General features: G+C 32.0%; 9 protein-coding genes and 3 long non-coding RNA genes across 28 annotated transcripts in view; 4 read left to right on the top strand and 8 right to left on the bottom strand.

Moving 5' to 3' along the window:
* LOC118645842 overlaps positions 1-14,186 on the bottom strand; it is an 18,467-nt gene extending 4,281 nt beyond the window's left edge. The window contains exon 1 of the mRNA XM_036287602.1: positions 13,883-14,186. Within this exon, the coding sequence (XP_036143495.1) occupies positions 13,883-14,000 (118 nt within the window). The 5' untranslated portion in view covers positions 14,001-14,186. The remainder of the gene's footprint in view (positions 1-13,882) is intronic.
* Positions 14,187-17,267: 3,081 nt separating this feature from the next.
* LOC118645751 lies at positions 17,268-19,188 on the top strand. Its single transcript, XM_036287457.1, has 2 exons — positions 17,268-17,751; positions 17,797-19,188. Exons 1-2 carry the CDS (start codon positions 17,554-17,556, stop codon positions 18,106-18,108), a joined length of 510 nt encoding a protein of 169 aa, XP_036143350.1. The 5' UTR covers positions 17,268-17,553; the 3' UTR covers positions 18,109-19,188.
* Positions 19,189-35,728: 16,540 nt separating this feature from the next.
* Positions 35,729-39,156, top strand: LOC105840165. Of its 5 annotated transcripts, XR_004963461.1 has the most exons (5): positions 35,729-35,746; positions 36,386-36,467; positions 37,304-37,438; positions 37,521-37,795; positions 37,871-39,156. XR_004963461.1 is itself a non-coding variant. In XM_012687024.3 (4 exons), the coding sequence occupies exons 1-3, from the start codon at positions 36,340-36,342 to the stop codon at positions 37,750-37,752; spliced, it is 411 nt and encodes a 136-aa protein (XP_012542478.1). In that variant the 5' UTR covers positions 35,953-36,339; the 3' UTR covers positions 37,753-37,795; positions 37,871-39,156. The 5 variants fall into 5 exon arrangements, 2 of the variants coding, with proteins under 2 accessions (XP_012542478.1, XP_036143489.1); XM_012687024.3 differs by lacking the exon at positions 35,729-35,746 and having other exon boundaries at positions 35,953-36,467; positions 37,388-37,438; XM_036287596.1 differs by lacking the exons at positions 35,729-35,746; positions 36,386-36,467 and adding an exon at positions 35,954-36,337 and having other exon boundaries at positions 37,388-37,438.
* Positions 38,557-44,280, bottom strand: LOC105840174. Its single transcript, XR_004963467.1, has 2 exons — positions 44,239-44,280; positions 38,557-40,054 (listed from the first exon to the last, which is right to left on the bottom strand). It is a non-coding gene; the product is annotated as an uncharacterized LOC105840174 (long non-coding RNA).
* Positions 44,281-44,415: 135 nt separating this feature from the next.
* On the bottom strand, positions 44,416-46,896 carry LOC118645843. Of its 3 annotated transcripts, XR_004963464.1 has the most exons (5): positions 46,758-46,841; positions 45,254-46,448; positions 45,027-45,135; positions 44,635-44,920; positions 44,416-44,524 (listed from the first exon to the last, which is right to left on the bottom strand). It is a non-coding gene; the product is annotated as an uncharacterized LOC118645843 (long non-coding RNA). The 3 variants fall into 3 exon arrangements; XR_004963465.1 differs by having other exon boundaries at positions 45,027-45,452; positions 46,758-46,896; XR_004963463.1 differs by having other exon boundaries at positions 45,027-46,448.
* LOC118644032 lies at positions 46,843-48,647 on the top strand. Of its 2 annotated transcripts, none has more exons than XM_036287591.1 (4): positions 46,843-47,247; positions 47,502-47,791; positions 47,897-48,074; positions 48,159-48,647. In XM_036287591.1, the coding sequence occupies exons 2-4, from the start codon at positions 47,545-47,547 to the stop codon at positions 48,535-48,537; spliced, it is 804 nt and encodes a 267-aa protein (XP_036143484.1). In that variant the 5' UTR covers positions 46,843-47,247; positions 47,502-47,544; the 3' UTR covers positions 48,538-48,647. The 2 variants fall into 2 exon arrangements, 1 of the variants encoding a protein (XP_036143484.1); XR_004963458.1 differs by having other exon boundaries at positions 46,861-47,247; positions 47,897-48,079; positions 48,159-48,497.
* Positions 48,648-49,231: 584 nt separating this feature from the next.
* LOC105834579 (protein ANTAGONIST OF LIKE HETEROCHROMATIN PROTEIN 1) lies at positions 49,232-50,987 on the bottom strand. Its single transcript, XM_028194405.2, has 4 exons — positions 50,586-50,987; positions 50,098-50,450; positions 49,594-50,024; positions 49,232-49,535 (listed from the first exon to the last, which is right to left on the bottom strand). Exons 1-4 carry the CDS (start codon positions 50,954-50,956, stop codon positions 49,371-49,373), a joined length of 1,320 nt encoding a protein of 439 aa, XP_028050206.1. The 5' UTR covers positions 50,957-50,987; the 3' UTR covers positions 49,232-49,370.
* Positions 50,988-51,003: 16 nt separating this feature from the next.
* Positions 51,004-77,897, top strand: LOC105828966. Of its 5 annotated transcripts, none has more exons than XM_036287598.1 (5): positions 51,004-51,690; positions 69,870-70,312; positions 71,575-71,732; positions 71,833-71,953; positions 72,805-74,974. In XM_036287598.1, exons 3-5 carry the CDS (start codon positions 71,622-71,624, stop codon positions 72,966-72,968), a joined length of 396 nt encoding a protein of 131 aa, XP_036143491.1. In that variant the 5' UTR covers positions 51,004-51,690; positions 69,870-70,312; positions 71,575-71,621; the 3' UTR covers positions 72,969-74,974. The 5 variants fall into 5 exon arrangements, with proteins under 5 accessions (XP_036143491.1, XP_036143492.1, XP_036143490.1 ...); XM_036287599.1 differs by having other exon boundaries at positions 51,005-51,690; positions 69,935-70,303; XM_036287597.1 differs by having other exon boundaries at positions 51,005-51,690; positions 69,870-70,303.
* On the bottom strand, positions 54,435-97,514 carry LOC105834580 (protein hunchback). 6 transcript variants are annotated; one of them, XM_036287585.1, is made up of 11 exons: positions 97,101-97,502; positions 96,811-97,005; positions 96,597-96,724; positions 95,924-96,378; positions 95,584-95,825; positions 95,125-95,462; positions 94,711-94,853; positions 94,501-94,634; positions 79,726-79,863; positions 57,877-58,268; positions 54,435-57,422 (listed from the first exon to the last, which is right to left on the bottom strand). In XM_036287585.1, the coding sequence occupies exons 10-11, from the start codon at positions 58,002-58,004 to the stop codon at positions 55,763-55,765; spliced, it is 1,788 nt and encodes a 595-aa protein (XP_036143478.1). In that variant the 5' UTR covers positions 58,005-58,268; positions 79,726-79,863; positions 94,501-94,634; positions 94,711-94,853; positions 95,125-95,462; positions 95,584-95,825; positions 95,924-96,378; positions 96,597-96,724; positions 96,811-97,005; positions 97,101-97,502; the 3' UTR covers positions 54,435-55,762. The 6 variants fall into 6 exon arrangements, with proteins under 6 accessions (XP_036143478.1, XP_036143477.1, XP_036143480.1 ...); XM_036287584.1 differs by having other exon boundaries at positions 94,501-94,853; positions 97,101-97,503; XM_036287587.1 differs by lacking the exon at positions 94,501-94,634 and having other exon boundaries at positions 97,101-97,501.
* A 9,487-nt stretch (positions 97,515-107,001) lies between these two features.
* Positions 107,002-111,818, bottom strand: LOC118645825. The gene is made up of 3 exons (XR_004963439.1): positions 111,730-111,818; positions 109,318-110,740; positions 107,002-109,234 (listed from the first exon to the last, which is right to left on the bottom strand). It is a non-coding gene; the product is annotated as an uncharacterized LOC118645825 (long non-coding RNA).
* An 8,130-nt stretch (positions 111,819-119,948) lies between these two features.
* LOC118645750 lies at positions 119,949-121,154 on the bottom strand. The gene has a single exon (XM_036287456.1). The coding sequence runs from the start codon at positions 121,152-121,154 to the stop codon at positions 119,949-119,951; it is 1,206 nt and encodes a 401-aa protein (XP_036143349.1).
* A 5,554-nt stretch (positions 121,155-126,708) lies between these two features.
* On the bottom strand, positions 126,709-130,661 carry LOC118645668. Its single transcript, XM_036287265.1, has 2 exons — positions 129,507-130,661; positions 126,709-129,427 (listed from the first exon to the last, which is right to left on the bottom strand). Exons 1-2 carry the CDS (start codon positions 130,625-130,627, stop codon positions 126,853-126,855), a joined length of 3,696 nt encoding a protein of 1,231 aa, XP_036143158.1. The 5' UTR covers positions 130,628-130,661; the 3' UTR covers positions 126,709-126,852.
* Between the last annotated feature and the right edge of the window lie 7,156 nt (positions 130,662-137,817).

Below are 137,817 nucleotides of genomic sequence, written 5' to 3'. Positions count from 1 at the left end.
TAAATTCTCTCATCGTTTTTTACTGGAATATTAAATTAACGAAGATATTATTCACGATGATGATTCTTCTATTAATTCATCCTTTCGTACCATCTTTTAGAAAATTACGCAATGCATACGAATACTATCTATATCACTAAGCTAAATACGAAATTACTAATATTGCACTCTTGTAAACTAACATGCGATAGATCAAAATATTCACGTTTGATCTAACGACTTCAGGATACATTTTCGAATGCCACTTTTAGGTAATTATAGCTAATTAGAGATTCATGTTATGTCCAGTATCGTTATTATGGTTAATCTAGAAATGATTTTCTCTTTATATGATAGAAGACCTTTCGAATTATTTCTGTCAAGTACTGATTGTTATACGATTATAAAGTCACTGAAAATCTGTCGTGAATTACTAATGCAATAAAAGAGTAGAAAGGAAAATGTAAGTTTTCTATGGTTATAAAAGAAAATCCCGCGTTTGTTGTTTAACAATACATGCTATTTGAACATTAATTTTTGCGCATAATTATCGTAGCATCGCGCCTAAGCTATCGTGAAATAGTTACATCAAAGCGGGAATATTTTTCTGTGTTATTACAAAGAGTGTAACATACTATGTTTAAAGTATTTTGCGCATTTTAGTATGACACCTCTCTTCTCCTCTCTATTATCGTCTTTCTATCTATTCTATATCTCTCATTCCTCTCCTCTCACTCTCCCTCTCCTATTCTATTCTCTCTTTCTCTCTCTCTCTCTTCTCTCTCTCTCTCTCCTCTCTCTCTCTCCTCTCTCTTCTCTCTCTCTCTCTCTCTCTCTCTTCTCTCTTCTCGTCTCTCTCTCTCTCTCCTCTCTCTTTCTCTCCTCTCTTCTGCCTCTCTCTCTCTCTCTCTCTCTCTCTCATCTCTCTCTCTCTCCTCTCTCCTCTCTCTCTCTCTCTCTCTCTCTCTCAGGCGTCTCTACCGTGATGGACGTGTCAAAGATCGCTCCGCAAATGCAGTTAATTTAAAGTGATTAAGAAGTGAACAGAAATTATAAAAAGGTGTCGTGGCTGTAAGAATAAGCGTAAGGACCAAACAGGACCAAAGTTTTCTAGCGAGAGTGCGTGGATCTATGCGGAAAATCAGTATATTTTCCATGCGGGTCATACATGTCGCGACAGGTAGACATTTATAGTGACGTGTATATTAATTAAAGTTACGTACGTGAGTGGGCGCCCGTATCGATAGGATCGGCATCAGCCGATACCTACTAATATGGTCGATGAATATGCGGAATATAGATGTGCCGCATGTAAGAAGGAAATAAAAAGTCAGGTCGTGACATATAAGTCATGTGTCAAACTTTTCTTCCATCCTGGATGTGCAAGTAAACATAAGGTGTATGACAGAAATCGAGAATATGTGTCTTGTCCTGGCCCATATGAGAAGTTCACAGTAGACAGTGAAAAAGATATAGATGTGAAAAAACACCAATACAGACGGGAAGCGGAAGAGAAAGACTAAGTTCTACGGGATCGACGGGAAGTGGCGGAAGCAGAGCGATAGGAGTCAACATGGGCATGGATACGAAAATTGATTGGCTAGTAAGAACTATGAGAGAGATGAAAGATGAAATGGCATGCAAACGAGAAATAAAAATGCTGATTAAAGAAACAGTGCAAGAGGAAATAAAAGCTATTAAACAAGAAATGGAAGACCTACGAAAAATAATACGAGGAGGAATGCAGGCGTCAGCGGAAACGTGCGCGGCAGTTACAGTGAGGCAATAAAGAAAAAGAAGGAAAACATCATAATCATCAAACCGAAGACTCAGCAAGAAAGTGAGACCACTAAAAAAATAATAAAAGAAAAGTTGATATTAAGAATATGCCAATGGGGATAACAAAGGTACGAAAAGGAAGAGAAGGAACAGTAATTCTAGGATGTGAGACCGTAGAAGAAATAGATAAATTAAAAGATGTAGTACAGTCTAAACTAGGTGACAATTATAATGTTACAGAATCAGTACAAAAGAAGCCGAAAATAAAAATTGTTAATATTAGCGAGGAAGAAATAGAGTTGGATGACGATGAGCTAATAGATACAATAAAGAAACAGAATAGTATTGGTGAATCTCGTATAAGCATAGTTAAGAAAATCCCGAAAAGAAAAAATATGGATGATAGTCAATCTAGAAGGAAAGGAAAAGAAGGTAGATCTTTAATAATTGAAGTAGATGAAGTAACACATGAATTGATGTTAAAAAAAGAAAAGTTGAATATAGGCTGGAGAAATGTCCTGTGTTCAATCACTTCAGCATAAAGAGATGTTTCAAGTGCTGGGGATTCTACCACATTGCAAAAAACTGTACGAGAGATGAAACGTGTCATAAATGTACAGGAAAGCATAAAGCAAGTGAATGTAGAGAGAAGCAGAACAAATGTGTAAATTGTATGTTTAAAATAAAAACATATAATTTAAAAATAAAAGACGATCATGATGCTCTGGATCCGGAATACCCGACATACAAGAGGGCTATCGAAGAGGAGAAGAGGAGAAGTGGATGGGAAGCCAAAAAATAGCAATTACAGAAAGAAGAGATCAGATAATATATACAAACGCGCAAAGTTTAATGGCACATAAGGACGAGATACAGCATCAGATTATGAAGAAATTAAATCCGGCAGTTATTGCATTGTCGGAGTCGAGACTGATTGCGGAAATTGAAGACAGTGAAATAAGTGTACCGGGATATAGTGTGGTTAGATGCGACGCGGAAAATAGAAATACAGGGGGAGTTGCTCTGTATGTAAGAGACGATATCAAGTATGAAATAGTAGTATTGAAAAAATTAGAAAGGATTGTGTGGTGCGTTGCAATAGAAGTAAAAGAGAAATTGTTTAAAGGAGTGTTAATGGTAATATATCATTCACCGAGTGCGTCACATGGAGAGTTTATAGGATTCTTAGAGGAGATAGTAGAAGAATTAACAATAAAAGAAGAGTGTATAATATTAGGAGACTTTAATATAGATTGTATGACAGACTCTTATTATACAAATAAACTACTAACGACTATGCAAAGTCTAGGTATGAAGCAGTATGTGGATAAACCAACGAGAGTTACCGAAAATAGTAGAACAATTATAGATCTAGTTTTTGCGAATAAAGATATAAATGTAGAAGTCAAGTACGAACCTAAGATAACGGATCATGCGTGGATAAGTTGTGATAAATACGAACAAGATTGTAAATAAATATAAAGAATTCAGTGGCAGGGATTATAGTAGATATAATGCGGATGAGTTTATTAAGCTAGTGGAGAGTAATTTAGAAAAAGGATATGATTTAGATATTAATGAGTTAGATATTAATGTAAAGGCAAAGAATTTAATTAATAGTATTGTAGATGCGCTAGACATCTCAGCACCTAAGAAAATTTTTAGAATACCAAAAATATGGGAAGGGAAAAAATGGTATTCAAAGGAAATAGAAGAGCTAGCGACTAGAAGAGATGAGGCTTATAGAAAAGCACTGTACGATAGCACGGAACAAAACTGGCAACAATTTTAAAATAGAAAGAAATGCAGTAGTTAGTTTAATTAGAACAAAGAAAAAAGAATATTATGAAAACATGATTGATCATAATAGTAACAATCCCACAACTATGTGGAAATCATTAAAAGAAATTATTAGAGGAGGACCAATAGGCGCGAAATTTGTAGGAAACATAGATTTTGAAATATTAGACAATAATATAGAGTGTGATATAGCTGATAAATTTAACTTATATTATATACAAAGTATTAAAGACATAATAAAATCTATAGATAAAATTATACAACGAGCACAAATAAGAGAACTATTTATTGTATTGAAAAGATGGGAGAGCTAGAAAAATTTGAATCAATTACGACAGAACAAGTAAGAAAAATCATTAGGGAATTACCAAAAAAGAAAGGTACAGAAGAAGGAATAACTAGCGATATATTAAAAACGGTATTTTGTGTCATAGAAGAGAAATATTGTGATATAATAAATAAGTCATTGAGTGAGGGTTGTTTCTTGAAAGAGTGGAAAACATCCACGATAATTCCAATACCAAAAGTAGAGAAACCTAAGAGGGCAAGTGATTATAGGCCTATTAATATATTACCAATATATGAAAAAAGTATTAGAGATAATAGTTAAAAAGCAAATTGAGGTCTACCTAGAAAGTAATAATATTATAACGGAACATCAGTCGGGCTTTAGGAAAAATTACTCGTGTGAAACAGCAATTCAAACAGTTATAGATGAATGGAAATTGATTATTAGTGAGAGACAAATAGTAGGAGTTATTTTTGTAGATCTTAAACGGGCTTTCGAGACAATTGATAGAGGAAGATTATTAGAGAAATTATACCAGTATGGTATTACAGGAACAGTTCTAGAATGGTTTAGGTCGTACTTAAAAGATAGAATGCAACAAGTTCAATTTAATGATAGATGGTCTAAGATACTGACTACGGAATACGGAGTGCCACAGGGTTCGGTATTGGGTCCATTGTTGTTTATAATATATATGAATGATATTGTTAACGTTTGCTCGGATGTGTGTAATATAAAAATGTTTGCGGACGATACGTTAATATATGTAACAGGTGAGAGTAGTGCGGAGATAGAGAGGAAATTGAATATTGCATTTAACGTAGTGGAGGAATGGATGAATATTAATAAACTGAAGATGAATGCGGGGAAAACAAAATATATGTTAGTTAGAGGTATAAGGAAAGAATTGAGAGGCAATACTATTGTGAGATGTTTGGATGGAAATGAGATTGAGCGCGTAGAAATAATAAAGTACTTGGGCATAATTATTGATGATAGACTTAGATTCAGCGGTCACTGTGATTACATGCTAAAGAAAATAGGGAAGAAAATAAGTTTTTTAAATAGAATAGGGAACTTTATCTCGGCTTACACTAGATGTACGATATACAAGACAATTATAGCACCTCACTTTGAGTATTGTGCAACGCTACTAATAGATATGGGGGATACACAGTTAAGTAGGCTCCAAATAGCGCAAAATAGAGCTATGAGAGTCATATTGCAATGTGACAAACGTACCAAAGTTAAATGTATGCACCAAGCGTTGCAATTTATGACCATAAGACAAAGGCTGTATTACAATATGTGCATATTTATTTTTAAGATCTTAAATAATATGATGCCGGAGCAATTTAGTAATAGACTTAGAATAGTAGAGGGAGAACGCGAAACTAGGCAGACAGGGGATATTGTTATAGAATTCCGAAAAACAAGAAGCGCGCAAAAAAGTTTATTTTATGAGGGTGTGTTAATGTACAACGCATTACCACACGAAGTTAAACATTGTAATCGTTTAGAAATGTTTAAACGAATGCTAAAAGAATTTGTTTTTAATGATGTAGCATAAAATTGTATATATATGTATTGAAAATAGCTGAGAAAGCTAATAAAAGATCAATCAATCAATCAATCAATCTCTCTCTCTCTCTCTTTCTCTATCTCTCTCTCTCTCTCTCTCCCCCCCCCCTCCCTCTTTCTCTCTCAAGCACTACGTAGTACACAAATACAGTAAATATTACCACGTTTAACAACATCTTTAGTTTGTACTATTCTACTTTCATTATGTGTAATTTGAATAAAATTTTAACAATTATCATTTCTTTATATTTTTAGTGTACACACGATCGAAAAAAAAATTATCAAAAATTATCACTAAAACTGCGATAAATAATCAGCACGATACTTTCTTTCTGAGTGTCGTATCGTGTTTAATGTTAAAAATGTTAAAAAATAGTAATCTTGTTAAAAAAATTTTATGACATTTAATGAAACTCTAATAATATTGATTGGAACTGTTGTTGAAAATGACGTTTATCGTGTAAATACTTTAGAGGGAAAGATATTCCTGCTAAATTACAAAGTATAAAAGTACAAAGTTCAATTTTACATACAAATCAAGAGTAAATAAAAAATTCAATAATGAATAAAAGAATTCAGAGTTTCTTTTACCTTTAATTGCATTATTAATTACGACAGATTTTCAGTGACTTATAATGTATTAACAATAGAAGAAATTCGAAGTTCTCTATCATATACAAGAGAAAATCATTTCTAGTTAACCATACTAACGATACTTGACATAACATTGATCTCTAATTACTTATAATTACCATAGAAGTTGCATCGAATAATTTATCCTGAAGTCGTTAGATCAAACGTGAATATTTTTCTATCGTGTTATTTTACAAAGAGTGCATATTAGTATATTTCGTATATTAGATTAGTATATTAGATAGTATTTCGTGCATTTCGTAATTTTCTAATAAGATGGTTACGAAAGGAGAATGTATAAAGAATCAATCGTGATAAATCTTCGTTAATTTAATATTCCATAAAAAACGATGAGAGAATTTGATGCGGCAAATATTATATTATTTGCAGATTCCATACGTTTCCATCGCTTTCTCTCTTTCGACTTTCTTATTTACAAAAGTTTATTACGATTTAAATTTGTCCTATTTTTATTAATAATTTATAATCTCGTCATGTAATCGCGAGTATGCGTAGCAGCCATCGACGCGAGCTTAGGCGCAGTGCGGCGAGACGTGGAAACGGCGACGACGCTACGCTTCTTCTTCTTTCCCCCGCCGCCGCCGGCAGCCAATGCTTGAAACAGTAGGCCGTGCTATGGCTCGAGCGGCTCGAGCCCTTCCTTCGGCGCGCAAGGCGCGATCTCATTCGCACAATTTAAAAAATTTATATCTCGATTATTAGCAGACCAAACCCACAACAATATTGAACTTTTATGTTCATCTCGATCCCATCTACCTTTTTATGAACAGTGACCAGTATGCTCTGTCACTGTATATACATATGTATATACAGTGTATATACATATATATACAGATATATACAGACTCCCTGTATATACATATATATACAGATTTATTTATTTATTATACATATATTTATATATGTACATAAATCATCCACATATATGTGTATTAGGTATGTACGTATAAATACCTATATAAAAATGGGTACAAATATATATGTGTGTACATGTACACACACACACACACACACACACACACACACACACACACACACACACACACACACACACACACACACATTCAGAAACGTTTATCAAGCCATTGAAATTAGTTGTAGACAATCGTTCGGTAATCATAGTCTCATTTCATGTGAAAGTTCTTGTGTTTATATGTTTTAATAATTATTAACAATTTTTTTTTCTAAATCGGCTTCGAGGGATCTCTTGCAAATTTTAAGACAATTATTTAAAAAAAAAGCATCAAGATTGCTTTAAAATTACGGGCTCTAGACTTTTTTGAAACAAAACGTGTCATATGGCCCCACTGTGCGTCGGTAGGGGTGCATGGAAAGTCGCAAACGCACGTGGTAATTGTCATGTGTGGAATGTGTATGCGCGTAATTATATCACGTGTGCAATGTGCACGTGTGCAATTTGTATGAACGTAATAATATAACATGTGCAATATGCACATGTGCAATAGCGTCACGTGTGCAATGTGTATGAGCGTAATAATATAACGTATGCAATGTGCACGTGTGCAATAGCGTCACGTGTGCAATGTGTATGAACGTAATAATATAACGTGTGCAATGTCCACGTGTGCATAGCGTCACGTGTGCAATGTGTATAAACGTAATAATATCACGTGTGCAATGTGCACGTGTGCAATAGCGTCACGTGTGCAATGTGTATTTTGTGCCTTGATTATTTTTGTGTGTGCAAACGAAGCAGTAGGCAATCGGGAACGTAGGCAAAGAGGACCACCCCGATATAAACTCTGAGGATTAAACAAAGATATTATGGATAAATGCCTATGTCAGTCTGCAGAATATCTGCGGCGGGTCTTAATGCCTAATAATAATTATTGTGTAAATTTATTTACGAAGTCTAGCTCTAAGGTTTAGTATACTTATATAGAACATCTGTTTTGGAACGTATGCATGTGTCCATTTTAAGTTTAATCAATTTTACCATTTTATTTTCCAAATTTGTAACGACCTGTAAATCTTAAGTGTCAATGAATTTTTCATAATAATTTATTTCTTCTTCCACAGACAGTTTATATATATATATATATATATTTATAGATGTATTAATGATCTATTTTATGAATTCGGGCGCTGATTTTTTTTGTATATCACGATCACATGTGATATTAAAGAAATAGCATTCTTTTGGCATGATTATCCATTAATTAATTAAATAAGAATACAAATTAAACATATACAAAGAAAATAACTTAAAAATATAATTTTTTGTACTAAAGAGTTAAGTTGCATTTGAAATTAATGTTATTATTTCTCATTACAGATGCCGTTGCATTAAATCCACATTTTAGACCGCCGATGAGGGATGAATTTTATCGCGTCGTTGCAGAAGCCGTCCGAGGTAGAAAACAAAGAAATTGGAACAACATTATTAGAAACTCTAACGCAGGTGAACAAACAGCGTAATCGCAGAAGACACGAAGCGGGCCAATTCCTGGGTTTAAATCCCGTACAGCAAACCGAACAGGACGAGTTTCATGAAAATGACAGACATTCTGGATCTGAACTTAGTACCCTCAGTTGAGACTTAGGCTGGTATTCATAGTCGAATCTTATTTCAAGATCGTCTCAAGCAATATCTTAAGATGCTAATACAACTCTGTGATTGGCTGATGGCATCTTAAGACAGTACTTAAGATGATCTTAAATATAAGATCCGACTATGAATACTGGCCTTAGACTTAAATGAATAAGACGTAAAAATTTATGTACACTTTTTGTACCTTTTTATATTTATGTTAATTTTAAATTTATAGCATATTGATTATACGTACATTGATTAATATAATAGTAAACAAAAATCCAATTTTTTGTATGTGTGTCTCTTTTTATGGTAAACATGGCCGATTTTTAACTTTGATTTTCTTTCTTTGTCTTTCCTCATGATATTCAAAGAGTTGCCACTTGGACAAATTTATGCAGGTCTAAAAAATCATATTTTTAATTTTTTGAATAACGTATACGTTATTCAATGAATTAAAAATACGATTTTTGGATCTGTATAAATCTGTCTAGATAATTAGATAATGAATAGAAATTACACATTTCTATTCGGTTTACAAGGTATTAATGTAGTCATATGCACGTCATTAATATTTATAAAGCATATGTTGCCATCATGTTGCTGTAAAATGTCTCCGACAAACAGTAATTTTATATGTATACAGTAATGTTGCAGACGACTACTGATGACAACAAAATGCCTTTATATTGCCGTCATATTGCTGTCACAATGCTGTCAAATCGCAGATGTGGCAAAGTGACGACAACTTGTTGCCGTCATATTGCTGTCACAAATTAATTCATTGGGGGAGCAAACCAACATCAACAAGTTGCCGTCAACATGCTATTCTAGTGTCGAATTCACGTGAGTACAACTTAAGACGCACAATGCTGAAGCACCTTGTCTCGAGTTTCTAGAAATTGATCGCTGCAACGGTTGACAACAACATGACGGCAACTTCATAGGCGTTTGGTTATCTGGGATAAGTAGGGATTACGTACGTAAAAATGACATTTCGAAAAAAAATTGTTTTTGTTAATTAAGTATTTTCGGACACGTACATGCATTTTAGAACATAATTATGTATATATTTTAAATTGAACATCTATATTAAATAATAATTTGTTATTATTTAATACATAGTAAAAATACAAAATTTTGTTATAAAAACAGAAAAAGAACAGTTTAAAAACAGTCGCGACAGCAATTTAAACGATGATCATCGCAAACGGGTTTGTGGCATTAAGCACAACATTGATTGGTCTTTTTATCATTTTTATATAAATGATAAAAACACCTTTTTCTTTTTTTAAATTTATTAATTAAATCTTCCCAATATTTTGATTGAGCTTAGTTAGAACTCGATCGGTTTAATCGTTTCTGAGATCCCATAATCTCGGGTGCTCGCAAGTCGTGTACTCGCGTAAAGAGCACGATCAGGCTCGCGTTGCGCTTTCACTTGGCGCGAGCCACTACCGTGTATCTTGATATTATAGTTTCGTTATCGCTTGCATTACATTTTATATGTTATCAGTGATGATGTGGGGAGTCACTTCGGCGATCATTTGGAGTTTATGTTTCCCTTGGTAGAGTGAATAGAGTCACAGCGACGCAGACTCCGTAGTGATTTATGTACCAAATGATAAGTACGTTTAAAAATTTGGTCGGTGTGAAAGGGAGCGTCCCAGATGCGCACAGTAACAAATGGACACCACCAATCAGATTGCTGGGTTGGTTAGGGTTAGGATGAATTTATAAAATTTGATTGGTGGTGTTTGTTTGTTATTGTGCGCATCTGGGACTCACTCGTGTGAAATATGTCTATAAACACTCGCGCCCAAAAAAGACTTCTATTAACCATGCACTAGGACAGGGCTCGACTACGCCAGATTACACAATAGATAGAACTGTTCTTGATTGTTCTTTTTCATGATACCTGTTTTCTCTTCAGGCACAAAGTACTCGGTCGATACAAACAAATTCTACTTATCTTTATAAGCATATGCACAATGGAATATTCTTGTAATTTTTTGAACGATTTTGTTGTCATATATAAATTTAAATAATAATAATATAAAATAATAACTATTTTAGATTGGTCAAAAATATATTTTTATCATTTTTTTTTAATTTGCTGAATACGTAACAAAAAATAAATAACAAAAAGATATGCGTTTTATATCGTTTTTTTCGACCTGCCGAAAAAATGTCTTACTGACGTTTTTTGGCTTTAACGAAAAGATAACTTAAAAATGTCAACTTTCGTCACCTTTTAGTATTAGGTGCTGTCTGAGAATATAAGCAATATAAATTATTATAAATTGGATAATTTAATTACAGAAAACTAAAGAAGTTATAAATTAAACTAGAAAAATATGTTACGTCCAGCCTTATTAAATTTAACTTTGTTTAAGTAATGAAGATAATTCGAAAAACGAATGCAGGTAAGACATGGAAAAACGTAACGGATTTAAAATGTTCCGTAGGCACACAATAGACCGAGGGTAGATGCCTGGGTCGAACGCACTTTTATGACTTGAAAATGTGGGTCAACGTGCCGATATGCACGTTAAAATCCGTTTTCAGGTCGTGCGCCCATTGGTCCAAATTTCGAGTCAGCGAATTTAATCACTTTAACTCGGGACTGGACCAGATGCTTACTTTGGTCGGGAATAGAATACAAGTCGTTATGAATTTAAAATAATGAAAAGCTTATTTAAAACTTAACAAACATTTATTATTAATAATATTAGTCATAGAAATACAATAAACTTTCAGCAAAAATATTTGTTTTTTTACAATTAAGCGCTGAAGTCTGTTTTTGACATTGAGATTACGCGGTCTAAATGTTTATATATATGTTATTAATTTAGGGTAGATTTAACGATAATAATTTGGTGGAAAGCAACATAATTCAGGCGACGTGATCAAAAGATTTGATTGTTATATTATTCTAATTTTTCTAGCGTGGCGGTGGAAGGGGAAAAGAAATTATAGAAAAAATCCACCAGAACGGTAAAAGGACTATGGTAGTATGATGTAAAAATGGGAATAAAATCTGTGGGAGCGAGAGAGGATATTATGAAAAATAAGGAGTCGAGGTCGATTGCTTCCGGGACGAGGGCAAACTCACGGTGGAGCAAGAGTAGAGGGTCGGTTTTCATTGGGAACTGCTTTAATAATTCGATTAACGACTACTAGATTATAATGATTTTATAATGATAATATCGTGGGCGAGGAGGAGGGGGGGGGAGAAAATTCAACCAAGATTTCAATATCCGAGTCTGCAGGTGAGGGTAGGGGTGGTATCTCTTCTGGGGGACTGATAGGTGAATACGTGGGGGGAGGGACTCGAGGTGAGGGTTACACGACATTTTCCCGAAAACTAGATAAGAAAATGTTGGTACCAACAAAATTCTCTAGGCAATACCGTTTCAATTTCTGCAGATTAGTAACACTGTTAATGTAGTAAATCCCATGATGTAATAAGAAAGGTGTACCATTGCGCATTAGCGATGGCGGCACGATGAGCGGAGCCAAAATGAAATTTGGGTCTAAATGCACCGCGCCATTCGAACACGACACAATCATATATATTTAGAATATTAATCGCGTGTACTTAAAATGCAGATATTTGGAAGAATTATGTAGAAATATTTAGAATAGTACAAGCGCAGTACAAAAATGCCTTTGTAATAAGAGAAATAACCTATACTGAATTAGTAAATAATATAATTGTACTGTAAGCATGATTTTATCTTTATTATTTTTTATTTTTTTCATAATTCTATCTCTATTTTTTCCATCTTTCTATCTACATTATTGAATAAAACATTATAATACCAATGTTAAGATAAAAGTACAATGTTGGGACATTTATATCTGAACATTCAGATATAAATGCATGTCTTAGCATTTGTACATTTACCTTGTGTTTTCGATCACGCGTTCGAATTTGCACGCGTTTCGTTTGAACGCCGGAACACGGGCCGATTGGCTCGCCAGCACCGCATGGTGTAATTCTTCCTTTTGGAATCGGCGGAACGAGACTCGCGAACCGAATCCAGAAAATTGCGGAAACTCGGAGCACGAATATTCAGTAGCGAGATTGACCGAATTCGAGAATCCGCGAGACACGGAGAGATTACTGCTCCGGTTTCCGTTTGACAACGATCTGCTGTGTAAGACGGGTGCGCGGCGGAGCTCGCGAGTGGGAAGGATCGTAAATCCCTCCTATTCAATCAGGGCTGCGTACGTTAGAATAAGTTTCGCCAAGTGACCAAGGGGAAGGACCCTTGGTTTGCTTTCCTGATTTTGACAAGTGAACGGTGGCACGCACACTATTCGTGTGTCGAGTCCCGCGAATCGCGCTCGGATGGTGTGATCGGTGCGTGCCGCAGCCCCGCATGGTCGTGGTCGCAAGGCTCCCTCGCGCATCCCGCAACACCTTGATATTTGATAGGATGTAATAGGATGTACAAACAGTTGTTATTGCTGATTTTTTATCATATTTTATTAGATGTTCTTTTATTACAAAGTCTATAAATTTTTTTAGATTTTTTTTTAAGTAATTATTTTCAACTATTTCTTTATTAAGTTTTCTCAATCTTATGTACGTACGAGTTCGTACAAGACATGCAATTACTTTTCTAGGAAAATTGTTTATTTTTGCGCATACAATATTTGTTAAATTATCAAAAATTTTATTTTCTCGACTGAAAAAGTTGCCATGGAATTTTTCAAATTCCCTATTCATAATATCTGCTGCTCTTATAAAGTCGGTATTGGGATACATGCAATTTCCTCTGGAAATAAATGAAAGCCAATCAGTTGGTATATGAGGAAGTGTTCTGGTTGGGACGCCCAAATGAGAATAAGTGGATCGGAATCGGTGTGCAACATATCCAGCAATGTATATTAAAGTATTTTTTTCTATTAAATCTGTTGCTGTTTTTCGTTCCAAAGCTTCAAGTAATGCTACTTCTTGCAAATTGGGAGTATAATTACTTAAGTTTACAACTAGAAATACACATTAAATCATGTAAAACACAACAAATACATACAAAATATATATTATTACCCAATCTAGAAAAGTTTGAATAATATATATAATAAGTGGATCCTTGTATATATAATAAGTAGGATCCTTATGCGCGACAAATTCATAAAGAGTTATTTCAACGCTTTAAGGCTGGATCTACAATAGGTGTAGTAAGCCTAAGGGCATAAGGCTTACTACACTTATTGTAGATCCGGGCTAATACCTTCACTAGTTTCTTCTTCAGTATCCATTATTTGTAGTTCTTCTTCAATGTCCATTGTTTCTGTCTCTCTTTCCTTAACGTTCATTAATCTCTTTTCCTCTTCTCCTACATCCATCATGCATGTTTCCTGTTGTACACACTGTGCACTTGTCAGTTCGCAAGATGTGTCATTAAGATCTGTGAGGATTGTGGAACTATCTCCTGCAGTATTTGTGCCTGATGCAATGGTGTATCCAAAATGTTTGCCCAATATATACCATTTAAGTCTATTTCTTAATTCAACTGGGCTTGGAGGAGGATATGATCATCATATCCTCCTCCCATCATTCTTAAATAAGAAAACATTTTCAAGAAGATCTTGATTTAATCTGTTAGTTAACAGATATTGTATTGGACGCGTTTCTGATGAATATTGCTCTTGTATATATACAAACATATCACGTAGAGACTTGTTGCATAATATAATGCCTTTTTGAAATTGTAATAGTGTTAATCGTTTTCCAATTCGCATTGCTTGAATGAAATCATTCATTTCATCAAGAATGGTATTTTGTTCCTTTAAATTTATACCATATGCATGCGAGGTGCTATGTCCATATTTAAATTTGCTGTTAAATAGGTCAAACTAATTATTAAATATTTGTAATACATCGGCGGTTTGTTTCCATTGTTGAGATTTGAGTAAACCTTGTTCACCACACCAACGTATAGCTTTTGCATTAGTATTCGAAAATACTTGTGCAGCCAGTTTTACGTTTTGTCTCTGTGAGCCTTTGACGTCCAGATGTGCTTGGTTTAATTTATGCGCTATTTTTAATTCTCCTACATTAAGCGTTAATAATTCTTCTAAACATGATTTGTCGATATTACTTCCGTCAATTGTAAAGCCAGAGTCAAACAAATTATTTCGCGCCAATTTCACTATGTGCGGAACGTCTGCAAAAAAATATATTTTTAGTGTATTATCAGCAGGATGTGTAATATAATGTTGTTTTTGAATAGTTTCTTGTATATGTCTTTGAGTATTTGTGGTAACATTTATTCCTATGTTTAATTCGTACCATAGCTTTATGTTTGTGAGCCCCATGTCACTTGTCACAGCTACAACAATATATTGCATTTCATAAAGTCTATTAATTATTGTTAATAGAGTATCCGCACACATAGGCTTATCAAATTCATAATATATTGGCTGCTTCCATTTTTGAAATAATCCTCGAGCCATTACAAATTGACAGGTTTTGTAGGGTCCATATATTTTTTGTTCTTTGGGATGTAAATCTATTTTGTTTGAAATATATAATTCGTCGAAAGTTAAAACTGTTAATTTATCTACTGTACACAGATTCAGCCCTTTCTTTTCCATAATTTGGAGCACATCTGTTAAAATTCCAGGTGGAATATTAAATGTTGCACTCCAATTATTTAAGGTGTTTATACATGGCAGTGGCATTTTCTTTACGTTTCGTAGATATCGATAGGCCTTTGGACTTATGGCACGTAAAGCAATAGCAGATGTGATATCTTCAGCAGACCATTTCATGCGAGTTTTAGTATTTGAAGACAATAATAGTTTTATTTGTCCAGGAGTGAACACTTTCTGCAACACTTTAACATGTTTTTCGTTATCAACTGTCATTTGTGTAATGGTCTCAGATTTCTGGTGTACAGTCTTTGCTAATAATTCCATCTGTTGTTTTAACTCTTTATTATCTCCGAGAAGTGTCTACTTTTCTTGCAACAATTCATTTTTTTCTTTTAGTAATATTTCCTTTTCTTTTTTTTCTTTTATTAACAGCTGCATTAATTCTTCTACGGATGTATTTTGTTCATTAGCATTTTCTTCATTTCTGTAAAATACAAATGTGTGCTTTAATAGCAATATATTAATTAACCACTATTGAATATGTAAACATTATACCATACATTGTGTTTGTCTCTTCCGTTATATCTAATCCAAGAGTATTTGTTTCTTGTATGGTTTTTTCTTTTTGTTCATTAGCATTTTCTTCATTTCTGTAAAATACAAATGTGTGCTTTAATAGCAATATATTAATTAACCACTATTGAATATGTAAACATTATGCCATACATTGTGTTTGTCTCTTCCATTTTTATATTTAATCCAAGAGTATTTGCTTCTTGTACGGTTCCTTCTTTAAGAATTTCACAAAGATTATGCCCATTGTGTTTCTGCATCTGCTGTTTTTGCTGTGCATATTTTACTAATTCAGCATAAGTTAATATAACTTCTTTTACTCTGAAATATGTATTTATTTATATTATTTATTACTATTATTTATTTATTTATATTATTTTTCAGTATTTATTTTTTATTAATATAACACGTTAGTGACATATTAATAACATTTTACAAATAGAATATATACTTACTTTGCTTTTAATTTGGTTTTTTTTCTCTAAATGTAATAATACATTAGGCACGGAATTCTTTTTTAATCTGCATAATTCTTTTGGCACATTTGTTCCACGTAGTGTTGTCCATTTCATTTCGAAGCAATCGTCTTGGAAATGTAGAGAGCATATTCTTGCTACAAATATATATATATATATATATATATATATATATATATATATAAATTATTACATAGATTCTACCCAGTGAACACAGTAATATAGCAGCAGTGTAACAGCAATGTAACCGAATATAACAGGTTACGTTACTCTGAAATTACACGTAACTTACATGTAAGTTACAATTTCCGACTCAGCAATATAACATGTACATGTACCTATATGTAAACTGACGCGACTATATTATTTTTTATAAAAGCAATTAAATTTTGCAAAACATATTAAAAATAAATAGCATTAATTTATTTACTTATTAATTTCATTGTTAAATTCATATTTTTCCATAACCTTAATAATTTGATGGAAATTGCGATCTATTTAGCACTAATCTTTGAAGCGTTCAAATGATTAATTAGATGGTTAACTATATAGATCATAATTGTAAGAAAAATTGAATAGTATACATTTATTATTCTGTTTTTGTTCAGCACATGATGAATTTAGATTTTGTGCATTTTTTGTGCGCAGTAATTGTAGACAAACCGTTATTTTTGAAAACATTATCTTTATAATAATTTTTTTTATTATCAAATAAATCTGTCATTCAGGATGTTATAATGTTGTCTGATTTCTGAGTCAACTACGACGCATCGTTCCGTAATAACATTGATACGAACGTGTTATGTTACGATTATACAATTTTTGTTGAATAACTGTAACGCCAAAACGATGTATAACAGCTATATCACTTGCGTTTAACAAATATTACGTAACAGGTTATTTCCATGTCATATAGCACCTACATATCACAAGAATAACAATGTTAAATTACATGTAACTTCCATGTTATTCCATGTTATATTGCCGCTATAAAATGTGTTCACTGAGTAGTTTCTAGTCAAAAGTATTATAAAAGGAATATAAGAATGTAAGTACATACAAAAGGATGTACGTATGGATAATGTAATCAATTCAGAATATTTTTATTTTCATATGCTTGGTTTATGTATTTATCTAATGTATATAACATAACATAACCTATACTATACATAACTAACCTAACCTATACATTATATCCTCTGTATTAATATATCTCATAATCTCACGATTAAAAATTTTATTTTAGAACTAACAAGATGCCGAAGAGAAAATGTAACTTTAGTGAAGAATTAAAAAAGAAATACCCATTTATGAAACGTGGACGTTTTGATTGGAAAGTAGTTTGTACCTTATGCTCATCAACCATTTCAGTCGCACATAAAGGTTCACATGATATTGCCGAACATTTAGGTACACAAAAACATAAAAAGTGGGAGCTAAGTCAAGCTAGTACTTAAAAAATTGATAATATTTTTTCAAAATAATCCAAAAACGATAAAATTCACGCAGTTGAAGGAACTCTTGTATATCACACAATATATCATCATATTTCTTTTCTTTCTCTCGATTGTACTATGAGTTTAAATAAATTACTTTTTCAAGATTCTGATGTTGCTAAAACCGCTACTTCTAATAGAACTAAAGCCATTGCTATAGTTAAAAATATATTATCTCCACTATTAATATCTAAAACAATGAAAGAAATTGAAGACATATATTTTATAAGTGTTTCATGTGATACTAGTAATCACGGAGCTATAAAATTATTGCCTATTCTTATTCAATACTATGAAGTTAATCATAGTGATTAAAACAAAAATTCTAGAAATTTTGACTATTAAAGAAGAAACTTCTGACACAATATCTGATATGATTTTAACCAAATTAATAAAAAAACATTTTTTGTTGGCAAAATGTGTTGCTTTCAGTGGCGATAACTGCAATAATTTTGGTGGTAAAGATAGAAAAGAGCAAAACAATGTTTATGCCAAGTTAAAGAGCAGGCTGCAGAAACAAATAATTGGTATTGGCTGTCCAGCTCATATTATCATAATACGGTTCATAAAGGTTGTGATAATTTTTCTATTGACATAGAATCAATTATTATGAAAATTTTTAATCATTTCTCAGTGTTTACTGTAAGAACAGAAGCTTTGAAAGATTTTTGCGAACAATCTGAAATCGAATATTCCAAACTTTTATATCACTCGAAGACAAAATGGTTAAGTTTATATCCTGCTATTGAAGGTTTATTAAAATTATATGAACCGTTAAAAAATTATTTTTTAAGTTTAGAAAATCCACCAAAGATTTTAAAAAGTTTTTTCGAAAACGATTTTAGTGAAACATATCTGTTCACTATCCATTCAACCATGAACCTAATGCATATAAATATTGAAATAATTGAAAGAGCCGATAATTCCATTATTGAAGTAAAAAAAGTTTTAAAAGAAATTCTTCACAATTTAGATGAAAGAATCACTCAAAAATTCATACCATTAAAAGTAAAAGAAATTTTAAGTAAAATTAAAAATACAGAAAAAGAATTCTTCCTTGAAGAAATAAACAGTTTTTATGTAATAATGAAAAATTACTTAGACTCTTGGATTATTTTTCTTGAAGAACTAGATGTTTTTGAATGGATGGATGTTAATAAAATTAAATTAGCTCAATGGTCAAATGTTGAAAGGACACTTGAATATTTGCGCTTTTACGACATAGTGATCGACGAAGAAAAATTATTTAATGAATTTCTTTGCTTTCAAAAATTTGTAAAACAACTGTCTGATAAAATTACTGTTAATTGCAATAAATTTTGGTGCAATTTTTAAAAAAAATATGAAATTGGCAAAAACTGTCACGAACTAAAAAAAAAGCACAATTCTTTTTCTGCTTACCAGCTCATAATGCAAATGTTGAAAGAGTATTTTCTTTAATAAAAAGTCAGTGGAGTTCAGAAAGAAATAAGTTACAGCCACAAACTGTATCTGATATTATAAAAACAAAATATAATTCTCAAATGACATGCGAAGAATTCTATTTGTATTTTCTTCTAGTGTGATAAAAAATTGTTGGATGATATTGGAAAATCTGAAAAATATTTAAATAAAAACGAGTGAAAAAATGTAATTTTATTAACAAATATTTAGTATTAATTGTTGTTAAATATTACTAAATACTGTTAATATTTATAAAATGTTTATTTTAAAATAATCCTAATAACAGAGAATTATTATTAATTGCATAATTCTTTTATTTAAATGTGAAAAAATGTTTAATTTTTATAAATGTGTTATTTTATTATTATGTAAATTACATATAATAAATATTATAAAATTATATATATTGTAATTAACTTATTCTCATATATGTCCGGGGTTTTAGGCCTGTAAGTCCTAGTTTCAAAAATTTTAATATGGCAACCCTATGTGTGGGTCATTCTGGTTAAACAGCGACGAAACACAATGCACTTATCCTACTTTTCGGAATCCTGCAAAAATATGTAAGGTTGTTGAGTCTCAATTGACTCCTGAAGATAATCCAAACTGGAAAATATACAATGTTTTAAGGGTTTTCTATAAAACAAGTTAGATTTATTCTTCTAATTTTAATTTTATGTTTATTATTTATAAATACATATCTTATAGTTATACATGGTTATACTATAAGTTATACATGGGACTTTATTTAAATTAATTTTTTTTTTTTTAATAATTTAAAAATAATGAATTTATGGCATATGGTGCTTATTAATTATTATAAATTTTTTTATGAATAGAATAATTTATTTAATAAATTGTTTTATTAATTATTTAAAAATTTTATTTCGGTAAACTTTAATTTTTATTTATCAATTAAAAAATTTAGGTTATCTATAATATATCTCTATTTTTAGATTCATATGAAAGAGCAAAAGAAAAATTACTTCTAGCTGAAAATACATTAGATATAACGGCTGGCGAAGGCACAGAAGATGAGATCAAACGATACGAGAAAGAAAAGAAATCGAGACATATGCGAGAAAAAACAATTCTTCGTCGGAGTATGAATTTGATTCTGATGAAAGGAGCAAACAAAATTAGCACCCTTTCCTAAAGTTCCAGACAAATTATGTACTACAAACATCCAAAAAAGTTGTGCAAATCAGAAAAATATTCCGTCGTCATCACTATCTAATGTAGACCAATCAACATCTAAGAGTCTAATGAGTTCTACTATACATACTAAGAATACTAAAAGTTCATATAAAGAAACAATAAGTAGCTGCACAAAGCGGAATTATCGTGACCAATCGTCAGATGAAAATGTTAACTTGCAAGACTCAAATATTAAAAAGCGTACAAAGTATACCGAAAACACTTTAATAACTACAGAAAATGGTTTGTGTTAAAAAAATATTTATATACAGTGTGTAAATTATTAGTTTATTATAACAGTATTTATTGTGATCAAAGATAAAAGCGTACCATCCCTTCTAACCAAAGTAAAATTGTAACAATCCTGTGATTAGAAAAAGCATTTTGCAATATATGACGTGTTTTGTACAGCAATATGTAAATATAAGTGTGCGCGCGCGCGCGCGCGTGTGTGTGTGTGTGTGTGTGTGTAAAACGTGTTGTACATTGCACGGTGTTTTTTTATGACAGGCCTGTATATTATACATTGTGTGTTGTATTTTTTAAATACTTTAACATATTTGATGTTTTTTTATTTTTGCAGAGTTTCAAAAAGAAGTTATAAGAAAATTACAGTTGTTACTTAATAAAATGAATACGCTAGAAAATAGAATGGTCTTATTGGAATTATCATTATATGTTACACGAAATAATAATCAAAAAATAGCCGATGTTATACAATATGAAGAATATGATCTGTCATTAAAAAATATGGAGGCGTTAAAACGATTTGAAGCATTATTACAAGATAGATCATTCACAGATAAAATGGTAAAAATATAAAGGTATATATAGTATAGTATTATATACTAGTGTATATAATGCTCTACTATACATTACAATTTAAACTATCCGGATTCCCTGTAAATAAATGCCCTGTACTCGGGTCTTTTAAGCATTATTCAGATACCTGTTTTTCGAATTTTATTCGAAACTCGGGTGAGTACTCGTATCTTTCAAGTATTCCAATCCGTTAACGTGAGGGCTTTACGCCTACGGACTGATAGAACATAGCTTATTTTATATCTGTACTTCTGCACATGAATGACTTGCGATTAAAGGTAATTTAATAAATGAATAAAATTTGAGATTTCCAGGTTATTCATTGTTTATAATAACAAATAACAAGTGATTGCATACTTGTAACTATAATTTATTTTGATTATTCAGATCATGTAGTAAGAAAAAAGATGAAAAATTGCACGTTAAATGGTGGAAATAAAAAAAACAATAAAGCAATTAATCACACATTTTGTTCAAAATGCATTCAAAAATTAAATACAAAAACAATCTTATATATGTTAATATGTATATGTAATTTTGTTTTCTAATATTTTGACCCAAATGTGATTACTTGCTACTGCATCTTCAAAAATAATTCACCTTTCTTTTTACATCATGGGCCAAATAATACCCACGAATGTGGATATCCAGATTAGATAATATTTAGATGTAGAAATATGTGTTAAAGAAAATATACTATTATATATATGTAAAATATCTAAAATTCTACTTGTGTATATACAGAATTGATTAATATACATATAATTTTAAGTAATAATATTTTGTAATTTTTGTAGGTGAATACATTGAAACAAGTGGGTGGGATAAATTTGTCCAGCAAAAAAATAAATATCTCAAAATTGTTACTGACCGATCATCTTGCGGAAAGTTTTAGTTATTTAGGACATCGAAATAAGAGAAATTTTATGCTCAAACTATGCTCAATTCTTAAGAGTAAGTATTACGTAAAAAATAGTTCTATCGTGCTTTTATCAAAATGATAAAAGTACTATAGATAAAGTTGTTCTCTCTAAATCTCTTACAATACTTAGGCTTACAATTTTTCTATGAAACTTTCCATAAATATTTTTGAAAATATATCAATAAATTTATATAGGAAATATATTACGTATATTACCATAGTTTTGAATTCAACGCAATTAATATATAGGATTGAATAATAATAATAATTATTTAAAAACTTAAAAGTTAATAACTTTTAATTTGGTTAATTTTTTATAATTTTCAACTTTAACTAATTAAATTGAATGTTTAATAAATATTTTAATTTATTTTAAACTTTTGCTAATTATTTTTAAAACAAACTTTTTATTATTTATTAACTTTTTTTAAATAAAAAATTTATCTGTGCAAAAAATTGTAAAAGAAAAAAATACATTCCTAAATAACATTACAATATCGATTCTTATTTTTATTTTTATTGTCTAACAGGAGTAATACGAATTCTTAGACCAGAAATGAATAATGCACAGATTGCGGAAATCACATCGACTTGGCTAGTACATGCGAAGTGGCGACAGCAGAGAGCAGAGTATGTATATTTATTAATAATAAAAATTACATATTACATAAATAAAATTATAATTAATAAAGGAAATAACACGAAAAGAATTAATTATCGAAGATACTTGATTGACATGTCTGCTATCTGAAATAATTAACTTAAAAGTTTTTTATCAATGACAATATGTAAATTATTTTACATAAGTAACATTTTTATTAATTCCACACACATACACACACTCATGCATACACGTAATTATATAAAATATAATAATTTTCTAAAATTTGCGTAGAGAAATATATATTATTATAAAATTTATATTTGTTTTTAATATTTTTAGGATAAGAATAAGAAAACAACAACAACGTGAAATCGATGATGAAGTTGCTATTAACCAAAAAGATGTATTAGCTATAACTAATATTTAACATAAATAAGCTAAAGCAGAAGATATTGGAAACAACGTGGAATCGATGAAGTTGCTCGTAGGAAAAAATTATGCAAAAATTACTGCACAAAAAATTGCATATTTTTGTGCATGAATTTTTGCAGTTTTTACAGATTTTTGTACAAAGTTTTCGCTTTCAGAATTCTTCTGCAGAATATTTTGCAGAATTTTATGTAATGTTTTCTGAAGTTTTTTGTCTTCAGACAAAAGAGTATACAAAACGGCTGTCTTGTTATAACGAGGAAGAAGAGAGTACGCACGAGCACACTAAAAACCACACATACACACACTTCCGGACGCTTAGGGAAGCAGAGAATAACAAGTAGGGACGCCGCAAGATGGCGCACAGGTCAATCTGTGACTCCCAACAGTATCAATCTGTTGCTGCACTGTTGATGATAAATTTAGAATGCGTTCCGAAATCTACTGACAGTACTGACAGTACTGCTACTGAAGTTACTGGGTTTGAGCTGTTCCGAAACGCCAGTGAATACTGGCAACACTGAAAAACGGAATGCGTTTATAGTCAAACCAGCAACTGTTGATACCATCATGAAAACCTAACCTTATACAATCTAATTATAGCAAATGTCAACGCAATCATAATTGCAGTGCAAGGTATTGTGAATGTTATTAATAGTGACAGTGACAGTTCATCAGACGATGAAGAAGAAGTTCTAAATGTCTTATACATTATTGCTAAGCATGGACCATTGGAATTAACCCTTTAACGCTTAAATGCACAAAACTTTTTCGTAAATTTTGACGGCGTAGACTTTGTATAAAACAGACAAACTTTTTATCAAATAGTACTTTTTTAGGATGTTTCGAGTATGCCCTTTCGACGCCGCCGCGAAAAATTGAAAAAAATGTCAACAATATCGAGTTTCTAAGCTTTTTTTTTAAAAGCACAATTTTTTTCGAATAAAATTTTTTTTTAAGTAGATTTTCTTTATCGTAACGGGTTTGGATCAGTGATGGGAACTCGCAAGATATTCCGCGCAGCAGGCGCGTTCATGCGCATGCGTGAAATGACGTATCAGTACTTTTCCAGTGACGGTTATAGGTGCTATATCGGGTGCTTACAAGGCTCTAAACATGCGCACAAGACTCCGCAGTTCTTTCCCGCGTTCGTGTCCCCGCGTTCGTTTTACCGCGAGGTAAGTTTAGATTAAGTTATTAGTTTTATATTAAGTGCAAGTGATAACGTAAGTGGTCATTAGTATTGTGATATAAATGTAAGAAGATGGATCTCCAACAACCATCAACAAGTAGTTTGGAGCAAAAGAAAAACAGGCCGAAAACATTTCAACGAGCCTGGTTAGGTTTGGATATTTTTAAAGATTGGCTGACCTCACATGAAGATGATAGAAAAGCTGTCTGTACGGCTTGTAATAAAGTTTTATCATGCGGCAAATTAGATTTAATTAGACATTTAAAAATACAAAGCCACGTAAAAAATATATCCAAGATACGTAATGTCTGCTGCATTAACTGTACATAATAATACATTTGTGGACCATATTAACCTTTAGAGGACGGGACTGGTCCCAAAAGGGACCACCCTGAGAAACAAAATTTTTATGTTTTTTAAGGGTAATTCGATGTGCTGAATACGGGAAAAATAGTGAAAAAAAGAGATCCGGCCCGCGTAGTAAGAGAGGGGGAAATTGCGAAGCGTGGATATGTCTCAGGCCAAAATAGGGAAACAAATATTTGACTTTAAAATGACCTTTTTCGAGGTAAAGGACGCATCTAGGATTTTTTAAACTATTTTTTTCGTATTCAGCGCAAAACATTACGTTGAAAAACACCCAAAAATCATTGCATCAATTTTTTTGCATTGACCTTTCCCTTGCGGACGGGACTGGTCCCTTTAGGGACCACTTACTTGATCGGAGATTTGTCCTAAGTTATACATTCGATTTAAATATAAATTACACGTTTTAAAAGAGGTTGATTTGCACTGAAAATTTCCCGTCCTCTAAAGGTTAATAAAGTAAAAATAGCCGAAATAAAATTAGCTGCTTTTTACGCGACACATAATATAGCTTTTGAAATAATTGATGACATGGTCCCATTATTAAAAGATACATTAACAGATTCACAAATAGCAAAAGATTTGAAATTGTCACGAAAAAAATGTAGGCAAATAATAGTCGATGTTTTAGGAAAACGCGAAAGCGAAAGAACAGTTAATAATTTATTAAATACAAAATTTTTTATTTTAGTGGACAAAAGCACAACTATCGCAAATGATAAGATGCTTTGTGTCTTAGTTAAATATATTTCAATTGAAAATAAAAAAATTCTAATAAAATTATTAGAATTAATTTCTTTAGATGCTATATATTGTTCCGCAGAAAAAATGTATTCTGTGTTTAAACATTGTTTGAAAAGTAAACAAATTCCAATTTCAAATATTGTAGAAATAGCTTGCGATAATGCCTCCGTTATGGTAGGAAGTCACGATTCTTTTATGACTAGATTAAAAAAAGAGGTACCGGCCCTCATTGTATTAAGATGTATATGCCATTCTTCAGCTTTTATCGCAAGTAAAGCGTGTTCAAAATTGCCGGATTCTTGTGAATATGTTCTACATGCAGTTGCTACATATTTTTCTTGTAGTGCTAAAAGATCAGCTATTCTATCTGATTTTCAATCATTTTTTGGAGTAGAATCACGTAAAATTTTAAAATCATTAGGAACAAGATGGCTTGTTTTACAAAAGTGTGTTGATAGATTTCTCGATAATTGGGAAGTTTTAAAATATTATTTTAACTTTGAAACTTTAGAAAATAAAAATAAGACGGCAATTTCCATATTTAATATTTTAAATGATAAAGTCATCAAAGCATATAAGCTTTTTTAAAAATATATTTTGATTTTTTTTAACGTGTTTAATACATTATTTCAATCTAGAAAAATTTTAATTCATAAAATTGCTAAAAATAGTGAGCAGCTAATAAAGCAGTTGGATCAAAATTTTTTGTTATCTAATGCTTTAGAAAATATATCAAAAAACATATTAAATCCAATAAATTTTATGTCGCTAAACTCCATTTATGTTGGTCCAGAATGTGAAGAATATCTCACAACTGAATGTCCCGATTTTATTATAGAAGTAAAATCAAAATGTTTAGAATTTTACGCAACTGCATTAGACGAAATGTTACAATGGTTACCATATGACAATAACATCTTCCGCGAACTTAAATTTTTAGATTCTGAAGTGGCTTTGTACGATAAAAGTAGATTGATCTTTCCAGATTTAATAAATATAGCAAGACATTTTGATATATCTGACATTACGACTTTAGCTTACGAATGGAGAATTTTGCCAACAGTTTTTAATGACGCGGGTAAAATATCATTATCTAGTTTAGAAATTAATAAAATGTAGAGCACTATTTTTGAGAAAAAGAATTTTAATGATGAACCGTTGTTTCCAAATTTAGAGCAATTAGTATATGCTGTTTTGTCACTTCCACATTCCAATGCCGAAGCAGAGAGAATATTTTCTATCGTCACTGATGTGAAGAATAAAAAGAGAAACCGCATTAATTTTGAATGTTTAGATTCAATTTGTAAATTACGTTCACATTTTCAAGCTCATGATTTAGATTGCCGCAGTTTCCAAGTTGATTCTAGACACTTGGAACTGTACAATAAAGATATGTATTTATAAAAAGTAAGTCAAATATTACAATCAAATATAATTAAACACATTTTTGTTTATTTTTATTATAATTTTTAAATTTGCAGTAAATTATATTAATATTTTTTTAATTTTATTACAATTTAGCGTAGCTAAAAATATTTTACTTTTGTATATTTTTCATTGTATTGCCATTACTTTTTCCACATTTTAGAACATTGGTACTCTTTTTATTCCTTACGTTATCACTTTTATAATAATTTTAAGAATTGCTGTCACATTAATACATTACTTTTTATTAATATTTTTTTATAATCATAACGTTAGCTTTTTTTATTTTTTGTCTAATTAGATTTAACAATAATTTTCTTGCTTTGTGTGACAGTAAGTGCAAAATACATACAATATTTTTTTTGTTCGCGTTTAAATATTTTATTTATTAATTTTTATACGTATTTTCTAGTACATGACTGTGATTTGGAAAATAGATGCGTAAGTCCCGAGTAGAAAATGTAATAGGGCACCGATAAGGCCCTGATAAAGCTTCCTTAAAATTAATCAGGCCCTAGTAAGGATATATAAGTAGGGCCTGAAAAGGAAGTGAAACAAATGGTTTAAGAGCACCTTAAAGAAAAAATTATCAGGGCCCTATAAACAAATATTAACAGGTCCTTATAAGGCAACCCCTAATTGGCTCTGATAAGGGATGTAATAAAAATTTAGGGGTTATATTATGTATACCATATCCAAATCAGGACCAAACGTCAAATCTGGCATGCCTGATTTGGTCATTATTACAGCATTTTCTGCAATCGAAAAAACGGTCACCCATCCATCTGTGAACCACCTTGAACGCTGCTTGACTTTCAAGATCGTACAGGAACCGACACCTCGAGTTGATCCATGAACCATTGATGTTTGTGGATATTTATATGTTATACATACGTGTTGTAGATCAATTCAATAGATGTTAAAAAGATGAAACATGTTTAGTTAAATTATGTTTTTATAAATAAATATTAATTAACAAATTTTTTTATTAATTTTTACATACAAGAAATAGCATGTGGAATAACTTAAAAAATGACCGTTTTGATTAAAAAAAACGAATTTTTGCAACAAAAATCAGTTGCAACAAATTTTTTTAATCATTTGTTATAAACAAGGAACATATACATATTATAAAACATATTATAAACACATTATATTATTTGTTATAAACATGGACATATTATACATGTTTCCGTCGTGGTTTATTTCAGGCTAGGATAATTATTTGTTAATTTGTTTATAACAAATTGTAAAAAAAATTTTTTTTGCAACTAATTGTTACAAAAATTATTGCCAAGAACTGCATTAACATTTTTTCGATATCGCAACTTGTCCTTATTAGCTTTTCGTAACCAAATCTTATTTAGTAAATCTAAGGCATCCTTAATAGTACCTTGTAAGGCCCTTATTAGCTTTTTGTAACAAAGTCTTACTTAGTAAATCTAAGGCATCCTTAATAATACCTTGCAAGGCCCTTGTTAGTTTTTCATAACAAAATCTTACTTAGTAAATCTAAGGCATCCTTAATAACATCTTGTAAGGCCCTTGTTAGTTTTCCATAACAAAATCTTACTCAGTAAGTTTAAGGCATCCTTAATAATACCTTATAAGGCCCTGATGTGGTAATATTAAGGTAGCCCTTTTTATGGCATCCTTATTAAATCCTTATCGGGGCCTTATGTTACATAAGGATTTCCCTAACAATTTTCTACTCGGGGTGCTAAACATTATTTTTTTTATTTTTTTTATTATAATCATAATTAAAAAAATTTTTTTTTAATTTTAAATATTGCACGTTTTCTAAGTTATTATTATAATAATATTTATTGTGCATAGGATTATCTTCAACGTATGCTTTTTTAAAATTAAAATTAATTATTAAAGAGGGTTTTTTAGTGGGTAGATAATAGGTGATAGTATCTTTTGCGATGTATCCCTATTGAATCCCACACACCCTGAGGTACGGACTTCTTGTCCTTCTTGAAATGAGAATTGGAAGGTTATATTGCCTTCTGGCGAGGACTGAAAAATTATTATTTCTAAAAAGATCTTGTAAAGATTTTTCCCTCTTCTGTAAAAAAAAAACTATTACATATATGTATATATATCATGTATTTATATATATTGTATTTAGATGGTTATATTTTATTTTTATTACATGTTGTTTTAATGTGCCATATTTATTATGTTTAATTTTAGTGCAAAAATGCTAATAAGATTTTTACAGGTTTTTTGTAATAAAATTTATGTAATAAATCGGCTGTAATTGTTACAAAAAAACATTAATAAATAAAATTTATTATTGTTTATAAGTGGGATTTTGTTTTAATATAAAATATTGTTACGTCCAGCCTTATAGGATTTAACTCTTTATTCGGTAGGAAGGATATTTCAGGGAGAACAGATAAGGCAGGGAAGAACGTAACAAAACGTACAGAATTCTCGTAGGCACACAATTTAAGAGAGGGTATGTGCCTCGGGTCGAACGCACTTTTTATGACTCAAAAATATAGGTCAACGTGCCGATAGGCCCGCTATAACCCGTTTCGAGTCGTACGTCCGTCGGTCCAAGTTTCGAGTCAACGAATTGAATCGCTTTAACTCGGGATCGGACCAGATGCAGTCTTTGTTCGGGATAGGCGAGGTCGTTATTAATTAAAATAAATGATAAAGTTTCACATAAAATTAACAAAAGTATTTATTCTAATAACAAATAAAAATGAAAATAAAAAGAAATACAAATAAGCGCTGAAGTCGTGGTTTGACAATTTGTAATAACGGTATAATCGAAATTAAAATGCATAGTGAGTATGTATATAGTTGTACAAATATTAAATAAGTATGTGGTGGGCGGAGAAAGGGAAACAAGAGATTTTTTTTTTTTTAATTTCTATAGTATTAACGGTAAACGCGGAGCAAAGAAATAGACGAAGGGTTTATTAAATGGTTACATGGAGAAAACGGAGATGCTTGAAATTTTAAGAGGATAAAGAATAACGTAGGAGAGAGTGGGGATGGAACATCTTCGGGTTTTAAAGAACTGATCTAGGAATAAGTAAGAGAAACAGGAGGAGCGGGGACGTTTCGAGGATCACACGGGGGTTCCTCAAGGTTGTGAAGTGGTGTCGGGAACTTGAGATTCGCACACGGGAGCTTCAGGTTGGTGTGTGTGTAAACTTGAGATTTGCACACGGAAGCCTCAGGTTCGTGTAAGTGTGTGTAAACTTGAGATTCGCACACGGGAGCTTCAGGTTCGTGTAAGTGTGAGGGAATTATTTATAAATAATAGGAGGGTGTCTTAAAAAATTAAAACGGAAGGGAGCAGATAAGTAACGTAAAAACAAAAGAAATTATGATTGTGGGACTTACTCATTGTTTTCGAGCAAATCTGTCGGAATCAAAGGGATTTCTTGACCGGATGGAACAGCACTAAAGTTTACTTGCGCACTGATTCTACATGATTACTAACTTAACTAACTAACTCTAAAAACGTAACTCTAAAACTTTAAACGTAACTGAACTCACAACTAACTACTCTCAACTGACTGACTGACTATTATTACTGACTGATTTTCTTCAAGATTTGGTATTATATATACAGAGTCTTACAAAAGGAGGATCCAGATGTAGGTGGTTCAAATATTCTAATTGGTAAGATTCTTTTTCAGGATTGTGTGGTAGGTGAATTCTACGTTCTTTTATTGGAAAAATAATTTTCTTTTTTGACCAATCATACGTTGAGTACTCTGTCGAAAGTTTCTCTGTTTCCTCCCACATTCCTTTAATTTTATCGAAGGGATCCGACCTATCGCGTAGGTTATCTTCCCTTTGGGTTTAAGAGATAAATAATTTTTTCTATCGTGCTAGACGTGCTACGGTATGGGTTGCAGATGGAGGAAATGGTTATTTATTTTTTGCTTAAGTTTGGATACTTTATTGCTCATTTTTTGTGACGAAACGTGAAACTTTGCTTAAATCCCATGTTTGTTTTTGAATTTCTATCTTCAGAATTTATTATTTGTTGACTCAATATTCAAGAGGAGTCGGATTTATCAACTTGGTCGTTTCGTCCATTTATGTTTGTTATTACGTTTCTAACAGACTAATCCTAGACGCATAAAAAATTATCGGAGACCGTTGAAACGGAATTTCATTTGTAAATTATTTGTTTTTCTGACGAAAGGAAATCGTGGAGTCTGCCGGACGTAACAATATTAATAAAAACTTTTCTCTTTATAATTTTCTTCATATTTTTTTATCGATGAATATTGGGACCTTTACAGTATCACTAAATACATATATACGTTGCTGCGCTGCGTCGCTGTTGCTCAGATGCGCGTGCGCGAGAAATATCTCGCGAGTTCCCATCACTGATTTGGATTAGGATCGGAACTGCATAAAGCGTGCACTTTTTAATTGTACTTGAAGACTATGCAGCGCAAAATTTTTTTTTAATATAGTGTATCAAATGTGGCCGCCTAAATGTCCGAAATGTTGTAAATCTTAAATTTTTACGATTTTTTTTATTCAAACAACCGTAATTCGATTTACTAATGTTCATTAATCACTTATTGTTAGAAACGTTTGACCATATTAGTTTGTGCCCTAAAAAGTAAAATCTAATATGGCGCTTCCAATATGGTGGCTAGGATTAGCAAAAACACCGAAAAAAGTAGTATAATTCGTAGTTTTTTGTATATTTTCATGTACTAATGTTACTGGGGAGTAAAAAGCAACTGTGTGTGTGTACATACATCTAATTCGGGAAATAATTATAAATGAAAACTGATGATATTACTGACTTTTAGATCTTTGCCAATGATTTCCATGTCAGCGTTACCAATTCTCGGCGTGAAGGTGGACGATTATTGAGAATCTTTTTTTGTTTTTTTTTGTATTTTTTTATATTTTATCTATTTTTTAATAATTTTTCATATTTTTATTTGTCAGTTAAAAAATTTTTTTCTTTGTAATTAAATCTAACTACTCTCGAAACATGTCTTATAAAAATATAAATTACTTTGTGGACATGGAAAATGACAGTAGATCTCCTACTGTTTGCGCAGCCTGCTGGCGTGAGTATCTGAACTGGCATCGCTGGCTTGTCGTAGCTAAACATTGCGTGTGCTTACTAAATATCGGTTGTAAAATATGGACAGCTAACGTTTTAGTGTGGTACTTTATTTATTATATACCACGTGATTATAGTCATAAAAAAAACACGAAACCAAATTAGTTAGCTCTCAAAAATACTGTTCAAAAAAATATAAAATAAGAACAAATAAATTTTGTAAACATTGCCATTTATATTTTTGTAAGACATGTTTCGAGAATCATTAGATTCAATTACAAAGAAAAAAAAATTTTTGTACCTAAAAAATAAAAATATGAAAAATTATAAACAAATTAATAAAATATAAAAAAATAAAAAAAAGATTCTCAATAATTGTCCACATCCTCACGATAAAAATCAATAACTTTGATATGGAAGTTATTGGCAAAGGACGATTTAGAAGTTAGTAATGTCATTAATTTTCATTTATAATTATTTGTTGAATTGAATGTATGTACACACACACTCGCATACAGTGTACATAGTTGCTATTGTACTCTCCAGTCACATTAGTACATAGAAATATATAAAAAACTACGAATTATACTACTTTTTTCGGTGTTTCCGCCAATCTTAGCCGCCATTTTGAAACCGCTATATTGGATTTTACTTTTTATTGTACAAACTAATATAATCAAACGTTTTTATGTAATTAATGAGCATTAGTAAATCGAATTACGATTGTTTGAATAGAAAAAATGGTAAAAAATGGAAATTTCCCAAATTTCTGACATTTAAGCGGCCATATTCGATTCGCCATGTTAAAAAAAATTTTTGCGCTGCATAGTCTTCAAGTACAACTAAAAAGTACACGCTTTATGCGATTCCAATCTTAATCCAAATCCGTTACGATAAAGAAAATCCACTTTTAAATAAAATTTTATTCGAAAAAAATCGTGCCTTTTTTTAAAAAAAAGCTCAGAAACTCGATGTTGTTGACATTTTTTTCAATTTTTCGCAGCGGCATTCAAAAGAGCACAGTCGAAACCTCCTAGAAAAGTACTATTTGATAAAAAGTTTGTCCGTTTTATACAAAGTCTACGCCGTTAAAGTTTGCGAAAAAATCTTGTGCATTTGAGTTAAAGGGTTAAGGCCACGCATAAAAAATTACATTGAAAATGTTGTTGCTTTATTTTCGGATGAAGGATTCAAAGCACATTTTCAGTAGGAATTATAACAAAAAGATAGAATTTCTCTATTATTTCATTATTGAAGAAAATACTGTGTGATATAATAATCGCGTAATTTTTCTACAAGTAAAATAAATATAATAGTTTAAAATGTTTAAATAGTACTCTAAAATATACAAGTTGTTTTACATAACATTCTTTTCCACAGAATTTCACGCAATACGTTCAATTATTTGTTAGAAATTCTAACAAGGAGACCTTACGGGTCATGGGTCATCGATTTTTTTCATATTTATAGGATTTGAAGATCAGTACCCGGACTTCAATTTCCTAAAGCAGTACGGTGCGCTTCTCAAAAATACTCGAGAAAATCGATTTTGAAGATTTCCGATATCTTTAAGTACAGAAAATTTTGACCTATCGTCAGAGCCGCTTGTAGCCGAGCGCACAGAGCTCTAGTTTCGTAAGCGCGGAGTCGCTGGTTCGATTCTCGCTCTGGCCTTAATTTTTTTTAAATAAGTCAATGGAGTTTTTTATTAATCCTATATCTTAACATTTATCAAATTGAAATGCTAATTAATTATTAAATATTTATTCGTTATTTTTTAAATGAAAATTAACATCTCTTTATTTTTATTTAACGGTAAAATACGAATAGCACAGCATCTGCTTTCTCGGAACCCTTACTTCTCCCACTTTTTGCAAGGCTGTTCTTTGTTCACGACTAGATGCGAGAGAATGGGGATCGATCAGGATCGACTTACAATAAACTCGACTTGTAAACTCCGACTAACGTGTTAAAGATACAGCGTAAAATGTAAGCGATAAAATAACTGAATATTATTTATTCATATTATTTTTGCATTTAACAATAAGACCTTTTCCATTTTTGTACCAAATTTTAATTTATTATAAATATTCGCATTTTCAAGCAAGTGGTAATTAAAAATAAAAAGATGTTAATTTTTATTTAAAAAATAACGAATAAATATTTAATAATTAATTAGCATTTCAATTTGATAAATGTTAAGATATAGGATTTAAAAAAAACTCCATTGACTTATTAAAAAAAAATTGGGGACAGAGCGAGAATCGAACCAGCGATTCCGCGCTTACGAAATTAGAGCTCTGTGCGCTCGGCTACGAGCGGCTCTGACGATAGGTCAAAATTTTCTGTACTTAAAGATATCTGAAATCTTCAAAATCGATTTTCTCGAGTATTTTTGAGAAGCACATCGTACTGCTTTAGGAAATTGAAGTCCGGGTACTGATCTTCAAATCCTATAAGTATGAAAAGAATCGATGACCCATGACCCGTAAGCCCTAGTCTACAATGAAGGATTTAAGCTTTAAGCCGTAAGAAACTGGCCAATCACAGTAGATTTTTATAAGAATACTCGATTGTGATTGGTTAATTTCTTGCGGCTTAAAGCTTAAATCTTTATTGTAGACGAGGGCTAAGGTCTCCTTGTAAGACCAAACTTACAAGGGAGCGGACAGAACTGTCCCTCACCGATTTTAATGAGCTTTGGATATGTTGTTGTAAAACATAAAAAAATATTAAACTTATATTTTTTTTAGCTGCGTATCTCGACGTTTAGGGGTTAAAACCATCCCTCGAAAATAACGCATTTTTTCATTTTTTGCGAATATCTTTGAAAATATAAGGTTTATGAAAAAATGTTCTATACAAAAGTTTTATGGCATTTTATACTCTTTACAATAGTATATTTATATTTTTTAAAAATTTCAAACTTTAATTTACCTTATCCCCAACCCTTTTTTCAACATTTTGAAAATTTTGTAAGGAGAAAAATTAAAGAGCATTAAAAGCCGAATCCACGCATACATAATAACATATGGGTTCCATTATTCTCAATTATTGGCAAAACGAGATAGTAATCTCGCGCTATAGGCGCCGCGCTAGAAGTAATATTGCGTTATTTCTTTAGTCGCGTCACACTCAATAACTGCCTCTTCTGTGTATATTTTTATATTAGAACATAAAAATGGATTAATCTTAATTATATAATATGCAACGTATTACACGATATAAAGCATAAATGCATATATATAACAAAAGTAGCATATATATACGTATATGTTTACGTACATTTTCATTGTTACAAATGCGAATATAAATTAATATAAAGCAAAATATTTTTTAACATTTAAAACTGCAAATACAATATAACAAAATATATAATATAAACACAAAAATATAAAATATAAACTACAATAACTATTTGCATAATTATATTATTTACACTATATGCACGTAGCACGCTTTGATAATAAAAATAATATAAGTATATAATTTAATTTAATTTGAAGTTTGAAAATACATTTATACGGATGTATATATACATTTTGCACACGACACGGCAAATAACTTTAATATCAGTGTTGATAGAGGGACCAGTTGTTCTCGCGCAAGCGCATTACGTGAGGCTTCAGTAAAATATCCATTAGTAATAAGAAGGAGCTCTTTGGTCATACATTTTGCACACGACACCAGTATAAATTTAGCAACAGTGATAGACGGATCGGTTATTCTCGCGCAGGCGTGAGGCTTCAATAAAGTATCTATTAGTAATAGGAAGGAGATCTTTGGTCTCCATACAATTTTTTTGCAAATTTATAAAAACGTTAACACATTTTATATATTTAACACGCACGCATATATTTGTATATCGTTTGCATTTATATTTGTGTATATATATTCAACATAAATTAAGGAATTAAAAATAATTTGTATTTAATAATAAAAATCCTGTTAAAAATGAAAAAGAAGGTAAATTTATAGAATAAAACATATATTTAAATTGAAATAAAATATTTCATTTGTCGGCACTCATACAGAATACGCACATTTGTCACAAGACTAAGGAAAAATCGCCAAAAAATCTTATAAGTATTCATCAAATAGAATACGATATTTATAAATTATTTTATTTAATACGGGAAAATATACATGCGTGTTTAATATGTGAAATGTGTTAATGTTTGTATAAATTTACAAAAAAAAATTGTATGGAGTCCAAAGATCTTCTTTCTATTACCAATAAATACTTCATTAAAGCCTCATGTTTGCGCGAGAACAACCGATCCGTCTATCACTGTTACTAAATTTATACGCTGGTGTCGTGTGCAAAATGTATGACCAAAGATCTCCTTTCTATTACTAATGGATATTTTACTGAAGACTCACGTCCGCTTGCGCGAGAACAACCGGTCCCTCTATCAACACTGATATTAAAGTTATTTGCCCGTGTCGTGTGCAAAATGTATATATACATTCGTATAAATGTATTTTCAAATTTTAAATTAAATTAAATTATATGTTTATATTATCTTTATTATCAGAGCGTGCTACGTGCATGTAGTGTAAATAATATAATTATGCAAATAGTTATTGCAGTTTATATTTTATATTTTTCTGTTTATATTATATATTTTGTTATATTGTATTTGCAGTTTTAAATGTTAAAAAATATTTTGCTTTATATTAATTTATATTCGCATTTGTAACAATGAAAATGTACGTAAACATATACGTATATATATGCTACTTTTGTTATATATATGCATTTATGCTTTATATCGTGTAATACGTTGCGTATTATATAATTAAGATTAATCCATTTACATGTTCTAATATAAAAATATACGCAGGAGAGGCAGTTATTGAGTGTGACGCGACTAAAGAAATAACGCAATATTACTTCTAGCGCGGCGCCTATAGCGCAAGATTACTCTCTTTTGCCAATAATTGAGAATGATGAAACCCATGTGTTATTATATATGGGTGGATTCGGCTTTTAATGCTCTTTAATTTTTGTCGTTATAAAATTTTCAAAAATGTTGAAAAAAGGGGTGGGGGTAGGGTAAATTAAAGTTTGAAATTTTTAAAAAATATAAATATACTATTGTAAAGAGTATAAAATGCCATAAAACTTTTGTATAGAACATTTTTTCATAAACTTTATATTTTCAAAGATATTCGCAAAAAATGAAAAAATGCGTTATTTTTGAGGGGTGGTTTCAACCTCTAAACGTCGAGATACGCAGCTAAAAAAAATATGGGTCTAATATTTTTTTATGTTCTACAACATATCCAAAGCTCATTAAAATCAGTGAGGGACAATTCTGTCCATTCCCTTGTTATAAAAAAATGAAGGACTCAACCGATTTCCTATTTCTCCAGAAAAGCAATTGTTGATGACAATTTGGACCTTTGCAACCCGGATTCATACAGGTGAGATACGATTTAAGATAAAATAATAGTTTAATAAAAAAATGCAAGTTTGATATTACGAATAATTAATTTTACTTTTTAGATCAATATGTGATCGCTTTAACATTGGTAAAGCTACTGCTGTGCGATCAGTACGGCGAGTTATGAATGCTCTTACTAGTATTCGAGAGTTTGACATTAAATGGCCCACAGAAGAAGAAGCAATGGTATCCTCGAGGATCTTTCAAGAAATGAAAGGATTTCCCGGTGTATATACTGGGAGCAATTGTTGGGACACATGTAAAAATAGATGCTCCAAAAAAAAAAAATCATGAAGGATATATCAATCGGAAAGGATATCATTCAATTCAATTACAAGTATGGTGGTATATTTATTAAATTATACAATAATAATAATATGTTGAACTAATAATCAAATAATTTAAATTATAGGTAGTATGTGACCACGCCATGAAATTTATACATTGCTACATGGGATATCCAGGCTCAGTATACGATTAGAGAGTCTTTGGTGTTTCGGGATTGCAAGATTTCTGTAATGATTCAGCTAAATTTCTAAATAATACTCATTTAATTGGTGACGCTGCTTATAAAATTCAAAAGAGTTTGCTCGTTTTTTACAAGGATAATGGTCGATTGACTGAGAGACAAACAAACTATAATTATTGTTTATCATCGACAAGAATGATAGTTGAGCGTTCAATTGGTCTCTTAAAATCACGGTTTCGAATTCTGTTAGGTTACCTGTAAGAAGAACCGATCGCATTCCGAATTATATTATGGCATGCTGTGTTTTGCATAATATATGCTTAATTAGAAATGATATGGTTGAAATTCCATTAATAGTGGAAGATCGCTTTGAAAACCGTGTGAAAAATTTGAATGCAATACTGCATGCACAAGGCATGGAAAAACGTGATAGGATTAGGGATCATCTCAATATTAGATTACAATAACACTATAATTTGGAAATGTTCATCATGGCAGTGGTCTCTGTTTGCTATGAATTTCCAGAGCTAATAATATTGTATTGAATTATTTATTAAATTTATAAAATCTTTTTTTTATCCATTTTATATTATACAATACTTGTAAAGCTATTGAAAATAAAAACGCTATTAAAAGTAAAAAGAATTTATTTGTATTGTAAAAATAATTTATCCTAAAATGTCAACATTGTTTGTCAGCCTATTAATTGCCAATACACAATAGTAACTTTATTATATCTCCTTATAATTACACAACCTTCACTTTGCAAACAAAATATATATTTGAAATAAAATATTAATACCTTTGAGATTGTTGAACATTTCAGTTTTACGAATGCTTACAAATGCTATAATATTACACAACCTTCACTTCGCAAACAAATATATATTTGAAATAAAACAGTGTATTATCTCTTTGAAGTTATCAAACATTTCGATCTCACGAATGCTTACAATTCTACATTTGATTTTTCTCTTCTTACTAATAACTTTGTAAATATGTTGTATTATTAGCCTTGTTCGTTTTGTCTGTTCTGGGTTTGCTGCGAGTAGACCCAGAACAGACAAAACGAACAATACTATTGTATAATATAATATGTATAATGCCTTTTAACCCATTGGCTGTGTAAGAGAATTTTACTATTTGGGCCAAAAGTCTGTTGAAAAGAAAGTTCATCGGATTATTATGAAACTTGGTACCCTTGTGTTTTTTGGGTCTCTGAATCCGAATAGGATATCAGATTTACAAAATTAAAAATGGGTCCAATATGGCGGATCAAAATTACAAAAAAATAGACGGAATTACTATTTTAAAGCCATATTGCATCCGCCATTTTTAAATTTTGATTTTATATTCGGATTCAAAGACCCAAAAAACAAGGGTACCAAATTTAATAAAAATTAAACCATTTTTTGTAATTTTGATCCGCCATATTGGATCCTCCATTTTGAATTTTGTATATCTGACTTTGGATTCGTAATCAGCGACTTCAGAAACCCCCGAGTAACAAGTTTCAAGCAAATTCAGAAAGTTTTACTTAATTTTTTCTATGTTGCGATTATAGCCGTCATACACAGTCAACCGGTTAATAGCTATTTTTTAATAAATGAGTAATATTTTATATTTAGTTATCACACTCTGACAAGTTCCTAAGACGAAGTTATAAAATATAGTATAATGTTTTTTAAAATATAATTTTTAGAAAATAGAAACAAACGCTTCAATATTTTTTTTACTTTTTAAAAAAAGTACTCTTATTCATCCTTTCTATCAATTAATTTTTGCAACAGACTATTAAGTATATCAAGTCTTTGCATAGTTGCCGCATGCCTTTTGCTCTTTTCCTCTCGAGATCGTTCCTTACTTTCAATCATTTCATTTAAATACTTATCGACGATGGTAGTCATCTTAATTTTTGTTGGAGATGGTTCAAAACTTGTCGCCGCTATGTCCTGTGCATCAGAAATATTCGTGGCCGAAGTAAAGGTTGACAAAGGTTTTATCCACGATTTTTTACCGAAAATTTGTTCCATTAGCTCAAAGTATTGCCATGTTTGTCGATCATTTTCTGATTTCCCATTGTGGTCTTTAATTTTCTTATACATCATCTTCATCGACGTTATGACTCTATAAATACCAGACATTTTAGATAGCACAGAATGTTCTAAGAATATGATATCCTGAAAGTCCTCAGGACATCCTAAGACAGTCCTCAGGACATTCTAAAACAGTCCTCAGGACATCCTAAGACAGTCCTTAGGACGTCCTAAGAGAGTCTTCAGGACATCCTACGAAAGTTCTCAGGACCTCCTAAAACAGTATTCAGGGACATCCTGGACGTATATTAATTTTTGAAAAAGACGGGTAAATTAATATAGCAAGTGAGAAATCTTTGAATATTGTACGTATTTCTAGAATGTATTGCAAAATCAAATGTGTAAAAATGTTGACTTCAAAGTCAGACTGAATGTCTACACTTATTGAAACAATGTGGCATATTAACAACACTAAAAAATTATTAACAACACTAAAAGATGACATTAAATAATTTTTTTATTTTATACGAACGGAGCAAAAACAGTTTTTTTAATAAGTTATTCTACATGCTATTTCGCGCGCATATGGAAAAATGATTTTAAAAAACTGTAAAACTTATTTATTTATAAAAATATAAGTTAACTATATACGTTTCATCCTTCTGACAACATCTATTGTAATGATCTATAACAAATGCATAAACAAAAAGTACTCTTGGATCATCATGAAGGGTTCCCAGGCAGCAAGGTGACGTTAATACGACGTCAATAATTCGTCATTTAAGGTCGCAGACGTCATGTTACCAAATTAAGACGTAATAGTAACGTCATTTTTTGACCTATTAATTACGTCAGTCATTTATCCATCCTACAACGTATTTTCGACGTCATATTCTTGACTAATTAATAACGTCAGTTAATTGATCATTTTACGACGTATTAATAAGGTTTTATTAGTGATTAATTACTGACGTTAACTATAATTCTTTGTAATAATTGACGATTTGACCTCAAATGACGAATTATTGAGGTCTAGTGGACGACACCTTGCTACCTATAACTATTAATCATTATTTAAAGATTGGTTAACAAACAACATTATTAAAATTAATACAATATTTTATATAATTAATACTATCAATATTTTAGAATCATCCCAGACAGCACATAATATTTATGATAAATATTTATTAATATTTATTTTTTCAAAATATTATATAAATATTTTACACATATTTTATATACACGAAGAAAAAAATTTGTATTCAACATATTATTAAAATATAGACTAAATATTTTATATAATATTTATGGTAAATAAAAGATAAAGATTTGTATAAGTAATATTTTGTAAATATTTATAAATATTTCATAAATATTTTTATAATATTTATGATAAATCTTTGTGATTTGTCAAATCTAAGACCACAAAAATATTTATAAAATATTTGGATAAATATTTATAAAATATTTAAATAAATATTATAAATATTTTATAAATATTTTATAAATATTGCATTCTAAGGTGTAATTTAGCTTTATCGAAAGAACAGAGCAAAAACATATTTTTATAAGTTATTCTACATGTTATTTCGCATATGTAAAAATCAGGAAAAAACCTGTAAATTTATATTTATTTATAAAAATATTAGTTAACTACAAGTTTCATGTTTCTCGCATCTATTGAACTGATCTATAACAAATATGTATTCGTGCGCATCAAGTGTTCATGGATCATCACAAAGTGCTAGGTAGCGTATGATCTTCGAAGTCAAGCAACGTCGACGGCGGTTCAGAATTGGATGGGTGACCGCGGAAGTTAGGCAATCCCAAATGTGATTATGGTGTGGTGGGTCACGATGTTTGTTGAGAAACAACGTAAATTTTTTTTTTACATTATAATTATGTTATTTCGATATTTTTATAATACAAGTACTGCATATATAGGACATGTACCCAAAATATTTTTTTAAACGTCAAAATAACGGCTTTTACTATCTGAGATAGTCATAAAAATGACGATAAAATGTCGTCTTGATTAGATTTAATCTAAAAACCTATGTTTTGTCATAAAAATAACAATAAAATACCGTCAAATGTACGATACTAGCTTCTTGAAAATGACGTTAACAAATGAAAATGGCAATAATATGAATATAATGACGTATTTTTGACATCAATATATGACGTCGTTAAGATGAGACAAATGTACGTCAGTTTTACGACATTTAGACGTCATTTTATCTCGACATTATGACGTCTGGTTCGTCATAAAATGACCAAAAAATGCCGTCAATTAGACGACATCTTGCTACCTGGGTTATGATGCGTATGGTCTTCGAAGTCAAGCAACGTCGGCAAAGGTTGACACTTGGATGGGTGACCGTTTTCTCTGGTACAGAGATTAAACATGCTTTAACAGGTACGACTGTCGCTTGGCTGAAACATGTATAGTCTTAATTCTTCCTTTTACAAAATTATCGTAGAAATAATTTGAACTTTTAATTTTTTGTTAAAGTTTTTTTCTATTCTCAAAACTCTTAAAAATACTTAGAAATATTAAAAAATTTTCTAAATTAATCGGAATTTTTTATTTTTTAAATTTTTCTAAAAAACGTTTTAATTCTTATAAAAAATCAATACATTTATCAAAAATCTTAAAAAAAAAATCTAAAAAATCTAATAAAAAGTCATTGTTTGCTATTCCTGAGGATGTCCTGAGGAAATCCTATGGTATTCTCAGGTCGTCCGGTGGACTGTCCTGACGATGTCCTGAGGACTAAAAAGTGGCGCTTGTTTGCTATTCCTCAGGATATCCACGAAGTCCGTCCTGGACGTCCTGAGGATGCCCTAAGGACATCCGTGTGCTATCTGGGCAATTGTGACTCATATTCTTGGTATAAACTCAGATAGCACACGGACGTCCTTAGGACGTCCTCAGGACGTCCAGGACGGACTTCGTGGATATCCTGAGGACATCCTGATTTTATCCCGGGACGTCCTCAGGACATCCTGAGGAATAGCAAACGAGCGCCACTTTTTAGTCTTCAGGACATCCTGAGGACAGTCCATCGGATGTTCTGAGGATACCATAGGATTTCCTCAGGACATCCTCAGGAATAGCAAACAATGACCACTTTTTGTCAGATTTTTTAGATTTTTTCTTTTTAGGATTTTTGATAAATGTATCAATTTTTTATAAGAATTGAAACGTTTCTCAGAAAAATTTAAAAAATAAAAAATTCCGATTAATTTAGAAAATTTTTTAAATATTTCTAAGTATTTTTAACAGTTTTTGAGAATTGAAAAAAAACTTTAACAAAAAATTAAAAGTTTAAATTATCTCTACGATAATTTTGTAAGAGGAAGAAGAGACTATACATGTTTCAGCGACAGTTGTACCTGTTAAAGCATGTTTAATCTCTGTACCCGAGAAAACGGTCACCCATCCAAGTATCAACCATCGCCGACGATGCTTGACTTCGAAGACCATACGCTTCCTAACGCTTCGTGATGATCCATGAGTATTTCTTGTTTATGCATACATATTTGTTATAGATCATTACAGTAGATGTTGTCAGAAGGATGAAACATATATAGTTCACTTATATTTTTATAAATAAATATAAAGTTTTACAGTTTTTTAAAATCATTTTTACATATGCGCGCGAAATAGCATGTGGAATAACTTATTAAAAAAACTGTTTTTGCGCCGTTTGTATAAAATAAAATAAAAAAATTATTTAATGTCATCTTTTATAATTTTTTAGTATTGCTAATATGCCATATTGTTTCAATAAATGTAGACATTCAATCTTACTTTGAAGTAAGATTCAACATTTTTACACATTTGATTTTGCAATACATTCTAGAAATACGTACGATATTCAAAGATTTCTCACTTGCTATATTAATTTACCCGTCTTTTTCAAAAATTACTATACGTCCAGGATGTCCCTGAATACTATTTTAGGATGTTCTGAGGACTTTCGTAGGATGTCCTGAGGACTCTCTTAGGACGTCTTGAGGACTTTCAAAATATCATATTCTTAGAACATTCTGGGCTATCTAAAATGTCTGGTATTTATACAGTCATTATATTTAGTTTATTTTCAGACATTTTGTAGCTAATGAAACTCTTTATACAATATTTTAAGAATAACGTTTTCAGCTAAAATACATATATCCTCAGGACATCCCAAGGATGTCCTCAAGACATGAGTAAAATTTCAATTTATATTAATACTATTACAGAATTTAACATTCTAAACTTACTTTAAAAGTCAAATTTATACATAAAATATTTACAATAATACAACTATTATATCCTGACAAGATCCCAGGACATCCCGGGACATATTCAGGATGATCCTGAGGACGTCCTATGTTATCTGGGAAGACACAAATTGTAATGTTGCATTCCGTGACTATGCAGCTGTATCAGAATTTTTGTTTTCGTCTAATTCCCTTTCCTTTTCCTGACTTCTATCATTTTCTTTGTCTACTGAACTTATGCCTGCCTTTTTTATATTCCCTAAAATGTTTGCTGCATAATTCCCATCTGTTTAAATATAAATTATATACATTATTAAAATGAAAGTTAAAAATAATTTATTATTGTTAAAAAATAATGCTTTATAGGTTAAAGGTAGGAACGTATATCTTTCTTACCAGACGCTGCTTTGGCATACTCTTCAGGTGTAAAAAACACTTCATAAATGTTATTATCGCCATCAATAAGTTTGTATCGAACAGTTTCCATTGTTACAATTAATTTTTAAACAATCTCATCAATTTTAATTATACACATTAGTGTACGGCGGACGGCGGCCATATGCTTTACTGGATTTGCACTACCTCCGGCCTCCGGACAATGTGTAAAATTAGCCGGAAGTCAGTAATTCCCTAGGGTCTATTTTTGTAGAACAGATAGTAATTTTCAGTTGCTGACAGCACACTGAAAACAATTTCGGAACGAAAAAACAGTACTGTCAGTACTGGCAGTAGATTTTGGAATGTACCCTTACTTAATGCTACAATGTGATTTCAACTTTTTTGCTTACAATTTTGGTACACTCAAGAACGTAGTAGGCTCAGAATTTGGTAGTTTCACTCGACAGGGGAATGTTTTCCGGTTGTCAACATTCTACAAGCAAATGATTGACAGGAAAGCTGAAAGAAAAAATTAATTCAAAAAAGGAATCAGCTAGTTCCTCTACGATTACAAAAAGCACATAGGATACACAATTTTTTATTCTATAAAAATATTAGCTACTTATCTGATATTTACTTATATTTATCTATTCTTCATTTATTTCTTTCCATCTTCCTTCTTTATGCTTCTATTAATTTTATTTCATTGAAATCTGAATGATTCCAAGACGAAGATTCGAGAACTCAATCATGGTGTTTATAAACTCATATAGCACAGATTGTTTCAGAAAGCTTTCAGAAAGGTTTCAACCTTTCACAGTCCATGTGCAACAATTCTGAAAGAATTCTGTAATATGTCATTTGAAATGTTTCAACAAAAATATTTCTGAAACCTTCCGTATGAAATATTTTTACAGACCTTTCCGTTTAATTATTTCTGAAACCTTTCACATGAAACAATTTAACAAACTTTCAAAAGAGTTTTTTTCTGAAATCTTTCACATGCAATAAATTTGAAACTTTTAGTTGAGTTATCCCTAAAACATTTCATTTGACATATTTTTACAGACTTTTCAATTGAATTATTTCCAAAACCTTTCACATAAAATAATTTAATAAATTTTTCAGTTGAGTTATTTTTTACATCTTTCACACACGCTATCTTGAAAACTTTCAATTGAGTTATCTTTAAAAACTTTCTTATGAAATAATCCAGCACATATATTGTTCGCGGATCGTCACTAGGTGATGCACGCGACACCTTTCTCGTAATGCAATTTACACTTCACAAGCTACATAAAGCAGATCACGGTGCCAGAAAACGGATCAACCTATGCTATCGTAGTGAGTTCTCGGGGCCTACGTGATATTTATTATTGTGTCTTAAAGACACATCTTTCATGGCTAAAAATTTTAGCTTTGGTAACGAATCCTTTTTCTGCGTGTAGTGCACCTATTACATAGCACAGAAATCTTTCAGAGATATTTCAGAAATGTTTCAAGTGAAAAGTAAATCATTTCAGAAACGTTTCAAAATATTTCTGAGACAGTTCTGAGACAGCTCTGAGATAGCAAAATGTCCGCGATGCTTGCACTTGAAACATTTCTGACTGTTTTCAGAAAGGTTGCAAATATGTATCAGCAACCTTTCAGTACACTTTCAGAAATGTTTCAAGTGCAAGCATCGCGGACATTTTGCTATCTCAGAGCTGTCTGAGAGCTGTCTCAAAAACATTTCGAAACGTTTCTGAAATGTTTCACTTTTCACTTGAAACTTTTCTGAAATATCTCTGAAAGGTTTCTGTGCTATATGGGAAGACACATTAAAGAAACTGAAAATTAATAAAATATAATATGATATAATATAATATAATATAATAATACAATGTAATATAATATAATATAATATATTAATATATTATAAATATAATAATTTGTTCTTTCACATATAAATATATAGAACATTTGTTCACCTTGCTCATCTCTATGCACTATATTTTTAGTTATTTGTGTAATTTTATTTATTTATTAAATCAAATGTCATAAATCACTTATACAATATTTATTGTTTGACACATACGCGCGCATACGTCAAAACCGACTCTGCAAACCTTGGATTTACTAGTTTAAGTGTTACTAACCTGCAGAAATTGAAACGATATTGCCTAGAGAATTTTGCTGGTACCAATATTTTCTCATCTAGTTTTCGGGAAAATGTCGTGTAACCGAGGTAAGTCCTCGCGGATCGGAAAGGAAGGAGGGACTCGAGGTGAGTCCTCGGGTAACGTGTCGCCTCCAAAAACTCCCTGTATGTTTGATTGAGAATAGCCCGTGCCGCTCTGACTTGCTTCCGACGTTCCCGCCTTATCGATTGTCGAGATCGGTTAAGTCAAAGATAGTTGTTCACTGAAGTGACAACAGTATATTAAATGAAGGAAGCGAACAAAATAAAACGATTTTGAGTGAATGACTTACTACTGGCTGTGCGTGATCTGAACTCTTAGGCCGAAGGCAGAGAGCGAGACGTAGGTGTCGCAGTCGTAGTCGTAGGGTAAGGCAGAGAAAAACGTAGAGTCGTACATGTTGAGTGACGTAGAGTATACTAGTGGTGAAGAAAGTGCAACGGCAGAGGTAAGCAGTAATATATATTTTAATAATTTATTAATAAATATGCTAAAATAAAATATAAATAATTTTATTTATAAATTAAGGCAATGATTCATTTGTATTCGTCTCTTTATTAAATTAATCACAATAATCAGCAATTGTTTACAAGTTTTTTAAGTTAGATTAATTAATATTTTTTGTTTTAAAATATATTGTATTAAAAATATTTTTAATGTGTCTTTTAAATTATTTTAACTTTAATTTTGTTTTTTAAACAGAAAATTTCTTGGAATATCTTTGAGTGCTACAAAAAATAAAAAGATGTCAGATCATTTTGATTATTGTAAAACTATTGCGGATGTATCTGACGAAAGCAGTATAATTGACTGTGATAATGATTGTGATCCTACATGTATTACTATTAAAGAAAAGACTGGTGATGAGCTTCTCATTGAATTATATAGAGAACGCCCATTTTTATATGATAAAAGTAACATTAATTTTAAGGATTGTATAATGAAACAAAATGCTTGGATTGAAATATCTAAAATAATGATCCAAACTTGTGGTAAACAATAAAAATTTTATTCATCCAATAAATCATGTAATAATTAAAATAATATTAATAATTAAAATAATGTAATTCTATTAATTAAAAAAATTTTTTTGTTAGGTGACATGTATACTCCTTCGTATTGTCAAAAAAGATGTATTTTAATGAGAGATCAATATAATAGAGACAAAAGGAAGACTGAAACTGAATCTAAAAGTGGAAGTGCTGCTACTAAATCTACTCAATTTCCTTTCTTTTCTCAGTTAGCATTTTTAGACAATGTAATCAAAAGACGAAAGTAAAGTAATATATTAAATTAATTTTTTTAATATATTAAAACTGTAACACACATTTATTTATTTATTTGTTTATTTATTTTCAGAAGCTACACTAATTGCACAAAATCTCAACCGAGTGTAATTGATGAAGATAATAGTACCGAGTCAGAAAATGTTGCAAGTGGATCAAATAAGGAAAATGAAAGTGTTAACGAGCAGCACATTTATAATATTAAATATGACAAAAACAATTATGCACCAAAGATGAAAAAACGAAAGATTGACGAAACAAAAGAATTAGAACAAACATTAATGCAAATGAGTCATAGAATATCAAATTATATGGAAAATCAAGTTTCAACAGCAGGTAATGCTTTCATAGAATTTATAAAAGTGCTATTTAACAATATTCCAGAAAAAGAGAAAAATATCAAAAAAAAAAAGATTATGGATATCCTGACTGCGCCATTACCAGAAAAGTGATATTTTATTTAAAAAATGGAAAATTTTGCGTTTTTTGTAGTACAATATAAATATAAGTACATTGCATTTTTCTATAATAAGTTTTTTCAAGATTTTATTAATTACTTTGTTTTAAATATAAAAAGATTTTATCTTTTTGTAATAAGTTTGATTTTTTAAATTTTATTTTTGTTTTAAATGTGAAAAAGCTTTTATTTATCAAAGTAATTTAAAAAATCTAGTTTGTAAAAAATGGTAGATATACCAAAGAAATACTTTTATTTTTGTATTAACTTTATTTTTATACTAATGTATAATTTAGTTTTTAAGACAAAGTTTGTGATATGCATACTTCCTCATGTTTCAAGTTATAATATAATACACTTGTTATTTATGTACAGTTTGTAATAAATTTGTAAACTTTATAATTGTATTTTTTAGAACCCATCAAAAAGGTTGCAAATGCAATATTCTTTGTCAGAAATAATTAAAAAGTGTATTTTTGCATTAAGTAATTTTTATTTTACGCAAATAATTATATAATATTATAGAAATGTATAAAAAAATACAAATTGCATATTGATTATAATATAAATTTAATACATATTTAAATATTCTTATAATATAAATTGTTATAAAAATATAAAGTCCTTTATAATAACTAAAAACTTAAAAAAAATATCAATATATGCATTCAGATTTAAACTAACTATTAATAAATACAATCTATTTTAACATTTTTACACATAAATTTTTATTTTCTATAGATAATTTGTTAAACAAAACTTAGTATCAAAACGTGTTATATGTCTAAACTTAGTAATCTATGTATACATACAAACACACACTTATGTTTATTCGTCTGCGTATACGCCTCTTTGAACATAATTATGTTGCCATTCCACTTCACCAGCTTTAGAGACGAAATAATCACTTAAAGTATTTCTTTGAGTGTTGACATATCTTACGTTATTGTCTTCTTCAAGACAATTTGGTACATTTATCCATGGTGAAAAATCCTTAAAGATTAAACATTATTATTTTGAAAAATTATATTATTTTTATTTTTATTTTTACCTGATTAGTATTATTATTAGAAATTGGTTCTTGGCTATACATCTTATATCCACTACGTTGCTCCTCTTTTAGTACATAATTGTGTAGACATACGGAAGCTGTTACAATTAAATCGGCAGTTTCTGGTAGCATACTGATAGCAGTTTGAAATATTCTCCATTTACTCGAAAAAATTCCAAATGCGCTTTCCACTGTTCTCCGTGCTCTTGAAAGTCGATAATTAAAAATTTTTTGTTTATATGTTAAGTTTCTACTGGAATAAGGTTTCATTATTCTTTTTGATAATTTAAAAGCATCATCAGCCACAAAGTAAGTATATGTTTTTAAATTGCTATCAGGAAGGTTTATCTGTTCTTTTGGAAAATTTAATCGATTATTATTTAAATTTATTCCTATGTCACAGTCATGAAAAATGCCTCCGTCACTGTTACCTGTAAATAAATAAGTCATTATATGTAAAATATATAAAACATATGTAAAATTAAACTTTTTATTCGTTCTTACTTCCATACGCTCCAATATCAACCAATGTAAATCTGTATAAATGATCAGCCACTGCCATTAATACTATACTATAATATTTTTTATAGTTATAATATAAGGTTCCAGAGTGTGGAGGACATCGTAATCTGACGTGTTTGCCATCAACAGCACCCACACAATTTGGAATGTTCCATCTTTTCCAATATCCATTTGCGTATTGTCTCCAATCTTCTTCTGTAGGTGAAGAAAGATGCAATGGTTCTAAAACCTTAATTAAAACGAAACAAACTTCCTTGACAACTTCTCTTACTGTAGATTCACCAATTCTAAATGCCATAGCTATGGTAAATGGTAAGTCACCTGTCGCAAGGTATCTGTAAAATTGTAGATATAATATATTGTACATACACACACATAATAATAATAATATAATTATTATTATTATAATTACACACACATACACACACATGTAATCTAATCATGAAATATGTAATTTTATGTATATATACCTTAAAGTTATTAAAAGTCGCAGTTCTGGAACTAAAGCACGAGGATGTCTTTTTGTTAAATATGGTTTTACCATTTGTACTAATTGTTCAAAATGTACCAATGTCATTCTGGTATAACGATAAAACAATTTAGAATCATTTTTTATTTCTTGAAATAAATTGTTATAATCTCCACATTGAATCCTCTTTTTATTAATAGGACTTACAAGCCATCGCCTATTTAACCATCTTTTTTGTTTTCTTTTACGTATTAATAAAAGACATAAATTAATCCAATGCATTACCAAAATTAAAAATTTATTATCATTTCCCATTTTTATAAACAGTACATAAAGATATGCTAAAAAATAATGTACATAAAATGTAATCATTTATATTTATTAATATATAAATTGTATTCGGTTCATAATATTCGTTATATTTTTTGTACTATATTTTTAAAGATATTATTTAGCATATATTTTTTAGTATAATATATTATACTATACTTTAAAACAGCAAAGAATATTAATTAATCTAACCTAAAACACTTGTGAACAATTGCTGATTATTGTGATTAATTTAATAAAGAGATGAATACAAATGAATCATTGCCTTAATTTATAAATAAAATTATTTATATTTTATTTTAGCATATTTATTAATAAATTATTAAAATATATATTACTGCTTACCTCTGCCGCTGCACTTTCTTCATCACTAGTATACTCTACGTCACTCTACGACATGTACGACTCTACGTTTTTCTCTGCCTTACCCTACGACTACGACTGCGACACCTACGTCTCGCTCTCTGCCTTCGGCCTTAGTCTCAGGATTCTTGGCGCTCGGTTCTCGGTTTATCGAATCGAATTAGTCCGTCAGGCTCGGGGGCTGGTGGAAACAGAGAGTGGTGAGGCTCAGAAGTACTTCAGGTGCACTCACTTCACTTAATGTTCGGCACATTACTGATTGGAACGAGTTCGTGACTGAGACGCGACACGAGCCGAAGATTCGGATAAGAAGTGGTGTCCGCGATCCTTTGGATCATGGTTGTTATAGAGCGTTTTCCGGGACGATAGGATTGGGATGTAGGCGGTCAAACGAATTTCTTGGTTTTGGATTGGTAAGCCCTTCCAACGCTACCAAATTCTGAACTCGTCTATTGAAACCTAGCGAAGTTATTACTTTATTTGGATGACCAACTATTGGTTCATTCTTTCTTGTCTCCGCCCAAATTACTTTAGGTTTGAATATAGGAGGGGGGAGTTCAAATCTTAAAATTTCTTATCTAAAGATAAAGAAAAAAAAATTTTATGTTTCCTATGCGTTTATTTGTAGAGAATTGCGCCTCAGTTATTATTTGGGCACGAGGCAATATTTTTAATATTTCCGGATGTCCTTTGTTCGATCGAGTTTAATCTTCGGTATTTTCCCTTTTTCTTCTTCTTTGGTTTTGAATCCGAATTATTTGTAAACATCTTAGATATGTGAAGGGGTCTTGGGCATTCCTCAAGCACGGAGAAATCATGGTTTATATTGCAGTTAATAAAAAGGTGTTTGTTTTTCATTCGTACTCAACATTATCCCAGACCTTAAGAGAAATCCTATCTGACGATTTTCCTTTGATAATACTTTAAGAAGGAAAATTTGGAGCCCTAGTTTGCTAGTTGCATTTTTCAATCTATGAGTTTTCCTTTTAAGATAGGGTCCCAATCCGTCTCACGAACATGACAATAGAGCGTGACAATAGAGCGATTTCCAAATAATTTTATAGTTATTGATGACCGTCAAAATAAGATTTCTCTTACTTAGTTATTTTTTCTAAGGGTCGGCGGATAAACAGTAATCATGAAGTCTGCCGGACATAACAATATAATGAAAAAGTTTTAAATATTGTTCTAAATCTTTTTTAAATAAAATTATTATTAATATAAATGTTGAAACAAATTTACGAAAACTATTGCGTATATAAATTTTAAAATACTTTACAGAAAATGTAAAAATATATAGATGTTTTGGAAATTTTAACAAACAGTCACATAAAATTGACATGCGCTGATATAAGATTGCTCCCGCAAAAGATATAAAAGATAAATAAAACAATCAAAATAAATGATCGTGCGAACTCAAATCTTTGATGTATCGAAGATTTGATATGTCTCTTATAAAAATTAATTATTAGACTCGTAAAAAAACTATTCCAAATTACTATTGGAAATTACTATTGGAAATGATTAGTCTGATACTGCATATTATTTATAGTTTTAATAATTTATTTTTTGCGTGTATAATTTTTGTATCCAATAATATTACAATGCATACAATTATTTTATTTTACAATATGTTTAAAAAAATAGAATCCGGTATAATGCTTTTCAAATAAATTCCCAGACGGCACACAAAATATCTTTGATAAATATTTATATACATTTATAAATATTTATATTTTAAAAATACTATATAAATGTTTTATACATATTTTATATACGTGAAGGAAACATCTTTATTTAACATATTATTAAAATATAGACTAAATATTTCATACAATATTTATGGTAAATAGAAAATAAAGATTTGTAGTAATATTTGGTAAATATTTATAAATATAATAAGATAAACAGGTCGATATGTCGAGCTAATACCAATTTTCACAATATAATATAATTTATTAAATCAAAAATATATTATTATAAACGCTATTAAAAACAACTGTGTTAAAATTGTTAAACAAATTTCGAAACGTTTCGACTATACATAATTCTCTTTAGTTGTGCCAAATTACCAATATTTATGAAATTAAACATGAGTAAAATAACGTAAATGAAAATATAATTAACCATTTAGAAAATGATGCCGATTGAATATCCACAAAAACAATGCATATCGTCTATAAAAATGTGTCATAATAATTAAAGCGTGAACGAATAAATAATATAATCAAAAACAGTCCAAAAATATAGTCAAAAATCTTGTCGAGAAATGTAAAAGATCAAAACCGATGGAAAACGTGTAATTTATGAACAATATAAATCGACGGACAATAAGTTCGCTCATTCTGTCTCTGACTACCGAGCGTTACAGTCGTTTTGTAATGCTTTGTAGAAACTGTTGGCTTTTTTGCTTATGTTAATATTATCTGAAATCAACATATGTTTATAGTTTTTTTACAATATGCATATCGATTTATATTGTTCATAAATTACACGTTTTCCATCGATTTTGATCTTTTACATTTTTCGACAAGATTTTTGACCATAATTTTAGACTGTTTTTGATTGTATTATTTATTCGTTCACGCTTTAATTATTATGACACATTTTTATAGGCAATATGCATTGTTTTTATGGATATCCAATCGGCATCATTTTCTAAATAGTTAATTATATTTTCATTTGCGTTATTTTACTCATGTTTAATTTCATAAATATTGGTAATTTGACACGACTGAAGAGAATTATGTATGTTTTGAAACGTTTCGAAATTTGTGTGTGTGTGTGTGTGTGTGTGTGTGTGTGTGTGTGTTTAACAATTTTAATACAGTTGTTTTTAATAGCTTTTATAATGATATATTTTTGATTTAATAAATTATATTACATTGTAAAAATTGATATTAGCTCGACATATTGATCTGTTTATATTATTATTTTTGCCTAGCGTTAACGAGCTCTTTATATTTCGTTTATTTATAAATATTTCATAAATATTTTTGTATAATATTTATGATAATTCTTTAATCTGTCAAATTTAAGGTCACAACAGTATTTATAAAATATTTAAAATAAATATTACAAATATTTTGTAAATATTTTATAAATATGGTGTGCTGTCTGGGTTATATGTATTTGATAATACAATTTAATGGTGATATTTTGGTCAACTTGATTGATAAGACTTTTTATTTTTATAATATAAAAAACTGTTCCGTATTAGAAATGAAAAATAAATTTTTCAATACATAATATGAAAAAATATTTATAGTTAGAAACTCAGTTATGTACTCGCGTATATACTTGTGTGTATGTCTGCGTGTGTGTGTGTGTAACTGTGTGTAACTGTTTATATATTTTATTGCGCTTATTGGGCACAATTATTACAATTTTATCATGCAATTTATTCTTGTTTATTGGCTTAATTGTTGTTTCTACGAAATATGTACATTCAAAAGTATAATACTTACGAAAGAGATACACACATAATAAGGAAAGAACATGACAGCAATTTATCAAGATGTGATAATTATAATAATACAACATATTAGGATCAAAAATGTGAAAAAGTACAAAAATAACAAGAATGCTAGTCTAAAACAAATGATAAAGAATGCACATCTGCACACTATGTCAAAATCATATATTGAGTCTCTATATAAGATTTACATGTGCATAAAAAATTTGCATAATATCCATAGATCTGACTCATAAATAAAAAAAAAACGTATGTTACTAATTGCACAAATAAAGAAGAGTTCGGACATAAAAAAATATAGTCTTAAATAAAAAATTCTCGCAAAAGTCTAGGGATCTTCAAAAAAAGAATTTATATATAAATATAAATATAAGTGTGTGCGTGCGTGCGCGTGTGTGTGTGGCTGCATGATATAAATTAATAGGCCTGTTCTTTTTCGCTGAACTGCTGTGCATTGATGCAAGACAAATGTATATGTATCCAACTCTAACTTATTACACCTACAGTGCAACAATGTCGCGAAAAAGAACAAGCCTCATATATGTAACTTTCTGCTTTTATATTTTTCAACTTTGACAAACGCAAATCTATTAAAATCATTTTTATATTCAATTCAATGACTACAATTATGTTGAAAATTTTCTTCGTCATGCTTGATTTATTTTTTTGAAATTCTGCGTGTGTATAGTACATATATACCCGCGACGTATAATAATAGGTGTATTCAGCAGATCATTGAGCGTTCAGTGATTCTTTATAGCGTTTTCAACCGGCCTGGGTTAATCGCTCCAAGAGCGATTTATGCCGTCATAAGGCCAATTATAGCCATTCTTCTGAAGAAGGGAATATCTGTGATTGACCAGTTTTAGAGAAAAAGAACCTGAAACGGGTTAACCCAGCACCGATCGAAAACACCATTAGTATTAATCTAACAAAGAATTAAAGGTAAGAACCAATCATATTAGAGAATTATTGAGTGTTCACTGATCTCCTTTATTTGCTGAAACCACCTAATTTTTTTCCTGATGAAGCATAATTTTACTAAGCATTTTTACATTAACTTCATGTTCTGATCGAGTAATATGTAGAAAGAAGGACAGTTTATCAATGCAATGACGACCACATATATTACATGTGTAAGGATCATTAAAACTATGACAACCCATATGCGCGGTAAACATGATCACATTGCCAAATATGATCTCGCAATAGTGACAAATAAGTACGTCGTCGCATAAATCGGCAACAGCTTCATCATTTTGTTGTGCTTGATGGACATCAAGCCTATTGTCCGACGGATACTCATTTTTTATTTGCTCTGTTTTTTTGTCCTTCTTTATTATCATGCAACGTTCCAGTTTTTTCGCCCTAGCCTTATGTTTGTCGATTTCGGTAATTTTTAGTGCATTCGTATTTGTTAATGTCTGAAACTGAAGTTGACTTTTTCTAATTACTTCAGCCATGCTGAGATTCAACGGCATGTCTGTAGATTCGGTCTTCTTATATTCTAACTGAGATTTTATCGCCACGAATGTTGAGGATTTCGTCGTGGCTTCCATGCTATCAGAAGTATAAAGTTCGCTGATGTTGTTAGTTGTATCGAAATGAGTTACTGGCAAATTTTGCATAAATATCTCCGGCATTTTGTTTCTAGCATTTAAGATCTTTGTGTACTCCGTTAATGTATCGGATTGTGCGCAATCCATTTTCTGTATATTTTCGTAGAATGTCGCGTCTTCGCGATATGAAACGTGATTCGACAGATTGAACGCAGCGACTAAATCGTTATAGGAGAACGTTGCAACAGGTTGATTTAGATTCTTATTTATGTCATTATAATTTACCCAATGTCCATCCTTTACTCCATTTATTGTGGTCACAGTTAAGTAATGAGGAATCGGCGAATGAAGTGACAAGGGTGAAGAAATTGATGAATCGAACTGATCGCCATTTATATAAATCGGTGTAATAGTATTCTTTACTTCTTCCTGCTTTCTAGCAGATGATTTCTGCTTGGGCCCGCGTTTCGTACCATATACGTCAATGATGGAGAATGGATTCGGTGAGCCATCAGCATTCAGTACCATCGCTGGCTGATGCTCCTTCTTTTGCAAGTGTTTCTTTAGTGCGTTGCAGAATTTGGTCTTGAACGTACAGTCCGCGCATCTATACGGATAAATGTTCGAGTGCTTTTTCAGATGGCTACTTAGCATCGATTTGCTTACACATGTGTACAAACACTTTTTACATTTAAAGGGCTTGGAGCCGTCGTGAACGCTAAGCCAGTGATGATTCATGTGATGCTTGTACTTGGTAACAAAAGAGCATTCGGAACATGTAAAACCTTTAATGTGGCAACGCATGTGCTCCCAATACTCCATCTTTGTGCTAGCTATAAAATTGCAATGTTTGCAATTTTTAGCATCTCGAAAGTTTTTATCTCGCTTGCTTACGTTGCTTTGCTGATTCATTCGGGAAACACGAAGAGAAGATTCGTTGATTTTCCCTGTCTTGTATCTAACGTATTCTGCCGTTAGTGCAAGAGGAGAATAATTGTCATTATCTTGATTCAAGAAGGATTTAAGGATCGGTAAATGTGTAAGAACAGCTTTAAGATTGGAATTGTGCTTCGGTATGCAAAGATTAATTAAGTGTTTGGTGAATTCCGACCTAAAATTAATAAATATTTACTTTTGAGTTTTATTTATTTAAATATCACGGCTGGATATGCTACTGAAGACTACCTTGGTGAAAATATTTTTATAATAATTTACGTATTATGTAACGCGAGTATTAAGTTAACTTTATACTTTTAACGTATTAAGTTAACTTTGTAATTTTTCATAGATTTACGTAGAAAATTGTGATTTTTTACAACGTAATTTATAAAAAACTATAAACATGGCTTAATTGTATTGTTTAACATAAAAATAACGTAGATATAATTTACAAAGTTGTAATTATATCATAAAAATTGTTGTTTTTGTATTTTTTGTGTAAAAAAATTGTAAAAATATTTTTATCAGGGTATATTCAACATTATCGATATATCAATTTGAGAAAATGTATAAACTTGATATAAAACGTTTTTGTAATCTGTTATAATTCAAAGATCATTGGGTACCTGTTTGACGTAGCGAATACACATAACGGACACTGTAGAATATCTTGCATGTTATTAATACTTTCGCTTGAGAATAGATTAATATTTGACGTAATGCTTAAGGATCGATCAGCTTGATATTCGTTCATGATATTTGAATATCATATGAATTTCTCATAAATAAGTTTTCTCTTTGTAGATAGATTGTAATTGATAGGCAAGTAACAAATAACAAGCTACAACTTGTCGAGAAAAATAATCTTTCACTTTTCGGCGAATTGGAATTGTTGATGCGATGATTGGAATAATACCAAAATTAAAGAAACTGCTCTTGTTTCCCAAGTTCTCTTATTCCTGATTTTTTTGTAAAAATATGAGATTGTTTAAATATCTCTTTTAGAAAAAGACTAATGCTGTAAGAGAGAAGTGTCAATGTAAAAAATTTGATTATGTGTGTGTAACGATTACTTTGACTAATTAAATAATAAATTTTAATGGTATTTGAATGGTAAAATATTAAAGAAATTGTATAATAATTAATATTGATAATCTTACATATAAAATAGAGTCTTGAAAACATCTGTGAACGACGAATGTTTTAAAATACATTTTAGATGAGAATGCAATTTATTTCTGAGAATACATTTCGTCTCTAATCAATTAAAAGAAAAATCTCAATACACACACGCACGCACGCACGCACGCACGCACGCACGCACGCACGCACGCACGCACGCACGCACGCACGCACGCACGCACACACACACTTGTACAAGTGTGCGAAGCTTTTGAGCGATACACTATTGCTCAAAAGCTTTAGTACTCTTTACATTTTTACTAATAATTTTATTTTTTATATATGAAATGCAGAAACATAATATATTCTTTTACAGTCAATTTCCGCGCAATTCACAGAGGTATTCTTCAATAAAGTCACAAAGTAATATTATAAACGGAAATTATAAATAAATTTTTTGTTAAATATTTAAGAGTGTGTTACATCTCAAGGTAATATTAATAATATAAATATTATATATTTATAAATTTATTTATTTATTATTACGTTTAAATATTTCTGTAAAATTTGAACAATTGTCATATTGGTTTAATTACTTGATTTTCTGTTTATTTTTTATTCTTATATAAAATTTTGTTTTGTAGTACTTAATTGTTTGTAGTATTTACTTAATTTGATAAAAAAATAGCATTACGAATTAAATCATAATTTTATGTATGTAGATTAATAAAACTGAAACAAACATTTGTACAAAAGTTTATTTATTAAATTCACTCACTTGTTTAATAATTATCAAAAGTATAGCAAAATATCTTGCATATAGTGGCTGTGTTCCAAAATTCACTGCCAATACTGAAAATTTATAGTATGTGTAACGTAGACTATAGATTTTCAGTACTGGCAGTGAATTTTGGAACACAGCCAGTATAAGTTGTTATAAGTCAACTCTATTGTTTTGTCATTTGTAACTATAGAACTTAACTAATGGAAGGGGAAAAGAACCCGTACAAGTGTGTCCAAGAAGTGAGACAAAAAACTAGTTCTGTCTCATACCTACAAATACGGCCACTCATGCGCATTATGAGGAAAAGTTATGAAATGAGACAGAAAACTAGTTCTGTCTCATTTCATGTCAAGTCATGTTCTACCTATCCTTGTCGCACAGATGTTGGACACAGTTTCGGCATACGGACGATATACGCTATTCCGTTTCCATTAGTATAAGTTCTATTTGTAACTGATTTCAAAACCAAAATTCGAATATTCATAATTAAAATTTTTTTGTCATTAATTAGGAAAAAGAGGTATAAATCTAAGAAAAAATAAGTTTCCCCAATAAAACAGTACGTGATATCTACGTTAATGCTACGTGGATCGACATCCTGAAATTCACGTGAATATTCGAGTAAACATCCGTTTAAAAACGGTATTAGAATTTATGTGGATGCGGTCATAAATTCGTAAACCACGTAAAAATTTTACGAATTTTAGAAATACCTTCGTATACATTCTCTCAATTTTTTGGAGTGAAACGTCACTCCAAAAGAATGGAATTTCACTCTAATAGTGAAAATACGGCCACTTGAAATGGAGTGATAGCTCACTTCTTATAAAAATTAATTCTTCGCTCGTTAAGTGATCTCTTTATTTGAGTGGAGTAAAGGTTCACTTTTCTTGTAGCCCAATTGTTTACCCAATTAAAATGAGTAAATCTTAAAAGTATTATGTGGCGGTCCTCTTCCACATCGGACAGAAGCTAATTATTGCTTATCTTAATCGTGTTGCGGGTGATCTTTATGTAGCGCGTCAGGTGTACTTTACTCCCAAAAGATTTACGTCGCCTGTCAATAGCGCCTAATGCACTAATTGGCGGACAAGCGCGTTTTCGAAATATCCATGTAAATTTCTTATAAATATTTCTTAATAGATATATCTATAAAAAATCTAATAGATGTTTCGAAGATAAAAGAATTTGATGCAGTGATGAAAAAAGAACATTGCATCCACGTGAATAACTTGTGGAAAAACCTACATCCACGTAATCCATGTAAATCGTTGGATTCCACGTGGATGTAACTGTTTTATTGGAGTTTTCAAATTTTGATAACTTTTAGTGACATCGTAGCGTCAAAGTAAGCAATTAACAACAAGAGGATGATGTATGAACAATTTTTTTACTGAAATTAATTGTATTAAACAGAGAAGTCTATTTATGATTATGAAAACAGAGTGCACAATTGTAAGTGTATAATTTTTTTCTTCAATCGATATACATGATAATTGTATATTTAGGAAATGTATTTATACTTTTTAATTACTTATTTTTGAAAATTAGCAAAATATTTTAAATTATCATGACATGTATAATATTATGGATGCATTCGGGGAGACGCTATTAGTGTGAGTGGCACCCGTTTGCCCACGTCAATATTGGCCACGGTCCCGATTGGCCACGTTAATATTGGCCACGTCAATATTGGTCACGATCCCGATTGACCACGGGGTGGATTGGCCACGTTAATATTGGTCACGTCAATATTGCCCACGTCAATAATGGCCACGCGTCAATATTGGCCACGTCAATATTGGCCACGCGTCAATATTGGCCACGCGTCAATATTGTCCACGCGTCATTATTTCATACGCGCCAATATTGCCCACGTGTCATTATTTCCCACGCGTCAATATTAATCAATTTTTTTTTGGTTTAACGTGGAAAGTTGCAAACCCATGTAGTGCAGAGAAATGCTTCGCACATACACACACACACACACACACACACACGCGCGCGCGCGCGCGCGCGGGAAGATGCAAGGGGACCTCCCCTCCCACACCCACCCCGTCCAAGTCGCAAACCAATGTATGTACAGTAGTGACGTGGCCAATAGCGACGTGTGAGCAATAATGACGCGTAGGTAATAATGACGCGTGACCAATATTGACGTGGCTAATATTGACACGTGGCCAATAATGACGCGTGGCCAATATTGAAGTGGCCATTATTGACGTGGCCAATATTGACGCGTGGCCATTATTGACGTAGACAATATTGACATGTCCAATATTGATGCGTGGCCAATATTGATGTAGCCAATCCACCCCGTGGTCAATCGGGATCGTGGCCAATATTGACGTGGTCAATATTTACGTGGCCAAAATATTGACGTGGCCAATCGGGACTGTGGCTAATATTGACGTGGGCAAACAGGACGCTCCCATCAATGCTATCAACATCAGTTTATCTTTTACTTTTAATGAGCAATGCCGGGTCTACAATAGGTGTAGTAAGCTCTTAACCTCCTGTTCTAAACTCTAAAATGTGACGTAATTCCGGTCAGAAGATGTTCCGCGCTGCTTGAAGCTCTAATCTCTAAGCTTTAGGCCGGATCTACAATAGGTGTAATAAGCCTTATGCCATAAGAAACTGACCAATTATAATTTAATGAGAGAAGTATCGAATATAATTGATTAATTCCTTATGGCTTAAGGCCAGATTTCAGCTCCTAAAGCTTAGGACTTAAAGCTTTTTATTAATATAAACTTTCAGCCAATAAAGTAGAGCCGCGATGGATATCAATTTTTAAACAATATATAAACTAATAAATGTACAATCTATAAATTGTTGTTGCTTTCTTTGTGATTTTTATTAGTCTTATGTTTTACGATTCAGCCACATTGTATACGGTCATGTTACAAGAACATATATTAAAGGTTATGGCTCAAAGCAAACTTAAAACTCAGAGTAAAAAGCTAAAAGCTTACGACACTTATCCCAGGTAGCAAGGTGACACCCACTGGACGTCAATAATTCGTCATTTAAGGTCGTGAACGTCATGTTACCAAATTGAGAGTAATAGTAACGTCATTATTGCCTATGAATTACGTCAGTCATTTACCCTACTGAAAAAAATCACGTCACGAAATCACATAACGAAATTATGTAACAAATCACAAAGCGCAATAGTAAGAAATTTAATTTACTTACTACTTTTTTATGGACAAAATCATAATTCCCACAACATTATGCAACTTTTCGAAGTGACAATTTTTCAAATAACGTAATTCTTCAAAATTACATAATTTTCTTTAAAATTATGTAATTTTTCAAATCACATGATTTTTAAAAATCAGGTAACAATTTGAAACATTTTGTTACGTGTTTGATCGTCATTAATTACGTGATTTGTTACGTAATTTCGTTATGTGATTTCGTGACGTGATTTTTTTTCAGTAAGGTATCCATCTACAACGTATTTCCGACGTCATATTCCCGTTCGTGACTAATTAATAGCGTTGTACGACATTAAAAATTATACCTGATACAAAATTTTTCATGCAAAAGTATACAAAAATCTATAGAATTATGTATCAAAAATGTAATGCAAAATTTTATATTGTATATTTTTATGTAATTTCAAATAATTTTATATAATTTTATATAATTCTATAGATTTATCCGTGGTTTGATATGAAAAATTTTTTATCGGAAAAAAATTACACATATACATAATCATATGTAATTAAATATAATTATGTATAATTATATATGTACAATTGTAAATAAGTAATTTTATCCTGATAAAAAATTTTTTATATGATAGCATGTATAAATCTATAGAATTATATCTAAATTATATAAAATTATATAAAATTATGTAAAATTATATAAAAATATACAATATAAAATTTTGCATGGACATTTTTGATACATAATTCTATAGATTTTTATATACTTTTACATGAATAATTTTTTATCTTTAATACTATCAATATTTTAGAATTATCCCAGACAGCACACAATATTAATGATAAATATTTATTAATATTTATTTTTTTAAAATATATAAATATTTTATATACATGAAGAAAAAAATCTTTATTTAACATATTATTAAAATATACACTAAATATTTTATACAATATTTATGGTAAATAAGAAATAAAGATGTGTAAGTAATATTTCGTAAATATTTATAAATATTTCATAAACATTTTTATAATATTTATGATAAATCCTTATGATCTGTTAAATCTAAGACCACAGAAATATTTATAAAATATTTGGATAAATATTTATAAAATATTCAAATAAACATTATAAATATTTTGTAAATATTTTATAAATGTTTGTTTGGGATATAAATAATTTAGCTTTATCAAAAGAACAGAGTAAAAACATATTTTTATGTTATTCCACATGTTATTTTGCATAGGTAAAAATCAGTAAAAAAACTGTAGATTTATATTTATTTATAAAAATATTATTTAACTACATGTTTCATGTTTCTGACATCTATTGAACTGATCTATAACAAATATATATTCATGAGCATCAAATGATGGATCATCACGAAGTGCTGGGTTGCGCACGATCTTCAAAGTTAAGCAACGTCAACGGCGGTTCAGAGTTGGATGGGTGATCGCAGAAGTTAGGCAATGCCAGATGTGACTATGGTCCCAAGGAGGTAGCAAGGTGTCGTATAATTGACAGCATTTTTTGGTCATTTTTATGACGAAGCAGACGTCATAAGATGACGTCTAAATGTCGTAAAACGTATTTGTCTTATCTTAACAACGTTGTATATTGACGTCAAAAATACGTCATTATTTTCATATTATTGGCTGTGTTCCAAAATTGCTGTCGGCGCTGGCAGCATTGCTAGTTGGCGTTCCAAAATTCATCATAGCACGCTGTGGCAGTGCTGTTGGAGAGTAGTGACGTCATCGATTTTGTCGTCATTTCCTGTTGTGACTGCGGTTACAGACTTAAGGCAGCTACAGCATTTTAACCCATTACTTCCTAAGCGGACATTTTATAGTCGATTGGTTTTCGGCTTAGAAAAGTGATGAGATCACATGAAAACTTAAAACAAAATATGCTCTTCTACGTAAAAAGAGTTGCTCTTTCAGATTCCGGGGTCAAAATTTCAAAATTTTTTATTGAAAATTAAATATGGCGGCTCAAATTTGATATAAATTTTTTCATCGACTATTGACTTTTTATAGTAGAAAACTTCGAAAAATTTTGTCCATGACTGTTGTAAACGATTGAAATGACGGAGTTTGCCTCTTTAAAATATAAACTATGATTATTAATTGATTTTTTTAAGTAGTTCAAGTAGTTCAAGGTGGTGGATGCAGTATGGCGTCCAAATACATGGAAATCATATTTTATTGCGATATATGTGTGTGAATAGTCATTTCTCACATTTTCGAGGTCGCTGAGTACGAATCTTTGGTCAATTAGTCATTTTTCAAAATGGCGGATACAATATGGCGTCAGAATACACGAAAATTAGATTTTGTTGCGAACTCAGCGATCTCACAAATACATAAAATAAGTACTCGGAGGCATAGTTTTTAATAAAGTATGATTTTTATGGCATATTGTATCCGCCATTTTGAAAAATGAGTAATTGACTAAAGATTCGTACTCAGCGACCTCGAAAATGTGAGAAATGACTATTCACACACATATATCGTAATAAAATATGATTTCCATGTATTTGGACGCCATACTGCATTCACCATCTTGAACTACTTGAACTACTTAAAAAAATCAATTAATAATCATAGTTTATACTTTAAAGAGGCAAACTCCGTCACTTCAATCGTTTACAACAGTCATGGACAAAATTTTTCGAAGTTTTCTACTATAAAAAGTCAATAGTCGATGAAAAAATTTATATCAACTTTAAGCCGCCATATTTAATTTCCAATAAAAAATTTTGAAATTTTGACCCCGGAATCTGAAAGAGCAACTCTTTTTACGTAGAAGAGTATATTTTGTTTTAAGTTTTCATGTGATCTCATCACTTTTCTGAGCCGAAAACCAATCGACTATAAAATGTCCGCTTGGGAAGTAATGGGTTAATGGCGACCACCATGGCGACTACCTTGGTGAACGAAGAGCTAACATTAATTGACGCTGAAAACAATAAAGAACTAAAACTAACAGTTTGGAGTTAATAGTTCCAACAAAAATTTAAATGTTGGTCGACTGAGGCTCTCCCCCAGATAGCACAAAATGTTATCATAAATATTTATAAATATTTTACAAATTTATTTTCAAAAAATATTTTTTAAAGATTATATAATTATTTTCATAAACCATTTAGAAATGATACAAAAATTATTATCAACAATATATAGAATATATTTTTAAAATGTACTGAAAAATATTTATGATATATAAACTTGAAATATTTTTTATATTTGATAATAATGGTATAAATATTTATTTTAAATATTTTCATAAATGTTTATCATAATTCTTTTTATACCTGACAAACTCGGACATAAAAATGTGTACAAAATATTTATCAAATATTTTTCCTTCTTATAAACATTTTATAAATATTTTATAAATATTTGTGCTATCTGGGATGCAATTAAGATATGTTAACATTAGAATGAGCAAAAAGTATTAGTATTTTTATTATAAAATATCTCTAAAACAAGATTTTAGAATTTAAATTAAAGTTTTTTACATTTTATGATTTTACAAAAAAAAATAATTTTGTATACAAAAATATGAAAGTATACTATAACTATAGTTATCACACAATTAATAGTTTATATATCAATAGCTTAATTATTTTATACTTTATGTCAAAATATACAAAAATAAAAATATACAAGAAAAAAAAAAGTAAAGTATAATTACTTTCATAACTGTACCTTAGAATTTTTTACAAAATAATTAGAGAAATTATATAAAACATGTTATGTAGCGTAATTCAATTTAAAAAAATAATACATTTTTATACGACTTTGGAAAATGTATTTCTTCTAAAAATTACGTAATACAGATTTTATAATTAATTAAAATTCTTATTTGTAATTTTATTTAATAATTTTTATAACTTATCGAAAATGACTTTTAAAATCAGCATCAATATACTGCCAAACAACATCTTCTACATAATTTTTGTACTGAATTTTTAGTATTCTTGGAGTTTGGTTATAGTTAGTTAGTTCTTTATTTTGTTTTCCCTCAGGGGACTTACAATCTTCTTACATCATCCAAACAAATGCAAACAAAACAAACCTTATGCCTATCTTACTTATATCATCTAACTTATAACTATCTTACGACTAACTTATCCTACATAAGCTGCCGCATGACAGTCTCCTGTCCATGCCACAACCCTTTTCTACACACACACACACGCACGCACGCACGCACGCACGCACGCACGCACGCACGCACGCACGCACGCACGCACGCACGCACGCACGCACGCACGCACGCACGCACGCACGCACGCACGCACGCACGCACGCACGCACGCACGCACGCACGCACGCACGCACGCACGCACGCACGCACGCACGCACGCACGCACGCACGCACGCACGCACGCACGCACGCACGCACGCACGCACGCACGCACGCACGCACGCACGCACGCACGCACGCACGCACGCACGCACGCACGCACGCACGCACGCACGCACGCACGCACGCACGCACGCACGCACGCACGCACGCACGCACGCACGCACGCACGCACGCACGCACGCACGCACGCACGCACGCACGCACGCACGCACGCACGCACGCACGCACGCACGCACGCACGCACGCACGCACGCACGCACGCACGCACGCACGCACGCACGCACGCACGCACGCACGCACGCACGCACGCACACACACACACACACACGCTTTCCCTATCTCGGACTTCTGTTTCCTCTTGCTTTTTATACATTCTCCAACTTTCACCTTTATTTTCTTATCTCCAATTTCTCTTTTTCAGGTGCCTCTTTACATTTTCTTTACCATTCATTCTCTTTCATTCTCTTTCACACTCTTTCCCCCCTCCATTCCTCTTCTTCCCCCTCCCTTTCTCGACCATCCTCATCCACCATTACCCCTCTCTCTCCTCTCCTAACACTCTACCTACCTCCTCCTGCCAACTCCCTCCTCCTTCCTCTCCCCAATCCCTACATCTTTCCCATACGTGCTCCCAACTCTCTATCTCTCCTCCACATAATCTACACATTTTATCCTCTTCTACCTCCCAATACTTACTCTCTCTTATCTCATTCTCTAATCTGAATCTTGCTACCCTTTGCCATCTACTTTCCCCCCAACCTTTCTTCAAATATCTTGAAATTCCTTCACCCTTTATCACACTGTACCATCTATCCCAGTGAACACATTTTATAGCGGCAATATAACATGGAAGTTACATGTAATTTAACATTGTTATTCTTGTGATATGTAAGTGCTATATGACATGGAAATAACCTGTTATGTAATATTTGTTATACGCAAGTGATCTAGCTGTTACACATCGTTTTGGCGTTATAGTTATTCAACAAAAAGTGTATAATCGTAACATAACACGTTCGTATCAATGTTATTACGGAACGATGCGTCGTAGTTGACTCAGAAATCAGACATTATAACATCCTGAATGACAGATCTATTTAATAATAAAAAAAATTATTATAAAGATAATGTTTTCAAAAATAACGGTTTGTCTACAATTACTGCAAACAAAAAATGCACAAAATCTAAATTCATCATGTGCTGAATAAAAACAGAATAATAAATGTATACTATTCAATTTTTCTTAGAATTATGATCTATATAGTTAACCATCTAATTAATCATTTGAACGCTTCAAAGATTAGTGCTAAATAGATCGCAATTTCCATCAATTTATTAAGGTTATGGAAAAAGATAAATTTAACAATGAAATTAATAAGTAAATAAATTAATGCTATTTATTTTTAATATGTTTGCAAAATTTAATTGCTTTTATAAAAAATAATATAGTCGCGTCAGTTTACATATAGGTACATGTAGACAATAACAAGTACCCATACCGATGAGTCAAATTGGCGTAGCAGGTAGAGTACAAGGTTCGTAGTCCTAAGATCCCAGGTTCAAACCTAGCAGCGGCAAGTAAGAATAAAATAAAAAATAACATAATTTAAATTTAATTAATTAATAAAGATTTATCCTAAATGTAGTATGTGCTGTTGATAAAAATAATTTCAAAAAAAAAAATGAAATTTTTATTTTATTTTATTTTTCTTTGTAACTGTTGTGTAACGGTTAGATAACATGTAATTATAACATGTTATATTGCTGAGTCGGAAATTGTAACTTACATGTAAGTTACGTGTAATTTCAAAGTAACGTAACCTGTTATACTTGGTTACATTGCTGTTACACTGCTGCTATATTACTGTGTTCACTGGGATTATACTTTGACACTCCTATTTTTTTTCCTCTGTCCCTCTTCTGTCTTTCCTTTTCTTCCTTTTCCCACCAGCTTTCCCCCTCCCCTCCCCTCTCTCCCTCCTCAATCCCTATCCCTTAACCATTAATGAACTCCTTTCTTTCCTTCTTCCATTCCTTCCTAACCTTTCCTCTACTCCATCTTTCCCTTATCTCCATTAAACATTCCCTCGCCAACCTACTTCCCTTTCCTTCCATCAATCTCTTGGAGTTTGATTATAATTTTGTATTATTATTTCCATCAAATCGGAATCTGAGTCTGAATCACTAGATTCACTAAACTCAAGTACTAACTTTATATTTTGATGTATAAATCTTTTTTGCACATGTTTCTCCATTTTGCGGTTAAATCAATTATGGCGTTATGTTGTTTATTTCTAGTCTGCTGTCAGCGCTGAAGATATCGTTTCAAAATGAAATTCAGATTTGTACTCATAGCATGCTTGTTGAAATTGGAATGCTACTGGTAGCGTGATTTTGTGATGACATGCTTGCAGCGTTGGTAGTCAATTTTGGAACATAGGCATTGACGTCAATAATATGAAAATAATGACGTATTTTTGTCGTCAATATATGACGTTGTTAAGATGAGACAAATGTACATCAGTTTTACATTATCTTATAACGTCTGCTTCGTCATAAAATGACCAAAAAATGACGTTAATTATACGCATAGAACTTGTATTAATGGAGGGGCCTTGGTGCATCGCGACGCGCGCGGGGAGAATCGACAGAGAAGTGGATATATTTTGTCTTTTTTCCTGTGGAAACAGGTTCGTAACTATACAATTTGAGGCCCGATTCTCGAACTCGTACAAAAAAAATTTCTTACAAAGATAACACTGTGCATTCATTAAGTGGTACATAATTTAGAATCTAAAAGATGCATGCCAATCAATGAATGCACAGTATTACTTTCATATGTAAAAATTTTTTGTACTAATTGTAACAGCCCAAGGTTCAAGTAGTAGGCTCGAACCTGTCGTACTGCTCGTATGTGTGGCGCTTCTTTCCTTCTAGAAAACGGAGTGGTGGGGATGTCCAACACGAAAAGAGACAAAATATATGAGAATATATTCATGTCTCTGTTCTCCCCGCGCGGAATCCGGTATATAGCAATGGCCCCTCCATTAATACAAGCTCTATGATTATACGACACCTTGCTACCTGGGATCGTAGATTCGGCCTAATAAAGATAAACTAATGCTGTTAGCGCCATAAACATAATATATCTAGATAAGCATTGTGGGAGTAAGGATAAGATTCAGAGGAAAAAGACTAGCATGCTTTGTGTTACAAAGGGTCCAGGGACAGTGTGGCCGATAAGCTTGCTCTTTTCTGATTGGTGCACAAGTCGGGTCGCCATTTTCTGGTCAGACGTCACTTCCTGTTTATGAATAGCTATATATGTCACATATATTGCCGAAACATCAGTCATGTGTGAAAGTTATTGCGCGGTAAAAAATGTAAAAACGTGCGATTTCGTGAGTGCAGTTAAGTTTAAAGTGTTTGGTAGTAAAAACTGTGTCGTGCTATTTTTTGTCTTTCTGGGTCTTTTCTTTTACATGAGAAAAGTAAAGGCCGAGAAAGACTTCTGTTTCAGATCTAATGAAAGCAAACAGAGATTAAGTATGAACCAGAATTGTTCATAATTACAATATAAGATCAATGTAAATATTGTATGTATATACATATATACATATATACAGTGGAACCCCGCGTTAGCGTACTCCGCGTTAACAGAAACTATCCCCTCCACTCGGCCCACATGAGTAGCGTGTGTGGGGATAGCAATGCAGTCACGTAGTATGTAAGCAGTTACGACGTATTCTTAAAGATTTGTGCAAGATTTTAATGTGTAATTAATTCATTTAAGACTAAGAAATGGCTAATATTTTTTTAAATTTAAGAATTTATTATTTTGTCTACATGGTCATTAAAAATTGTCTCAAAAAATTGTTTCAAAATATTATTCGTGTAATATAAATAAAAATATATTTTTATATAAATTTTTATTTGAAAAATTCACGCACATGTAAATAAAATAGCCAACACTAATTAAATAAAATAAATTGTTTAAATGCAATCACATAAAAAAAGGAACACCGATTGCAATCAAAGCTGGATTTCTAATTTGATAATATTTTATTTATAAATTATATGTTAGAAAATAATAATAAATTAGAAGTGTAGGGAATATAAAATATTCGGGAATATAATTTAGAGGTACGAGATGTGAGTTTTTCGGACGGCTATAGATACGATTGACTTAATCTGAGACGCTCTGTTTGCAATTTTATGATCGAATACATTTAGTCTTAAGCGTAAACATTAACTGGTTAGATGGCAATACCGTTACGTCCCTGAATTTCACGGAGTGGGAGTGAAACCAAGCAATAGAAGATAACCCCGCGTTAGCGGACCAGAGCCCCGAACAGTCCGCTAACGCGGGGTTCCACTGTATATATATATGATTCTATTTTTTTAAAGTTATATATTTGCTATAATTAATAATTAATGAAAATTATGTTAAATATTTTAATTATTTGTTATATTATTGTTTATGTCTTGTTAAAATATTGCATAAATTATGCACAAATAATTTTTACAACTTGTAAACTCAACGTTTATATTATTAGAATGCAACAACAATAAAATTTTTTTATGTAGAAAATAAAAATTAGCCAAAGAATCACTTTTTTATTTTGATTTAATTAAAATAAAGCTTTTAGACAAACAATTATAAATTTTGTGTTTTTAAAATTTCATAAAAATGTTTGTTGCACTTCAATAATGAAAACTTATTTAAACTCATTAAAATTTATTATATTTTGTAGACTATTTATTATATTTTATTAGTTTATAATTTACTAATTTGTTTTTTCTTTCCATTGATCGCATGTTTATATGTAATGATTAATGTTTTGATCTACTATCATAGATGCCAAACTGTGTAGCCAAAGGGTGTAATATTATCATAACTTGTATATGAGCAGTTTCCTAAAAGATTCTATACGGAGGGAGAAATGGCGTATGAATTGTATAAATCTGAGAGAAATGAAAGGTTTCACTCCTGGAAACTCAGCAGTGTTATGCAAAGTAAGATGTAAATTTGTTAATAATAAACGTAAATATTTTTATTTAATTTTATATGTAAATAGTAATGCTTTTTTATTTACATGTTTTTTTTATGTTATAGTATCACTTTGCGGCAGACATGTGGGAGAAGCTTAGCGCAGATGGAAAAAAGAAATTAAAAAATAACGCTGTACCAACTATCTTTGGCGATTTAGTCCAGCAAATCTCAACAACTTGTAGTGGTATATATAACATAAAGAAATTGTTTAAAACGATCAAATAGTGTATGCGAAAGCTACTTTTTTCTACTTGAGTTATTGGTTTATCGCATACGCTTATTTACTGTTCGTATAATGAGCCTAAAATGTGCAACGTTGCAATGCAACAAAATTTCTTTAAAATATTAAATATCTTATGATTTATGAAATAAGTAAATAACATTTATTTTAAATATGTATAAACTATTTTTAATATTATTTTGTTTAATATAAAGTTTAATTATTATTTAAAAGTTTCGTGATTTGAAAATTATAAACATGTTAAAAAAATTTTCGTTGCTCTGTCACCATGCAAACTTCAAGTTTGTGTTCGCATACGCTGTTTAGTTCCTTTAAAGACACATATTTAGGTGGCAGTCCACTTGACGCTACAAATGCTTCGAAGCGTTTGATTGACCAATCGAAACAAAGAATTTTACGAATTGATCAATCAAAGAATGCTTCGAAACGTTTATAGCGTCAAGTGGACCGTAGCTTTAGACACATAATAGACATATAGTCAAGATGACACATCAACTTAAGGTCAAATCAAACAATTTCATGTCAGTTTGATGTTATCTTGACTAATATGTGTTGCTTGGGAATATTGTAAAATTGGACATTCTGACTATAACCTGAGTAAAATCGTCAAAGTTATCCAAGGAGACTTATAAAGAATTTTTATTTCTATTTTGTTTTTGTTAATAATATATATTTATTATCTATTCGCTCACTTATATTTCAACTAAAAATATCTATAATATTATAATATACAATAATTATATCATGATTATAAAACAGATAAGTGTGTGTTGTAAAAGTATTATTTTTTTTAGAACCTACAGAAAATATTGATGTAGAAACAATACTGGTTTATACGGATCAAACTACAAAAGATGTACAGATTGTAACTCCCCCAGATAAGGAAATTGCAGCCGTCTCCGTTAATATACTGAAGAGAGTTACGATGTTTACAAATGGATTACAGCAAGATAAATAAAGATGCAGTAATTAAATTAAAGAAACTGGAGAAACTTTATTAAAAAAGTAAAAGTTTGAGGAGCTTGATGAAACGTAGATACAAACAAAAACATAACTAGATGAGAAATAAAATTAAAAAATTACAAACAACGCATAAAGAGAAAAAAAGTATACAGAAAATTTTTAACGAAAATCAGCTACAAATTGTTTATCAGTGATATAAGAAAATTCCTATAGTATGGAAGTGGTGTGACAATACTCTAGTAAAAGCGTACCAGTTGAAATTTTCTTGTGGCATCATAGGATATAAAGAACTATTTAAAAAAAACCTACCCCCCGTTACCATCTTTGCGTACATTGCGAAAAAAATTAAAAAATTGGAAATTTGTTAGCGGTCACTCTGACGAGATTTTTAATTTTTTAAGTATAAAGGCATCACAATTTAAAATTTCAGATAAAGATTGCGTTTTAGTTTTGGACGAAATTAGTATTACGTCCAAATTATGTTACGACAATTCGACGGGGGTTTTAATACGTAATGTAACATTACCTGATCATAACAAAAATGAAGTAGCTACACATGTGCTTGTATTATGTTAGCAGGAATAAGTCACCGTTGAAAACAAATAATCGATTTTTATTATACCGGTAAAAATACAGATGGCACGAAATATAAGCCACTAATATTAAATTTTATTAGAAAAACGTATGATATTGGATTAGATGTACACGCTGTTATTTCTGATATGGGCTCTGCGAACCAAGCAATGTGGCGGTATTATTGGTGGAAAATTTAACAAAACTATTAATAAGTACCAACATCCAGTAAACAGTTTTTTTAATTTGTTTTTTTTCACGATGCTTCACACGCTCTCAAAAACCTAAAAGAAGAACTTTTAAATAATGTTATAGTTAAAATACCTGAAAAATTCGTTAAATTATATTCTTTACCGAGTAATGTAATTCGAAACACATTGAATATTTATTTGATAATTAAAAAGATTATGATTTTCAATTAACGCCAAAATTGCGAAACGAATATTTCGAACGGAAAAATCATTTTCAAAAAATGAGGGTAAAAAATGTTACTCATGTTTTGAGCCACGAAGTTAGTACGGCTTAAAAATTTTTAGGAAAAGCAAAAGATAGGCCTGAATTACAAACGACTTCATAATTGATCAATTTTCTAAGTGGTTCAAGATTATAGCAGCACGAAATCTGACTTTTGCTTTAAGTAAAAAAAACACTGTTAAATTTAATGAAACTTTAGATTACTTGCGTGAATTTATAGATCTTGTAAGTTTATTAGAATTTGGTAACAAAAGAGAATGGAAGCCTTTTCAAAAAGGAATAATAATTTCAACTTTGTCGTACATCGAGCTGTCATTATTTTTTGTTAAATGAAAGAAACTATGGTTTCGTTTTAGGTGGAAGATTCACACAGAATTGTTTGGAAAATTTATTCTCGGTTCTTAGAATGAAAAATAGTATTTTAAATGCTGTACAACTGAAAAATAATTTAAAATTAATTACTATTTCACACTACATGAGATCAATATCTACTGGCAGCTACGATGAAGATGATAGAGAGTTCCTACCAGACTTTCTCGCAACTATCCAGAATATTAAAAAACAAGTTCATCAAACTAATACATCTTTAAATACAGAAGTCGATTACAATATTGATATCGTAAATGAAACCGTCACTCTTAACAACACAGAAGTAAATTATTTACATTATATTGCCGGATATTTGATTAGAAGTATAAGTAAAAATAAAAAATGTTGTAAGCAATGCATTTTATCCACCGATTCCTTGAAGCAAAGTTTAACGAATTTCAATAGGCTAACATCTCTCCGTTAGCAAGCAAATACGTTATTTTTTGTAAATAATAAAACATTGAATTTTTTTATTCAGATGAAAAAAATTTTTAGATATACCATCAAAAATTTCAAGTCGTTTAATGACATAAATAAATTTCAAGATTTGCCCTATACCTTACCTAGTTGTCACAATTAAAAAAATAAAATTATTTACCGTTTTGTTACGTTCATATATATATATATATATATATATATATATATATATATATATATATATATATTGTATATATATAGATTAAAGATTTTCTCTAAAAACAATAAAAGTAATACAAAAATCGGTAATTATTTACCTATACGGAGCCACCTCCGATTTCAATATCCTCCACATATGTTATCAGGGATATGACCCTGAGTAACTTTTCCTTATAACTTAATCGTCGATCATTCGTTAAAAAGTTATTAACAAAAGAAGTTTGAAAAATATCTATGTAGAATAAAACAATACGCACACACACGGGTGAGTGCGGAAGGGGAAGGCCGCAAGTCCTGTTATCAAGGTCATCATTCTGAGTAATGTTGTAAAGATTTTAGGCCGCGTTCGGCATTTATTAAAAAGTTATTAACACGGAAAGTTTTCACAATTATATATAATTTTTGACGTTGAAATTTTGATTATAATATTTAGACAAAAATAGATATAAGAACAATACTGAAATTATTAATTTATATTTATTGATTTATATTTTCATTTTTCCTAACTCTAACCTACCAATTTTATGTCGCTATTTGGTTAATGTGAAAACATTGAAAACGAACAGCATGGAAAGTCGCAACCCATGTGGTACAGTATAAGCGTGGACATAGTTTAATTAAATACAATTGAATATTCGAGCTCAGCATTTTCTTGGTTTTTGCCCTTTTATTGACTTTCTACACGAAGCAAACCCATTCGGCACTTTTACTGCAATATTAATAAACTTGAACGTAAACGACGTCCACGCTTGTACTGTATCACATGGGTTTGCAACTTTCCACGCTGTTCGTTTCCAATGTTTTCACATTAACCAAATAGCGACATAAAAGTAGTGGGTTAGAGTTAGGAAAAATTACGGGGAGAGGGTGCAGGGGGAAGGGCGGAACCCTTCACCCGCGCGTTTTCTGAGAATACATTCTCTTTCCACACCAAATTTTGTGTGGAAAGTTTGTGTGATAGTTATTTCTCAACAAAGTATCATACTTTTGCGTATTTCTGTATAAGGCACCCTTACCAACGGAGTGGGTGCAGGAGAAGGAGGTCGAAGGCTCCCTCACTTGCACTCCCCCTGTGTGTGTGTGTGTGTGTGTGTCGTTGTTCTATTTTACATGAACATTTTTCAAACTTCTTTTGTTAATAACTCTTTAACGAACAATGACCGACGATTAACTTATAAGGAAAAGTTACTCAGGGTCACGTCCCTGATAACATATGTGAAGAACATTGAAATCGGAGGTGGCTCCGTATAGGTAAATAATTACCCAAAAATCAATGTTGCAAGTTATCCTAGCAAAACAATGGCTATGCAACACTCGTATAAAATAAATTGTTTTATCGTAGTTCAATGAGATCACAGAGACTGAAAAAATCTGTTCTATTCAAAAATCAAAATATTTCTGTTTTATTTTAAAGAAATTTATTAATCAAAATGTTATTTAATTAAAAAAAAAACTTCATTAATATTTTTAACTGTAAATAGTTTATTTGATTAGTTTAGTGTAACAATTTTAAACTGTAAGATAATAACAATTTTAAACTGTAAGATAATAACAATTTTAATCATAAATTAATAGTACATCAGAAAGACTGAGAAAAAGCTACATTAATCAAAAAGCTAAAATATTTTTGTTTTATTTTAAGTAAATTTATTAATAATGTTATCTAAAAAAAGCTTTATTTTTTTGTTAACTGTAAATATGTTATTTTATTACTTTATAATAGTTTTAACTTTAGAATAATAAATTCTTTATGGTTTATTAGTTTATAACAGTTTATAACTTTAGGATTGTAACAATTTTAATTATAGATTGATAGTAGATCACAAAGCTAAGAAAAAACTGCATTAATAAAAAAATAGAAATATTTGTTTTATTTTGAAAAAATTTATTAATTATAATGTTATTTAATTAAACAAAAAAGCTGTATTTGTTTTTGTTAACTGTAAATATGTTATTTTATTACTTTACAATAGTTTTAACTTTAGAATAATAAATTCTTTATATTTATTTATTAACCTGTAGTTTTATTATTTTTATTCGTAATTCTATGTACACACTTATACATGCATTTATATTATAATTATATATTTACATTTAAATATTTATATTTTTTGATTACAGGTTTCAAAGTCATCAATTATCAAATTGCTGTAAAATATTTTTGAATATAAACACGCATCTGATATTTGTATTTGAAGATATAATAATAAATCTGTTTGTGCGTTCTCTGAAAGTCCATCATTTAGTTTGATATTTAGCTGAACTTGTAGATTTCATGCAGAAAAACCTTTATACATTTTTTTATAGATTATTATATTTCAGGAGGCGGTCTCGCGTTGTACGTTCACTTAATGTTACCATGTTTTTTTATTTGGGCACTTTTAAAATCTGTGCTGCATAAAACCAGAAAATGACGTTTCCAGTTGTTTTATTACACTGTCTCTGGACCCTCTGTACTTTGGGTCATACCTTTCTCTCTCATTTGCGCATCCATACAAGTGCAAAAGATGGTCTCGCGCATGCACACAAGTGCAAAAGGTGGACTTTGCACTTGTACACATGCGCGAACGAGAGAGAAAGGTATGACCCAAAGTATGCTAGCTTTTTCCCTCTGAACCTTATCCCTATTCTCGCAATGCTCATTCTAGATATACTGTGTCTATGGATAGCGCTAATAACACAGTATAACCGGTAGTAGCACCTTTGATCCCCGCGCGGAGGTCCACGTGACCATTCGCCATTAAAATTCAGGACCGAATAGAGAACGTAGTGATAGTGCGCCATTTTTTTAAATAGTTCTTATAAGTTGTCTGGGCACGTGTGTGCATGTACGAGGGTAGTCCCAGAAGTACCTGACCTGACGTATAGATGGCGGTTGTTTAAAAAAAATTACTATGGTAGAAAGTATCAACCTTATAAAGCTTAAGTGTAAAATTTGAAGACGTTATGTTATTTAGTATTTGTTTAGCAGCTATCAATAGTCAACTCTCTCAGTGAATTTAGAAACATGAAAAAAATTTGTCATCGTTATGTGATACAATATTTTCATTTGAAAGGTCTCAGTCCAACCAATATCAAAGCTGAGCTAGATTCTGCTCTGGGAGAGTCTGCTCCTTCGTTTACAACAGTAAAATATTGGGTGGCAGAGTTTAAACGAGGCCGTACAAACGGCTGCCAAGAACATCACAGTGGTCGACCAAATGAGGTGATCATGTCAGAGATGGTGAAAGAAATCCATAAAATGGTTTTGGATAACCGTCGACTGAAAGTGCGTGAGCTAGCAGACACCGTAGGCATTTTAAAAATGCTATACATCGCATATTGACTGAAAATTTGGAGATGAGAAAGCTGTGCGCAAGATGGATGCCGCGTTTGCTTACAGTGGAACAAAAACAGCGTCATGAGAATGTTTCAATCGAGTGTTTGGCGATGTTTCACATTAATAAAGCCGAGTTTTTGCGTTGATTCATAACCATGGATGAAACATGGGTCCATCTTCACACCTGAGACGAAAGAACAGTCAAAACAAATGGACTGCAAGGGGAGAATCGGCTTCAAAGAAGGCAAAGATGGTTCTTACTATAAACAGGGTATCGAAGCTATTAAATATCGCTGGGAAAAGTGTATCGAGCTAAAAGGAGAATATGTTGAGAAATAAAGATATTTTTTCCCAAATTTTTTGTGTTTTCTTTGTTAAGTCGGGTACTTCTGGAACGAGTGAGTCCCAGATGCGGCACAGTAATAAACGGACACAGCAGGCTAAGTGAAACGGACACAGATCAAATGCGCACAGACCAAATGCACACAGACCAAATGCGCACAGACCAAATGCGCACGGACCAAATGCGCACGGACCAAATGCGCACAGTCGCAAACCTATGTGGTGCAGAGAATGCTTTGCACGCACACACACACGCACACACACACACACACACACACACACACACACACACACACACACGGGGGGGTGGCAAAGGGGGGCTCCTCCTCCCTCCCGCACCCACCCCGTCGGTAGAGGTGCCCGAAAAGTCGCAACCCATGTAGTAAGTTTGTTGGTTACTGTGTCCGTTTGGTCCGTGCGCATTTGGTCTGTGCGCATTTGGTCTGTGTCCGTTTCACTCAGTCTGCTGTGTCCGTTTATTACTGTGCGCATCTGGGACGCTCCCTCTGAAACTACCCTCGTAGGTATGTACATACATTCTTGACATGTTGAATCTGGAGGCTGCCCAAAACAAAAGCATTTTTTCGCTGTGCTACTACTGGTTATACTATGCTAATAACGTTTCCCCGAATCCATCATATATATATAACAATATTATGTTCTCACCTACAGTTATATGGGAAAGTTTTCATGGAAAATGTGTAAGATGTACAATATATAGAGTCATACAGTAATGAATTAAAGATTAAAAGAAGATTTAATTATAAATTTCAGTTTTCTTACGGTTACAGAATTTATGACAATTGTTTTATATTATGCATTTATCTTTTAGAAATAAAGTTTAGAATGTGTAAAATTTAAAATGTCTACTATACAATTTTATTCTTTAATCTTTTTATTTTTTAAACTTGTACTTTTATGTTCCACTCTTAATTATAGTCATGTAATAAAAAATGTGGCTATAAACATATTTTTATAAATTAAAGTACATATAATAAATCGAGATTAAATTGAAAAAGAAGTTTATGTGATTACTCACCATGATTCCATCATCATAGGAAAAAATGTTTCTCGGCTACCTTTTTGCAGATTGTTCCTTGACAACAATGAATCATTGTTATTGTTGAGTCTATGCGTATTAAAGAATCTAAATTTTCTTTTTCTATCTCGTTAGAATCTGTAAAATGTAAAATCGGAGAAATTAAGAACTTGAGATGACAATATACCATATACTCTCTAAATCTGAATCTGTAAAATTATTTTTGATATTTTACTGATTTTTAGCATTACATATTTCTAACCAAGGTAACAAGGTACCAAGGTACCAAGGTATATTAACATAAATGTCATTATAGCTTGAATATTCAAAAGCTTGTAATTTTATTAATTTTTAATATTTTATTATTATTTTATTAATATTTTTGACATTTATATATGTATCATGTATTTATATTTATTTATGTTATATATTTATTTTATTTTTATTAACTTATACTTTTCTCGCGTACTAATATTCATCATTTACATTACAAAATAATTTTTTATATATTTTAGTTTAATAAAATTGCATGTAGGCACATTGTGAGGCCCCTCGAACGACAAACTGGTTTTGCGTGTGTATGTGCATGTGAATCTGTGAAAAATAACTTAAGTAAGCTTTTTCGTGCAAGAAATTTCGAGATCTCAGAATTATCAAGTTTATTATATTTTTTTCGCGTACCAATATTCATCACCTACATTACAAAATAATTTTATTTTAGTTTTATAAAAGTGTATGTAGGTACATTGTGAAGCCCCTTGAACAATAAACTAGCTTTATGTGTGTGTGTACACGTGAATCTGTGAAAAATAACTCAAGTGAGCTTTTTTGCGCAAGAGATCTCGAGAGTTGAGTGTACCAATTTTAATCGGACTAGTCGTCGATTTGGTCGCAATTGAAAGCTCACATCAATATTATATAATAAAATTGCTATTAGATTTTTTATTATGATTTTGATTTCTGAGATATTTTAACTGAAAGTGAATTTGACAGCTAAATTCCAGATAAAGCTTAGTAGCGCCGCGACATTTCCACAGTGAAGTTTGCATCATGCGGCACGATTCTTTATGTAGTACTTGGCGTGGCGCCGCTGCCGCGTCGCTTGATTTCAAAAATATTCTTAAGACATTATAAAAGTAATATTATACTTATATTGCACAAATAACGTTTCCATAAAATATGAAACGCAATATTGTATTTAAAATATTTCCGAAACGTTTCTGAAAGATTGCATAGGTATTGAAAAATTAGATTACAATAAAATAGCTGCCATACGAAAATTTTATTGTATTTGATATTTTTGTTACTAAATAATATACTTTTATAAAATGTTCTATACTTTTGTCAAAACATTACATATGTATTTTCGGCTGAAATTAGTGATCTGATTTGAAAATAATTGTAACGCATTTTACGACTTAAAACATAATTTTTTCTGTGTTTAAATCATGTAACATAATTTTAATTAACTTTGTCACCAAATAAATCCCGAAAACATATATTTCTACAAATTATTCCACATATTATTTCGCATATGTGAAAGTCAGTAAAAAAACTGTAAATTTATACTTATTTATAAATATATTATTTAATTATACATGTTTCATCTTTCTGACATCTATTAAATTCTGATCTATAACAAATATGTATTCGTAAACATCAAGTATACATAGAGCATCACGAAATATTAGTCCGAATACAATCCTCGAGGTCAAGCAACGTCGACGGCGGCTAACAGTTGAATAGGTGACCGTTTTTCCGTTTGTAAAAATTAAGCTACAATAAATAGATGTAACTATGGGTAGTCGCGAGATTTGTGCAAAGTGGGCTTAAGCTGCACGACACATGTACCTAAAATATTTCCTAAGATGTTTCTGTAATATTTTACATGAATATATGTTTTAGAAATAGTACTAAAATACTGCAGAAAACGGTCAACAAAATTGTAATGATCGCGGACATTGAAACGTTGCAGAAATAGTCACGTAATATTTCTGTGATATTGCTGTAGAAATGTAACATTTCAAATAAAATGTTTTGAAAATATTAAATGCGAAGTGAGTCGTTACTAATTTTAAAAAGTAACTCGTTACCGTTAGCGTTACTTATTATTAAGAAAGTAGTAATTCATTACTTTTTCGTTACTTTATTTTCTTTATTAAAATTAATATTTATTGGAAATCTATACGTTTTATAGATCGAGTCTAACTAATTCTAAAATGCAATCACAAAGGAATAATAGAAGGATTTTTATTATTACATATATATATATATATATATATATATGTATGTATATATTTATTTATTATATTATATGGATATTAATATATTAATATTAATATAGATATACATTTTTCTAATTGCACGTATAATCATTAATATCACATTAATCTAATAACAAAAGTCTTTTAATATTCATATGCAATCTAACATGTAAAAAAATAAAAAGCATCACAAACATTAGACTTTAAGACACATTCAGATCTTGACAAAAATGAATAAAAAACAGAAAGACAGAAACCAATCAGAATTCGTGCTAATAATAAGTAATAGAAACTTTTTGTTGTACAGCTTATTACTAGCTCCAATTGGTTTCTGCCTTTCTGCTTTTTATTTTTCTATCAATGTCCGAATGTGCCTTTCTTATTTTATCTGAAGCGCGCGATTTACTGAATAAAGATATAACTTACAAGGTAACGATAAAAGTAACGATTAAATTTGTTACCGTTAGTGTAAAAATGTAACGATTTTATCGTTACCATTACAAATAAAAAAAAGTAACGATTGTTACCAAAAATAAGTAACAATTACAAGTAGCGCGTTACTTTCCAACTCTGTTTATAATTGTAATCATCAGTAACTATTCATTTATTGTTATAATTTCAATAAAGGGAAAGGTTTTCCCTTTCTTTCTTTTTTTAAACATTGGACATTCTTCTGATTTGAAATTGTATATTTTGGCTAAACAGCATTATCTTCTAGAGCAAGTTAAATCAAGGTAGTACTTTGAAATTCTAAGTAAGATATAGGTTACGATCACAACAATAATAGAAAAACGTATAGCATGTTAAGAGGCGATCTTCTAGTAACTTTAATAGGTAGACATTACGAAATGGAATTGAAAATATCCAATAAAAGACGATAACAAATTGTCAGGACATTATAGATACATAAATTTAGCGTGACATTTCTTGCTAACAAAGAATTCATAAATTAATTATATAAAAGTATACTTTAGTTTTATTAGATTATTCTAATTATTAGAGTACAAGAATACAAAAACATTGAAGTTTTATAAATGCTACTATAAATAATGTAACAAGATAAAAATAGAAAAATCACAAGAGTTGTTTTAATAGAAAATAAAGCATAAGATACAAAAAGATGAATTGAAAATTAATTGAAAAAGATGAATTGATATCAGAAATATTAAAAGATGCGCAATACAGATTTTGTTAATGAAATTTTTTAATACCATTATATTATTTCAATTGTCACTTACATAAAAATTGTCGGCAACAAAATTTGTTAGAAACAATAAGACAAAAATTATTATTTGTCAAAACTTGTTTTTAAAATTTCTTAATAATTATATAATTTGTCATTAATTATGATAAATAGCGGTCAAAAATAAAATTTTAAAATAGATTAGAAATGTTATATACGCATGTGATTATATATGGAATTCATAATATGTTTAAATATCATTATTACAATTAAAATTTAGTTAAAGTAGATTTCCTTTTTTTATGTATATTAAAAAATTATATAAATGTATATATATATATATATATATAACATCTTTAATTTGTACTTAATGTATGAAAAATCTTTAACATAAAAATATATACGAACATTTAAGTACACAAACACGAGCACACCAATCATTAAAATGTGTATTTATGCATGTGTTATACATAAGTTTTTAATTTATCTATTTAGAACTTTATTTTAAAACAAATTATAATATAATATAATATATATTTATGTATTTAAATAAGTATATCTTAGCATATAATAATAGGAAACATTATTTACATAAAGATAAATTAAAAAAATAAAAGTTTGTGAGTACATCTATATGCAAAATATGATTTATATTAAATAAAAAATATATAATAAAGTAATGTAAAGATTGATTTACAAACAAGATAAATACGTTAATGGTTTCCATGTTACTTCTTTTGCGTGATATAGAAAAAAAAATAACACAAAAGAAGTGAAAGAAAAGAGTAAATATGAGAGATGACATATTCGTAACTTTTTGTTCTCTTGTTTCTACATACTTAAGAAAATTTTTGAACAATTTGCAAAAATCTTTGCAATTTGTTCTCGTATTTATGCGATTGTATCTATTAATCAATAGATACAATTGCATAAATACGAAAACAAATTGCATTTGTTATACTCGACCAAGTGATTATTCTTTAATTTTTGGTTTTGTTTCATTTTTATTTGTGAAAATTGAGAAAGTTTGTATTTGCGATTTTATATTAATAAGTACCAACGTTTTATTCATAACGAAATAATAAATTTATATATTTAAAAAATGTTGATAAACAATATATTTTGAAAAATTGTAATTGACACTGAAATAATTATAAATTTTTTTGTAAATTTGTACTTTTTAAAGTTTATTACATTATTTTTTATATTACATTATTTTTTTGGAACTTTGACAGAATAATTGATTGTTATTTAATTGATAAAATATTTAATTCTTTTCTTTAAAATCCTTTCTTATTTATAAGTTGAATCGATAATAATCAATACTTTTATGGTATGTAAACTAAATAAATAGTTTCAATGTTCAAGGATCAAAACAGTGTATCTCGAAGAAAGTATAAATCAAAATTCAAAATCGCAGTTAAGTTACAGACACAGCCTTGAAAACAAAATTCCTTATTCTTGTTTTTATGGATAGTTATTTCAAATTTACAAATATTATTTTCTCATCACTCAAATTATTTAAAATTTTTCGCAAAGATAATTTCAGAACATTTTATAAAATTGATAATTAATATTGTAAATCAATGGAACATCGCGCATGCTAATGGAACAAATATTAATCAATTTACTCAAATAAGATTTGAGAGATAATTAAATATTGTTTATATAAGTAAAGAATTTTACTTTGTGGATTATTAATAAAAAATAAATATCTGATCAAACCTGATGTATTATTCTTCGGTTCTGATTTAGTGATTTCTTTTTGATAAGAGGCATTTAAAAGTGCAGAATTTAACACTTAGAAATATATCAAAGAATCACTAAGCACTTAATGAAAGTCACCATATGTTAACACGCATTGCTCTTATACATACATTATTAATATAAATTTGAGCGTTTTAATAATACTTGAAAAGAACAACACGCGAGCTGCGTACAAACTAAGAAAGACATACTGCTAAGTCTTAAAATGAAATAGCCGCTTATTCATTGGTTTCATTGATGGGGAAGTGTCATTTTCCCTCTCTCGTCCGTCTGTCCAATCACGACCGTTGTTTGGATTAATAGAAGATTGGCGCATGTGTACACTACGCACACACAAAAACGTTGTTTCCTTTTCTCTTATCACTTCTTCATTCTCTTTCTTCTTTTTTTCCTTAGAATTCAAAGATAGAGGCAATCTAACATATCTTTTAATAAAAAATTGCTTTATCTACTGCTTAAATAATACTTGGTAATAATTTTTTTAATCATATTAATAGAACATAAGTAAAAGACTAATGGCTTAGATTTGTTACCGCTTAAGTTATATCTTAAATTCTTGACTGTTATTCTTAGCTGATTTGCTTACTGCTTAAATTTTTTGTGTGCCATGGCCCTTATAAAGCTGTTAACTGATTAAACCGCTCGAAGATTGGTAGATAAATAAAAAAATACGCTTTCTATATAATTATTAATTATCCTTTTATTCTGCAATAAGTTTTAAAATGCAATATAAAATAAACCATTTTATGGCACAATAAAAAACTATGTAAATATTAATGGTTAATGATGTATATTAGCATTACGAAGAAACTGAGTATATACTTGATTATATATTTATCCTTTTTTATAGAGTTGTGTTATTTTAAAAATAAAGTATACAAATAAACACTCAAAAAATGCAATTTTTATAAAAATTATATGTGTGTAAAATCTAGCTGAGATGGATAAATAATCAGCAAATATGATATATATATGTATTGCACCTAATCAATCTAGCTGATAGAAAAGCAATAAAATTCCAAAATTCTATACGTGATAGTCAAAATTCTAGCAGATACAAAAATTAGCAATACATTTTGGTTGTGATATCAAGAAATCTGTCTATATCAACAAAAATTTTTTTTTAATAAATAAATATTAATATTTATCTTATGTTTTAATATATCTTTCTTCGACAAACAATTAATAATAAAAACTTGAAAATAAAGGGTTTACTAATTCTACAGATTGTAAATTTTATTAAACATTTTCTCTAAAATATGTAAAACGTATGTTTAAAAAATAACATTTTAATATTTATAGTTTTTATCTACGTTCACTGAAAAAATATTTTACTGCTTTTTAGAAAAAAATTTTAATAATTTTTTGGTATAGTGAATACCGGCAAGGAGACAATTATGCATTTTATTATAATAGTTATTAAATAGTTTATTAAATAGTTATTAAATGATTTATTAAATACTTATTTAATAACCCGGGATTTATTTAATAACCCGGGAAAAAAGTTCGTATCTAATTATGCATAATTATATCATATTATGTATAATTACATATAATAAAATCAATTTATACATTAATTTATATATAATTATATCAAAATATTTATAACTTTATATCAAATTATGCAACATTATATTTTTGAGTGGATAATTATATATAATTGTATCAAAATATTTATAATCCCATATTGAATTATACAACATTTTATTAAAATTACTTTTCGAGTAAATAAATATACAGGGAGTCCCAGAGCATACTGGTCACTGTTCATAAAAAGGTAGATGGGATCGAGATGAACATAAAAGTTCAATATTGTTGTGGGTTTGGTCTGCTAATAATCGAGATATAAATTTTTTAAATTATGCGAATGAGAGCGCGCCTTGCGCGCCGAAGGAAGGGCTCGAGCCGCTCGAGCCATAGCACGGCCTACTGTTTCAAACATTGGCTGCCGGCGGCGGCGGGGGAAAGAAGGAGAAGCGTGGCGTCGTCGCCGTTCCCACGTCTCGCCGCACCGCGCCTAAGCTTGCGTCGATGGCTGCTACGCACACTCGCGATTACATGACGAGATTATAAATTATTAATAAAAATAGGACAAATTTAAATCGTAATAAACTTTTGTAAATAAGAAAGTCGAAAGAGAGAAAGCGATGGAAACGTATGGAACCTGCAAATAATATAATATTTGCCGCATCAAATTCTCTCATCGTTTTTTATGGAATATTAAATTAACGAAGATTTATCACGATTGATTTTTTATACATTCTCCTTTCGTAACCATCTTATTAGAAAATTACGAAATGCACGAAATACTATCCCTAATATGCACTCTTTGTAAAATAACACGATAGAAAAATATTCACGTTTGATCTAACGACTTCAGGATAAATTATTCGATACAATTTCTACGGTAATTATAGGTAATTAGAGATTAATGTTATGTGAAGTATCGTTAGTATGGTTAACTAGAAATGATTTTCTCTTGTATATGATAGAGAACTTCGAATTTCTTCTATCGTTAATACATTATAAGTCACTGAAAATCTGTCGTAATTAATAATGCAATTAAAGGTAGAAGAAACTGTAAGTTTTCTATGGTTATAAAAGAAAATCCTTCGTTGTGTTAACAATACATGATATTGAACATTAATTTTTGAGCATAATTATCGTAGCATTGCGCCTAAGCTATCGTGAAATCGTTACATCAAGAGGAAATATTTTTCTGTGTTATTACAAAGAGTGTAACATACTATGGATAAGCATTTTGCGCATTTTAGTATGACACCTCTCTCTCCCTCTCTCTCTTACTCTCTCTCTCTCTCTCTCTCTCTCTCTCTCTCTCTCTCTCTCTCTCTCTCTCTCTTTCTCTCTCTCTCTCTCTCTCTCCCCCCTCCCTCTTTCTCTCTCAAGCACTACGTAGCACACAAATACAGTAAATATTATCACGTTTAACAACATCTTTAGTTTGTACTATTCTACTTTCATTATGTGTAATTTGAATAAAATTTTAACAATTATCATTTCTTTATATTTTTAGTGTACACACGATCGAAAAAAAAAAATATCAAAAATTATCACTAAAACTGCGATGAATAATCAGCACGATACTTTCTTTCTGAGTGTCGTATCGTGTTTAATGTTAAAAATGTTAAAAAATAGTAATCTTGTTAAAAAAATTTTATGACATTTAATGAAACTCTAATAATATTGATTGGAACTGTTGTTGAAAATGACGTTTATCGTGTTTCTGTAAATACTTTAGAGGAAAAGATATTCCTGCTAAATTACAAAGTATAAAAGTACAAAGTTCAATTTTACATACAAATCAAGAGTAAATAAAAAATTCAATAATGAATAAAAGAATTCAGAGTTTCTTTTACCTTTAATTGCATTATTAATTACGACAGATTTTCAGTGACTTATAATGTATTAACGATAGAAGAAATTCGAAGTTCTCTATCATATACAAGCGAAAATCATTTCTAGTTAACCATACTAACGATACTTGACATAACATTGATCTCTAATTACTTATAATTACCATAGAAGTTGCATCGAATAATTTATCCTGAAGTCGTTAGATCAAACGTGAATATTTTTCTATCGTGTTATTTTACAAAGAGTGCATATTAGGGATAGTATTTCGTGCATTTCGTAATTTTCTAATAAGATGGTTACGAAAGGAGAATGTATAAAGAATCAATCGTGATAAATCTTCGTTAATTTAATATTCTATAAAAAACGAGAGAATTTGATGCGGCAAATATTATATTATTTGCAGGTTCCATACGTTTCCATCGCTTTCTCTCTTTCGACTTTCTTATTTACAAAAGTTTATTACGATTTAAATTTGTCCTATTTTTATTAATAATTTATAATCTCGTCATGTAATCGCGAGTGTGCGTAGCAGCCATCGACGCGAGCTTGGGCGCGGTGCGGCGAGACGTGGGAACGGCGACGACGCCACGCTTCTCCTTCTTTCCCCCGCCGCCGCCAGCAGCCAATGCTTGAAACAGTAGGCCGTGCTATGGCTCGAGCGGCTCGAGCCCTTCCTTCGGCGCGCAAGGCGCGCTCTCATTCGCATAATTTAAAAAATTTATATCTTGATTATTAGCAGACCAAACCCACAACAATATTGAACTTTTATGTTCATCTCGATCCCATCTACCTTTTTATGAACAGTGACCAGTATGCTCTGGGACTCCCTGTATATCATTATATCAAGATATTTATAAACCCATATTGAATTATACAGCATTATATTAGAATTCTTTTTTGATTAAATAATTGTATATAATTATATCAAAATATAACTCCATATCATATTATTCAAAGTTATATCAGAATTTTTTCAATTTAAATTATATACAAATTTATATATAATTGTATCAAATTAGATATCATTATATATATGTATGTATACCTTTATGTTTGATTAAAATATATATAATAATGTGTTTGCATTAAATTTGCATAAAAATACTATTTTTATATTATAGAATAAGTAATTTTATTTTCATATATGTATGCGCGCGTTTACAGAGTTTATCGTTCACATAATTAAAGCACAGAGATAGCACAAAGATAGCACAAAGATTCAAAAAGAACTCAATAATATGTCATCAATTATGAATTCTTTTTAAGATGCAAAAAGAATTATTTTTATAAAAAAGATCTAAAAAAGAATTCATAATTGGTGACATAATTGGTGACATACAATTGAATTCTTTTTGAACTCTGTGTGCTATCTGGGAAAATTATAATAATTTCTATTGCATATTATAAATTTTATAATTTATAATATTTTATAATTTCAGACAAATTTTAATAAAAAATTTTTTTTTTATTAATAATGTTGATTTTTTTATTGCAAAATTTGAGCAATATTTTTTTACATATGTATAAAATATTTTATATAAGAATGTTGTGTAAATGAATACAAGTATAAATAAATAATCTTCTATTCATAAAAATATATTTTAATTTACCATATCTACCACAAAAATGTGATTCATTAAATGGGACCTATTAAAAATTTAATCTAATTATATTTAAAAACATATAATTATATCTAATTATGTGTGCATATGCACTGAGAGAAAATTGTCTAGTATTTGCAATTATAATTGCATAATAAAATAATTATAGTTGCAAATATCATTTTTATAGTTATTATTGCTATAATGTTAGTGTAAATAACCATATATGTACACTGAAAAAAAAGATTAGTAACACGAAGTAGAATCGAGTTAACTGAACCTAAATTTCGGGGTTGTATATGGCCAACTAAGTTACTCCGTTAGTTGAACTAAATTTTTTTATTCCTTCAACTTGTTTTTTGTATGAAAGCAACTGAAAGTAAAGTTTAATCAGCTAGTTATGAAGGTGACTCACTACATTGTTGAGGTGTTAAAGAAACGTACTTATTTAGTCAAACATAGTAGCATTTATTGGCAGAATGAAGTAACATATACAGTACAAGGAAGTAGTAATACGAAATTGTTTCAACTATTCCGCAAAGTAACTACAACCCTGTAAAGTTATAGAATGTATCAAGGATAGAGCACATTTTACTTTTTTCTTGAGTTGAATTGGTAAATTATAGTGTTGCGTAGAATAATATTATATGTTCTTTAGCCTTTTTTATAGGTTGCGCGAATTCATCTTAACTATTGATTGAAAAAATGGAAACGTTAATCTACCTCATTCTCCAAACAAAAATAGCTCCATTTATTTTGCAATTAAATCAATTTTTATTTTCAACTATTCCGTTAAGTAATACTAATACTACCAAAGTTTTTATTTAAAATAATTGTACAGCTAAATCTATTTGCTTTTAAATGGAATTAACAAAGAGAGTGATGGAATAATCCAGTATTACAAGTATTGTAATCGAGTGTGTGGTTAATATTACAATATATATCTTTGCTTCTCTTAATAAAGAGAGTTTAATACAATTTACACGCTTTTAAAAGCTTTAATATTTTGCAAAACATGTTAACTGTATTAAGAGAACTTTATATATATTAACCCATACACAAGTATATTACGATATTAATCTTACTCTTGATTGAAATACTTGTAATATTCTACTCCATCACTCACTCTCTTCGTTAATTTTAAAAAGCTAATACATTTAACTGTACATTTATTCGAATTAATAACTTTGGAATTTATTATTGCGTAATGAAATAGTTTACATAAAACATTAAAATTGGTTCAGTCGCTAAGCAATTGGAGTCTTTTTTCTGCAGAATGAGGCAAAAGCTTTTACGAAGCATGTTTTAAGAGATTGTTTTAAGGTCAATAATATGATAAATATGAAACTGTGATGGATAAGAAATAACATGCACATGTGTATAAAAATATAAAGATATATTCTCCAAAGATTATTGCAATACAAAGTTAAACCTATTATTTAAAAATATCCGTACGTTTTTCATGTTATACATATTCGTACAATACGCATAAGCGTTTATAAATGTAAGATGTAACACAGCCTCTATGTTACAGACATCAGTATAAATAAAATTGTGCGCGCGTATTGGCATTAAAATACTTAATATAAAAATACTTGACTTCTTGAATTAATATTGTTATGATAGCAATGACATATTACTAATAGCTATATAAGAATACGAATCAAAAAGTATTACACGTTAACAAGGAACGCAAGTTTCCCCATCAGGCAAAATATGTATATGCAAAGGTTTATTATAATTTAAACTCTTAAAAGTACGAAGACACCATTCTGATGTATCTTCTATTGAAAATCCATGCACATGTCTAATGAAACTTTTAGTTTTCATATTCAAAAGAAGAAACGCAATATCACGCTTATTATTGCATAATATATACTTAATTTTTCCGAACTGAACTAAGTTATCTATTGTATCAGTAATTAAAAGCATGTCTATTTTATAACTAGTTCCATTAATTATTACAAATGAAAGAATGTGTTCATATTCATATAATTCGCCTTCGGTTACAAAAGATTTAAATAAGTCATAGTCCGAAAATTGCTGAATATGCTTTATTAATGTATGCGAACCAAATTTTATTCGATCCTCAAATCCTTTTTTTGCTTGTAATCTTTGAGCGAACCTAATTTGATTTCTAATAGTTAAAGTGTAACAAATATTTTTACGTGACCGAACAACGCGAGCATAATCTTTTAATTCTTTATGTTTAGCTTCGAAGCGTAAACAAGATATAGCATAAATAGGTCCACATTTTTCAATTACTGTAGGATAGTGTATGAGAAAATGAAACTTTGGTTTCAAAGGTTCGTTAAAAATTTTCATATATAAACTATGATGTTTCGAAATTAGTGATCTTAGTAATTGTATTGTATCTTTTGTAATGCAAGTCTTCAAAAGTATGCAATGAATTTCTCGCAAAGTTAAATACAAATCCCATGTTTTATTATTTTGAGGTATCAAATCACCTATCATAAACCCGAGATTTTCAAGTAACATTTTCATTTCCGAAGCTGAACAAATGAAAACATCCTTTTTTAATGCTTCTTGAGTAAAAGGAAGCACACAATTGGATGATTCAATGCTTTTATAATCAAAAAATCGAATTCTGCAGTTTAGGATTTCCAAAGAGAACAATTTGTCAATATCTATGAGATTATGTAAGACTTTAATAATGACATAGCGACAAATTCCCTCTAAGACATCATGCATAACGTCACAATACACGTTCTCAGTAATGTGAAAATTTGGGAGGTCATGAATAACTGTTTCACTTTTCAGTCCGTGGCTATTGTTTTGCACATCTTGAAAATTCGATTTTATTCTAGAGTATTGTATGTCCTCAACTGTTGTTATTTCTAAAACTTGTTTGTTAAGACGACATAAATGACAGTAATAATTAGATCGAAAACTTTCATGAAAACCGAAAAGCGTATGAATTCCGAGATTATCACCCGCAAATAATGATAATGTAAAATGTACTTGTCGAGCACATTGATTATTTTGAATGGAAATACCTATATCCTCTAAAAACTTTAATTCCTCAATTAATGGCGTTACAATATTTCTTATCCCAAAAACATTGCGGTGAGATGATTTATGCAGCTGAACAAGAAAAATGTTTTCTATCATTGAAGAATATTGTGGTGGTATAGCAAGTATCTTACAATAAATTGCACCAATTTTATTAATACCTTTATGAAGACCGAGAGGATTGTTTAACTCCAAATCATCGTAAAAAAGCATAATTGGTATCACTAACTTTCCTGGAAATTTAGCTTTTGTTTTCTACCAGAGTTCAGCGTTTAAGAATGAAGTAATATTTTCTTCTGTCGAACAATTATTCATATATTTTTCTATTATACTAAAAACATTCGGTAGTTTTAAAAATTTCTTAAAGATGCTTCTAAGTGGAATAAGGTTTTCTGTTACATTTTTTATTTTTACTGTCATGGTATTGTGAATTTTCTTAGGACATTCTTCTGCGCCTATTACGAATTTAGTAGGTCGAATAAGGAAACCTGTCTTTTCTAAGTTTTTTTCTCTTTGATATTCCGTTTCCAAATTTTTAAAAGGATTTGAAAGAGCTTCAATCATGCTATTAAAATCATTATCATTGTTACTACTGCTAACATGTACTTGTTTTAAAATATCTAGAAAATCCGAATTAAATAATTCTTTTGTGTTTTGTATTATATCTTGTATCGCTGCCTTTGAAATATTAGGATTACAATACAACTTAGCCACAAATTCTGATGCAGATTTAGTTAAGGCAATTTTAAATTCATCTATTCCAAGTGTACATAGACCTACCGCTGCTGGTGAAAAATTGTTATGTAATTTTTCGACAGTACTATCATTTACATCTACTTCAAACGTGTCATGAACATTTACTTTTTTAGGCGACAATTTTACAGCAGTTGAGTGTTTAGCATTTAAATGTTTTTTAAATGTATATATATCGCTAAAAATTCTGATACATCCATCTTGCTTACAAAACACGGGATCACAAAAAGTACCAAAATGCTTTAATTTCATGTGCATTGATAAACCTTTGATAGATTTATCAGTGTAATGGCATCTTGGACAACAATACGACATGGTTTCCAAAATTCAAGAAGTCAAGTTATTTACTTTACATAAATCAATTTTGCTTGTTCTGTGTTTAAATAATCATAAGTAAAAAATAAGTATAGAACGCACTTATTTTTACGAAACATGAATAATATTAAAAATTAAAACTAATAATGTTAAACTTACTACATATAACAGTAATAATACGTAAATTTTATAAGAAAAAATTGGAATATTAATAAACCATGACAATGAAACATTGGATACTAATTTACGAAAAGTAATTTTAATTGTTTTGTATGTTATTGCTTGCAGCAGATTTTTTTAATAAAGTTATAATTCGTAGAACATCACTGCTACAATTATCATATACAGTATCAATTTTGAATAAAACTTTTTGTAATACATACATAATGTGTCTGGATTCTATTGGATACTCAGCATGACAAACATGAAAAATTTGAAATAGAACTTGCAGCGCTTTTAAAGGTGAATTGAATTCATAACGGACCTTATCGACAATAACACAATAATTGACGATTTCCTTCAATGTTGGACCAATAGCTATTATATATGGTTGGACTGTCATCGATCTCGATATTGCATCTTCAACTTTTTTTTTATGAAGACGTTGTATATCGCAAACTTAAAAATAATATCCGTAAATAAATATTCTAAAATTTAATATTAAAGTAAAAAAGAAAGACAAGTTCAAACTTACTTTGGCATGAACAATTAAACTTTTCTGACATTCTGAAATTGTTGGTTTATAAAAATATTTTTTATTCCCTTTTTTATAAGCACAACTGCCATGAGGTGGAAATATGTAGGGTAATAATAAAATTTGCGTTAAATTTTTTGAATCTGAAGGAAAAATAATGTTCTATATTTATCTTTAGTATACGATGATTTTTAAAATGAGTTACATATGTTTATGACGCAAAAGCAGTATTATTAAATGTGGAAGCAGAAACAAAAATAATATTGAGACAAAGATGCATAGAAAAGTTTTTTTGGCTATAAAATCATTATTCGCATAAAAGCGGCAAATTTAAGCAATATAGTAGATATTTTAAATATAGAACAAATATTAAAGGAGCATCCTACTAACATAATAATGCAGAAAAGTACTCACGATCTGATAAATCCTCCGTTAAAAAAGTAGTCAAATCGCTTGCTTTATTTATATTTCTTTGGGAAGCAGTAGCAAAAAATCGTTCAAAGAACAAAGGCCATTTTAAATAAATGTCGGTTTCCTTTTTATTATATAGTTGGTTAAAATCAATACTTATTAATACATGTCCCAAGGAACATGTCAGCAGTGAAAATTGTGTCATATATGCGTCAACAGTCCCTTTGCCTTTTGCAACTAATCTTTCATAACGCACCTTAGAAGTTTTTTCCAATGAAATTTAACTTCATCCCAGGGTTCCTTATTATTATTTAGCCATTGCAAACTTTCTTCTAACCCATCTAAAAATTTCATAATTTAATAATAATAGAAATGTTTGGGAAAATATAATAATAATGGAATACAAAACGGTACTTAAAACTGTCACTGAAAATATAATTACGATATTTAAATAACGCTTACTTTCAGTAGGTTCAATGTCTACTTCATTTTTGTTTTCCTTACATAATTTTTCGAGTTTCCGATGTTTTTTAAGTACGTTTTTGTAACGCTCATAAAGTCTACCACCAGCAGGTACATATATTCTCTTAGAATTATTCTAATTTTTAAGAATTGATGGTCTGTAATATACGTCAGGATCTTCCGAAGGAAAAATATCTTTTATTTGTTTTTTATATTCCAAGAAATCGTGTGGCCTAATGACACTGTGACATAGATAAAAATTATATGTATATCTTTTGAATATGTAATTTGTGTAATATAATTACATTTAATTTTATTTTAAAATACAAACTTTACTTACGTTGTACTGTCACATAAAATATTATCAATAATTAAATTTGACAAATATTTTGAAGATTTATCTGATAAATGACCGTGTGTTGCATATTCTTTTAAAATAAAACGACCTGTCGATGTTTTTTTTAACACATCAGATAAAATTGAAACATTTTGTAATTCCTTAGAATGTTCATCACATTCTTCCCGAGATGAAGAAGCATCGCAATGTTTTTTCGAAAAATCGTTAAAATCTTCTACATCCTTTATATCTATAAATATTATATCGTTTGTAGTACTACTAGAGTTATTGTTTTGCACAGCTTGTAGCCTATTTGAAGTACCAGCAACTTTTTCAATATCAGATGAATGTACTGTTTCTTCATAAGTGTTTAATTGATTTAGCGATTCATCATTTATGAGTTGTATCGGTAACTGTTTTAATGTACTTATTGTATTTGTGTGTTCAACATCTTTTTCCTGTTGGATAAAAAATTCAAATTGTAGTCACGAAATATTTCGAAAGCATATCACAAAAAAACATTATAAAATAAATTAGATTATATACAAAAAAGATAAAAATAAAAAATATCGCAACACAAGACTAGTGATCGAAATTAATCCTTATGAAATCTTCTTTCATGGACAATTAAACATGAAAAAATATAGTAAGAAAAAGTTTCAATAAAAATACTTACTTGTGACGTATTTAATTTCTCTCTTTCGATTATAAATCTTGTATAGGGACCAACTAACTTTATTAATTTATTTGCTATTACTTCGTTAGGAACGTTAAAAAAACTAACAGGTTCGTTTATATGCTCACCTGTAATAAGACGAGATAACACAATTAGTTTTAATAACATAACTGTATGCATAATATTTAGCTATGCAAAAAAAAACAATATTTACGATCAAATGCATCTATGTATTCTTCAAGCTGCCATTCTATTAATTTTTTATGTACGAAATTTTCTTCGCAGGGCTCTTTCTCGCTTCTTTTAGAATTCATATTTTTACTATTTTTAGAACTCATTTTCTCATAATAACATAAAGATGTATGTCGTCGATATGAAAGGAATATCAATAAATGTAGTATCAATCCCCCTACACGACATGTTTTAGAGGTTAAACTTTTTGCATTCTATTTGAAACTTTCAAAGAGTGACTAATAAACATAAAATATAAATCTCAATACTTACTGTAGTGATAATAATTTTCTCCGCCGTTTCAAGATATACATTTACGTAAAGCAGCACTGCAGGAAAGTGATTAAACCTTGAAAAAAAGGGAAGCGAGCACTGATCCAATGCGTGATAATTAGCGCAGCATTAAGCAGATTCCACTATAAGAAACTGTTAATTTTAAGACAGTTCCTTTTGAATGAGAATCCTCTTGAGAAACGAATCCACTCTTCTTGAGAATGGCAAAAAAAATCCGCCCGTGAAAAAGGTTATAACCACACGGGACGTCTCTCAAGCTGGCGAGGATACAATGGTGCGTGAACGATTGCGTCCAACATCGCGCGTCGCGCGCGTCTTTTATTTCGCTCGCCAAATGAGCGAGAATGGTAGATGCTTTTTTTATAGATATATACAGGGTAATGAAAATGCAAATTAAAAAATAATGTATTACTTATTAATTTTTTAATAAATAATTATTTCTTTACTCATTAAATTATTAAAAAAGTAATGCGTAATGAAAAAAATCGCATTACTTATTAAGAAAGTAATGCATAATTAAGGATCTTTGCATTAGTTATCGAAAAAATATTTTTTAATAAAACCGTAACACATTACAAAAAGTAATGCATTATTTAGAACCCTGGATATATATAAGCATAGAGTAGAAAATTGCGTCGAAACAGAAAATATTTCCAAACAATAGATTACGCGTTCTATATGTATATTGGAGGCAGGACATATCTTGCCGTGCATGCGAACAAGAGTAAGGACCGTCACACACGAAATGACATAATTAAACTGCATATGCATAGTATAAGAACGCTGAGCCAATGAGCATCTTATATAAATCAATATGGCAATTTTATGCTAGGAGCTGATTAATCCAACGGTCTTATGCTGTGCATATGCAGCTTATGTCATTTCGTGTGTGATGGCCCTAAGTTTTACTTGGCGATCGCGTCGATGCGAGCGTTTTTCTTCTTTCTGTCTAATGACGACTATATACTGAAAAATAACAGAAGGGAGATATACCTCACGTCGCCGTGATCGTCAAATGAAACTTACTCCAAAAAGAAGTTTTGTTCTGCAATTGTCAAGCGATGATGTTATATAAAACGTTAACTCTAGCATGAGTGTTCTTGATTATTCCTTACAATGATTGCAGAATAAAATGTGCAGAATAAATTGAATTCTGCATATTATCACATCAACAAAATTAAAGAAGTTGCTATAACTTTCTTTCTTTCTTTCTTCCTTAAGATTTCTTTTAGTTAAATCTATTACGCAGATGTTTAATTATCCAAATAATGAATTCAATGTACTTATTGTCAGTTTGATTTGACCCTCCAAGCAGAGGTAAAGTTATTATAATTCTGATAGTTCAAATAACATTATAAATTGTACATATAACTACGTTTGAGTTCAGTTAACCTTTTACTGTTGACTAAATTTTAGAGTACAAATAACTACGTCACATTGTAGAATTAATTTGAATTTTAGTCAATTTGACTCGATATCAGTTTGTGCAACTAAATTTGCGTAACTCCGACGCTTGGTTGTCTTCACTCGATTATTTTTTTCAGTGTATAGTTGTGCCAAACAGGATAAAAATTTTACTATAAATTATAATAATTTAAAATAATATATAGTAGAATATCAAATAGAAATAGTCAATCGAATTAACCATTTTTATATAATAAATGCAATCACAATTATGGTAAATGTAATTAAATTCCTAACATTATTCTATATTATATAAATTTAAAAAGTATCTAGTTCGCGGATTGCCGCTAGGTGACGCACGCGGTACCTTTCTCCTAATGCAATTTACACTCCAAAGGCTACATAAGCAGACCACCCACGGTGACAGAAAACGAATCAACCTATGCTATCGTAGTGAGCTTTTGGGACATATGTATTTTTCATTACATCTTAAAGACACATCTTAGCTGTCATGGCTAAATTTTAGCTTTGGTAACGAATCCTTTTTAAGAAAATTTATTAAATTCGAAAAAACTTTTCTCTCTGCCCGGGAAAAAATGAGTATATGTCTAATTATATACATATATAATTTAGTATAACTTTGTAGATCTAATTAGATCTAATTAGATCAGGTCAAAATCCATACGTAATTAAATCTACAAAGTTATACAAAATTATATATAATTAGATATATACATTTTTTCCCGGGAATTTATTAAATAGTTATTAAAAATCACCATTTTCTCTTTCAAATTAAAAGTCAATTGTTATTTAAAATGCAATGTACTAAATTTTGGTATGGGATATATAAAAATGTGGTCATTCGCCTTCCATCATGCAATTAATTTTTACTCACTCTTTTTCTCTCTCGCATAAATAATATTGCTTAAAAATATAAAATAATAAATAAAATAAAGAAACAATTATAATTTAAAGAAGACAAATTACATTTGAAAACATTTATAGACATAACTACATTTCTCATATCTATATTTTTGGAATAAAATAATCGTTTGTGATGACAAAAAAATTGCACATTTATTAATAAGTTATTCGCTAATAAATTATAGTAGCCATTGATATAATAACTATGAAATTTTAGACTTTACGATATTATTTTTTATATTTTAACTGTCAATTAAAATTTTTAGTATAAAATTAATTTAAAATAAAATAGAATTTTACCATTTAATATTTTTGCTAAATTTGCTTTTCAAATACAATGAAAAATGGAATAAAATTGGTATATGGTTTTAATCTAAAAAGTAATATATTCACAGCCAGTTTTTATTATAAAAGCTAATTACAATTTACAATAATAAACGTACACAATAATGCCAGTTCATTACTTCGTTAGTATGCAACTATACCAATTTTCGATAGAATATTTTCTCCGTGTCCATATACATATATAGGTACATAAAATTAGTAATATTATTTAACTTTTTTAAATTTGATCTTTAGAAAATAAGTATACATCTCTGGATAGAAGCATGAATACGGTTTTCATTTTCTTCATAAGACGTAATTAATATGTATCGTTTTGTTTCTTCTATTTTTGTTTCTTCTTGGTGTGGACAGAAAAGTATTTTTCTACAAATCTACCTTGAAATCTTTATGTGAGAATGTGGAAAGGATTGGACACGGCTGTTTAAATGACGTTACTCTATTCAGATTCAAGTTTGAATGTGTGTGCATAATATAATAGTTTTTAAGAAGCAACACTTACTTAAATCAATCTTTGTATTTATCTTATCGCAAACAAATAAAAATATAAAAGTAATAATAACAATTGTCCAAATTTTTATTCTTTATATACTTACTTTCTTCCTCTCTTTTTCTTCATTGTTATCATGAAATCAGAAAAACTGAACATTCTTAAACGAATTCTTCCATCACCTGCGGTAGCGTCGAGCTAATTTCCATACATTAGTTTTATTTTCGCTTTATTAGCGCCTTTATGTCATTTTATCTTATTTTCATTTTTTTAAATATTGTTTTTGGCTTTGTATAACGGATGTAAGTTTTAATTTTTGTAATTTATTTTGCGTTTTTATGTGCCATGTTTTATTCTGTTCTCTTTACTACATACAGTAATTTTTTATTATCGTCATTATTTACTTTTGATCTTTATATTTTTGTGTTTTGTAAGTTCTCTTAAAAGATTTAGTCTAGGGTACTCAATGAACACCTCTCTCTCTCTCTCTCTCTCTCTCTCTCTCTCTCTCTCTCTCTCTCTCTCTCTCTCTCTCACACAATACCAAAAGTAGAGAAACCTAAGAGGGCAAGTGATTATAGGCCTATTAATATATTACCAATATATGAAAAAGTATTAGAGATAATAGTTAAAAAGCAAATTGAGAATACCTAGAAATTAATAATATTATAACGGAACATCAGTCGGGCTTTAGGAAAAATTATTCGTGTGAAACAGCAATTCAAACAGTTATAGATGAATGGAAATTGATTATTAGTGAGAGACAAATAGTAGGAGTTATTTTTGTAGATCTTAAACGGGCTTTCGAGACAATTGATAGAGGAAGATTATTAGAGAAATTATGGTATTACAGGTACAGTTCTAGAATGGTTTAGGTCGTACTTAAAAGATAGAATGCAACAAGTTCAATTTAATGATAAATGGTCTAAGATACTGACTACGGAATACGGAGTGCCACAGAGTTCGGTATTGGGCCCATTGTTGTTTATAATATATATGAATGATATTGTTAACGTTTGCTCGGATGTGTGTAATATAAAAATGTTTGCGGACGATACGTTAATATATGTAACAGGTGAGAGTAGTGCGGAGATAGAAAGGAAATTGAATATTGCATTTAACGTAGTGGAGGAATGAATGAATATTAATCAACTGAAGATGAATGCGGGGAAAACAAAATATATGTTAGTTAGAGGGATAAGAAAAGAATTGAGAGGCAATACTACTGTGAGATGTTTGGATGGAAATGAGATTGAGCGTGTAGAAATAATAAAGTACTTGGGTATAATTATTGATGATAGACTTAGATTTAGCGGTCACTGTGATTACATGCTAAAGAAAATAGGGAAGAAAATAAGTTTTTTAAATAGAATAGGAAACTTTATCTCGGCTTACACTAGATGTACGATATACAAAATAAATGTAGCACCTCACTTTGAGTATTGTGCGACGCTACTATTAGATATGGGAGATACACAGTTAAGTAGGCTCCAAAAAGCGCAAAATAAAGCTATGAGAGTCATATTGCAATGTGACAGACGTACCAAAGTTAAATGTATGCACCAAGCGTTGCAATTTATGACCATAAGACAAAGGCTGTATTACAGCACGTGCATATTTATTTTTAAAATTTTAAATAATATGATGCCGGAGCAATTTAGTAATAGACTTAGAATAGTAGAAGGAGAACGCGAAACTAGGCAGACAGGGGATATTGTTATTGAATTTCGAAAAACAAGAAGCGCGCAAAAAAGTTTATTTTATGAGGGTGTGTTAATGTATAACGCATTACCACCCGAAGTTAAACATTGTAATCGTTTAGAAATGTTTAAACGAATGCTAAAAGAGTTTGTTTTTAATGATGTAGTATAAAATTGTATATATATGTATTGAAAATAGCTGGGTAAGCTAATAAAAGATCAATCAATCAATCTCTCTCTCTCTCTCCCTCTCTCTCTCTCTCTCTCTCTCTCTCTCTCTCTCTCTCTCTCTCTCTCTCTCTCTCTCTCTCTCTCTCTCTCACCCTCTCTCTCTCTCTCTCTCTCTCTCTCTCTCTCACCCTCTCTAATTATTTCTCTAATAATATAAATATACAATCTTGAGAAAAGAAATATAATATATTTCTTGAATTCGTAACAAGAATTCAAATTCTAATTTATTATGCATTTATGAGTTTAAGGTAAAAAATTTGATCGAATGTATCGAATTTAAAACAATTGCTTTAGCTAGACCACTGTTATTATGAAGATTATCGTCGGCTGAGCCTTCGTCACGCAGTGGAGCGCAGGCTGCAACGCGCAAATGGCATCCTTTTCTAAGGACAAACAACACAACTGACCTAAGTTGATGGTTTTGATCTAATCTTATAGTTCATCTGTTGATATTGTGAAACGTTTCAGGTTTTTATGTGAATTTTAAATATGTAAATAAATATCAGCGAATAGTTTTTTAACAATATAAATCAATCTCTTTTATAATGATAAAAAATCATACAATATTTTTCCATTTAATATAAGGCCTTATTTATTGTATTTATTATTAATAAAAGTGATTTCGACTAAATTTTAACTTAATGGACAAATAATTTAACAGGTAATAGCTGTAACATATCAATAAAATTATTAATCTCTGTTCCTTTATACATGGAAAGAAAAGTTAGATTTTTATTGATTAATAATTACTTACATCAATTAGGATTTTGACGGTTAAAAGTTATTCCTAAAAGAACGTTATACGATACGTGACTTTTGTCTGGTGTTTAATTTTAACATAGATTGTTTTTTTCTATTCGCTTTTGATCGTTGTTTACAAAAATTTTTTTTTTCTTAATTACTATATACTTTTTGTATCTGTACACGCACAGGATGCAATAAATTTTATGCACGCTACATAAGATGTACAATAATTAAATAAAATTAACATTAACATTTAAGGTAGTCTTAATTTATTCATTTGTTATAAAAAATGTAAAATAAAATAATTTTTATGTAATACATAAAAAATTTTTTTTCAGGGACGAGCTGTTGAGATGATTATGTAGGACGGTGAGTGGAGAGAGAGATGGAAGCAGAAGTCTATCGAAGAGCCAAAGGAGAACGGAGGAAGAAGATGGACGAGGAGGGAAGGAAGGACGAGGGGGGAAGGGTGGAAAAAGGTGCGGACATGGACGAAAGAAATAAAGGAAAGGAAAAAATAAAGGGGGTGCAAGAGATTGGGAGGTAGAGGATGGAAAGGATAAAGAGGAAAGGGCTGGGGGAGGAGGGGGTATGGTAAGAGAAATTGTAGGTGGATATAGAAGGGAGGGAGGGAAAGTGTATATAAGGCTGCACAATGGCCAGGGCGCGACAAGGAAGATGAGATGTAAAATTTTGTACTATTTATTTTGGATGTAATAGAAACAACTGCGATGATGGAAAGCAGGAGGATGTAAGGGGTTTGGTGGTCCCTGGAAAATACCCCGGCACTCTTCAGAGAGTCCGAAATAAATCATTTCATAAAAATTTTTTTTCTATTTTATTTAATATATTGAATATTTATATAAAGTTGAATTTTTAACAATTCAGTTAAATATTATCTAATTTAAAAATTAAACATTAACGCTAATAACATACATATAAAGAGATAAGCAGTTTAAATAAATTCATTATTTGTGCGCCTACTTGAGAGGTAATTAATGAATTCTACATTTTGTCATATTAGGTCGTGAGATCGATTATAAAGAGTCCAGTCGTATGTACAACTTGATAAATAAGCAACATAGGGTCACAAAGTTATAAAAACGATTAGTTGATCGAACAATAGCAGTGCATGGCCTTTTTATCCGAGATTAATATGTGGGCGCCTAAACACTGACAGCTGGACAATAAAAGATTTATAGAAAGTCTCATATGCTATTACTGTCCTTCTCAATTTCAATAGATCAAAAGAAAAGATTTTCAAACCACGTCCAACTGGTTGAAATTGTTTAGAAATCGTATCATCGATCGTAAGCAAAATGGTGAAAAAATTATTTTGTCATGTGACAGAGCGATCATAAATACTTGGTTTGAGCAACTATTCATTCATTATACATCGAAATTAAAAAATATATCTCAAAAATGTCTTGAGTAAAAAGTGAAACATTTTTCGTAGAATCGACCATTGACATATATAATCATACAGACTCGAGCTGTTTTCTAACAAGGTACACAGATCAAGGGTTACAATGTGCGCTCCGAAATGCAAAATGCGAAACACTAAAGTGAAAACTGACAAAGTTACGGCTATTCAAAGTTTCTAAAATTTAATTGTTAAACTGGAGCTGCAACTTTGTAAATTTTGACTTTAGGGCTTGGAGCACTAAAGATCCGTACAATAGGACTGGCAGTAGGCAGTAAAGTAGTAGGACGTATGCAGTAGCGTAATTTTTACAACCTTGTCTATCCACAATAATAGTAGTAGTAACAAGATAATTTGCGCACTTTAGGTATGCGCAAAAACGTGTTGAATGAGCCTAATTTTATCAGTTATCATAGTGAGGAGTTTAAATAATATGGATATAAGAAAAATTGGACTGTGTCTTTTACTTTGACTGTACTTTTGGCCTTTTCTGCAAGATGCATGCCGTAGGCCGTAGACAGTAGCGAAATGGAATTAATTCATTTCGCTTACGGCTACTGCTACGACTTTCTAAACTGGAAATAAGTTTTTTACAGTCTACTATTACGTTCTAAAACTGGTCATTGTATACGGACCTTAAAAGACATAGAAAAAACTCGTGCAGGAGCAAAACACATATTCAAGTATATAGTTTCGATACAAGGTTTACGAATGTTATGAACAGTTTGCAACGTACAAGGTATGTAAATATGAAACCGAAATTTTTTTGTATAGAAGATACACGTTTATTGTATGAAAATGATAAAAAATATTTTATTTGAAGTATTGCTCATTGCTAGCTATACATGTTTCCCATCTCTCTAATAATTTGTGGATGCCACGCCAAAAAAACTGTTCCTCTTTTGAGGCAAACCAGTCATTGAGCCATTTTCGTACATTTTCGTAAGACGTGAAGCGCTGCTCAGCAAGTGCGTGTCCCATCGATTTAAATAAGTAATAATTGGATGGAGCCAAGTCTGGTGAGTAAGCCGCATGTGAAAGTATTTCCCAACCAAACGCCTCAATCGTTTCCTTGACCGGTTTTGGCTGTGTGTGATGGTATTATCACGAAGCAAAATCACTTTGTGTCTTTTTTTATATTCTGGTCGTTTTTCACGCAAAGCTTGATTCAAATCGATCATTTGTTGCCGGTAGCGTTCAATATTAACGGTTTCGCCAGGTTTCAGCAGCTCATAATAGATCACACCCTTCTGATCCCATCAAACACAGAGCATTGTCTTCCGTCCATAGCGATTTGGCCTTGCAATCGATGTCGGTGGTTTGCCTGGAGTTACCCATAATCTTTTACGCTTAGAATTCTCAAAATATATCCATTTTTCATCGCCAGTCACAATTCAATAGAGAAATGACTTTTTTTTTGTACTTGGCGAGCAGCATTTCGCAAGTGGTTTTTCGGTTTTCCTGCTATCTTTCAGTCAGATGTGGAACCCATTTTTCCATCTTCTAAATCTTTCCCATGGCTTTCAAACGTATGGAGACGGCTTCTCGTGTCACATTTAATTGATCCGCGAATTATTGTTGCGTTTGAGCGTCATCCTCATCCAACAATGCTTGCAATTCGCTGTCTTCAAATTTTTTCGGTGGTCTTTCACGTTTTTCGTTTCTCACGTCAAAATCGCCACTTTTGAATTTTTTAAACCATTCAAAGCACTGTGAATTTACCAAGAGCATGCACACCGTAAGCTTTGACAAGCATTCGATGCGATTTTGTAGCAGTTTTCTTTAAATGGTAACAGAAAATCAATGCTATCCGCAAATCGTAGTTTCCAGGCACAAAATTCGACATGTTCAACGCTATTAAAAACTATGCTATTGTATGAAACTTGTATTGTTATGAGTTGAAAATTTTTATCAGATGTCAAAACAAGAAAATGGCGCCAATGACGCGGTTTGACGGTAACTACATTGACAGCTAGCGCTATCTATGGGTATATCTAATTATCTCTTGATAATTAGTGTTAGTCTCTGTTTCTGTATCAAGCTACTAACAGTTAGTCTGTAAAACATTGGAATAAATACGTTGGAACATAAGTACGATCACTTCTCTCACATTGCGTGCATCTCACGCGTAATGACCATGTTTACACCGATTATTTGATACGCGTATCAAGCACTATATTCGTACTAAATTAATTTAATACGATGGTGTAAACGCTAACGTACTAAGTTGGTACGATACGTATGAAGAAAGCGTATCGTATCAAATAGTACGTGTATTAAATAAACATCTAGCGCTGTAAACGATGGTGTATTAAGGCCGCGTATTAAAAATTTTACGTATCCCAAAGTTTGTGAAAATGCCAAAAAAAAAGGTCAAAATTGGGGAGAACAAGAAACTCGTGCTTTTTTGGAATTATGCATAGAAAAACAAATTTTAGCAATTATGGGCAAGAAACATAAACATGCTAAGATATTTAAGATACTGGAACCAGAAATGGGAAAACAAGGTTATACAAAAACAACAGACCAAATGAAATTAAAATTAAAAAATTTAAAGTCAGCTTATTTCAAATGTCGAAGAGACAGTGTTAGTCGAACTGCTACATCATATTGTGCGTTTTATAATGAATTAGAATTATTGTACGGTTGTAGACCAGCAGCACAAGCTAGTTCAAGCGGATCAGAAATTGATACAACTTCAATCAATGGCAAGTTTCAAATTATTTTATTCTGATATTCTGATATTTAATAATGTGTTTTTATGACAATATTTTTGTTAAATTAAAAAATTTATATTTAATAAAATCAGAGAAAGAAATTCAAACTTGAATGCTATAAAAGATACAAATTTTGTAGAAGAGAGTGAGTGTGCATTTACAGAGAAATCATTTGATAATGAGGCATTAACCCATACAGCACGGGGAGCTCCCGAGGAGCTTACAAAATTTTCATAAGCTTCATTTAAGCTTCCAAAAAATTCGCACGGAGCTCTCTGGCAGCTGCTATGTCCGCTTTTGAGAGCTCTTTGAGAGTTTTATTTAAGCTCGCTGGGAGTTCAGAAATCATGTTTTAAGAGCTCTCTGTAAGTTTCAAAATAGTTCCCGGGAAACTTCCATATGAACTCCCTGTGTCCTGGAAACATACAGGAAGCGAGACCGAGCTCGCGATCGTCCTATGTTTGACTGAGATCGGCTCGGTGGAGCGCGGAGAAGAGGGGGCAGTCGCTCGCAAGCCCCGATAGCGAACGGACGGGCTTGTCGATCTGCAAAGAGTTTAGCAATAAAGATATTTATCTCAATATTCAGTGTAGACCGTATTAGTTCACCGCGATATCCTCATCTTTCCTTGCGAGGCGAATAAATAACACCCTGGGAGCTTTATTTTAGTTTGCAAAGAATTCAAAAATCATATTTTAAGAGCTTCCTGCGGGCGTCAAAGTAGTTCCCGAGGAACTTTCATATAAGCTCCCAGAGAACTATGTTTTAGCTCAAAGGAAGTTCAGAAATCATGTTTTAAGAGCTCCTGCAAGCTTCAAAGTAGTTCCCAGAAAGCTTCCATATAAGCTCACCGAGAGCTCATACGTCCACTAATTGCGAACTCCCTGAAAGCAGCAATTACGAGTTACAACAGACTCTGTATTTATAGTCGTTCCTAATTTTTCAAGATTAGTCTTTCTTTGTTTCGAGTTTTACCATACGTGAGATAAAAACAGACCGATCTTGAGAATTGAGGATCGACTATATGAATACGGAAATTATATTCATCAGTATGTTTTTCAAGCAATTTTAAATTAAAAGTGCTAAAATATTTATTAAAACATTAAAAATGTAATAACACCGCATAATAAATCGTCTTATGTCCTGATTTTAAACATTGTGTGTTATCTGGTTTTCGAAAATGCCCAGAGTAAAAATTCCTTGTAAGAAATCGATTATTGTGTCTTAGCATATTAACATATTACTCGTACTAAACAAATAATTCTATAATCACTAAAATTTATTACGTAATAACAGACATTACAAATAATACTTCTAAAGATTATACCATTTCTTCTTTAAAAAAAAATTTTATATTAATTTTACGGTTTCGATGTTATACCGAACTTGAAATAATATTTGTTGTGCACTACATGTTGTACACCCAGTTGTAAAGAACTATTTACGAGATCCAAAAGTTTTGATAAAATCTATGGCAGACTGCAACAAACTCACGATATTGGCTGTATAAGCCGCATAGAGATTCAACGAGGTCAACAATAACATAAAAGTAACGATTCGAGACGAAATTCTGTAGGATTCGTACGAATGTCCTGTGATAGAAGTTTTATAAATCTTATGTTAAACAAAATAAAAATAATTTAATTTACACATTCACAAATATGCATTTGGTTTACGCTGTTCAAAAATTGTTTAATTAACAATTAAATAAACAATTTAATAATTTTTGATGCAAACAAGCGTCTATGATTCCTCCCACCGCAAAACCCTAAAAAAACTAAAGTATTATGAAAAATAATACCTCAGCCAGGATTCGAACCTGGATCTCCCATATTCCGTAAAGGTGTCCTAACCAATTCGACTACCGAGGCATGTGATATTCCTCGCAATAACTAGTAATATGAACACGTCTCTTTTTATAAATTTTAGTTTTATTTCGGTTAAAGAAAATAACATGGTAAAGATAAACAGCATTATGTGGTAGTATTATGTAGTACTTTTTTCTTGAGATGCAGCTGTAGATCCCACATAGATAGAATTTCTTCTTTTCCATCTATCACCGGCATGGTGAAACCATACCATAATTTTTTTTTCTATTTCACTCCGGGTTGTGTTAGGGTGGTCTTTTAAAACCGTCTCTGTACAATTATAATATATCATACATTAATTTAATATTCACACAATAATAAGAATATGTGCACATATAAGTTATAATATATACCAATGAGAGTTTGAGCCATTTTTGTTCCTTGGAAGGCAAATGTATTTTTCCGTCCTGTCCATGAATAGTCACGCGCCAACGCATCCGAAAATAAGACGCAAATTGTCAGAGGACTCTGAAAGGACAAATAGTAAACCTTAAAAGTACTATACACATCGAAATGTTAATAACAGTTTATCTGGGGCTGAATTAAAGGGCCTGAGTCATCAGAGAGGAAAAAAACGTCAATTATATGCTAATAATAGAAAAAAGAAAACTATAGATTATATTAGTAATTATAGTCAGATAGCAAAACGTAAGTGTGTAAAATCATACAAACCTATTTCTGAAAACAATTTATGTATTATCGCTACAAATATTACGTAAGATAAATCGTAACTTCGTCTAAGATTCATATTTCTGGTGTTTTTACAGTAAAGACGTGTAAATCATTGCTGCAAAATGTTTGCAGCAACCATATGTAATATATTTCCATCGATAATAAGTAAACTGTTCACAACTTAACTTTTAAGTGTAAACTGTTGCTGCAAAAATATAATAAATATCGAATAAACCGTTGCTTGAAACAAATACGATACTGTTGCTGAGTATTTACGGACGCAGCTTTACATATATGTTATTTGCACAAACACTTGTCACGAGTTTACGCACATATTTTGTAAATATAACAGGCGTTTTACTATTTGGGTTTGGTTAGACCTGTGTATACACCAACTGTTTAAACAGCTAAAATTGTATCACATTTTATACCTACACATCACAACGTTTACACAAGAAAAGTACATTCTTAAGAATACTTTTGAAGTAGCATTAATAATAAAAAATGCCAAATTTCAGAGAAAAATAAAATTAATATATGATAGTGACCCAGGCCTATTAAGTTGCAAAGTATCAAAACTGTACATTTCTCAACTGACCGCAGTTTCAACAATTTGCCAAAAAAGAACATAAATAGCTACATACATTATCGTAATATTATATAGTAACACACCTTTGTCTTTGCTCAGGCTTGTTTGTACTTGAACTGATCGGCGATCCTTAAATGATGTATTTCTATCTAAAATGAGAATAAGAATTTACTGGTTGCAAATAACATTTTGAAATTATTGTCAATAATATTATTTGCAACACGTTAACTAAATATAGAAAGTATCGCATGTTTTATCGAAGAGTTTATTTTTTCTCGATTTTCATCTGTATCGGTTGCACGTGTATCTTCAGTTGTCACTATTAAAACAATATTTTTATTTGTAATTTACAGTAAATTTGCACATATAACATGTCTTACATTAATAATTGTATCGCTCGTGATGGCCATAAAAAATTTATAAAAATAAAAAATTAACATTTCCGTTAAAATAAAAAGTAAAATTACCAGATTCACTGACGGAGTTGTCCTCGTCGCTGGACTCATTATTTAAATCTGTAAAAAATATTTTCCACTATGCTACACTTATAATTAAAAAAAAACACATTGACACGCGTACGCACGCATGCACGTGTAACGTGTTAATATTCAAAAGATGTGCATGTTACAAACGTCGGAACATAAATCGATTTGTTTCTGCAATTTTAATTAGTTAAGTGTTTTTTTCCATGTTTACGTTGAGAAAAATTTATATTTTATTTTTATTTTCAAACTTCAGCGTAACTCTTAAAATTATTTTCATTAGAATATTAAAATTGTAGAATTGTAAACTGTATAAAAATAATAACAGTACAGATAAGTATTACAAAATAACAACAAAATAATACAAGGAGAGTGAAACGGTAATGTGGATTTCAATTTGAATAAACAAGATTCAGAAAGCACATCAATTGAGATAACAAACGTAATATAATAAAATAATAATGTATATAATAAAAGGATTAATATAAGAGTATTATTTAAAAATTAATAAGAACAAATACAGGAATTGAAAATCGAAAAAACCCCACAGATGGTCATAGCAAGATCTTAGTGCTGAAATGTTTCTTGTGTGATTTTTAAGTATATTTTCTAATTCATTGAATAGTGCGCCGTTACTTTCGGCCTCAATACAACTCTTTAAATTGAATTAGAAAAGTAATATCACAGTATCAATTGACAATCAATGAATTAGAAAATGTATTTAAAAATCACACAAGAAACATTATTTCAGCACTAAAATCTTGCTATGACCGTCTATGAACCTTTCTCGATTTTAAATTGTGTTATACAAACCGCGATCTTGTCAATTATTGTTTTAAATACAAAAATGTCAAAATTTAGGTATAATTATGGAATTTAAATAAATTTATAATATGTAATAATTGTAATATTAAAATAGTGGTTGAAAACACTTTGTTGCACAATATGCGTATATTTATGCAACGTGTACGCACGTAAAAACTTGTACATAAAGGCAAATGGAGAATAATTTAGTATTTTACCTAATTGTTTAGACGTTTTTTCCTTATTCTCCTTATCTTTTTTATAGCCTGACGGAGGCAGAGTCTTAGGTTTTTGCTTCTTGGTTTTATCTGAAAAAAAATTAATAAATAAATAAATATTTCATATTTAACCAATATTTTGATATTTGAACAAGAATATGTTCACTTTATTAACTAATTAAATAATTACAATATTTATATTATATAGAAAAATTAACTAGTATTTCTATATGTAACAATTTGATCGATGTTGCAAACGCACAGGTATATATGCACTCAGAAAGGAGTGATTCATATTAAAAAACGTGTACTTGAATAAGACAAAATAAATATTATGGCTTATTTATAATTTTAAATTAAGAATTGCATATATGTTATGAAATTATATAATAATTACTAAAACGAAATATTAATTTATAGCCAATATTTTTCTTATCATATTTCAAATACGCATTTCTTAATTTTTATTTATTTTTTCTGAGTGTTTCAAGTTCAGGAATATAAGGACTATACTAGGAAAAATAAGTTAGTGTCTAACAAAACTCTTTAGTTAATGCATTTTTGGTAAAACTGTAGTTAGACTTCACAAACAAAAATTAAGCATTTTAAGTTATTTACCCATAGAAACTGCATAATAAAATTTTATTTTATATAAACTAAAATAATGCCCCCAATACCCAATAAATACAATTTTGTTTTTCTATGCACTAAAATTTAGACTTTATATACTTAAAAAATATTACAGTAGAGTTTGCAATAAAACAATCCACATTACCAAACACTTTTGTTTTCCATAATGAAATTCATACAGTTACAGCTTTTTGGTTATAACAAAAGTATTACGTTATAAGAACAAAATGTAAACATAAAATATATTTGTTTACATCAACTAAACAGTTGAGCATATTTTAACTAATTGTTTTGGTTCGTATAACAAAACATTTTTCCTAGTGTAGGCAATAAGAATTATGTATGTAAGGAAATGGATAAAACAAGGATATATAAGGATATTTGAGGCACTACTTTCTTCGTCGCTTTCATTTGCAAGAACTTTGCGAGATTTCGTAATTACTCTTTTTCCTAGGGGTTTTGGTGTCGTACTAAGAACGTTTTCATCTGCCGTCGACCACTCTACGGAGTCCTTCTCTGCTTGTTTCGCAATAGTATATGTTTCTACATAATTATATAGCAAAATATAAAATTACAACAAATATACGAAAAGTGTACGTTCATTGCACATGGTTCATCAATTTTTTATTTCTATCCTAATAATAGTAATCGATTTGTTTTATTAATTATTGCCAATTGACAAATAAATCAATCGATAATAATAATGCAAACTTCTTGACTCTCATTAATAAAATGAAAGATTGAAGTTAAATTTCTCGGCGAAGACGGTCTAGTTACTATTATTGCCCACAGATATCATTGATGGCAATTAAAATTTATTGACCCTAACCATCCAACACATAACGTATATTATTTGTACTCCTAATAATGCGCGATATGCATTAATTAATTTCAATCCAAATGATTGTCGTAAAAATCCAAATTTTACCGTCATATTTTTTAACCGCTGTAAAAACCTCAATAAATTATTGAAAAGTGACGATCAAACAAATTTAAGAAAAAATAATAGCGAACAAGCATGTTCATTTGGATCGAGATTGAAATGTGGATCTTTTCAATATCGCGAACGCTTTACATTTCTCAATGTATGTCATTTTTCAATAATTACATCTGACTTGATTCGATGAAAATCGTTCATCAGTATCTGTTCGAACCAGATTAGATCTATCGTGATCTTTTCTATTTTTACTCGAGAGTGAATACTGTTGAAGAAATAGTTTTTTGTAATAATATATAGAAATCAATTTACCATATGGTCCCCACTTTTTGTGGTAGGGATACGTGATCCAGTGGTCTTCGTGCGGTATACATTTAACAATCGCTTTTGATAAATTGATGGTTTTTGGTGACCACCAACACAGGCGTTCTTCTTCTCGTACCCATGAAGACCAAGGGATCTACGTCACGAACCGAGAGCAGCTGAAGCGAATCGAGGATCAGCAGACCGAACGAGCCCGCCGAGCGGAACTCAGCCACGGCCCAACACCCAACGCAGCGTTATCAGCGACACCAGAGCACCGACCTACCGTACTACGCAGCTGACGGCATGGAACGAGTCACAGCGTTATTGTAAGTCGAAATTTACATAATTTACATAATTTTGTAAAAGCGTATACAAAGGGCAAAGCAATAAGACCTGATAGTAACGTACTGATCCCCCGGTAATCGAAAAGCGGTTATCGTAAACGTAATTAATAGGCGTGAATGACGGAAAATAACAATGCCGCTATAGCAAACGACTCGTGGTTGCATAGTGAGCAAGCCACCCGAGCTATTCAGTATTGCACACAAGACTTCATAGAAGCACGAGACAGAATCCATAGGGAACTAGACCTCTACGATAGCTACCCGAAAACGTCGTCCGCGAACGAAAATTCCCATTCGCGAACCTCGACGCGAGTTTATTTCACTATAACAAACTCAACGCGACACGACAACACCGTGTAGAACGACGGACGAGACCGTACGAGAGCCACACCTCTAATCGCGTTTCATCACGAGGCGAGTTTTCACTCACTTCCTACGAGTTCGACATTTTCGACCCAGCGGAATTCTTCCGAATGAACGTGATGAATAACGACGAGCAAACGGAAACTCAATAGTTAATCGCCGGTGCAGAACAAGAAGTACAGAACCTGCACCAAGAATTAAGCACAAATGCGGCAAGATCCGCACGCCCGACTGCCACGCAAAAAAAAACGTGCAGGAAATACGGGAAACTCTACGCGCAATGATGCACGAGGTCAGGAGACTGACCGCCGAAATCGACGAGGTGCGAGAACAATTCGCGAACACTACGCACAAACGCATCTAGACACCACGTTCGAATACCCAGACAACGACGTGCGACAAAAAAGCCGCGGAATTTTGACGTTAAAAGAAGCCCGCGGCATGATACCCGAGTTCGACGGCAACGCAAATAAATTGCAAGAATTTTTGAGTGCAATGACTCACGCGATCGAAAATATAGATCCGTGGGACGAATATTAGGAGCAATACTATGCATTAAATTAAAAGGACGCGCCATGTTGGATTTCCAAACGCGAAAAATAAGCGATTATATACAATTAAAAACGGAACTGGAAGCATGTTATGCGAGTAAACGAAGCACAACGCATTTAAAGCTCGATTTTAATACCCTGAAGCAAAGGCCTGGGGAAAGCTTACGGACTGCGTACAAATAAGCTTATGATCTGTACGAGTCAATGATCGAAAGCCGACAACAATACACGGCAGAGCATAAGCGCATCATTTTAGAAATGCTGCAGCAGCAAGCATTAGAAAATTATCAAATAGGACTACGCGAGAATACACAGGCAATAGTCCGATCGCGCGGATACGCTACGCTGCAGGACGCGATAGCAGCCGCAAGCGAAGAAGAGAGAATCAAGGATCGCGCCGTGACTAACACGAGACGGAAACCCGACTCGCCGAGGCACGACGACAAGTCTGATGCCCGTTGCCGAAATTGCGGCAAGTATGGCTATTATAGTAAGGATTGCCAGAATAACAGGAGCGGTAACCGACACGCCCTGCCGCAACCCGAAAAACGCATAAATGCAATAGATAAACATTGCAAACATTGCAAGAAGCGCGGACACACTCGCAACGAGTGTTGGAATCTCCACAGGCGGCCTAAGGCAAAGACACCGAACGCGCAAAGAAAGACGCAAAGTGCAGAGACAACGGGAGCAAAGAAGAAAACGATAACGCAGAAAAAGAACTCTGACTCCGAGCACAGTAGCGAGGAAGAAGGAGAGACGAGCGATAAGCAGAGTACGCGCGTGCGTATCATGTGACGCACGTAAGACGAGACGTCGCACGATGCGATGGTCTTGACCTAATTACGCTCCCAATCAAAGAAACACGCACTGGCGAACTCGACATGTTGTTCGATTCAGGCGCGACGCTTTCTTTAATAAAGGTAAAAAACCTAAAAAGAAAAAAGTAGTTAAGACTAGGCCGTTTCTAACTCGGGAGCTCCGAGAGGGGAGCGGGTGTGCGGGGGGAACTCGTAGGCGCGCGGGGGCATGACGTCACGCGGATCGGGGATCTCGCGGCGCGGAATTGCTGACGCGGTATTTTCGGGTCCGCGGCCGCGGTGCGGGAATTGCTAACGCGGGATTTTCGGGTCCGCGACCGGTAGAGGGGGAATCGGGGTCCGCGACCGCCGCCCGCCGCCCGCCGCCCGCCGCCCGCCGCCCGCCGCCCGCCGCCCGCCGCCCGCCGCCCGCCGCCCGCCGCCCGCCGCCCGCCGCCCGCCGCCCGCCGCCCGTCGCCCGTCACCGTCACCGTCACCGTCACCGTCACCATGTTGTTCCCGATCGGGGATTTCGCGGAGGTCTACCAGTTCGTCGACCACTTCCCCCGCATCTTCACCAGCGTCTACTATCGCCAAAATTCCCGGAATGGGCGATGCGGGGGGCGATGGAACATATAAATGCATGATGCACGTGATGCACAACGTGATGCACACCATAAAAAAACCGTGGGCGACTAATATAAAGAACTGAGAAGACAGCATGACAGTCGCGAGAGAGCTTAAAAGAGCTGACATATTAAAATGATAGAGTTTGCTTCAGAGATAGCAGAGACCACATATCTCAATCATGACACGATAGCTCGCCCTAATCACCTCTTATACCTGCATACACCTTAACGAAGGACTATGTTTACGAATATGTTTATGAAATTACATTGCATGTCATGGTATTGAACTGATATCAAACCGCATCATGCAGCAGTGTATTATTTTCTTCCACCATCGCCGCGATGCTCTCGCCCGTACACGATATCTCCAACCATGCAGCCTTATCTCTTTCTTTTTCATCCGTTCATTCGACCACATACGCTCCCACCCATCGTACCTTTTCGGTTTGTTTATCAACTACTTAAAGAAAATGAACAATATGATAACATTTGCAAATTTAACTGTAATTATCCGTTCGTACACATGATTATTATAATATTTATTTTAATAAAATGATTTATATATATATAAAATAATTTATTTAATAAAATAGTAAATATAAATTAATTTAAAAAAATTTAGTTTGGCAAACTTTAATATTTAAAACTTTAATTATTTAAAAAATTAGGTTATTAAACGATGTGATGGAGAGGGACTGTAATATTTTAAGGGAACAAGAGGGAAAATAAACAATTTTAAACCATTATATATATGTATATTAATTTATTATATATGTATATTAATTTATTATATAAAAATTATTAAAAGTATAAAAGTATTAAAAGTAAAAAAAAGGATAAAAAAGTATAAAAAGTATATAAAAGTATAAAAGTATATAAAAAGAGTATAAAAGTATATAAAAAGTATATAAAAGTATAAAAGTATAAAAGTATAAAAGAAGAGGAACATATAAAAAAGTAATAAAAGAAATAATTAAAGTAATAATTAAAATAACACGTAAAATCACTCCCAGATTTCACCATCTTCGGACGGTGGGTCCATATTAAACAATCTCCTAAGATCCCACACATCGGCATTAAAATTGTATTGTCCGTATGCATTTTCTCGATTTTGCTCGTTTCTCCATTGGTTCCCTTGACGGAAATACCGCCTCCACCGAGCTGCGGCGATATTGATGAATCCAGATATCCTGATTTCATCAAATCCAAAATATGGCTGTAAAAAACATTTTTATTTAATCATGCTGCATGTATCCAAAAACAAATTTTGTAGTTGCAAAACAAATACTATATTACATACCTGCTGACCAACGGCCCCACGTATGGACACTACATTATTTAGCCAAATGATCGAAGTGTGGCTTTGCGGCACCCGAACATAGGTACGGCCGTGAACGGCCGTGGTCGGTCCATGTGGGACGTCACCAACGTACACGTACTGAAAAATTTAAAAAAAAATTCATATTATATTAAATTTATTTTAAAATTTTATATAAAAACCATTTATCAAGAAAATTATACTTTATTATTTAATTTTCTTAAACAAAAAAGGAAAAAGTGTCGAATAGAAAAAATAATAAAAAATAATACACTAGCATATTGAAATAAAAAAAACTATATAATATTTTTAATTTAAAAAGAATATATTGCTATAATTTGAATATATTTTAATTTAAGAGTGATTTTTGTACTTACCCCAACAACCGGGTATTCAATTCTAATTCTATGGCCAACAAAGTTTGATATGTTGCTAGCACTTTCGAAGATTTGACAAACACAGAACGATTTGACGTTGAGGAGTTTGACTAACGTTGAGGAGCAGACCCCCCATCATTATATAGTGAAGATGTACGTGACTTTTACTTGAGAAATAAATTTGAAAAAGATTCTCATGTCAGCTTCGTAGAATTTTTTATCTGCGCTTACCATTGTCTAACAAGAACTAAAACGTATGCGATTTATCAGCAAGATTATCTTATATGATGCTGTCTCGGTCAACGTCTCGGTCAACGTCTCTGTCGAAGTAAAGCAGTGTTTAAAACAACTCCATAAAGAGCATATTAAATGTATTATATTGAATCATATACATCAAACTGCACCATCGAACCACATTGTACATCTGTTGAACCAGAATTGAACCGCTATCAAACCGTATTATACGTCTATAGAACAGCATTATACAGCAATCAAACTGCATCACTAGAATTGAACCGTTATCAAATCACATCGTACAGCAACCAAACACATCTATCAAATCACAATTAAACCATCGCTTGAGAAATAAAATTTGAAAAGCATATTCTCAGCCACGTCAGCTTTCATAAAATTTTTTATCTGCGCTTGCCATTGTCTAACAAAACGTACGTGATTTATCAACGAGACTGTTTATATGATGTCTCGGTCAACGCCTCGGTCAACGCCTCGGCCAACGCCTCGGTCAACATCTCGATCGAAATAAAGAACTGCTATCAAACCACATCGTACAGATAAAGAACCGTTATCAAACTGCTTCATACAGCTGCCGAATCATAGTTGAACCGCTATCGAACCACATCATACAGCTATCGAACCACTATTGAACCGTTATCAAACCATATCATACAGCTATCGATCCGCTATGTAACCACTATCAACTGCATTGTACAGCTATCAAACTACATTGTACAGCTATTTAACCGTTATCAAACTGCATCAAACTGTTATCAAACTGCAGCATACAGATAAAGAACTGCTATCAAACTGTATTATACAGCTATCGATCCACTATTAAACCGCTATTGAACTGCATTGTACAGATAAAGAACTGCTATCAAACTGTATTATACAGCTATCGATCCACTATTAAACCGCTATTGAACTGCATTGTACAGCTATTGAACCGCATCGTACAGCTATCAAACTGCATCATACAGCTATTGAACCGCATCGTACAGCTATCAAACTGCATCATACAGCTATTGAACCGCATCGTACAGCTATCGAACCGTTATCAAACTGCATCATACATCTATATATCTTATATGTACAGGAAAAAGTAGAAATAAACATTTTATTGCGTTTTATTTTTCTTTATTTTGAAAAAATTTCGCAATTATTTTGGTGTTGCGACCACCAGTTATATATTTTAAATACATTTTGTAAAGCACAATTCTTAACATGTTTTTCACATCGTATAGTATTACTAACATCTAGATTATTTAAAGATTCAATGTTGTCGTAATCCGCATCCAATGTCTTGATATATATCCCATCATCGGTATCGAGTATGTTTATCAACCATTCTCGTTTCTGAAGTCCCTTAACGTATACGATAGTTTTTCTGTCATCATCATCTTCCGTATTACACACTGCAGATGTAATCAGACGTTTCGCCATGCTGTACGGTATCATCCCGTCTTTCCATTGCAATCCATGATGATATGCAATCAACCAAGAAGCGCAAGACTTGTCGGATTTTGTAAGAACACGCCATGGCATGGGGCTAGCAAAAATGTAATGCGTGAGAACGAATCCTTTTCTCAGTACCGCCACTTCCTTTACGATAAATTTTTTATCGACAATGAATCCTTGCAGATCCACAAATGTCGGTACGATCATTATGAGTAACTCTTCAAGACTGTACTTTAATACCAAATATCTCAGTTTTTATCAGTTTGATGTTACATGATTTTGCGCACTACGTTGGACAACGGACAATATTCAATTACACGATCATGTAAAATGAGACAATAAGCGGTAGTATTCGCGGGCACATTTTCTTTGCAATTAAATTCTATGCGCACATCTACGGTAGCACTCTTGACGGATTCGTTTTGTCGCGAACAGTCAATGACCGCAAAAGGTCCTTTTTCCAGGAATGTGATTACGTTGAGCAGCGTTTCACACTCATATCCATAATAAGATTTACCAAAACGTCGATACATGTCATACAGAATTGCATATCTAGATTTACGAAAGTCTAAATTCATATCGTCATACGGATAAAATTCGGAGTTTAGATAAAGTTTTACGTTGATCAAATTACAGTCGTCAAAGATTGTAACATCTTGTGACATGATATTTTTTCGACCAGTCTGCAGTGCGAAGATAACGAAGCGCGGTTTCTCGAGCTGAATTGCAGTTTTAACAGCCCATGAATGTTTCGTCGTACTCTGCAGCAAAGGGTACTCATACAGATCCCAGGAGCGAAAACTCATACTTAGACATTGTCCACTCTCCAAAGCTCGCAGCAATGATAATTTGTTGACTTCGTTTAACGTAACATGCGGCATTCGCCACTGCACTTTAAACAATTCAATTTCCGGTTGAGCCGTAGAATTTCCGACGATAGAATTGTTATAGTTGCGCGCTCGTATCAAGATCAATTCGTGACGAGCGTTAACAATCACGCGTTTGTAATCTTCGCAAAAGCCCAATAATACACTAAGCGGTACGCAAAAGTTGAAGTATCCTTCCGGTAGGTTATACGAAAATTCCCATCCTGCATTCTGCATAATTACTGCTTTGTCATATGACAACGATACATAGTTCTTGAGAGTGCTGGTTATTCCAACGTTTCTGTTGCGATCAATTTCCACGCCGTTGAGTTCATATCGAATTTCATCAAACATGAACGCCACGCAATTATTTCCGAGATTTATCTCATCTTTATCCTTATCGTCTTTCTTCTTCATCACCAATCTTCCTTCGACGTAGAGAAAACTTTCACATGGTAACGTGTATAAATCCTGCTGTTGTATGGGTATCCTTATTTCATCGCTGTATCCAAAAGTGGTGTTGGCGTATGGATTGTACGTATGAGTCTCAATCTTGACGATGTTGTCGTCAAAGATCGGCTCGCCTCCAATGTTCAAGATGTTAGACATCTTAGATATTTCGTACGACGAATCCCAATGATTTTAAAAATTCAACGTTTGACGCGGAGAGTTTCTTTTTATCAGACGATCGAATATTTTTAATTGTCGTACAATTTATGTCACACGGTCGAATATTCTTGATTGGTGTAAAAATTGTGTCCTTCACTTGCTCATTCAACACGAGCATCTCACGTTATCGTCTTCGTACGTGTAATCTAACGGTAATCTCCTCTCCGCGAAAATCGAGTAATTGACCGTTCTGATCCACAATGCGAATCGTCAAATCAGTAATGCTCCGTGCGACGATTGGAAGGTAAATGATCTGTGCAGGTGTTTCCGATATCTTATATCCTGGTGGCACCCTCAGTGAAAATTCGTGTATCGTGTGTACACACTTGTCGTTGCTGTACGCACCTGCAGTCACGTTACATTCTATGCGAATAATATTTACGTTTATGATATTTATAGGTGCATCCGATTCATGCCACAATCGCGATTCAAGAATACGACGCGATGAAAATCCCAACAGCGATCCGATGTTGTTAGGTTTAATGAAATTTATCCGATAAGCACACATAATCTCGCTCTTCATTGTATTATTGTTAGCACGAATCACCAGCGGATATTCGCTCTCGTCTTCATTTTCTTTGCGAAACGTCCTCTTTCCCGCAACATCGGGATGAGATTGTAAAATTGCGCGTTTCAAATATCTATCTATATCACGCAATTCATACGATCCTTCCGGAATCATAATTTCCTTGTCGTCTTTGTCATAGTAAAATTTGTTATTCGATGAATTTACATTAGGTATGGTATAATATGTTTCAAAATCTGTGAGGCCGAGCTCGTAATCGCCATCGCTCAAATCTACGGCTGGAAAATAGCTTACCGCGAGGATGCTACTCTTGCCGGTTAGCGTAAACGTCAGTGACATATTGAAACGAATACTGAGTTAAATTGCACAATGTTAGCCTTTAAATTGATTATTAACTGTTTGGAGAAAACGCAAACACAGTTGACCGCAGTTGCTTTGATCGTAACGTTGGTATGGCGTGTGATTGTACTCGATCCGCTTTACATCTAAATATTGCACCAGTTCTTTCGGCGGTCTAAGATTGCCGAAACTATCAAAGTATATAGCGCGATCTCTCCTCTTTGCTTATGCCACCCAGTGTGTACCCGATCCTTCAGCATTATCTAAATTTACAATACCACTCTCGTTTCGATATGCTCCAGCCGTTGGTAATGCCGTACGCATAAAAATTCCTCTAAAGTATGGAATGCGCATACATTTTGCTAGCTGTAATAATTGTATGTTGGTAGTTACACCTTTCGGCATTTTTAACGTCTTTTTGACGTTTTTTTTTTTCTTTTCATCAAAACTCCTTGTCCACGTTTGTATGGAGCAAGATAAACTCCATGACCTTCCATGACGTGATTATGACGTTTCAATTCTTTCAGCTGACGCTGCGCTGCCTTGTTATCATTCACAACTTTCGCAACTCCCGCCGCTCCGCCGACCAACGACCCGAGAACTCCCAATAGCGGTAGAATGGGTAAAACACCTCCGCGTTTCGCTACCGGAAGTATTCGTTTACTCGTTCTTTTCTTCTTATCTCTTTTTTTCTTTTTATCTCTTTTTTTCTTTTTCAAGCCCATACCGATTTTCATCTTAGTCTTCATAGCTGCCCAAACGGTTGCTGCAGCAGCTCTTTCTCCAAAAGTCGAATCGTTCGCTGTAATGCGTTTTCGCGCTTCCGCAGCGAGTATATTGTCAGCTGCGTGTCTGTCGGTGAGTTCGTTGCTCCGGGAGTACGCAATGTCGTGTTCGCGACACGCCACGTCCAACGGATTAATACCCCGATCACCTCTGGCCAATCGCTTTTTCAGCCTAGTACCCGGACCGCAAAATTGATATCCAGGTATAAAATGTTCAAAAGGAAGCGCATTTATCGCACGATTTAACAAGCCGCGACCTACCGCTGGCATTCGCGACAATTCTTTATCAACGGTGCGGGGCCGTCGATGTGCGTCTGCTGCCACGATTGATTATAATGCTCGTAACAACGACGATAGCTTTGAACCTCTGGATCAGTCTTTATATGTTCCGGAAGCCTATCCCACACGTGTTCGATATAGTTGCCACACACGCGTAGCAAAATAGGCTTCGATACGAATTCTAACTGTTCGGCGCTCAAATCGAGTATATCAGAGGGATGTGACAATATGAGAAACATTTTACATACTGAGCAATTTTGCTCGGCGCGTCTCTATAAATAGATCGGTCTTAATATAATTTTTATCAGTTCTTATGAGAGGGGAAAAATATACGGTTCGTACAACATTCACCAGCGATTAAAATAACAAATTTCGATGACAGGATAATGTCCGAACGAAAGATACGGAGACATGGAAACATGTTGCCGAGTTCTATACGCGGTATAATTTGCGGTCCGTCAAATTGTGGCAAGACAAACGTATTAATAAGCTTGTTGGAAAGTCCGCATGGAGTACGTTTTGAGAATGTGTATGTGTACTCGAAATCATTACAACAACCGAAATATCGATATTTGGAAAATTTATTGACACCGATTGAAGAAGTTAGTTATTTTGCATTCTCCAATAACTGTGATGTCATTCAGCCGAGTGAAGCGTTTCCGAATTCCATTTTTATCTTTGATGACGTGACGTGTGATAAGCAAGATACGATAAGAGACTACTTTGCAATGGGGCGACACGTGGACGTCGACTGCTTCTATCTCTGTCAGACGTATGCAAAGATACCGAAACATCTTATACGCGACAATGCGAATTTGCTAATTTTATTCAAGCAGGATGGTACTAATCTAAAACATGCGTACAACGATCATGTAAATACCGATATGTCTTACGAGGATTTTAGCAATTTATGTCATACTTGTTGGCAACAAAAGTATGGATTTTTAGTGATAGATAAGGATAGTGCGCTCGCTAATGGACGGTATCGAAAAGGATTTAATGACTTCGCAATACCATAAAGCAGTTAGTTGTTTTCGATACGTTGACCAAGTAGCGTTTCTCAACATGGATAACACAGATAACAGTATGAATCGTGAGAAGATTGTGAAAGAGATTGCGAAAACGAGTGATTCAATTCGCAAAAAATATCGCGCTTTGAAAGCGGGTAAAGTGCAAGAAGAGATGGCGTTGGAGAGACACTTTAAGCCCATTGTCGAACCATTAAAACTGATTGTTGAAAACACCGTTGGTAATGTATCAGATCCGATTAAGAATGAATCGTTCTTTTCGGGGGAAGACGAATACTCAGAACCAAAACCGAAACGAAAGCGATTAAACGCTTCGCTTAACAATTCTATAATGACCTCTACTCCTGTTAAAAAAATGAGACGATCAAAAACTGTACCAACTAATTTGAATGAAACATCGCAAATATTACATGATAGCGATTTATCGTACAGTCATGTACCTTCTGTCGAAGACGTTTTTGAAGTCGCAGCCAATGAATCGCTTGTGACGTCTATTCGACAACAGTTGGAAACGCGAGAAGGACGTGAAAAGTTGCACGCACACTATGGTTCATTAGGTCAAAAATATATGGGAGCTGTTCTGAGTGGTAAAAAACCAGTCATAATAGATACTGTTTATGGAGTTTATTTCACCGACTTTGGAACGATGCTCGGCGATAAACGCATCGACATACATAAGAATGACAGCATAGTCATAGATGGTAAAATATATGTGGGAACACCTGGTCTGTACGAATTAATTTGCATGAAAATGCCCAACATGTACACGAATAATGACCTGCAGAATTATAAAAACATTCTATTGGTAACAAATGCATATAGGCGCGGGCATATTGCACATAATCAAGTAATGGGCAACAAAGGGTCTAAATATAAAAATATAATTGTGCCTTTAGTAACAGACGTAAAAGTTGGACAAGGTATACCGAGCGCTATTACATTAAATGATAACAAAATCGATTATGTTCATTGGGATGATCCCAACGAGCTTGTGGATCGCCTTCGATTGCTCGAGGCCTCACACCAGGCAGGGCACAATGCTCACGACAACGAGATTCTATCAATTATTGAAGAACTTCGCGAGGTTGGTCTTATTATAAATTAAAACTGCATGAAACAAACCATTTAGTCAACATCGAAATGTCAATCAACAAGTTTGGAACATCGCTTGGAAGAGGTGGTGCGGAACCATACTACCAATGGAGTGGATTAGTCAGAAATTACGTGCGCGATAACGCTCTTTGCATGACTGCCACTGATTTTGATGCAAAGTCGCGCAAAATTCGACGTGTAGCGTTGCCTGTAGACGATACTGATGCAGCCAATAAACGATACGTGCAGCAGACCGTGAAAATTTTAAAGGATCGACAGGATGAAATCGAGAGGAAGATTGAGACACTTCAAAGTAGAGTGGAAATTACAGCTCATATGTTAAACGAGTTTCAAAGACAGCTCGACGCGGTGACTCATCGTGCAGAGTAAAAAAGTCAATACATCGAATATATGTGTCATTTACATATTATACTCCAAACATGTCTGAGAAACAATTGCTGGTTGAGGAGTTGCATGCTCCGGCGAGAAGAAATTTTCCTCGAAGACATGTCATAGTTCGCGGATATGATGACCTGTGGCAGGCGGACGTGGTTGAGATGCGTCCTTACACGCGATTTAACCGAGGTTATCACTACATACTCACCGTTATCGACGTGCTGAGCAAGCATGCATGGGCTGTGCCGCTTAAGACCAAGAGTGGTAGCGAAGTTGCTATTGCGATTGCAAAGATAATTCGGAAAGATGAAAGATGTCCGAAAAATTTTCAAACAGACAAAGGAAAGGAATTTTATAACGCAAACGTGCAGAAACTATTAAAAAAACATGATATTAAACATTATTCTACGTACTCCATAATGAAAGCATCAGTTGTCGAACGCTTTAACCGCACATTAAAGAACGTTATGTGGAAACAATTTACACTCAATGGAAATTATAGATGGCTTGATCTGCTGCCACGTCTCGTGTCAGATTACAATGTACGAAAGCATCGAACTATCGGCATGCGACCCATCGATGTTACGCCTGCAATCGCTAAAAAACTCTTAACCACTATGTACAGTCACATAAAAATTGCAGCACCCGCGCGATTTAAAGTAGGTGACTCGGTGCGCGTCAGCAAATTCAAAACTGTTTTTGAGAAGGGCTATACACCAAATTGGACTACGGAAATATTTAAAATTATCAAAGTACAGCGTACCAATCCTGCGACATATGTACTGGAAGATTCCTGTGGAAAACCTGTCGCTGGAGGATTCTACGAATATGAGCTGCAGCGTGCTGCAAATCCTGACGTGTATCTTGTTGAAAAAATATTACGCAGAAAAGGAGACGAGGTTTATGTCAAGTGGTTGGGATTCGATGGAGCGCATAATTCATGGATACATAAAAGCAATGTTATTTAATCCATATGAAAATTGTTTTTATTATATTTACATAAAAGTACAATGTAACCGTATAAACATAAAATACATTATTAATTTTATATTATGCAAGATTTCTTTATCATCCTTCCATTATCCTTAATACATTCTTATTATTAATACTTGTACTTTATTAATACTTTTACATAAAAATATGAATGAAATTATAATGTAAAATTATAAAATGTGTATATAAAATATAAAATATTATAGCGGTATTCGATAATGTCCCCATGGTAACGTTTCAACTGAATCGGGTATAAGGTATCTCTTATCGTCGTACGGACTCAAAGCAATTTTCGTTTCGGACACCGTGTATACTTCATGCATCTTGGATCTTATGCATGATTGGCGATGCGTCATCTCGATCTCATCTCTCAAACACTGGGTGTAATCATCAAACGTTATGGTTCGCGCTACTACACTATTCTTGACACCTTTCGCCTTTTTCGTATCTTTCTTTCCATCCACCTTCAACGCATACATCTTTGCTCTAAGTCCAACGAACTCAGTCATTATTATACCATTGTTCTCATCTTTCATTAGACCCGGAACTTTTTCATTCTCAAGAGGCATACCGTACGCGTTATCGACTGGATAATCGCTCGTGTCAAACCTAGCGATATCGCGTTTCATCGTCTCGTAAATATCCTCACACTCGACGAGGTATATGAGACTGTCAGTGTCGGTGTACATGACTCTACATTTGTCACGATATAAAGGTAGCATGTATTCGTGATGAAATTCATATAGACACGTCTTAGAAATATCTAGGATACACATACCTACGTAAATCGGCTTATATAATTTTACCTCGAGTTTTTTAAGTTCAACGGCGATTAAATTTTCTACAAAAATACTTTGACTATGAAAATTTGGTTTCGCGATCATTGTCTCCGCACCATACCGCCCCGCCCATGTCGTCAACAATTTAACGTCAACATGATTGCGCACATTCTCCATTGTTTTACCGAACACCGCGTTGTTCATGAGTTTATACAAATTTTTTTCGAAATCATTTTTAGCGATGGTTCGGAATTGTGTGTTTAACTCTATATATTTACAGAGCCATGGAGATTGTGCGAATTTTAACACACGGTGTATCTTCGCGATATGAAGACCGTGACGCGTGCACTGCTGCATGTTGCGGTAGTGAATGACGTAACGTTTCTTATCATACAAGGTCGCTAAAAGTTTATATTCACGCTTGCCTGGCGGTTTATCGCGTGTCGGGCAGAAAGGTAGGTCAGTGTGCTCGTCGTGAAGGTCTCGGGGATACTCGAGATCAACTTCGAGAATGTATCCCGTTGGTGAATCAGGAGCGATCGCACACACGTCAAAATTAGAGACATCTTCGACCCATTGAAATTCTCCATAGGGCAGTGGCTGACACATTGCCCATCCGTACAAATTATTGACGTCAAAGTACATAAGATATGAAGATGGTTTCAATGGGTCGTACGTCTGCATGTACTTGTTATTGGCTCGCGCATGTCTGCCTGAACATTGACTGAGGCCACCACGTATACCGCGTTCGATGAACATTACCATGTCAATGTCAGTAAGCAGTTCGAAAGTAATTTTTGTATATTTTAACATAGCGTCCCACGTGTATCCGGGGAGAGTGTAATAATGTGCTGGATCGAGACCGTAACTTTCTAAGCATTTATCGCGAAAATTTTCAAAAATGTCAGCTAACAATAACACATCCGTTTTCAAATATAGATCGCTGTATTCACCCAACGTTCGAACGGAGAATCGCTCCCAGACATTCTCGGCGTGCGCGTAATCGCTCTCGGATACAGTATCACCGGTCAGAGAACTGAAAAATAATTCGCGCGGCGGTAAACATATGTCCTGCAGCTTGTCCACGCAATCTACGTACTCGTACGGAAATACACCTTTTCGTGTCAATAAATCGAAATTCTTGTCAGACAAGTGTAAAAATTTGGAACGTACAATTTTTAATTTTTCTTTACCTAGAAACGATGCCAATTTTTCGAGACTAGTATTTAAAAATTTATATGAATCTATAAACCGTAGTTTTATGTAATTGTGTGGATTTAATTTATCGGCTGTGTCTATGACATGTTTTGTGAAAGAAATGTACTTTTCTTTCGTGATGGGGAGTATGTCGGTCTTCCCTTTGAACGCAGTGGCTATTTCCTTAATAATGAAATGTGAATCGTATCCAGATAAATTATGAAAAATAATTGGTATATATGATACATTTCGATAATTTAGATTACAAAGAGAATGTGCTGGACCGCGGTAACGACCGGTCAAGTGACAATGATCGCGCACTCGCGTATCGTCTGGCGCAAATGGCTTATCGCAGATATGACACCGCGTCGTGCTACGGTATGCCTCCAATTGTTCTTTCGATAACGTTTCCATGGGGACATTAGTGGATAAACGAGTTTTAACATTATGCGCTAATTTTTCAATTTGTTTCGTGAACCACGTGATGCAATCTTTATCGCGACGAAACCTATACGTAGATAACGCGTCGTCGTAAGAGCATCGCACGTAGTATCCGATGCTGAATACTTCGTGTTGTTGATATGTGTACGACGCTTGCTCTGCATTGTGTTGTGTCTTCCGCAGCACACACTCGAGGTCTGCGTAGACAACGAAGGGCACTCGTTCCTTGTGGTTTACGTTCTGAAAATTTAACCATTTGTTGTCTTCAGCGGGCAGTGTGATAGCACAGTCGTTCATCGTCTGGCAGTCCACATCATGTAATTGCAGCCTCTCGCAAGACGAAAAATAGTGCAAGCACCTGTAAAAATTTAAAAAATTTTAATTACTTTTTTGCTAGATCATGAAAGTTTTTTTGCATGTGAATATAGTATACATACCGATCACAAATGTATTTCTTGTGCTCCTTTTTATTCAGTTGGGAGCTAACGAGACGGGACAGATTTTTTATCCAAGCAAAGTGACTCACGCCGCCTTCGCGCAGATTTTGCAAGTATAATAAATTGACATGCTTCTCTTTCTTGTCATTGGAGAGTCGCAGCGGAAGAATCTTTAGCATCGCCATTTCCTTTTTGATCCCGTAGACGTTGATCGATACATTGTTAAGACTCTCAAATTTTCCTATATCCTTTAGTGTAACGGGAAACGCAATGTCGTTAAACTTTAGAACTGTTGTATAATGCGGATATGATGACTCCCTTTCTGAATTTCTTTCGGCAGGGTATAGCGCAGCGACCACTGACCACGCGAAGCATGCATTGTCCTTTGAATTAACGTTCACTACCGCACGTTTCATTATTATTTCTCGCGGTAACGTCACGTGACACCCTGCGTGTAGAGGATTATACTTATTTATATTTAGAGTCAAATTGAGAATTCGCGATAGCGCCCACCCGCTATCACGTTCTTGAAACTCTTCGAGTGATGCTAATGTGGGCTCGATAACGCGTCGCTCATACCACTCGTCCAAATTTGACATTTGAAATAATTCACAATTTTTAGTGTTTATACTTTTGTTTTCACGGTTATCACCCGTTACAAACACACCATTAAACGCAGTGTTTACTTTCACACTGTTGTGTTCCTCTAGAGCGTCCCGCACTCGCTCGAGCACTATACCGCCTGCGTCTTCTAAAAACGTTCGCGGTTCAATATAGTTTGTATTTATCACTGCACCTGTCTGAATGCGATTCTCGAACGCTGCATCTATTTCCCGCCACACGAGTTTATTCGCGTTATTACTAGTGCTCGCGTAATTACCGCCTACATGTACAAAACGTCTTTGTAATAATGTTTTTTCACTCTCGAGTCGCGCGATCCTCGCAACCAACGATTGTCTCTGTCCGACGGCAAGCCGAGGACGCTTGATGCGGCTATGTTCCTCAAGCTGTTGTATAAATTCGTCGCATCGCTGCAACCACATAAAACACTCGCCCAAGTTAGCGACTCCATTTGCTTGCTCCAACAGCTCGCGTTCCACTTGCTCGAAATTATTCTCCATTTTTATCACTGTTGTCTTTTTATCACTGTTTTAAAACAACACCATACAATCTTCAACAGGACACTCGCATGTAGTTTCGTAGCACCTAATGCAGAATCGAAATTTGTCTTGAATTTCAAACTGCATTAGCTTGCTTCGTCTTTCACATCGAATATAAAAACGTATCTCCTTCTCTTGCTCAGACAGAACGTATTCATCCTCATCATTGTTCAAAAGATTTGAAAATTCGTGGTAAGTACGCAGCATTTTCTCTACATAGGGATTCTCAGTATCATAAGCAAAGTAGGACGTTATTGCTATCACTTCGATATACCTTCCAACACCTGCTGGTATCTCAATGAGATGGTAACAGCATTCCTGAGTCTTTTCTACGATTTGTTCTGCTATATCATATTCATTATCATCGGTGTCAACCGAATTGAGTAACTCTCTATATAATTTGTGCTTCATATGATGAGGCCAGTTATGAACAAATTGGTCGTGTATGTAAACTTCCTGTATTACGGTGCGTTCATGCGTTCCGCGTATACCGAGTTCTCGATCACGTAGAAATTGCACTGGTGATATTCTCTGCACATTTCGTTTTTCGGAATCATCATCATTGTTAAGAACATAAATGGCATCTTCTACGATATCGTCATTCATGTTGTAATAATGTAGTTTTATACTAAAAGTCTTTAATGTGTGCACACTGGACACATATTACACGGAATCAACACAAACATAGGCTGTCTGCAATTCGAGCAGTATTTACCGTCTAACCTACCAAACGCGTCAGTTATATGTTTGCGGAAGGCATGCATTATGTTGAAATCTGTGTCCGCTATTTGCATGATACATTCGGCACAGGCTGAATAAGTACCACCTGTAGTATAATAAAAATATATTGCACAATGTCTCGTACGTGCAGTTATCACGCTCACTTCCGCATGTGTTAAATGTTTCTCGATGGTATCATTAAACTCTTCACTGCAATCACTTGTATAATTACTGTCCTCAGATACTACACTCTCTTCATCCTCATCATCTATCACATCTTCAAAGTTAACATCTATAACGTCCATCACGTTGCCATCATCCATTTGAAGCACCTCATTCACAAAATTTTCATTATTTACATCATTTACAAAGTTTTCCAGATCATTAAACTGATCATTCATTTTTCATGTCGCGCTAATTCACTTTTCGCATCGCATTCGGATCATCAAATGTGATACCATGTGCTTCCTAACCAGTTATCACTCGTCACTCGAATCACTTTCGCGTCGCGTTCGAATCATCAAATGTTATACCATGCGCTTTTCGACCAGTTATATATATTCTCATCATTTCTTTGTTTTAACTGAAGCACTGTCATATCAGCATTAGTACATCTGCGCTTCACTTTTGTAAGATTTGCATTCTTCGAATGCATGATTTTGAATGATCTCATCAGAAGATATAACAAATGATTTATGTACGTGCCTAAAACGTATTTTTATATCACAGCTGCCATACATCGGCGCTTTTGCAAAATTTGCATTCTCCGAATTTTAATGATCTCATCAGAAAATATGTATCAAATAATTTGTGTACGTGCCTAAAGCATATTTTTACATCGCAGCTGCCATACATCGGCGCTTTTGTAAAATTTGCATTCTCCGAATTTTAATGATCTCATCAGAAAATATATATCAAATAAGGGATTTGTTCCCACTACTCTTATTGAAGTATGTGGAGAGGTGTACAGTATAAAAAGAGTTTAGACATCGGTACCCGTTTATTACCGGACAGCAAAGGTTTCTGAAACGTTATTACAATCGACGAACTTTTCGAGGATGAACTATTACGTTCCGATCCAGCAAAATGAAGCGTGTGATAAACCGTAAGTATTTTTAATTTTTAAATTTTTTCTTCTATATTTCTTCTACATTTATTTGCACTCTTATTTCTAATTCCCTGTATTCTTTTTACAGAACATTATCGCAGCCGCGCTATATTCCGCGCATCTTGGGAAGGAGATATGCTTTGACTGCTACAGCATATAAATATTTGGACATCGGAATCAGGGTGGAATCTATGCCCTGTGTAGAATTAGTGATTGGTGACAACCAAAGTCGCATAGGTCACCTACACCTGACTTATGCGATATGGAAAACGTTCATCGAGAGACGTGCGGATATTGTGCAACTCATGCAGGCAGCTGTACCTTCTTCAAGAATTTCGATTCACGATTTAGTTATAGATCTCGTAAATATACGTAAAGAAAATATTGTAAAGTTAACATTATATAATACTAGTATGTATATGAAACCATCAACCATACAATTCTTATTAGAACTGGAAGATTGTGTTGAACAAGTATGCTATCAATTGCATCAAAATATTTATATTGTTAGCGAAAAATATAAACAATTTGTTACTATTTTACAACCCGATAAGTGCGAGTTCCTACAAAAAGAGATAAATTACCTAGACCATACTATTTCTAAGGACAAGATAGCACCCAATCCCGGAAATTTACAGGTACTAAAAGATTTTCCGGAACCATAGAAAGTCAAGGATATTCAATTCTTTATCGAACTTGCTGGTTACTACTGAAAATTTATCAGCGACTTTTCCAAAATCGCTAAACTCATGACGAAGCTAACTAAGAAAACCGAAAAGTTCGTCTGGACTACCGAACAGCAGATAGCGTTCAATACATTGAAAGAAAAGTTGATGAAGGCACCCGTGCTACAATATCCGAATTTCACAAAGGAATTCAACGTGACTACGGATGCCACCGACTATGCAATCGGAGCAGTCCTATCACAGGAATCGGTAGGTAGCGACCGTCCTATTGCTTACGCAAACCGAGTATTAAATCGCGCGCAGCAAAATTGTAGCACTACCGAAAAGGAGTTGCTAGCCATTGTGTGGGCTGTCAAACATTTCCGCCCATGTGTATACGGCGTAAAATTCGAAATAGTGACGGACCATCCCAAATAACACTGGATGTTCCAAGGACGTCCATTTTAAGTCCAATTCAGGTCCGCATGTCCATGGACATAAAATGGACATTCATAGGATATCCATTATTGAAATTAAAACGGATGTTATATTCAGAACGTCCTATGCTCGATATCTGATTTATGTCCGCACTTGGATCTTACTTTTATATAATCTATCTTTATTATTTTTATTATGTAATCTAAAAGAAATATTGTAAATTATATATATATATTATTTACAATATTTCTAATTAACATTAATTTATAAATAATAATAAATTATATTATTTTTAATTTTCAAAAGGTTTATTTTAATTGTTTTACTCTTACAAGGGGACCTTACGGGTCATGGAACACCGATTTTTTTTATACTTATAGGATTTGAAGATCAGTACCCGGACTTCAATTTCCTAAAGCAGTACGATGCGCTTCTCAAAAATACTCGAGAAAATCGATTTTGAAGATTTCCGATATCTGTAAGTACAGAAAATTTTAACCTATTATCAGAGCCGCTCGTAGCCGAGCGCACAGAGCTCTAGTTTCGTAAGCGCGGAATCGCTGGTTCGATTCTCGCTCTGGCCTCAATTTTTTTTTCATAAGTTAATAAAGTTTTTTTTTAATCCTATATCTTAACATTTATCAAATTGAAATGCTAATTAATTATTAAATATTTATTCGTTATTTTTTAAATAAAAATTAAATTGGCTCATGTAATACTGACGAGTAATGTCAAATGTATTCATTATTAATATATTTTATAACATACATGAACTCATAAAATTAAACAACCATTTTTATAAATATTATTTTTGTTTTTTATATTATTTTTGTATTTACTCGTAATCTCTTAAAAAGTATTTCATTTTCTTTAATGTTTTCCATTTTTTGTACCAAATTTTAATTTATTATAAATATTCGCATTTTCAATCAAGTAGTAATTAAAAATAAAAAAATGTTAATTTTTATTTAAAAAATAACGAATAAATATTTAATAATTAATTAGCATTTCAATTTGATAAATGTTAAGATATAGGATTTAAAAAAAAACTTTATTAACTTATGAAAAAAAAATTGAGGCCAGAGCGAGAATCGAACCAGCGACTCCGCGCTTACGAAACTAGAGCTCTGTGCGCTCGGCTACGAGCGGCTCTGACAATAGGTTAAAATTTTCTGTACTTACAGATATCGGAAATCTTCAAAATCGATTTTCTCGAGTATTTTTGAGAAGCGCATCGTACTGCTTTAGGAAATTGAAGTCCGGGTACTGATCTTCAAATCCTATAAGTATAAAAAAAATCGGTGTTCCATGACCCGTAAGGTCCCCTTGTTAGATATAATATGAAATATGTAATATGAAATAATACGTATTATTTTTTAATTTATTATTAACATTATTAATTATTGATATTTTTTAAAATGTTTGTTATAATATATTATTGTTTCTTTTTCGTTTTTTATTGTTTCGTTTTTTAATTTTCGTTTCTTTTTCTTTTTTTTTCTTTTTCTTTTTCGTTTTTTTGTCGTTTCTTTTTCTGACCAAAAGACGGATACAGCAATTGGTCTGAGTCAAGCGCTGTCTCTGACCTAGTTTACACCGAGCACTTGGTACGCGTATCAAATAGTAAATAACTAATGAATGTGTTTAATCATTGGCTGATCAGCTTAAATTCACTACTTCATACGCGTACCAAGTGCTCGGTGTAAATTAGGGCTGTCTAACCAGTAGCATAATGGGCGCTAGACAGAGAAAGAAATTGACCCGGACCATGTCTCCTCTTTGTCTTTCTGCCGGACACTTTTCAAGAGCTTTTTGCAGGAAATGCGCAGTTTATGCTTTATGTCGATGATTTTTACAAATTTTGGATTAACCCACTATTGCAGCAAGCTCTTTAATTGAAAAAGGCCCAAAAGAAATAATCAAACCATAATAGGTCCAAAATTTGGTTTATTTCAAACTTTCTATGAATGTCCGAAATTGCGACAAACGTATATCCCATGGACGTCCATTAAAGGATTTTCTATGAACGTACAAAGTTATGCCAAACGTATATCCTATGGACGTCCATCGAATGTCCGACGGACCTTATTTGGACTTTTAATGGATGTCCGAATGTCCAGAAGGAGATATCCATTGGACATACAATGAATGTCCTTGTGCTATTTGGGATAAGCCACTCACATGGCTGTTTAGTGTAAATGACCTCGGATTACGATTGATTCGGTGGCGACTAAAATTAGAAAAGTATGATTATGAAATCATACACAAAGCCGGTCGAGCGAACGCGAACGCCGACGCGTTGAGTCGAAACGTGAAGCGGGAGGCTCACGTTACGAAAGACTCTGGTAAGATCCTCGCGCTCGAAGAGGACAGTGCACACACACAATTAAGCACGCCGATAAAAAATAATGAAAGTATACAGGAGTATACTGAAGAAGAAGAGACAAATTTTATACGAGTATCACAATGCCCCCACAGGAGGACATCAGGGAAACGAGCAAACAATAAAAAGAATACACCTGAAACACAACTGGCATGGATTAACAGTCGACGTAGAGAGATACGTAAAAAAATGCGAACTCTGCCAGAAGAACAAACTCTCTCGCAGAATTAAAGCACCGCTAGTTATTACCGATACACCAAGCCGACCATTTGAAAAATGCGCGCTGGATATCGTAGAACCGTTAACCTAACAAAAAAGGAAAATCGGTACCTGCTGACATTTCAGGACCACCTAACAAAATTTAGTAAGGCTATGCCCCTTCCTAACCAAGAAGCGAATACCGTAAGTAAGGCATTCGTGACTAAAATCTTTCTAGAATATGGAATTCCGGAATGCATATTAACGGATCAAGGAACTAATTTTATGAGCAAAGTATTTAAGAATATTTGCAAACTGCTCAAAATAAAGAAGATACAAACGACAGCTTATCACTCTGAGAGCAATGGCGTATTAGAAAGATCGCATCGAACCTTAACAGAGTATCTAAGGCATTTTATTAATAAAGATCAAACAGACTGGGACGAGTGGTTTCCGTATGCGAATTACACCTATAATACCACCCCTCACACCGCAACAGGGTACACCCCCTTCAAATTAATTTACGGTCATCCCCCTGAGTTACCGACAGCGCTAGCTAAACCGCCTAAAAGGACATATAGCTACGATGACTATGCGCTCGAGCTACGGGAGAGATTACGTGCCACTAATAACATCGCCAAAGATAATATAAGGGATGAAAAGCAAAAGTCGAAAGACTATTACGACCGATCCGTAAAGAAAACCAATTATAAAATTGGCGATAAAATTCTACTCTTCGACGAAACGCTCCGCCGTGGGCGTTCTAAGAAATTGGACGCGCAATGGACCGGACCCTATACTATTACTGAAAAGCTCTCGCACGTCAATTACACGGTAAAAAGGGAAAGATGGACGATTTGCTTACACGTAAATCGCATTAAACCATTTATCGAAGGGTAACGCGAAAATAAAAAAGAGAGAGAGTAGAAACAAATACACACACACATGCTTACGCATATAAATAATAAAACATAAAATAAAACTCACCAGGTGGGGAAGCCACCAGCCGGAGTAATCCATCCTGTCCATAGCTCAATCCAAAGTAATCCAAGTAATACACAAAATAAAAAGAAAACTGCACACTAACTACACTAAGACTTATAAACTATAAACTAAAAACTAAGAGAGGGAGGAAGTTCCAGTGATTACTCCTCTGCCTTTCTGCCCCCCTCCTTCGAGGAATCCTCATACTCAGAATAAGGTTCCTCCAGGGAACCAATATCGCGCCCCCACTCTTCCTCAGAGTCAGAAAATTGTTCTAACAAATGGTCAACAAAACCCCGGGGCGGAAGAACCACGAAAGGGTCACCTTCAAAGTCTAGCCCCTCGTCCTCCCTTTCAGATTCCTCCTCTTTGTCAGAGGAAACGACATCGCGCTCCTCCTTGTCCGAGACGTCCTCACACACAATAAAATCGCCCGATTTAAGCAACGGGAGCGGCGATGGCGGCACTAAAACTTTCATTTTCGAGAGATGACGAATAAAAAAAAAATATCTCGCATGACAGCTCGGACAAGACTGAGAGCAGCCAAAGATAGGCGACCAAAAGGCGACTGCAATAATAGCTGAGATAGATAAACATTATACCTTTCTCACGCACAATTAAAGAAGAGCACGACGTCGACGAGATAAAATAATGC

Source organism: Monomorium pharaonis, chromosome 5, assembly GCF_013373865.1.
Source record: "Monomorium pharaonis isolate MP-MQ-018 chromosome 5, ASM1337386v2, whole genome shotgun sequence".
Lineage (NCBI taxonomy): Eukaryota > Metazoa > Arthropoda > Insecta > Hymenoptera > Formicidae > Monomorium > Monomorium pharaonis.
The sequence above is the reverse complement of the archived record's forward strand: the minus strand, read 5'-3'. Positions and strand labels throughout refer to the sequence as shown.

Coding starts and splice junctions, on each gene's coding strand:
- LOC118644032 (XM_036287591.1), top strand. CDS start 47,545: ATGTCAGATCATTTTGATTATTGTAAAACTATTGCGGATGTATCTGAC. Junction 47,792..47,896: donor AATAATGATCCAAACTTGTG/GTAAACAATAAA, acceptor TTTTTTTGTTAG/GTGACATGTATACTCCTTCG. Junction 48,075..48,158: donor AATGTAATCAAAAGACGAAA/GTAAAGTAATAT, acceptor ATTTATTTTCAG/AAGCTACACTAATTGCACAA.
- LOC105834580 (XM_036287588.1), bottom strand. CDS start 58,004: ATGAACGAATATCAAGCTGATCGATCCTTAAGCATTACGTCAAATATT. Junction 57,423..57,876: donor GTATTCGCTACGTCAAACAG/GTACCCAATGAT, acceptor TATTAATTTTAG/GTCGGAATTCACCAAACACT.
- LOC105834579 (XM_028194405.2), bottom strand. CDS start 50,956: ATGATTACATTTTATGTACATTATTTTTTAGCATATCTTTATGTACTG. Junction 50,451..50,585: donor CGACTTTTAATAACTTTAAG/GTATATATACAT, acceptor ACAATTTTACAG/ATACCTTGCGACAGGTGACT. Junction 49,536..49,593: donor CTAATAATAATACTAATCAG/GTAAAAATAAAA, acceptor TTAATCTTTAAG/GATTTTTCACCATGGATAAA.
- LOC118645751 (XM_036287457.1), top strand. CDS start 17,554: ATGCCGAAGAGAAAATGTAACTTTAGTGAAGAATTAAAAAAGAAATAC. Junction 17,752..17,796: donor AGCTAAGTCAAGCTAGTACT/TAAAAAATTGAT, acceptor AAAAACGATAAA/ATTCACGCAGTTGAAGGAAC.
- LOC118645750 (XM_036287456.1), bottom strand. CDS start 121,154: ATGTCTAACATCTTGAACATTGGAGGCGAGCCGATCTTTGACGACAAC.
- LOC105840165 (XM_012687024.3), top strand. CDS start 36,340: ATGACCAAAGATCTCCTTTCTATTACTAATGGATATTTTACTGAAGAC. Junction 36,468..37,387: donor GCCCGTGTCGTGTGCAAAAT/GTATATATACAT, acceptor CTATTTCTCCAG/AAAAGCAATTGTTGATGACA. Junction 37,439..37,520: donor TGCAACCCGGATTCATACAG/GTGAGATACGAT, acceptor TTTACTTTTTAG/ATCAATATGTGATCGCTTTA.
- LOC105828966 (XM_036287600.1), top strand. CDS start 71,622: ATGAGCAGTTTCCTAAAAGATTCTATACGGAGGGAGAAATGGCGTATG. Junction 71,733..71,832: donor ACTCAGCAGTGTTATGCAAA/GTAAGATGTAAA, acceptor TTTATGTTATAG/TATCACTTTGCGGCAGACAT. Junction 71,954..72,804: donor AATCTCAACAACTTGTAGTG/GTATATATAACA, acceptor TATTTTTTTTAG/AACCTACAGAAAATATTGAT.
- LOC118645668 (XM_036287265.1), bottom strand. CDS start 130,627: ATGGAGAATAATTTCGAGCAAGTGGAACGCGAGCTGTTGGAGCAAGCA. Junction 129,428..129,506: donor AAGAAATACATTTGTGATCG/GTATGTATACTA, acceptor AAATTTTTACAG/GTGCTTGCACTATTTTTCGT.